Source organism: Pleurodeles waltl, chromosome 2_1 (assembly GCF_031143425.1).
Source record: "Pleurodeles waltl isolate 20211129_DDA chromosome 2_1, aPleWal1.hap1.20221129, whole genome shotgun sequence".
In the NCBI taxonomy this organism is placed as follows: Eukaryota; Metazoa; Chordata; class Amphibia; order Caudata; family Salamandridae; genus Pleurodeles; species Pleurodeles waltl.
The window spans coordinates 775,897,262-776,041,440 of record NC_090438.1 but is presented as its reverse complement, the minus strand read 5'-3'; the positions used below and the strand labels follow the sequence as shown (position 1 = coordinate 776,041,440).

Genomic DNA, 144,179 nt, shown 5'->3' with positions numbered 1-144,179 from the left:
GTTGGTCCCCCTCATGTTGATGGCCAGCATCCTCCTCTTCAGGCATTTGTGGCTCAGGTTCAAGTAGGGGAATGTTCCTTTGTACACATATGTTATGCAGGATGACAGGTCAAAATGATCTTGCAGACCATTTCTGGAGAGTATAGGAGGCTGCCTCCAGAGATGTCGAGGCACCTGAATCTTGACTTCAGGATGCCAAAAGGTCCTCTCGACTATGGTGCGTGTCCTCCTATGAGCCACATTATAGGCACGCTCTGCTGCAGGGCTTGGGTTGGCAAATGGGGTCATATTCCATGGCTGGATCCCATACCCTGATCAGCTGAAAGAGAAAATGATTGAGAACATGTTGATGTAGCTTGCCCCATAAAGATCACCTTGCATGGCAGTAGTTCTCTTGTGTTGTCTGTGTCTCATTGGTGTGTGTTATTGTGTCGATTCCTAGGCTTCTAGGATGTACCATCAGCATTGGGTTGTTTCCTTAGCTGAACAAGTGTTTGGCTGCTGACCGGATGTCAGCAGTATTTTTGGAGAGTTGCAGTACAGTGTGCACTCCCTTGCATTGTGACTTGTGATACAGGTGTCCCTGTGTCTTAACTGGGGGTGAGATGATAGTTCCATACACAGAATCAAATCGACAGTGGTGGTAACACGTTTGCATCTATGTACCCTGGGCATCCCATACATTTTGAAATATGCAATATATTAATTTAACCATCAGTGAGACCCTTCGATTTTGCAAGGTGACAATTTGCCAAACTTCTCCGTACGTTGTGATCACTGACGTGTTAACATTTGACTGTACACTAATTTCATGTGTGACAAGTTCACTGCAGACCTATTTCTCTGCCCTTGCCAAGTTGACTCAGGTTGTAACGTGTACATAGACTACTGCACATGTTCTCGTTCAGCTGGCTAACTTGGTTGTGAGGTTGTCATTTTGAGTTTCAGATGGTCCGTATGGCAGTACATCTGTTGTGTATGTTTTAATTTGTCACAATAAGTATGTGAAGGAATGTGCACTTTCCATATTGTCCCATCAAGATGTGTTCTTCGCACAGTCCACTTGCCTCTTGGTAGTGTGCAATGTGAGAGCCGGAGTGATGTGAGATATTGGAACGGCCTCAATGATTGCACGTGACCTTTATTGTAGTCATCATCATGCTGTGTGTGTGTCATGGTGTTTGACCTGCAGCAAAAATCATTCCACACGCCTTACACAGTATGTATTGATTTGACGGGTGTTTGATTGAGTGTTATTGATGTGATATTGAAGTTTAATTTGCACAGACGTAATGCCAGTTGGGGCCATGTGTTTGTCATTGTGTTGTTTTACATTTTCCCCTTGTGTCTGTGGAGTGGCATCAGTTATTTGGAACGGTCATTTGTCCCTAGGTGTGTCTCACATTGGGTGAAGATATCAAACATGCCTAGCGGTGTCACAAACTCAGTGCGTTCCTGTCCACATGTCGATGTAGTAGTGTATGTGTTCTGTGTCCTAGAGGGTTGCTGTGCAGTGTGTACATAAGTAGGTTTATGTACTTTCCAACAAGTAGTCCATTTCCATATCGTCCATCCTGGAAGTGTTATCTGATGGTGCAGTGACGGAAGATGAATGAATCATGGACACTCCCAGATACTTTGCCACAATGTTGGTGATCAATCCCTGGTGATCGACAATGGCCTGCACATTGATGGTGTGTGCTTCCTGTTGCAGTATAGATGTTCGGTTGCAGCAGGTGGCACAATGCAGACATGTGTGCTGTCAATGGCACCAAGGACGTGTGGGAAGCCATTAATTAGGTAAACCACCTGTTTTGTCTCCTGCTGCTTCTGCTGTGTGTTGGGGAAGCAGATGTGGCAGGGTGTGAGTGAGATGATGGCATCCAGTACAATGGGGAGGAAGGCAGAGAATGATGGCTGTGAGATCCCAGCAATCAGGGTGCCAGCGGTTTGAATTGAGCCACTTGCCAACATGTGTAGTACAGCTAGCAGCTTGGTTTCCAGTGGACTGGTGCGGGGTGTCTGCAAGCTGGGTGCCAACTGTGGCTCAATATTGCGCAGCAGCTGCTGAATGGCTTGCCATTTCAGCCTGTACCTCTGGATGATGTCATGTTCCCTGAGGCCATGAAGGGTTGTCCTGGTGCGGAATATCCTCTCCTGCCTTGCCTTTGGGGTCCCTGCTGGTGTTGTGGAAGCTGCTGTTGCTGGTCCTGTGCTCTGCGTCTGCGTGCACGCTGGATGATAAGCACCTCCATGTCTTTCTTTTGGAGCTCTGCTGTTGCTTATGTGTGTGTTCATTAAATACAGGTGTGTTTGCCCCATTTTAACGCCTGCCCTGACCCAGGCGTTAATGCAAATCAGGCTGTGCGTCATTTTCCACCTCCTGGGCATGCGTCATTTTTGCACGGTAGAATAAATAAGGCGCACGGGTGTTTGAGTCATTTTTTGGACAGGAACACCTACTTTGCATGTCATTAACGCAAGGCGGTTTCCCACATCCAGAAAATGACAGCGGGAATTTGGCATTCGCAGGCTTGTGGGTCAAAGTTTAAATATGGTGCACGGTTTGCGCTGAATGTGCGTCAAATATTTTGACACACAATTGGCGCAAAGGGAGTATAAATATGCCCCTAAGCCTGAAATATCAGGACCACAGCCTGAATATGTTACAGGCTGCAACAGAGGAAAAGCCTTGGACCACACAGTGTCCAGGATTTCCCCAGTGAATTGAAGTCTCTTAGAATGAAATGAGATTATAGGAGACCACAATGAGGCTTTGGAAGATTATGGTAAACCTCAACAATTTTATGAGTACTGTTGTGGTCCATGACTGACAAACCTGTGTTCAGCAGCACGTTGACGCACAGGAATACAGGAACTTCAGCAGCAAGTTGCGGTATAGGAATACAGGAACTTCTGACCTCCGAAGATGGGCAGCGGCCAACACTTCTGTGAAAACCTGAGGGGTGCCGTTGAGGCCAAAGGGGAGCTCAGCCATATGAAAATACTCATAACTCATCTTGAACCACAAGCAATACCTGTGCGACTGCAGAATAGGTATATGAAAAGAAGCATCCTGAAGTCCAAGGACAATCCAGTCTCTCTGGATCATTAAAGAAATGATTGGAGCCAACCAGAGCAGTTTGCACTTGTCCTTTCAAAGGAACGCATTCAGGGGTTGGAGGACCAAGTTGGACCCCTAGGCCCCTCATCATTATTCAAGACTTGGAAGTAGAAGGAAAAATAGCCCCTACTTTTCTTAGAGTCAGATACCCTCTGTGGCACTCTTGGAAAGAAACAGGCACATATCTTGTTGCAAGACGGCCAAACGGTCTTCCGAAATTCTATCTCGTGTGGGAGGGATGTTGGGTGAGGATGAAACAACAGTAGGATGTAGCCTGTACCACAGCCTCGCTTTTTACAGCACCCTGACACTTTGGGAGTGTGCTTGCCACTCCAAGGACCAGAATACATTACAAAAGGGAAGAGTGAACACTTTTTCGCGGCAGGCGCTACACGAGAAGGCCCAGTACTCAATTAAATGACAAATGGGCTACTTTTTTTTATTTTTTATTTAAGAGCAGTGTTTTAAGAGCTCCATGGCAGGCAGTGTGAAACACAACACGTGGCTGTTTCACACTACAATGAGAAGGTGAGGATGCAGACATTATGGCCAGTGCTCCTGACTCTTCAGCCGGGGAAACAGGTTCCAGTCTTGATGCTCAAGTAAGGCACTCTTGGTTGAGGTTGCTGTAAAAACTGAAAGCTTTAATTCGGAAATATTTTTTAACCAATCATTCTTTTTACTACATATCACATATGAGAGCACTTTCAAATAAGGGAGTTCAGGATTTGCACTACACAAAACAACGGGTGTTTGATTTATTGGCCTATAAAGTTACTCCAACTATAACCTAGGTCACATATAGGGTACACATGACCCCCTGATCCCCGACTTGCCTTTTAGTTCACCGATAGCACTGACATCAGAGGTGGGGCAAAAAATGTTTCTCAGCTCGTGTTCAAAAACTCGCACGTTTAATAAATATTTCACACATAATCTGATGTACCAAAGTGAGATTTAATTTCTGCAATTTAATGTTTTGTATTTTGAAGACACCTTACCAAATTTGAACATGATCTCTGCTGCATGATTGCATGCCACATATTTTCAAGGCTTGGATTGAAGGTAGACACCCATGAGGGGCCTTTGTTATGCTTTATAAATCTTAGTCAAATGTCATATGCTTGAGTACACGCTCTTAAGCACCAGATCAGACCCTTGATTTAGCTGTCCCTGTTAATTTGTTAGCTTGCCCACCTCTACCTTGCACCATAGTCAGGGTCACTGGAATTATGCAGCCAGAGAGGAACAAATTATGTGGCAGGGTTCATTTATGCTGCAACAAAAGGCAAATTATGCAATGATGCACATTGCGTTAGCAGTTACTTTATTCTTTTGTCACTTTCACACATGCCAACACTACTTGGGCAAATATCTCACCTCATTAGTACCAATGTAACACTAATTTACAACAATTAGCAACAGAAAGGTGGGCAGTCGATCTTTGCAAAGTGCCTTTCACTTTGCAGCAATACAAATAGCCCTGCTTAAATTAACTATCTATTCAAGCTAGAAACATTTTTTTTTGTTAAAATCTACAAATGATACAGAAGACGGATTGTGTTACATGTGGCATATCCATTGTCATGAGTAAAAGGGCACAGCTGCAAAATGTTTTCCCAGTGGCACTGACCTTAGTACATGGGTGTGAGTGTTTTGTCAAGCATACATTATGTACAGGGAGGGGACCTTCCTCTACAACAAAAAAAATATCCCTCAAGACTTTACCACCAGGCGTGCTGTACAGTGCAACACACTTACAGTATGAAAAATATGGAGACTTAAAGTTGCTCCACTGATCACACCTGCCTTGAGGAGATGTAATCTTTTGCCTCAAATCCCCATCTATAGATATTAGAAAGGGATTTGCCTCAAAACCCATGGATGGTTGCATGGGAACGCCCATGTACCACCCTGGTATGCAGGCCCCTCACCCACTTGGTGCAAAGTTGCACAACGTAGGGCATAGTGCTATTTTGCGTTACTGTGAGTAACGTTCCCACACAAATCACAATTTGCGTTTGAAAGCAAGTCCCACCACAACACTACGTGCCGAGTTTGTTGCACTTTTGTGACGCAAATTCAGCACAAAGTGTTACTAAATCTGGTTCAGAACCTCTAAACAAGTACTTGTTAATATTAAAAAGGACAATTTGTTTTCTCACTGCAAGCTAATGTACAGTTACTAAATGATCAATGCAGAGCAAATGTTGCTGTACTGTGTTAACTAAGAAGGCAATGAAGATGCGAAAGAGAAGGGACACCTGGAGCATGAGACAAAAAAAACATGTTTTGCCCATGAAATTGAGCATGCCAGCTTTCTGAAGACATGTTCCAGAATATAAAGAACGTCTAAACTTATACAGCTATCATATTTATGGTTCTTTAAGAGTGCTAAATAAAATGTAGAAACACCTACAATTTCAGGGGCAACGAAAAGTGTAGCTGTGCCAATTCACTTAACTGCACATTGGCTTCACTCTCTGTGGCACCTCTTGTTTATCTGCAGCGGTGGTCACGGAAGCATGCTTGAATCAATCATATCGTTGAACTTCATGCCCCTCACCCAGCATCTCCCATAAAGGTCACACTACATCCAATATCCTAATCAACCTTGCAGACCAAAGGGGTGCCACCAATCACAGCTAAATCAGAATAAATCAGTTCTGTCCAGAGTAGTAAGCATTATGTAAATACAAGAGCAGCGAACAACCACATCACTGTTTCTGTAGCCATCACAAGTGGTAAGGTGGATACAGGCCTCTTAGTGATAGCAAGGATTGTGGTACCTGGCCGGACCAAGGCCACATACCCATTACATTATGAGGATTCTAGAGGAGGATTTACAAAAAAATAAAAAATTATGACCAAGGTCCTAGAGGCAAAACCGCGCCGGTCACAACAACCAAACTTAGGCCCATATTTATACTTTTTGAAGCTAAACTGCGCTAACGCAGTTTAGCGTCAAATAATTTTGCGCCGTCTAACGCCATTCTGAAGCGCCGTATTTATGGAATGGCGTTAGACGGCGCAATCAGACCGGCGCTGCCTGGTGTGCGTGGAAAAAAACCACGTAGACCAGGCAGCGCCGGCGTTGGGAAAAAATGACGTTAGGGCGTCTTAAAATGGCGCAAGTCAGGTTGACGCTAAAAAATCGTCTTAACCCGATTTGCGCCATTTTTTCGACGCCCAGACGCCATTTCATGACTCCTGTCTTAGTAAAGACAGGAGTCATGCCCCCTTGCCCAATGGCCATGCCCAGGGGACTTGTGTCCCCTGGGCATGGTCATTGGGCATAGTGGCATGTAGGGGGGCACAAATAAGGCCCCCCTATGCCACAAAAAAAATAAAAAAATAAAAAAAATTATACTTACCTGAACTTACCTGTACTTCACTGGGATGGGTCCCTCCATCCTTGGGTGTCCTCCTGGGGTGGGCAGGGGTGGCAGGGGGGGTCCCTGGGGGCAGGGGAGGGCACCTGTGGGCTCATTCTGAGCCCACAGGTCCCTTAACGCCTACCCTGACCCAGGCGTTAAATTCAGGCGCAAATGCGGGTTTTTTTGACCCGCCACCTCCCGGGCGTGATTTTTGCCCGGGAGTATAAATACGACGCATTTGCGTCGCCGTCATTTTTTTAGACGGGAACGCCTTCCTTGCATCTCATTAACGCAAGGAAGGCGTTCACGCTAAAAAATGACGCTCTTTCTTCATACTTTGGCGCTAGACGCGTCTAACGCCAAAGTATAAATATGGCGTTAGTTTTGCGCCGAATTTGCGGCGAAAAAAACGACGCAAATTCGGCGCAAACGGAGTATAAATACGGGCCTTAATCACAAAAGTCCCTATGAGGTGCAAATGGATGTGGGAAAGCGGCCATTACACTTTACCCTTCTGAATTTTTGTTTTCAAATCCTTTATGTAAAGTGACTCAGCACTGTATTACACTGCAAATATTATCATAAATGAGGAACACATCATAACAAATTATAATATTGTCTTTAAAGATTGTTCCATCAGTTCGCAGGTTTCACAATACCTTATCCTTTACTGATAAAATAATTTTCAAACCTTGTTTTATGCAAACTTCATCAGGGCTCAGCGTTTAATAACGCACATTCTTGTTGCCTACAAAGGGTGATATCTTTTTAATATTACCTCCTCTTCCCTTTTGTGCGCTAGGGAGTGGCGTAACGAAACTTGAGGGCGCACCCCTGAAAAGTACATGGAGAAGGATCTCACGCTCAGGACCCAGTTAAGAGCTCTCATGGCAGGGGCCTGCCCAGTGGCGGCCGGAAGCTTTAGGAGGGAGGAGGGTGGGAAAAACACACACCCATTAACACTCATAACATTCAAACATGCACGCACCAGACAGTCATTTTAAAAGATCACACACACACATCCATTAACACTCATTGCATTCAAACATGCACGCACCAAACTTCATTTAAAGAAAATAAATCACACACACACACTTACCTTCAGCCTCGGAGGTCCCAGGAGGGTTGGCACAGCTGCCTTCACTCACTGGCTGACCTTAGGTCAGCCAATGATGGAAGGCAGCAGTCCCAGCCTCGTCACAGAGTGGGATGGGGTCAGTGAGACTGCTGACCCCACCCTGTGACGAAGTGTCACTGATTGACACTCGCCCTGGGCGCTTCAGGGCTTAAACCTGAAGTGCCGAGGTCGAAGTCAATGGGTGACGCTTTCCTCATCACCCAGGTGAGGGCCTCAAGGCACCTTTGCTGAGCTGAGGAGGTCACACCCATAGGAGCTGTGACCTCCCCAGCCCAGCAAAGTTCAGCTAAGGCAGCCAGGAGTCTGCGCAAATTGCGCATGTCTGCTCCTGGCTACCTGACCTAAACATGAAGTGTCTGTCAGGATGACCTTTGTTCAGCCTGACGGACTATTCATGGGCAGCAAAAGATGTGGGGCATGGTCTGTCCGCCCTAAAGGACAGGCCGAGGCTGGGCCTGCCGCCCCTGCACATTGCCAAAGGGGGCCCTGGAGCTCAGGACCACCCCCACCCCCACCCTGCACTTCCTGCAGGGGCTGTTATGCCACTGGTGCTAGACAATTTGTTAGGGAGGAGTACCTCTCACCCCTTTTTTCTTGTGTGTGAGTATTAGTACCACCGCTGAGCCACATGGGTTTATACACTGGAAGTGGACAGGGACAAACCCAATTTCCACAGAACAGAGGAAGGAATCCCAGTTAACGGATATACCATGACAGAGGAGCAGGTATTGTCATACCGTGACAAAATAGAAAAGTTAATTTTATCAGGGCCTTTCCTACTAGGGAAGACCATAACCACTCAAGCACTGACAACTGGAGGGTTGGGACAGGTTAGTGAAATAAAAAATAAATAAAAAAAGGCTCCCATGAAAACAATCTTACATGGGGCCATATTAACAGAGTACGTAAGAGCAAACTCAGCACCAAGAGATGTATTAGTCAGCAATGAACCCCTAATATTTTTAGAAGGCACATAATGTAGACATGATTGGGCCCTAATTTCATCGAAGTGTACCAGCAACTGTCTTATGCTTATCAATACCGCCAAAAAAAACAAAAATCTCCGATGCCTTGCTGATTCTATTACATATCAGTGAAAATGCACTCAGAACCTGCTAACCATTTTAAAGAAAAAGCTAGGGAAAGCAAACAGTGGGGTAACAGAGCATAAAGAGTCCTTAGGACCGTCTAAAATAAATAAACTACAAAAAAAAAGTTCTTAAGAGATTTTCTCGAGACAAAGAATACCCATATACTACAGATGAGTCTAAGGCAGAAGGGATCACAAAACAATATTTTCATGGTAAAGGGAAGGACACCTTTCAAATACAGGGAGTGATAGTGTTAGAAATGGAGTCTCTAGTTGGCAGTGGTTTGCACCTTGTCGAAGTATGGACCCTCACTCTAGTCAGAGTAAGGGAGTCACACCGCTAAGATAACCCCTGCTACCTCCTGGGTAGTTTGGCTCCAGGAGTTAGGCTTATTTCAGAGGCAACGTGTAAAGTATAGGCGTCGGTTCCTTCTGCTTGCAGAGGTGATGCGGCATTGGCAATGAAGCATCAGCTCCTTATGACAAGGTGGGGTCAATGAATCCAGCAGGTCAAGACGCAAGGCATCTGCTTCGCAATGACACCACAGGCCACAGATGCAGAGTTGTGTGCCACTGACATCAGTAACAGGGCACTGGACTCACACTGTGGCAGGACTTTGGAGGTGCTGCAGCAGCATCAGGCCTGCATTGTAGGTCACGTCTAGCACTTAGTGGGGAACCATGGCTCCGGAGCTGGCAGCAGTGATGAGAGGAGGGAGAAAGAAGGGGAGAAAGAAGAGAGAAAAAATCATCAGAATGGCACCAGTTTCAAAGTTATGGACATTGATGCACCAGTACTTACTTCCAAGGGTGCAGGAACTGGAGTTGGCACCACTTGGCAAGCCAGGACTCTCAGCAAAAGAGCACAGGCTCTCGCAGGTGAAGCCTTTGATGTCCCTGATACTTCTTAACAGGAAGCACGCTCAGTCCAAGCCATTGGAGAACTTTTGGAAGCAGGATTTAGAAAGCAAAGTCCAGTTCTTTTACTCCCAGGACAGGAGCAGCAGGCCAGCACAACAAAGCAACAGGCTGAGTGGCAGTCCCTCCTATGGCATCCAGCTCTTCTTCCTGGCAGAATTTCCTCAGTCCAGAAGGATTCTAGCTATGTGGTGTTAGAGGTCCAGTACTTATACCCATTTCTGTCTGTGAAGTAGGCAAACTTCAAAGAAAAGTCTCTATGGTGCACAAGACCCTGCCTTTCCTGCCCTGGCTCCAGACAGACTGCTTTGTGTGAGGACAGGCACAGCCCTATTCAGTTGCAAGAATAAGGTTCTTGCACCACTCTAGCTCAGGAAGACCCATCAGCCAGGTGACGGGCCATCCAGATATGCAGGGCACACCTCAGCTCCCTTTGTGCCTGTTAAAGTGACTACACAAACAGCCCGACTGCCATCCTAACTCAGACATATTCAGCAGACCGGCAAAGGCACAGCATGGGTAAGCAAGAAAATGCCCACTTTCTAAAAGCTGAATTTTCAAACTTACAATTCAAACACCAACTTCACCAAAAGGTGTATTTTTTTTAAATTGTGAGTTCAGAGACCCACAAACTCCATATATCTATCTCCTCCCAATGGGAAATTACACAAAAGATTGCGAGGCAATCTCCATGTAACCCTATGGAACAGATAGTCCTTGCAATAGTGAACAACAAATTTAGCAGTATTTCATTATCAGGGCATGCAAAACACAACAGTACATGTCCTACCTTTTAAATACACTGCACCCTGCCCATGGGGCTGACTTGGGCCTACTTTAGGGGTGACTTGCATGTAGTAAAAGAGAAGGTTTGGAGCTGGCAAGTGGGTGCACTTGCCAGGTCGAAATGGCAGTGTAAAACTGCCCACACAGACACTGCAGTGGCAGGTCTGAGACATTTACAGGGCTACTCATGTGTATGGCACAATCCGTGCTGTAGGCCCACTAGTACACCTGGTGCACTATACTAGGGACTTACTATTAAATCAAATATGCCACTCATGGATAAACCAATCACCAATACAATTTAGACTGAGCATATGCACTTTAGCACTGGTTAGCAGTTGTAAAGTGCCCAGAGTCCTAAAGCCAACAAACAGGTCAGAGAAAATAGGAGGAAGGCAGCAAAATCTTTGGGAATAACCCTGCAAAAAGGACCAGGACCAAAAATAGGAATGTTTGGTATCAAAAATCTCATATTGGTGAACCCACACTAATGCCAGTGTTGGATTTATCAATACATCCACTTAGAGGTGCCCCCTGAAACACTACCTGCCCATGGTGTGCTTTCTGACCACTTGGTGCCAGCAGGGACATAGCTTGGCAGTAAGATTGGGGTGGTGTGAACTTCAGATTTCCCATTAAAGCAAAAATAAATTATACAACAAGCAGGGCACACAACAGGTGCTTAAATGGCAGTGGAAAGGAGAGAGGAATGCAGATTGGTAGGGGTACTAAGTGAAAGACACATTTTTGTAAAATAACCAACATTTTGAGGACTTTCGAAACAAAGATGAGATTGTGCATTGTCAGTTTGTGCATGCACAAATCCCAGCTGAAATCAGACAGACACCTCACCGTACCCACTGAAAACACATGTGCCCAACTATTCAGAGAATAAATTTAGTAGAGAGGTGTACCACCCCATACACCCCCTCTGAAGCTATGCCCTTGTCTGCCAGCCTGCCACCGAGACACCATTCTGTACTCCTAGGGTGAGAGCCCTGTACTCTCAGGAGGCCCAGAACAAAAGCCTGTCTTGGAAGAGTGTGTAACACTGTAGCCGGGCGTCGGAACACCCGGCTACCTCCAATGGCAGCCTCCAGGCAGGCAGATACCCCAGGGGCACCACCGGGGAGGAACCAGAAGGCGAATACATCGGGAATCCAGATATCCGGATACTCATAGTTCAAAACGCCCAACGTCCGCAGCAGCCGGGGAGGGACGGCGAAAACACGGAAGCAGGGAAGAGACGTGGAGAACAAGAGCGCAAGGAACCTTGATGGCCAGAACAGCAGACTCCAGGAGGAAACCCTGACGAAGGGAAAGGAGGCCCAGAAACAAGAAGAGACTGCCACGTCCCTGGAGGGGCGTGGCTCAAGCAGGTACGGTCCCGCTTACAAAGCGGGATTAAAGCCTTGGTGGGGAAGGAGGAGGGAGTGAGGTGAAAAGGGGTAAAAGGAGGAGGAGGGAGGAAGAGAAGGGACTCAAAGGAAGTATGGGCAAAAAAGCTACCAGAGAAAACATTTCCTTGATTGTTGTTTTTTTTTTTATTATTGTTTTTATTTTGGCTTGGAAAATTAGGAGAACTATTCTATAAGTGACCCTTCCACTAATACCCACACTTACCTTTCTTACACAGGCGGTGTGAGTTTGAAGTGCCTTTTAGAGAGATCTACTTCTCAAAGGTGATTGCACTATTTGTTACCTCCCTTTCTATACACCTCCTTCCCTATTACCTCACAGCACTCTCTCTAGACCCTCCCACCATACTAAAACGATTGAAGAGCACACACCAGAGTTAAAGACTTACCTCACCACCTTTCCTTTTCCGGTTTCCCCGACGGCGCCACTCCACCACAAGACCTTCGGCTGGACCAAAGAAGACCTGAAGAGAGAAGAGAAAAGAAAGAGTTATATTCTCTGGGAGAGAGACTCATGGACTGATAGGAAGGACTTGTGTATTACCAATAAAAACCCATCTTTCACACCACCTAAACCCGAGTTGTCTTATATGTCCTTGCCGCTACGCCGACCGCTACAAACACCCCCTCCCACAGGATGACCTGCTGATTAGCCTTTTTAAGTTGGCAAGCCATCAAGGGCTGTCACTTCTGAAATGCAAATCTGGCTTCCCTCCCAGGAGAGGAAGCCAACCCCCTGTCCAGAGCCTAATTAGCACTTGGACAGGTGGTAAAATTAGCTAGTTAGGTAGGCGTGCCCCCTTTAGGCTAGTACCACCCATGAGTGGGCTACTGCAAGGTGGACACAATGTTTCAGAGGTACCCATTTTTGAGTTGGCATACTTAGGAATTCTGGGACAGGGTTATGCCCACTTCCCATGGGAAGTGGTCATGTAGGGGCCATAGTGAACCCAAGGATCAGTAGCCCATTGGCTACTACCCTACAAACCCCTAAATTCAGTATTTAGGGGAGCCCCTGGCACCAGAGAAGCAGATCTTGATGACCTAAGACCAAGAACACTGAAGAGCCACAACTGCATAAGAGAAGCAGCAGCTGACCTGGAACCAACCGCGCCGGCCTGGCTGCACCCCCTCATCAAAATCTGCACCAAAGGCAACTTGTTCTGCAGCGACTCCAGAAAGCCAGGGGGACTACTTGCTGTCAAAAAAGACTCAAGACCTCCTGTGAACAGCAGACCTGTTGTCCAACAAACTCCAAAGAATGGGCTCTGAAGTCTCTGGAACCACCAAAACTCAACACCTGATGTCACAACGGCATCCAATGTCTCGGACCTGAACTGAAATGGACCACCGGTGACAGCAAGGCTCCCCAGCCCTCCAGAGTCACAGAACATCGTGGTTTTTACCCCTCCTAAACTCACTGATGACACCTGCAGCCTAGGCACACAGGCCGCCTCCGGGCAGAAAAACCCAACACCTCAGGACACCTCTGCACCCTGTCACTCCTGGGCCATGGAGAAGAGCACCAAAGGTGCCTACCTGAGCATCGTAAGGCCTGAGCTTCGCTTTTTGTTCAGCTCAACTGACCTCCTGCCAAGAGAATCCAGACTTTCTGCAGTGACCAATGTCTATAGGGTGCATTGGGCGCCCAATGCCATTTTGCACTCTGCACCCAGCCACCCCCATGCCGCTGAGGGTGTACTGTGGGTAATGCCTTGGACCTTGCCCACTACACACCTTAACCCCAGGCGATTGGTCTTGTAAGTCATTGTATTCTACCTTTTTGCAGAACTTTTTTTTCCTCCAATATGACATTGCAGAACTCCGAAATCGCAGTGTCCACTTTTTAAAGTGAAATTAAATATTTAAAACATACATAACCAATTTTTCCTCTAATGCTTAACACGTATAAAGATACTTGTTATTTTTATGCATTGGTGTGGATCTCTTTTCGAGTCATGTCTCATTTATTGACTATTTGTGGATGTCTTACATTCCTGTGTTAAGCCCAAGGCTGCTTGACCACACTACTCCTAAACAGAGCATTTGGGATTGCACAGCAGGCCCTGTCCACTCACTGGGGAACCCGGGACCCTTTACACGGGAGTCACATATAAAGGGCCAGCTTCCTACATTGGTGGTGCAGGGGTTGCGGTACAAGACTTGACATCTACTGTACCATTTGATTGATAAGTGATTCCACAGAGGAATCAAAAAATAGTCTTCAGTCACGTATATTTTTTTCAAATTTTCAACTTTCTAAATTGTTTAAAATAGCTCTAGAGCCTTGGTTAAATCCCTTTCGCAAACCTCTTTAGAAGGTGTTCAATACTGTAGGAAGTTGGCTCTGTATGTGCTATTTCAAAGTAAGGAATGGCATGCACAGAGTCCAAGGGTTCCCCTTAGAGGTAAAATAGTGGTAAAAAGAGATAATACTAATGCTCTATTTTGTGGTAGTGTGGTCGAGCAGTAGGCTTATCCAAGGAGTAGTGTTAAGCATTTGTTGTACATACACATAGACAATAAATGAGGTACACACACTCAGAGACAAATCCAGCCAATAGGTTTTGTATAGAAAAATATCTTTTCTTAGTTTATTTTAAGAACCACAGGTTCAAATTTAACATGTAATATCTTGTTTGAAAGGTATTGCAGGTAAGTACATTAGGAACTTTGAATCATTTCAATTGCATGTAAACTTTTCAAGTTATTCACAAGTAGCTATTTTAAAAGTGGACACAGTGCAATTTTCACAGTTCCTGGGGGAGGTAAGTTTTTGTTAGTTTTACCAGGTAAGTACGACACTTACAGGGTTCAGTTCTTGGTCCAAGGTAGCCCACCGTTGGGGGTTCAGAGCAACCCCAAAGTTACCACACCAGCAGCTCAGGGTCGGTCAGGTGCAGAGTTCAAAGTGGTGCCCAAAACGCATAGGCTTCAATGGAGAGAAGGGGGTGCCCCGGTTCCAGTCTGCCAGCAGGTAAGTACCCGCGTCTTCGGAGGGCAGACCAGGGGGGTTTTGTAGGGCACCGGGGGGGACACAAGCCAACACAGAAATTTCACCCTCAGCGGCGCGGGGGCGGCCGGGTGCAGTGTTAGAACAAGCGTCGGGTTCGCAATGGAAGTCAATGAGAGATCAAGGGATCTCTTCAGCGCTGCAGGCAGGCAAGGGGGGGCTTCCTCGGGGAAACCTCCACTTGGGCAAGGGAGAGGGACTCCTGGGGGTCACTTCTGCAGTGAAAGTCCGGTCCTTCAGGTCCTGGGGGCTGCGGGTGCAGGGTCTTTTCCAGGCGTCGGGACTTAGGTTTCAGAGAGTCGCGGTCAGGGGAAGCCTCGGGATTCCCTCTGCAGGCGGCGCTGTGGGGGCTCAGGGGGGACAGGTTTTGGTACTCACAGTCGTAGAGTAGTCCGGGGGTCCTCCCTGAGGTGTTGGTTCTCCACCAGCGGAGTCGGGGTCGCCGGGTGCAGTGTTGCAAGTCTCACGCTTCTTGCGGGGAGATTGCAGGGTTCTTTAAAGCTGCTCTTTTGGATAAAGTTGCAGTCTTTTTGGAGCAGGTCCGCTGTCCTCGGGAGTTTCTTGTCGTCGTCGAAGCAGGGCAGTCCTCAGAGGATTCAGAGGTCGCTGGTCCCTTTGGAAGGCGTCGCTGGAGCAGAGTTCTTTGGAAGGCAGGAGACAGGCCGGTGAGTTTCTGGAGCCAAGGCAGTTGTTGTCTTCTGGTCTTCCTCTGCAGGGGTGTTCAGCTAGGCAGTCCTTCTTGTTGTTGCAGGAATCTAAATCTTTAGGTTCAGGGAAGCCCTTAAATACTAAATTTAAGGGCGTGTTTAGGTCTGGGGGGTTAGTAGCCAATGGCTACTAGCCCTGAGGGTGGGTACACCCTCTTTGTGCCTCCTCCCAAGGGGAGGGGGTCACATCCCTAATCCTATTGGGGGAATCCTCCATCTGCAAGATGGAGGATTTCTAAAAGTTAGAGTCACCTCAGCTCAGGACACCTTAGGGGCTGTCCTGACGGGCCAGTGACTCCTCCTTGTTATTCTCATTATTTTCTCCGGCCTTGCCGCCAAAAGTGGGGGCCGGGGCTGGAGGGGGCGGGCAACTCCACTAGCTGGAGTGTCCTGTGGTGCTGTGACAAAGGGGTGAGCCTTTGAGGCTCACCGCCAGGTGTTACAGCTCCTGCCTTGGGGAGGTGTTAGCATCTCCACCCAGTGCAGGCTTTGTTACTGGCCTCAGAGTGACAAAGGCACTCTCCCCATGGGGCCAGCAACATGTCTCTAGTGTGGCAGGCTGCTGGAACCAGTCAGCCTACACAGATAGTCGGTTAAGTTTCAGGGGGCACCTCTAAGGTGCCCTCTGTGGTGTATTTTACAATAAAATGTACACTGGCATCAGTGTGCATTTATTGTGCTGAGAAGTTTGATACCAAACTTCCCAGTTTTCAGTGTAGCCATTATGGTGCTGTGGAGTTCGTGTAAAACAGACTCCCAGACCATATACTCTTATGGCTACCCTGCACTTACAATGTCTAAGGTTTTGCTTAGACACTGTAGGGGCACAGTGCTCATGCACTGGTACCCTCCCCTATGGTATAGTGCACCCTGCCTTAGGGCTGTAAGGCCTGCTAGAGGGGTGTCTTACCTATACTGCATAGGCAGTGAGAGGCTGGCATGGCACCCTGAGGGGAGTGCCATGTCGACTTACTCATTTTGTCCTCACTAGCACACACAAGCTGGTAAGCAGTGTGTCTGTGCTGGGTGAGGGGTCTCTAGGGTGGCATAATACATGCTGCAGCCCTTAGAGACCTTCCCTGGCATCAGGGCCCTTGGTACCAGAGGTACCAGTTACAAGGGACTTATCTGGGTGCCAGGGTGTGCCAATTGTGGAATCAAAAGTACAGGTTAGGGAAAGAACACTGGTGCTGGGGCCTGGTTAGCAGGCCTCAGCACACTTTCAATTCAAAACATAGCATCAGCAAAGGCAAAAAGTCAGGGGGTAACCATGCCAAGGAGGCATTTCCTTACACAACCCCCCCCCCCCCAAACGAAAGAGGATGAGACTAACCTTTCCCAAGAGAGTCTTCATTTTCTAAGTGGAAGAACCTGGAAAGGCCATCTGCATTGGCATGGGCAGTCCCAGGTCTGTGTTCCACTACAAAGTCCATTCCCTGTAGGGAGATGGACCACCTCAACAGTTTTGGATTTTCACCTTTCATTTGCATCAGCCATCTGAGAGGTCTGTGGTCAGTCTGAACTAGGAAGTGAGTACCAAAGAGGTATGGTCTCAGCTTCTTCAGGGACCAAACCACAGCAAAGGCCTCCCTCTCAATGGCACTCCAACGCTGCTCCCTGGGGAGTAACCTCCTGCTAATGAAAGCAACAGGCTGGTCAAGGCCATCATCATTTGTTTGGGACAAAACTGCCCCTATCCCATGTTCAGAGGCATCTGTTTGCACAATGAACTGCTTGGAGTAATCTGGAGCTTTTAGAACTGGTGCTGTGCACATAGCTTGTTTCAGGGTGTCAAAGGCCTGTTGGCATTCTACAGTCCAGTTTACTTTCTTGGGCATTTTCTTGGAGGTGAGTTCTGTCACAATGGATCCATATCCCTTCACAAACCTCCTGTAGTACCCAGTCAAGCCAAGGAATGCCCTGAGTTGAGTCTGGGTTTTTGGAGCTGCCCAGTCCAGAATAGTCTGGATCTTAGGCTGGAGTGGCTGAACTTGGCCTCCACCTACAAGGTGTCCCAAGTAAACCACAGTTCCCTGCCCTATCTGGCATTTGGATGCCTTGATAGAGAGGCCTGCAGATTGCAGAGCCTTCAAAACCTTCTTCAGGTGGACCAGGTGATCCTGCCAGGTGGAGCTGAAGACAGCAATATCATCAAGATAAGCTGCACTAAAGGATTCCAGCCCAGCAAGGACTTGATTCACCAACCTTTGGAAGGTGGCAGGGGCATTCTTTAAACCAAAGGGCATAACAGTGAACTGATAATGCCCATCAGGTGTGGAGAATGCTGTCTTTTCTTTTGCTCCAGGGGCCATTTTGATTTGCCAGTACCCTGCTGTCAAGTCAAAGGTACTTAAGAATTTGGCAGCCCCTAATTTGTCTATTAGCTCATCAGCTCTAGGAATGGGATGAGCATCTGTCTTTGTGACAGAGTTGAGACCTCTGTAGTCCACACAAAACCTCATCTCTCTCTTTCCTTCTTTGGTGTGAGGTTTGGGGACTAAGACCACTGGGCTAGCCCAGGGGCTGTCAGAGTACTCAATTACTCCCAATTCCAGCATCTTGTGGACTTCCACCTTGATGCTTTCCTTAACTTGGTCAGACTGTCTAAATATTTTGTTTTTGACAGGCATGCTGTCTCCTGTGTCCACATCATGGGTACACGGGTGTGTCTGACCAGGGGTTAGGGAAAAGAGTTCAGCAAACTGCTGCAGGACCTTCCTGCAGTCAGACTGCTGTTGGCTAGAGAGGGTGTCTGAGTAGATCACTCCATCTACTGAGCCATCTTTAGGGTCTGATGAGAGGAGATCAGGGAGAGGTTCACTCTCAGCTTCCTGGTCCTCATCTGTTACCATCAACAGATTTACATCAGCCCTGTCATGGAAGAGTTTAAGGCGGTTCACATGGATCACCCTCTTGGGGCTCCTGCTTGTGCCCAGGTCCACCAGGTAGGTGACCTGACTCTTCCTTTCTAGTACTGGGTAAGGGCCACTCCATTTGTCCTGGAGTGCCCTGGGAGCCACAGGCTCCAGAACCCAGACTTTCTGCCCTGGTTGAAATTCAACCAGTGCAGCCTTTTGGTCATACCACAACTTCTGGAGTTGTTGGCTGGCCTCAAGGTTTTTACTTGCCTTTTCCATGTACTCTGCCATCCTTGAGCGAAGGCCAAGTACATAGTCCACTATGTCTTGTTTAGGCTCATGAAGAGGTCTCTCCCAGCCTTCTTTAACAAGAGCAAGTGGTCCCCTTACAGGGTGGCCAAACAGAAGTTCAAAGGGTGAGAATCCTACTCCCTTCTGAGGCACCTCTCTGTAAGCAAAAAGCAGACATGGCAGGAGGACATCCCATCTCCTTTTGAGTTTTTCTGGGAGCCCCATGATCATGCCCTTTAATGTCTTGTTGAATCTCTCAACAAGGCCATTAGTTTGTGGATGATATGGGGTAGTGAATGTATAAGTCACTCCACACTCATTCCACATGTGTTTTAGGTAAGCTGACATGAAGTTGGTACCTCTGTCAGAAACCACCTCCTTAGGGAAACCCACTCTGGTAAAGATACCAATGAGGGCCTTGGCTACTGCAGGGGCAGTAGTCGACCTAAGGGGAATAGCTTCAGGATACCTAGTAGCATGATCCACTACTACTAGGATGTACATATTTCCTGAGGCTGTGGGAGGTTCTAGTGGACCAACTATGTCCACACCCACTCTTTCAAAGGGGACCCCCACCACTGGAAGTGGAATGAGGGGGGCCTTTGGATGCCCACCTATCTTACCACTGGCTTGACAGGTGGGGCAGGAGAGGCAAAACTCCTTAACCTTCTGGGACATATTGGGCCAGTAGAAGTGGTTGACTAACCTCTCCCACGTCTTGGTTTGTCCAAATGCCCAGCAAGGGGAATATCATGGGCTAAGGTCAGAATAAACTCTCTGAAACCCTGAGGCACTACCACTCTCCTAGTGGCACCAGGTTTGGGATCTCTTGCCTCAGTGTACAGGAGTCCATCTTCCCAATAGACCCTATGTGTTCCATTTTTCTTGCCTTTGGACTCTTCAGCAGCTTGCTGCCTAAGGCCTTCAAGAGAGGGACAGGTTTCTTGTCCCTTACACAACTCTTCCCTTGAGGGTCCCCCTGGGCCCAAGAGCTCAACCTGATAAGGTTCCAGCTCCATAGGCTCAGTTCCCTCAGAGGGCAGAACTTCTTCCTGAGAAGAGAGGTTCGCTTTTTGGTGTTGCAGCTGGTTTCCCAGCTGACTTTCCTTGTCTCTTGGTAGGCTGGGCCATTTTTCCAGACTCCAGCTCTACTTTTTCACCCTGTGCCTTGCACTGTGCCCTAGTCTTGACACACACCAGTTAAGGGATACCCAGCATGGCTGCATGGGTTTTCAGTTCTACCTCAGCCCATGCTGAGGACTCCAGGTCATTTGCAAGCAAACAGTCTACTGGGATATTTGAGACCACCACCTGTTTCAGGCCATTGACCCCTCCCCACTCTAAAGTTACCATAGCCATGGGATGTACTTTAGTCTGATTGTCAGCGTTGGTGACTGGATAAGTTTGTCCAGTCAGGTATTGACCAGGGGAAACCAGTTTCTCTGTCACCATAGTGACACTGGCACCTGTATCCCTCAGGCCCTCTACACTTGTCCCATTAATTAAGAGCTGCTGCCTGTATTTTTGCATGTTAGGGGGCCAGGCAGCCAGTGTGGCTAAATCCACCCCACCCTCAGAGACTAATGTAGCTTCAGTGTGACACCTGATTTGCTCTGGGCACACTGTTGATCCCACTTGGAGACTGGCCATTCCAGTTTTAGCTGGATGGGAGTTAGAAGTGGTATCTTTCTTGGGACAGGCCTTGTCTCCAGTTTGGTGTCCAGACTGACTACAGTTTCGACACCAGGCCTTTTTGGGATCAAAGTTTTTACCCTTGTACCCAGGATTGTTTTGTGAAGAGGCTCTGAGCCCACCCTCCTGTGCAGGTTTTTGGGGGCCTGTAGAAGACTCTTTACTATTTTTATTTTTGGCTGTCTCACCACCTTTCCCCTGGGGAGGTTTTGTGACCCCTTTCTTTTGGTCACCCCCTGTGGACGTTTTGGACACCCTAGTCTTGACCCAATGGTCCGCCTTCTTTCCCAATTCTTGGGGAGAAATTGGTCCTAGGTCCACCAGATGCTGATGCAGTTTATCATTGAAACAATTACTTAATAGGTGTTCTTTCACAAATAAATTGTACAGCCCATCATAATCATTTACACCATTTCCTTGAATCCAACCATCTAGTGTTTTTACTGAGTAGTCTACAAAGTCAACCCAGGTCTGGCTTGAGGATTTTTGAGCCCCCCTGAATCTAATCCTATACTCCTCAGTGGAGAATCCAAAGCCCTCAATCAGGGTACCCTTCATGAGGTCATAAGATTCTACATCTTTTTTAGAGAGTGTGAGGAGTCTATCCCTACACTTTCCTGTGAACATTTCCCAAAGGAGAGCACCCCAGTGAGATTTGTTCACTTTTCTGGTTTCACAAGCCCTCTCAAAAGCTGTGAACCATTTGGTGATGTCATCACCATCTTCATATTTAGTTACAATCCCTTTGGGGATTTTCAACATGTCAGGAGAATCTCTGACCCTAGTTATGTTGCTGCCACCATTGATGGGTCCTAGGCCCATCTCTTGTCTTTCCCTTTCTATGGCTAGGATCTGTCTTTCCAAAGCCAATCTTTTGGCCATCCTGGCTAACTGGATGTCCTCTTCACTGGAGTTATCCTCAGTGATTTCAGAGTTGTTGGTCCCTCCTGTGAGGGAACCAGCATCCCTGACTATTATTTGTGGAGTCAGGGCTTGAGAAGCCCTGTTCTCCCTAGATAGGACTGGTGGGGGGGAATCACCCTCCAAGTCACTATCATCATCCTCTGTGTTGCCATCCTCAGAGGGGTTGGCTCTTTCAAACTCTGCCAACAGCTCCTGGAGCTGTAGTTTGGAAGGTCTGGAGCCCATTGCTATTTTCTTTAGTTTACAGAGTGACCTTAGCTCTCTCATCTGTAGATGGAGGTAAGGTGTGGTGTCGAGTTCCACCACATTCACATCTGTATTAGACATTATGCTTCTAAAAGTTGGAATACTTTTTAAGAAACTAAAACTAGTTCCAGAATCTAATTCAAACTTTTACCAAACTTTTAAACTCTAAAAGAAAATGCTAACAGGGACTAACACAAGGCCCTAGCAGGACTTTTAAGAATTTAGAAAACTTTTCAAATTGCAAAAATCAATTTCTAATGACAATTTTGGAATTTGTCGTGTGATCAGGTATTGGCTGAGTAGTCCAGCAAATGCAAAGTCTTGTACCCCACCGCTGATCCACCGATGTAGGAAGTTGGCTCTGTATGTGCTATTTCAAAGTAAGGAATAGCATGCACAGAGTCCAAGGGTTCCCCTTAGAGGTAAAATAGTGGTAAAAAGAGATAATACTAATGCTCTATTTTGTGGTAGTGTGGTCGAGCAGTAGGCTTATCCAAGGAGTAGTGTTAAGCATTTGTTGTACATACACATAGACAATAAATGAGGTACACACACTCAGAGACAAATCCAGCCAATAGGTTTTGTATAGAAAAATATATTTTCTTAGTTTATTTTAAGAACCACAGGTTCAAATTTAACATGTAATATCTTGTTTGAAAGGTATTGCAGGTAAGTACATTAGGAACTTTGAATCATTTCAATTGCATGTATACTTTTCAAGTTATTCACAAATAGCTATTTTAAAAGTGGACACAGTGCAATTTTCACAGTTCCTGGGGGAGGTAAGTTTTTGTTAGTTTTACCAGGTAAGTACGACACTTACAGGGTTCAGTTCTTGGTCCAAGGTAGCCCACCGTTGGGGGTTCAGAGCAACCCCAAAGTTACCACACCAGCAGCTCAGGGCCGGTCAGGTGCAGAGTTCAAAGTGGTGCCCAAAACGCATAGGCTTCAATGGAGAGAAGGGGGTGCCCCGGTTCCAGTCTGCCAGCAGGTAAGTACCCGCGTCTTCGGAGGGCAGACCAGGGGGGTTTTGTAGGGCACCGGGGGGGACACAAGCCCACGCAGAAATTTCACCCTCAGCGGCGCGGGGGCAGCCGGGTGCAGTGTTAGAACAAGCGTCGGGTTCGCAATGGAAGTCAATGAGAGATCAAGGGATCTCTTCAGCGCTGCAGGCAGGCAAGGGGGGGCTTCCTCGGGGAAACCTCCACTTGGGCAAGGGAGAGGGACTCCTGGGGGTCACTTCTGCAGTGAAAGTCCGGTCCTTCAGGTCCTGGGGGCTGCGGGTGCAGGGTCTTTTCCAGGCGTCGGGACTTAGGTTTCAGAGAGTCGCGGTCAGGGGAAGCCTCGGGATTCCCTCTGCAGGCGGCGCTGTGGGGGCTCAGGGGGGACAGGTTTTGGTACTCACAGTCGTAGAGTAGTCCGGGGGTCCTCCCTGAGGTGTTGGTTCTCCACCAGCCGAGTCGGGGTCGCCGGGTGCAGTGTTGCAAGTCTCACGCTTCTTGCGGGGAGATTGCAGGGTTCTTTAAAGCTGCTCCTTTGGATAAAGTTGCAGTCTTTTTGGAGCAGGTCCGCTGTCCTCGGGAGTTTCTTGTCGTCGTCGAAGCAGGGCAGTCCTCAGAGGATTCAGAGGTCGCTGGTCCCTTTGGAAGGCGTCGCTGGAGCAGAGTTCGTTGGAAGGCAGGAGACAGGCCGGTGAGTTTCTGGAGCCAAGGCAGTTGTTGTCTTCTGGTCTTCCTCTGCAGGGGTTTTCAGCTAGGCAGTCCTTGTTGTTGCAGGAATCTAAATCTTTAGGTTCAGGGAAGCCCTTAAATACTAAATTTAAGGGCGTGTTTAGGTCTGGGGGGTTAGTAGCCAATGGCTACTAGCCCGGAGGGTGGGTACACCCTCTTTGTGCCTCCTCCCAAGGGGAGGGGGTCACATCCCTAATCCTATTGGGGGAATCCTCCATCTGCAAGATGGAGGATTTCTAAAAGTTAGTCACCTCAGCTCAGGACACCTTAGGGGCTGTCCTGACTGGCCAGTGACTCCTCCTTGTTATTCTCATTATTTTCTCCGGCCTTGCCGCCAAAAGTGGGGGCCGGGGCCGGAGGGGGCGGGCAACTCCACTAGCTGGAGTGTCCTGCGGTGCTGTGACAAAGGTGTGAGCCTTTGAGGCTCACCGCCAGGTGTTACAGCTCCTGCCTGGGGGAGGTGTTAGCATCTCCACCCAGTGCAGGCTTTGTTACTGGCCTCAGAGTGACAAAGGCACTCTCCCCATGGGGCCAGCAACATGTCTCTAGTGTGGCAGGCTGCTGGAACCAGTCAGCCTACACAGATAGTCGGTTAAGTTTCAGGGGGCACCTCTAAGGTGCCCTCTGTGGTGTATTTTACAATAAAATGTACACTGGCATCAGTGTGCATTTATTGTGCTGAGAAGTTTGATACCAAACTTCCCAGTTTTCAGTGTAGCCATTATGGTGCTGTGGAGTTCGTGTAAAACAGACTCCCAGACCATATACTCTTATGGCTACCCTGCACTTACAATGTCTAAGGTTTTGCTTAGACACTGTAGGGGCACAGTGCTCATGCACTGGTACCCTCCCCTATGGTATAGTGCACCCTGCCTTAGGGCTGTAAGGCCTGCTAGAGGGGTGTCTTACCTATACTGCATAGGCAGTGAGAGGCTGGCATGGCACCCTGAGGGGAGTGCCATGTCGACTTACTCATTTTGTCCTCACTAGCACACACAAGCTGGTAAGCAGTGTGTCTGTGCTGGGTGAGGGGTCTCTAGGGTGGCATAATACATGCTGCAGCCCTTAGAGACCTTCCCTGGCATCAGGGCCCTTGGTACCAGAGGTACCAGTTACAAGGGACTTATCTGGGTGCCAGGGTGTGCCAATTGTGGAATCAAAAGTACAGGTTAGGGAAAGAACACTGGTGCTGGGGCCTGGTTAGCAGGCCTCAGCACACTTTCAATTCAAAACATAGCATCAGCAAAGGCAAAAAGTCAGGGGGTAACCATGCCAAGGAGGCATTTCCTTACAAATACCAAACACCATATATTTCAGTGAAGCCATTATGTAGCTGCTGAACTCTTAATGTGTCCAGTACATACATTAAGATGGCTGCCTGAACACTTGTAATGTCTAGCAATTGAAGTAGGTATCACGGGGGTACATATGCTCATGCAGATGTGCCCTCACATGTAATAAAATGCACCCTGCCTTAGGGTTCTAATGCCTGCTGAGAGGTGACTTACACATTTCATGCAGTGGTTGTGGGCATTGCAAAGGGTGTGTGCTATGTCATGGTTTCAAAAAGGTTTTCACCATTTTAAGCATTCTGCAGTGTCAGTCTTTGTGCAATCTGTGTGGGTCCCTTAGGGTGGCATAATACATGCAACAGTCCTTATGGACCTCTTTAGTACCCATGCCCTGGATATCAAGGGTACCATTTACCAGGAACTAAAAAGGGTGCTAAAGACCTTGCTAATTGGGTTATAGTGAAACGAGTATCTTGCTTTAAGTAGGGGAAAGAGCACTAGCACTGTGAGACCCAGAGCACTTTCAGTCAAAAAGAACAAGTTACTTATCTTCGGTAACTAATTATCTGGTAGAGACCTATTCTAGTTGCATATTCCTTACCTTAGAATTTCTCCCAGGGGTCAGTCTGGATCAAGAGATTTTTCTCAAGCGGTACTCCTACACGCTCACATAGCAGCAGTCGATTAAGTGTTCGTCATAGGCATCAGGGTCACCGGATGGGATGTCGCTGGTCATATATAGACAGCACCCTGACGTCAGTTTTTCACATCTTTCCATTCCAGAAGCGTGAAGCCATGTACACTGACCCCTGGTGCGCCAGAACTAGGGCCCTGAAAGGGAAGTCCCTGTCCCTAGAAATCATTTTGCAGAGCAGGGAAGATGGGTGGGTCGGTAAGGAATCTGCAACTCAATTCGGTCTCTATTAGAGATGTTACTGAAGTTAAGTAACTTGTTCATCTGCCAATGCGTAGCACGTTGATACAATAACCCTTCTAGAGATTTTTCTCTTCTGCAATGCCCGACCTCTTTCCACCCACATACCAAAGAGCTGGTCATCCACTCCGAACTCTTTGGACGTACAAGCTACAACACCAACACGTTGTGTCCAGGCGGAGTCTCTCCTCTTGCTTACAAGGATGCAGGGGTGCATAAAGAGTAGGCAAAGTGATGGATTGCCTACATGAAAGGGTGTAACCACCTTTGGTTTATAAAAAATAAAAAGCCCTATCTATGAAGTACCACTTTGTCAGTGTGAGTAAGAAAAGGCCTCTTTTTGACAGTTAGCCCAAACTTTTTTCCTAGTAGGTTATGTAGCCTAGAGGTTGTTCATGCTCAGGACCCCTGCTAACCAGGTCACCTGGGTCAGAGCTCTTTTCCTAACCTGTTGTGATGCATTGGCACAATTGGAGACACCTTTAGCATCCCCCCCCCCCCATTAAGCCCCTAGTAAATGGAACTTTGGTACCTAGGGCCGGGGGTACTAAGGGTTGGCCCCTGAGGGCAACATCACCGATAGTGCCACCCTCTAGGGCCATGCATTCAGGTGCACCCAGCACTGCCATTGGAGGCAGAGTGTCTTGATGTGAGACACCCCTCTGGCAGGCCTTCCCGTGCTAAGGCAGGGTGCACTATACTATATGTTAGGGCATAGCTGCATGAGCAATATGCACCCCCACCCCTTATGATCTCACCATGCCTCACCCCTGACACTCCCTCCCCCCACCACATACACACCCCTCGGGGACACCTAGGATACACCTTTTTAACTTACCTCTGCAGTGCTTTTCCAAGAGGTCCCCCCAGTGACCCTGCTGCAGAGACCTTTCCCCACTGCTCCTGCCAGAACGTAAAGCCACCCGCACTTCTCCAGCTGTGACAGTGTGCCCACCAACTGCAAAAAAACTTGGTAAACCTACTGTGCAATTGTATATGTATTTTTAAAGGTTATCCTCCATCGATTCCTCTAGTGCGTAAATTAGGCACGAAAATATTTTTATTAAACTCCTTTGAGTGTGTGAGTTGCAAGATTGAGGCTGAGTACAAGAAATGCTTTGCACTTCAAGACTGGCCTAACTGCGTGACCAAGCAACCATAAAAATGAGAGCATTGAGTAGTCTAGTTTTAATCCCTGTAAACCAACATGTACTTGCCTGGACCTCCTGCACAGTGTGCGTAGTTTTCCACACTACATGGAGGGTCAGCCTCCTACCAATTATACCACAAGTGAGAGCATGGCTGCATGAGCATTATGGCCCCTACACTGTCTAAGTCCATTATTAGACATTGTAGGGCAATGAAGCCATATTGAGTATATGGGCTAGGAGTTTGTCACTACGAACTCCCCAGCTCCATGATGGCTTTACTGAACGCTAACGAGTTTTGTATCAAACTTCAGCTTAATAAACCCAAACTGATGCCAGTGTTTTTTTTTTTTTTTAAACCGCACAGGGGCATCTTAGAGATGCTGCCTTAAAACCAACCAACACTAGTGTGTGGCTGACCGGTCTCTACCAGCCTGCTATCACCAGACCAGTTTCTGACCCTCACAGGTGAGAGCCATTGTGTCCTCAGGGGTCAGAAACAAAGCTTACTTTTTATGGAGGTGCTTCACACCTACCCCTAGCAGGAAAAGCAACACTCTGCTTAGGACACTCCAGTCAGTTGAGCTGCTGCCTGCCCCCCACCCAAGCCCCACTGTTTGGCAGCAGGTCCGGCAGGAAAATTAGCAAGCAGAGGAGTGTCCGCCTCAGTTAGGACCACACCTAGAGTGCCCAAAGCAGAATCCTCCATATTGGGTTCAAGGATGATGGCAAATAGGAACGGCAATTCCAAACCCGAATCAAGTGTGCTGGCCAGTATGACACCTGCAGCCTCAACTTGAAGGAATCCCCCTGACCATGACCAGCTCCGGTAAAGGTTTTCCAATGTCCAAAGGCACCCCAGGCCTTGGGGAGTCCAGACAGCCCCCCGGCATCCAGTGTCATCTCATCTTACCTGCCCAGCAACTGGTCTTTGTCCAGCTTCCTGTACAGAGTCTGCAGATTCTTTGTGAAACTGATGATCTCCATTACTTCGCACTGGGTGCATGACACAGTGTTTGCACCCTGCTGCCGCTGGTAGTGTGCGTTTGGTGCTACCTTATGTGCTGATCTAAACCCCCATGGCCTGTGTCCTGTTACTGGAGAGGATTGCATGCAAACCGAGCAGTTTAATTGCCTCCAGTCTCCATTGGTGTCTATTGGGCACCAGACACCAACTGACTGCTGCACCCAGCCACTCCCATGCCGGTGGTGGTGCAACCTTGGTGCCTCCTTGAACCTTGCCCTGTGGACACCTAAATCCAAAATGACTGGAATAGTAAATAGAGCACTTACTTGTACATTTTGATTGTTTTCCTCCTATAGGATTGCAATGAATTTACTGATTGCAGTGTAAAGAAATGGCTCCCTGTTGCAGTTACCCCCCACTTTTTGCCTGATACTGACTTGACTGAGAAGTGTGCTGGGACCCTGCTAACCAGGCCCCAGCACCAGTGTTCTTTCATCTAAAATGTACCATTGTTTCCACAATTGGCACAACCCTGGCACCTAGGTAAGTCCCTTGTAACTGGTACCTCTGGTACCAAGGGCCCTGATGCCAGGGAAGGTCTCTAAGGGCTGCAGCATGTCTTATGCCACCCTAGGGACCCCTCACTCAGCACAGACACACTGCTTGCCAGCTTGTGTGTGCTGATGGGGAGAAAATGACTAAGTCGACATGGCACTCCCCTTAGGATGCCATGCCAACCTCCCACTGCCTGTGGCATAGGTAAGTCACCCCTCTAGTAGGCCTTACAGCCCTAAGGCAGGGTGCACTATACCACAGGTGAGGGCATATGTGCATGAGCACTATGCCCCTACAGTGTCTAAGCAAAACCTTAGACATTGTAAGTGCAGGGTAGCCATAAGAGTATATGGGCTGGTAGTCTGTCAAAAACGAACTCCACAGCTCCATAATGGCTACACTGAATACTGGGAAGTTTAGTATCAAACTTCTCAGAATAATAAACCCACACTGATGCCAGTGTTGGATTTATTAAAAAATACACACAGAGGGCATCTTAGAGATACCCCCTGTATTTTACCCAATTGTTCAGTGCAGGACTGACTGGTCTGTGCCAGCCTGCTGCTGAGAGACGAGTGTCTGACCTCATGCGGTGAGAGCCTTTGTGCTCTCTGAGGACAGAAACAAAGCATGCTCTGGGTGGAGGTGCTTCACACCTCCCCCCTGCAGGAACTGTAACACCTAGCAGTGAGCTTCAAAGGCTCAAGCTTCGTGTTACAATGCCCCAGGGCACTCCAGCTAGTGGAGATGCCCGCCTCCTGGACCCAGCCCCCACTTTTGGCAGCAAGTCCAGGAGAGATAATGAGAAAAACAAGGAGGAGTCACTGGCCAGTCAGGACAGCCCCTAAGGTGTCCTGAGCTGAGGTGACTAACTTTTAGAAATCCTCCATCTTGCAGATGGAGGATTCCCCCAATAGGATTAGGGATGTGACGCCCTCCCCTTGGGAGGAGGCACAAAGAGGGTGTACCCACCCTCAGGGCTAGTAGCCATTGGCTACTAACCCCCCAGACCTAAACACGCCCTTAAATTTAGTATTTAAGGGCTTCCCTGAACCTAAGAATTTAGATTCCTGCAACAACAAGAAGAAGGACTGCCTAGCTGAAAACCCCTGCAGAGGAAGACCAGAAGACAACAACTGCCTTGGCTCCAGAAACTCACCGGCCTGTCTCCTGCCTTCCAAAGAACTCTGCTCCAGCGACGCCTTCCAAAGGGACCAGCGACCTCTGAATCCTCGGAGGACTGCCCTGCTTTGACGACAAGAAACTCCCGAGGACAGCGGACCTGCTCCAAAAAGACTGCAACTTTATCCAAAGGAGCAGCTTTAAAGAACCCTGCAATCTCCCCGCAAGAAGCGTGAGACTTGCAACACTGCACCCGGCGACCCCGACTCGGCTGGTGGAGAACCAACACCTCAGGGAGGACCCCCGGACTACTCTACGACTGAGTACCAAAACCTGTCCCCCCTGAGCCCCCACAGCGCCGCCTGCAGAGGGAATCCCGAGGCTTCCCCTGACCGCGACTCTCTGAAACCTAAGTCCCGACACCTGGAAAGGACCCTGCACCTGCAGCCCCCAGGACCTAGAGGACTGGACTTTCACTGCAGAAGTGACCCCCAGGAGTCCCTCTCCCAAGTGGAGGTTTCCCCGAGGAAGCCCCCCCTTGCCTGCCTGCAGCGCGGAAGAGATCCCTTGATCTCTCATTGACTTCCATTGCGAACCCGACGCTTGTTCTAACACTGCACCCGGCCGCCCCCGCGCCGCTGAGGGTGAAATTTCTGTGTGGGCTTGTGTCCCCCCCGGTGCCCTACAAAACCCCCCTGGTCTGCCCTCCGAAGACGCGGGTACTTACCTGCTGGCAGACTGGAACCGGGGCACCCCCTTCTCTCCATTGAAGCCTATGCGTTTTGGGCACCACTTTGAACTCTGCACCTGACCGGCCCTGAGCTGCTGGTGTGGTAACTTGGGGGTTGCTCTGAACCCCCAACGGTGGGCTACCTTGGACCAAGAACTGAACCCTGTAAGTGTCGTACTTACCTGGTAAAACTAACAAAAACTTACCTCCCCCAGGAACTGTGAAAATTGCACTAAGTGTCCACTTTTAAAATAGCTACTTGTGAATAACTTGAAAAGTTTACATGCAATTGAAATGATTCAAAGTTCCTAATGTACTTACCTGCAATACCTTTCAAACAAGATATTACATGTTAAATTTGAACCTGTGGTTCTTAAAATAAACTAAGAAAAGATATTTTTCTATACAAAACCTATTGGCTGGATTTGTCTGAGTGTGTGTACCTCATTTATTGTCTATGTGTATGTACAACAAATGCTTAACTACTCCTTGGATAAGCCTACTGCTCGACCACACTACCACAAAATAGAGCATTAGTATTATCTTTTTACCACTATTTTACCTCTAAGGGGAACCCTTGGACTCTGTGCATGCTATTCCTTACTTTGAAATAGCACATACAGAGCCAACTTCCTACACACAGTCTACTTTTGCCAGTGAAAAGTCTTGCTATCTGAAAAGTACTTCTACAGCTAATTTTTACCAGAAGTCCTATTGTTATTTGAAAGTATTCCAAACCTAAAACTGTACTTGCCTGCAACAGTGATTCCCTTGGTTCTGAAATAAGGCATTTTTATACAAGCATTGGACTGTAGTTAGTCATTGAGTGTGTGCCTCATTTCTTGAATGTGTGTACAACAAACGCTTAACACTCCCCTCTGGTAAGCCTAACTGCTCACCCACACTGCTGCAAGAGAGCATTAGTACTATTTATTTTAGCCTCTAGGGAGCCACTGACGGCGTCCACTATATCTTACTTTGGTATATAGTATATACAAAGCCAGCTTCCTACAGTTGTGAACTACAATGGTCAGGGCTGTCTCCGAAGCCAATCTGAGCAGGTGATATACATGTTGGAATCCCATTTGGATACTTGCGGTATCATTAACTTGTAGGGATGATGCCATTGCCTAGCAAAGGTGCAGAAAAATTCTGCTGCACGGATAACTCTGCGTTCTTTAAAACATTTCAAAGCATACCCCAATTGGTCTTCGAAGTTCTGAGACCCATCAAAAGGCATATTCATTAGTGATGCCTCTGAGCTAAGGTAGCACATGTATACCTCTTGTGGTTCTGTGACCAATATCTTCCTTTAGTGGCAGCATGACTTGAATTCTGAGTTTAAAAAGACATTGTTCCCTGGCACCCTGAAAAACATTTTTTGAAGTTGAAAAAAAGTACCCCTACAAAACTCTCTAGATACAATCTAGCATTTGGAGGATATTCTAAAGTAAGTAATCTTCAGAAACATGTGTCCCTCAGAAATAGTAGGAAAGGGCACAGCCTTCTCCGTAGAGGACTTGAGGTAGCTTTCCAAGTGTTGAGGATGTTGGTGATTACAAGTGATTTGAGGGATGACCATTGTGGTATGCAGCACTGAGGGTTCGATGTCAAGAGTAGAAGCAGACCGTTGGGTCATCTATCTTCAGACAAGTGCAATTCCATTAGTCATTTCAGTGAAAAATTACAGGAATGTGGGATTGAAATTTCAGAAGTTTGGAGGTGGTCGATACAGGTGGATTATTTTAAAGCGCTATTAGTTTGTTAACTTCGTTGGTGATGTTGCTATAATACTTGCTTTTGGTTGAGTGAAGTGTTGCAGTAGCTCGAGGCCTTCTGGTTCTTAATTTTCTTTTTTTACTGCTGATGGGAACATTTCTTAGCGAGTCTTTGGAGTAAGGGGCTTTGCCCACACATGCTTGTTTAGGTTGAAGCATGAGTTATTCAAATGGTCTTCCAGAAAGGCATCAGGAAGGTGGTGTGTTAGATGTGGAAATAGACCGGGTGGGAGGAGTTGGAGCATTAGGTTGCTGAAAGGCAGTGTCCTAAATATCTGAAGGTTTTTCTTTGCTGGCCCCAGCATGGTGATAGCAAGTTGATCAGTACAGCAGTAAGGGCATTCATTGGATGTATGGTGTGGTGGAGAAGATGAAGTTAAGGATTTCACTGAGTATATTAGCACAATGACATACTACTTCACATGCGGGTGAAAAGGTTGTCTAGCCTTTGTTTCTTGCTTGAGTAGCCTAGGGAGTTTGAAGTCACCACAGGTGGTGGTGTGAGCATTTATTTGGTTTGTCTGGACTTCCTAAAGATGAAGTGGAAGGTGGCGGCTGAGTTGCTAGAGCAAGAGAAGTAACATTTGAGGAACGACATGGGGTCAGAATTTACTTGCTTAGGGTGCAGGACCAGGACCTATGGATGGCAGTGAAGTCATCCCTTATGTCTGTAGTCTGCACACTGGAACCTATAGTCTGAGTGAACAAGGACAACTGGTATTTGCCAGGGTATGCAGGGGCAGAAAGAGGACAGGTTTCTGTGAAGAGTATACCAAGCTCAAGATGGATAATGAAGTGTCTGGAGGACCTGCAAATGTGTTATTGAGCATGAACTGAAGTGTTTGAGGGTGTGTGGTGGTTAGTAGTGTGGGTAGGAGAGATTGGTATGAAGCAGTGTGCTGGTATAATTGCGGGCATGGGTAATAGTCTGGGCACAAAATCTTCCCCTGTACATGCTTCCTGATGTTCAGTGGAGCAGAACTATCATTAAGCCATTCCTGGCCCTAAGAGGACCAAAAAGGTGAAAAATGTCCTTAGCTGAGGACACGGATATGACTGGATTCCTTGAATTTTTCACTAAAGTCAGGGTGGTGGGAAAGAGGTTTCAGGTGGGAAGTTGTGAGGTCACTTCTGGTAGAGGCGGACGTATGGACCTCCAGTGATGTTACCTTATGTACAGATGAATGTGGAATGAGCTGCTTGTTTGGCTTATTTTAAAGTTGGATTTGGCAGACAACCAGTGAGCACAAAAACGAAAAATTTGATTTGAAGGTGAATCCCTAATTTGGCATTCAGGGCGTCAATAATATACAAGCACACTAGAAAGTTGGGAGATTTACTGAGGACAAAGGAATGGCAGAAGGCCAAGCATGCTTGAAGATTTTCTGATACAACATTCCAATTGCACCCCTCCCCCCATTAAGAAAATTCTACTGTGTAGACAGAATGTGTCAACATAGCCCTTATGCTTTTGGCTATGCCAATCCTTAAAGGCCATCTTCCCTCGGAATAGGACTTGGCTTGCCTCTCTGGCCTATAACTCCAGTAGAGTGCATTAAAGACCAGCATAACAAAGCAGAAGTTGCACTCTTCATAACAAATTTACATATAGTGGGGACCACAAGCCAGAGATCTGCTGGGTAATCCGAAAATTTGGTACAGTCTGGGTTGTGTAGTTTGACTACTCACAGCATCCAAGTTGTTCATCACTTAACACTTACTTTAAAAAATGACTCCGGACTGAAACAGAGCATTTTTATTTTTTTTTATTAATCAACACACTGAACAAACCATTTGCAGTATCTTGTACAGTCAAAATGAAAACATTTATGTATAAAACTGTAAAATATGCAGGTGTTTCACAAAAATCCAGGTGCAACTGATAAAACAATAGTAAAGGATACCTTTAATATTTAACTCCGTTTCTACTGCCATTTTTCAGCTGAATACTGCAACATACTCACTCTTTCAGACATTCAATTAAAAAAGGGGGAGAACCACCCCATTCCACAAACACTTTATTTACACATTCACACGTTAAAAAAAAAAAGTACAAAAATATCAACACCTAAAGCTTAGTTCAACTATGTTTGAACAAGTTCTCATTGAGAAAATGCATCTAGGTTATAGTTTAACATTCCTGAAATTTAAATAATTCGGAAAAGTGTGGCATATACAGTGAGTATTGAACTTATTGGATATAAATGAATATAACATTTCACTGCCTTCCCTTCAAAAACTGTTGTGGTATATTCAAAATTTACCAAATGAGAAATACTGCATTAATCAATACATCTGCCATGTGCACAAAGGCAACATGATAAATCTCTGAATTGAAATTACTTAACTAGACTAAATATGAACATTAAAATGTATCAACCCATAAACAATGAGAATATTAAGACATACCGAAAACAAACATGTACAAAAACTGAAATCGAGTCAACAAGTGTTCTTGCCGAGACATGCATATTACTAAAATATCCAGCTACTTTAAAAAAGATGAAAGGTTTAATAAAGCAATATACAAACGCGCACACAACCCTCCCCAAATAATATGCAAAATCAACTGCTTAAAATTCAATGCTATACCACAAGTGGTAAAATGAAAGAATATACAATCTGTTGCTGGTGTTGGGTATTTACAGCTTTTGATCCGTAGGAGGATGTTTCAGCTCGTCTCCGTTAATTGCCACAACAAAAGTTCCATCATCACGAAATTAACTGAAGAGAAGGTTTCAAGGAAACAAAAATAAACAAGTCTTTAAAAAAAATGTATAAACTATACAGTAATCAAGTACTGACAAGACAAGCTGTTAAAAGCAAACAGTATGATGCAGGTCTAATTTTTGTATCTCATCTTAAGTGCATTCCATTCACAATGTGAATGAGAGAAGAAAAAAAAAAAAAAAAAGACTTATCTTTAGTAATGATCTTTCTGGCCAATACTCTGCATGCAGATTTCTCAACTTTTGAATATCCCAGGCCTTTTCAAAAGCTTCCCATGTTGGTAAGGGGCACAGACTCCACTGCCTGGGGTCAAAAGTACCCCCACCAGCACAAAGATAAGTTTCCAATCAATTTTTTTAATGTCTGATATGAGCAGGATGAACCGGTTACTTACCTTCGGTAACCTGTTATCTGGTGGAGACTATATCTAGCAGCAGTTTCCTCACCTTAGAATTATCTCAGGCGGCAGACTGGGTCCGGGAGAGTTTGTGAGCAGTACCCTTGTGTGCAGATAGGTGGCATCGATCGGCGTTGTCCATGCCAGAAGTGACATTTGCAGCACCTATTTAGGTGCTACGCAGGTGTGCTGACGTCAATTTCTTTTCAGAGCTTTCCATGCCAGAAGCACTGAGCCATGAAGAACACAGACCACTGTGTGGAAAACTAGGGCCCTGCAAGAGACAGCCCTGTCCCTAGAAATCGGTTTGCAGAATGGGGAAGATGGGTGCATAGGTAAGGAATCTGGAGCTAGATAGTCTCCATCAGATAAGACATTACCAACGTTAATTAACTTGATCATCTCATACAGACTTCTAGCTGCAGATTTGTTAAAATAGATACCAAACCCCGGAGTAGGTGTGCGGACCAATTCCAGACCAGAAAGTCCTGGTGGAACCTTTGAGCAAGATGCCCACCACTACAGACCCAATTGTCTAGGCAGTAATGTTTAGTAAACGTGTGCAGGGAAACCCACATTGCTGCCTGGCAGATATCCAGGACTGGAACACTGCATGCTAATGCAGTGGTCGCTATACAAGCCCTCTGGTGGTTGCTTCTTGGACAATGCGTAGCAGATTTTAATGCAGAGAAAGACCGATCTGGAGATTGTCCTTTTCTACACAGCACAACCCTTTTTTTAGCCCAGGCATTACCTACAGAGAATTGATCGGCCACCTGGAGTTACTGTTGGTGTGTAGAAAGTAGGTAAGATTATGGACAGACCTACATGAAAGGGCGTGACCACCTTAAGAAGAAAGGAGGCCCTCATGCGAAACACCACTGGGTCAGGATGAATAGATAAACAGGGTGGCTTGGATAAGGCCTGTTGCTCAAAAACTCATCAGGTAGAGGTTATAGCCACGAGAAAGCAATTTTGATGGTGAGCAACCTCCGGGGACAACTGAGAAGCGGCTCAAAGGGAGCACACATGAATGTCAGAACCAGATTCAAATCCCAGCGAAGCATGAAAAAAGGGAAAATGAGGAAAAATATTAAACCTTTTAAAAATCTATGTACAGTAGGAAATGTGAAGAGGGTTGATTAGGCAATCTCAAACGCAGAGACAGCAGAAAGATAACCCTTAAGAGTGCCAGACTCTCCATGCCCAATCCGGTCCCCTAAGAGTAACTTGGGGCCGGTCGTTCTTGAGAACTTTGGGAGAGGAGTGATATGGACAGAAAGACATACAGGAGGCTTATGCTCCACTTTAGACAAAAAGCGTCTAGAAGCAAGAACAGCCTTTAAAACATCAACATGGAAAACTGCTGACATCCGTTCTTGATGAAGGCGAACAGATCTAACCACGGCTCTCCCCACCGCTGAGAGCCCTTGTGCCACCTCCGAATGGAGGTGACATTTGTGATCCGCTAAGCAACCGCAGCTCAGTTCGTCAACCCTGCCATTCAGAGAACCCACCAGGTGTTGAACTACCAGGGAAATACCAAGATGTTCCAGCCACGTCTAAAGGCACAGGGCCTCTTGACAAAGGGCCTACAACCCCACTCCAACCCTTTGTTGCAGTACCACATGGCAGTGGTACTATGAGCAAACACCTGCACCAGCCTCCCCTTGATGGAAGGTAGGAAGGCTTTCAATGCCAATTTGATCGCATGCAACTTCAGCATATTGATCTATAGTCAGGAATCTGCTGACGACCAGTCCTCTGATCTCCACCTCATTAAAGGAGTGACATCGGTCACTGTCAGATCTGATTTGGGGGAAGGGAAAAGGACGTCCCAGTGACCCAATCATAGTTAGCCACCACTGCAGATCTTCCGCAGCTCCCTCCGATACATGGACCATGTTGGAGATTTCCCTGATGCTCATTGGCACTTTAGGTCCCAAGGCACAGCCTGGATATGCCAATGTGCATTTGTTATTAACAGGATACAGGAGGCCATAGGTTCCAGCAGCCTTAGATTACCTAGCTGAAATCCAGGCTAGAGGCTGAAACATAGGTATCATATCCTGGACTCTCCACTCAGGAGGATAAGCCTGAAACTGCACTATGTCCAGAACAGCTCCCATGGAAAGGAGCGTCAGAGAAAGTCAGGTGTGACTTTAGCATGTTGACAGTGAACCCCAGGGAATGCAGGAGGTCTGCCATACTTTGGAGGTAGGAGATGCAGGTTTGGACCAGTCCACCATCAAAAGCTAGTTGGGATTGGTAAGGACTGGCACCCCAAATCTATACAGATGAGCTGTAACCATAGCCATCACTTTGGTGAACACCTGAGGGGCACTGGTAAGGCCAGAAGGGAGCACAGCAAACAGTACTTGTGGCCTACTGTGAACCGCAGGTAATGCCTGTGAGCAGGCCGGATGGGAATATGGAAATGTGTCCTCCAAGCCCAACTCTACCATTCAGCCTCCTGGGTCCAGGGCATACAGAACCTGAGCTAACATGAGCCTTTTGAACTTCTTTTGAGGATGTAGTTGAGAGGCCATAGGTCCCGGATAGGACAAAGGACACCTTCCTTTTTTGACACCAGAAAGTAGTGGGAATAGCAAACACCTCACTTCTGGGGGCAGCACCCTCCCTATGGCTCCCATGGCCAAGAAAGCAGTGACTTCCTGGGGGAGATGTTACAGATGACAGTAGCATGGGGAGGGAGTAGCCCCTTAAGACGATCTGCAAAACCCATCTGTTCAGTGTTATGGACTGCCAATGGGGCAGGTGATGGCAACTCCTGCCAACTGGATGCCCATGATGGAATGAGGGCAGTTTAGGGGGATTTGGAGACTGCGGCTGGACTCAAATGCTCACTGCCCTAACCACAAGCTCTCTGGGTACTGTGCAGTCACCCATGCAAAGGCTGGGGAGCATGCGCACAGGCTGAGAGGGTAGTGGTGCAGCTGAAAACCTCTTCCATGGCCATGAAACGTGGATTGTGGGTGACATGAGGCCATAGAAAAGCACATGACCCAGCTATAGCCGAACATCTTCCCCAAAGTATTCAGCCTCTTAGAGTTCCTTGTCCAGAGTTGCCTTAGGAAATGTGCCAGGATTTACATGGAATGTAGAGGCATGGACTACCAAGCTCGCTGGGGTAGGGTGTCTGGTGAGGAAGTTTGGGTCCCCTGGGAAAGGAGGAGGCCATGGGCAATCATCCTATTTACAGGAGCCCCTATGCTGGGTTTGGACCATGTCCCCCAAAAGAACATCTGTGAGGGCTTCATTTAACAGGAGTAGTCTCGCCTGCCACTGAGGAAAACTGAAGGTCAAGGACCTGAGCTGTTCTGTGCCCCACCATAGTGAATGATGCTCCCTCCTCCGTTAGCCACAGAAGGGGTAGAAAGCATACCAGAATCTGGAGAAATATCCAGTACACTGGCTTTACCCAGTTCCTCATTATTAAGGTCTTCAAAGGGCAGGTATTCTTCAGGGTCCAGGGACCGCTCCCAGAGTGGAGGAATAGTATTCAGGCTTCGACCTGAGAGGCATGGCTACAGAAGGTGTCTGAAACTATGAATCAACATCCCTCTGGCTCTGTATCAGAGTCGGGGATTGTAGGCAAGTGCCCCCTTTTGACATAACCCCCACTTTTTGCCTGGTATTCAATGCAACTTTGACAGAAAGTGCACTGGTTCCTGCTATCCGGGTCCCCAGTCCCAAATCTTTCCCTAAAGCTGTAAAATTGTTCCCTGAATTGTTAAGTCCTTTAGCATCGTCCAAGTCCCTAGTAAATGGTTCCAATGGTACCTAGGGTCATAGGTGCTAAAGAGGGTCCCTACGGGCTGCAGTACAAATCATGCCACACTAAGGGACTCCTCACCAAGCACATCACAGACTGCTATTGTAGGCTGTGTGTCTTGGCGCAGACCAAATTGGTTACATGACATGTCGCATCACCAACACTGCAAGCAATATTTGTAAGTCACCCCTACAACAGACCTAACAGCCCTAAAGCTGGGTGCATTATATTACATGTGAGGGCATATCTGCTAGAGCAGATGTGACAATGTTATGTGTCTGTTTATTCTCAAACGCAGTAAGTGGCCAGGAAAGCCCTTTTAATGGATGTGCTGGACACGGGTCAATACAAGCTCCCTAGCTACATGATGGCTTCACTGAAGATAGAGATGAAATATCAAACATCTCATACTGGTGAACCCACACTGGTGCCGCCGCCCGCACCCCTGGGAGTCTGAGGGCTGCTTACAGGACAACGGGGGCACTCTAGGTCCAGGGTGTTCCTAGAGTCCCGACTGGGGCTTCCTCCTGATCCTTTTTCAGCTCAGAGGGAGCTGGTTTTCTGGTTGTCCAATGTCAGCTGACCAGTACCCAGGGTACTGGCGCCACTCGGCCACTGGAGTGTCCAGTGCCACTAAACCTGGCACACTTGTATGTCGTGTCCGGCTGTCGGGGCCAGCTGTGGCTTCCTGTTGCAGAGTTTTCGGCCAGTCAGTGAAGTGACCCTCACTAGCTTGTTGGTTCTTGTTTGGTTGTCGAGTGGTGCCTCCATTCAGAAGGGAGATCTGGGGTGATTCATGAAGCCTGGAGGTCCGCTGGGTTGAGGTCAATCCAGTGTCCAGCTCCTCCACAGTGGTGATTTTCAGGTCTTGGGTGCAGCAGGCAGGGTTTGGCACATTTTCTAGGGCGGCAGGTACACAGGTCTCTTGCTTTGGATGTTCTTTGGTGCGGTCGGTCTTTTCAAATCTGATTTCTTGGTCTTGAGATGCCCACTAAATACTACATTTAGTGGGTGTTTTAGGAGAAACCTAGTAGTGTCCAATGGGACACTTACCTATGGGTGGCTCCATCCAATTTAGTGACCACTTCCCATGGGAAGGGTCACCTCCCTAAACCTGATTGGCTATTTTCCTCCATTCCAAGATGGGGGAAACTGAATTTGAGGGTCCACTTCGCAGTCAATACCTTAGGCTTGGTGCATGCTAGGTGAGGCCACTCCCACCCTTTGTGTGGTTTACCGCCTTTGCTCCCTCCAAAAGTGGGAGTTTGCAAAGGGGAAGGACATCTGCTGCTAGTAGAGGCCTGGGGATAGTGTTTCAAGGGCATTACCCTTTTTGAAGCTCACTGCCAGGGCAGAGCACATTCCTGTATTTTTTTTGAGGGGGCGGCATTGTTTTACAAACGAGAGCCAGAGCCCTCCCTCAAGGTTTGTATATTGCCTGTCTGGATGTGGCAGGCTGGCTGGGGGGGGCGGAAATCTATAAGTCGACCCCCTGGGGACATTGAATAATAAGTCCACTATTGGGACCAGTTTGGATTTATCACTGAGTTGTTTGATACCAAACAACCCACTGTTCAAAGTAGCCATTATGTAGCTGGGAAACTAGGGCGGTGTTAAGGGGGGGGGGGGAGAGGGGGGTTAACTGGAGTAAGACTGAAAAAGACATTTCATAACTTGTTTTATAAGTCTATGAGACCAGAGGGATGGTTCCTTAGATATTCTTCTGTACCTAGAAATGGCTACCAAGTGAACCTTGATGGATGCATGGGAAAGACAGGAGCATGCTAGATGAAGTAGGTAAAGTAATATTTGTTCTTGAGTGGAAGAAAGGGGGTGTATGTGTAGGAAGGTAGCCTCTTTCTAGCCTTGTTACCCCCACTTTTGGCCGGTTTGCGAGTATGTGTCAGGGTGATTTTACTGTCTCACTGGGATCCTGCTAGCCAGGGCCCAGTGCTCATAGTGAAAACCCTATGTTGTCAGTGTGTTTAATATGTGTCACTGGGATGAAAATAAGTTACTCACCTGTAACTGTAGTTCTCCAGTATTGGAATCTTTTGTAGATTCACATGCTTGAATCATTCTCAGTCGTCGAGATGGCCGCCCCCCCCCCCCCGGTATAAATTACACAAGTAGTGTTATAATATATTAACAAAAAGGCCCTAGGCCTCTTCACTTTAATCAGACATTTTAGGAAAAGGTCCAAACAAGTGTCCACCAATCAGGTGACACCACCCTCTAGAATCTTCCTGAAGGAAGCTCCAGCACCTCAGATTTTCCAAGCACAAGTGCGTTAAAGAAAGGAAAAAAAGTAAAAAGGAAGGTGAAAATGAGCCTCTCTGGGGAGGAGGGTGGGTCGCATGTGAATCTATGAAAGATTCCAATACTGGAGAACTACAGTTACAGGTAAGTAACTTATTTTCTTACTCCAGTATTGGAACTTTCATAGATTCACATGCTTGAATCAGAGTAGAGAGCAGTACTTCTGCACATTGTACCATTGTAACCATGTATGATACAAAACACATGCATATATAAAACACACACATATATTATATATATATATATATATATATATATATATATATATATATATATATATATATATATATATATGGAAAATGTCACTTACCCAGTGTACATCTGTTCGCGGCATGAGACGCTGCAGATTCACATGCTTTGCACATCCCGCCATCTAGTGTTGGGCACGGAGTGTTACAAGTTGTTTTTCTTCGAAGAAGTCTTTGAGTCACGAGATCGAGGGACTCCTCCCATTTTCGGCTCCATTGCGCATGGGCGTTGACTCCATCTTAGATTGTTTTCCCCGCAGAGGGTGAGGTAGGAGTTGTGTATTATAGTAATAGTGCCCATGCAATGGAGTGAATATGTATGTACATAATGTAGTTTAAAGTGCTATATTTACAAATGTTCAAGATCAACTTCGAAACAGCTACAGGCTCCCGGGGAGGCGGGTGGGCACATGTGAATCTGCAGCGTCTCATGCCACGAACAGATGTACACTGGGTAAGTGACATTTTCCGTTCGATGGCATGTGTAGCTGCAGATACACATGCTTTGCATAGACTAGTAAGCAGTTATCTCCCCAAAAGCGGTGGTTCAGCCTGTAGGAGTTGAAGTTGTTTGAAACAAAGTTCGTAGTACTGCTTGGTAAACGTATGAGGTGTAGACCATGTGGCTGCCTTACATATTTCAGTCATTGGAATGTTTCCTAGAAAGGCCATGGTAGCACCTTTCTTTCTAGTTGTGTGCCCTCGGTGTAATAGGCAGTTATCTTTTTGCTTTGAGATAACAGTTTTGAATGCATTTAACTATCCATCTAGCAATGCCTTGTTTGGAAATTGGATATCCTGTATGAGGTTTTTGGAAAGCAACAAATAATTGTTTTCCGAATTTGTTTTGTTCTATCAATGTAGTACATTAACGCTCTTTTCATGTCTAATGTATGTAGTGCTCTCTCAGCTACAGCATCTGGCTGTGGGAAGAACACTGGCAGTTCTGTTTGATTCAAGTGGAACGGTGATATGACTTTTGGTAAAAAAAAATTGATTTGTCCGTAGAACTACTTTATGCTTGTGTATTTGAATAAATGGTTCTTGTATGGTAAATGCTTGGATTTCACTTCTTAGAGATGTGATGGCAATTAGAAATGCAACTTTCCATGTTAAATATTGCATTTCACATGAGTGCATGGGCTCAAAAGGTGGCCCCATGAGTCGTGTTAAGACAATGTTGAGGTTCCATGAAGGAACTGGTGGTGTTCTTGGTGGTATAATTCTTTTTAGGCCTTCCATAAAGTCTTTTATGACTGGTATCCTAAACAGTGAAGATGAGTGGGTAATTTGCAGGTATGCTGAAATTGCGGTAAGATGTATCTTAATGGATGAAAAAGCTAGTTTTGACTTTTGCAAATGTAGCAAGTAGCTTACGATGTCTTTAGCAGATGCGTGTAAAGGTTGAATTTGATTATTATGGCAATAATAAACAAACCTTTTCCACTTATTTGCATAGCAATGTCTAGTGGTTGGTTTTCTAGCCTGTTTTATGACTTCCATACATTCCTGTGTAAGGTCTAAGTGTCCGAACTCTAAGACTTCAGGAGCCAAATTGTTAGATTGAGTGATGCTGGATTGGGGTGTCTGATCTGTTGATTGTGTTGAGATAACAGATCTGGTCTGTTTGGTAGTTTGATATGAGGCACTACTGACAGGTCTAGTAGTGTTGTATACCAAGGTTGTTTTGCCCAAGTTGGTGCTATGAGTATGAGTTTGAGTTTGTTTTGACTCAACTGGTTTACTAGATATGGAAGGAGTGGGAGAGGGGGAAAAGCGTATGCAAATATCCCTGACCAACACATCCATAACGCATTGCCCAGAGACTGATCTTGTGGGTACCTGGATGCGAAGTTTTGGCATTTTGCGTTTTCTTTTGTTGTGGCTTTTTACTGGTTGAAATGCTTTTAACGCTAGAAATACTGCCAATAGTTCTAAGTGATTTATGTGAAATTGTTTTTGCTGAGAGTCCCATTGTCCCTGAATGCTGTGTTGATTGAGGTGTGCTCCCCACCCTATCATGGAGGCATCTGTAGTTATTACGTATTGAGGCACTGGGTCTTGAAAAGACCGCCCTTGGTTTAAATTTATATTGTTCCACCATTGAAGCGAGGTGTATGTTTAGCGGTCTATCAACACTAGATCTAGAAGTTGACCCTGTGCTTGTGACCATTGTGATGCTAGGCACTGTTGTAAGGGCCGCATGTGCAATCTTGCGTTTGGGACAATGGCTATGCATGAGGACATCATGCCTAGGAGTTTCATTACTATTTTGACTTGTATTCTTTGGTTTGGATACATGACCTGTATCACATTGTGAAATGCTTGTACTCTTTGTGGACTTGGAGTGGCAATCGCTTTTGCTGTGTCGATTGTTGCCACTAAGTATTGCTGTGTTTGACACGGCTGAAGGTGTGACTGTGTAGTTGATTGAGAAACCTAGTTTGTGTAGGGTTTCTATGACGTACTTTGTGTGTTGGTTTTGATTAACCAATCGTCTAGGTACGGGAACACATGATTTGCTGCCTTCTGATATGCGCGGCTACTACTGCCAGACATTTTGTAAAAACTCTTGGTGCAGTTGTTATTCCGAATGGCAACACCTTGAATTGGTAATGTACCCTTTGGAATACAAATCTTAGGTACTTTCTGTGTGAAGGATGTATTGGTATATGGAAATATGCATCCTTGAGGTCTAGTGTTGTCATGTAGTCTTGTTTGAGAAGTGGGATTACGTCTTGTAATGTTACCATGTGAAAGTGGTCTGATTTGATGTAGGTATTTAATGTTCGTTGATCTAAAATAGGTCTTAGTGTTTTGTCCTTTTTGGGTATGAGAAAGTACAGAGTAAACTCCTGTTCCTTTCTGTTGGATTGGTACTAATTCTATTGCTCCTTTCTGTATCAATGCCTGGATTTCTAGTCCTAGAAGATCCATGTGTTGTTTTGACATTGTGTGTTTTCAGTGGGAGGTTTGGAGGGAATTTGAGAAATTCTATGCAATAACCATGCTGGATAATAGCCAGTACCCAAGTGTCTGTTATCTCCTCCCAATGTTTGTAAAAATTGCTTAGTCTCCCCCCCACAGGTATTATGTGTTGGGGATGTGTGACTTGGAAGTCACTGTTTGTTTTGAGGAGTTTTGGGGCTTTGGAACTTTCCTCTATTCTTTTGGAATTGTCCCCCTCTATATTGCCCCTGAAAACTTCCCCGCTGATATTGGCTTTGATAAGTGGGCCTTGCTTGCGAGGTTGTGGCTTCTGTAGGTTGACCTCGAAACCTCCCCCCCCCCCCCTAAATTGTGTCTTTCGAAATATCCCTCTGCTCTGTGGGAGTAGAGTGCGCCCATGGCTTTTGCCGTATCAGTGTCTTTTTTTAAGTTTCTCAATAGCAGTGTCCACCTCCGGCCCAAACAACTGCTGTTCATTAAAAGGCATATTCAACACGGCTTGTTGTATTTCCGGCTTGAATCCTGACGTACGTAACCATGCGTGTCTCCTTATTGTTACTGCAGTATTCACTGTCCTTGCAGCTGTATCTGCTGCATCCATTGCGGACCGTATCTGATTATTTGAGATACTTTGTCCTTCCTCCACCACTTGTGCCCTTTTCTGGAACTCTTTGGGTAAGTGTTCTATGAAATGCTGCATTTCGTCCCAATGAGCTCTATCGTATCTTGCCAGAAGTGCTTGTGAGTTGGCAATGCGCCATTGGTTTGCTGCTTGTGCTGCAACCCTTTTCCCCGCAGCGTCGAATTTGCGACTCTCCTTGTCTGGAGGTGGAGCGTCTCCCGAGGTATGAGAGTTTGCTCTCTTGCGAGCTGCCCCAACAACCAGAGTCTGGTGTTAATTGCTGCGTAATATAAACAGGGTCTATTGGCGGTGGCTTGTACTTTTTCTCCACCCTTGGAGTTATGGCCCTGCTTTTCACCGGATCCTGAAATACTTGTTTGGAGTGTTTTAGCATTCCAGGGAGCATAGGTAAGCTTTGGTATTGGCTATCAGTGGAGGATATTGTATTAAACAAAAAGTCATCCTCAATTGGTTCTGCATGCAAGGTGACGTTATGAAAAGCAGCTGCCCTCGAGACCACCTGCGTGTAGGATGTACTGTCTTCAGGTGGCGACGGCCTCGCAGGGTAACAGTCTGGGCTGTTATCTGATACCGGAGCATCATAAAGGCCCCATGCGTCGGGATCATCTTGACTCATTGCAGTATGAGTCGGGGATTGCATCAGTGGTGGTGTGGCTACCGGTGATGTGTGCATTGATGGTGGTGGAGATGGTGGCGGAGTGGTTTGTCTTGACACCTTTGCCTGTGGCTGCTTGTCCTTTTCTTGAAAGGCAAGTCTTTTCATTTTAATTGAAGGAAGAGTGCTTATCTTCCCTGTGTCCTTTTGAATGTGGAGCCTCCTTTGTGTGTAATCTGGCTCCATTGACTCAAGTTCTTGTCCGAACTTATGTCCTTGCATTTGGGAGGACAATCCCTGTTCCTCTGTGTAGGAACCTGTTTTCGGTTCCGAGGCTGGATGTTTCGGAATCAAAACCTTTTCGGTCGCCTTTTTGGGCTCCGACGAAACCTTCTTTATTTTCGGCGTTGGTGTCTCGGTGCAGACTCATTTCGGTGCCACTGTCTCGATGCCGAACTTGCTTGGAGCCGCTGGTTTGGGCCAGAGATTGCTGTGTGCCGGTATCTCGACCGGAGTCGGATGACTTCGACACAAGCGTGCCCTTTTTCGGTGCCGATGATCGTCACCTATTTTTCGGGTTAAGCCATGGCCTGTTGGCGGTGGCGTCCCCTGGGCTTTTGTGGTCTTCTCGTGAGTTTTATGTTTCGACGTCTTACTCACTGTTTGGCGTTTCTTCGGGATCAAGCTCGTCTGAGTCAGACTCCTGAATGGAGAAGGTTTCTTCTTCCTCCTCGAAACGCCCTTGTCCTGTCGGCGCCGACGCCATCTGCAGTCTTCTCGCTCTTCGGTCTCTTAATGTCTTCCTCGACCGAAACGCACGACAGGCTTCACAAGTATCTTCCTTGTGCTCTGGAGACCAACACAAGTTACAGACCAGATGCTGATCTGTATACGGATACTTGTTATGACATTTTGGGCAGAAGCGGAATGGGGTCCGTTCCATCAGCCTTTAAGAGACGTGGCCGGGCCGACCAGGCCCGGACGGGGGATCGAAAAAAAATCCGAAGGGCCACCGGAGTTCTTCAAAAGTCGGTGTCGATCTGTTGTAACTAACCAGATACCGAACGCAAACAATACCGGCGAATTTTCCGAGATTTTAACTTTCCGACCCGAAACACGGAGCGAAAAGGAACACGTCCGAACCCGATGGCGGAAAAAAAACAATCTAAGATGGAGTCGACGCCCATGCGCAATGGAGCCGAAAATGGGAGGAGTCCCTCGATCTCGTGACTCGAAAAGACTTCTTCGAAGAAAAACAACTTGTAACACTCCAAGCCCAACACTAGATGGCGGGATGTGCAAAGCATGTGTATCTGCAGCTACATATATACATACATATACACATACATACATATGTAAACATACACACACACATACATGAATACTTCAAAGAAAATAGGATATGTCAATACTATCGTTAATTATCTCCACTTTTCTGTTACTCTTTTTTTTTTCCTTCAAATTATAACTATCTGTACATAAAAGATAAACAATGTGCATACCTGTTCTAGGATGGAGGGATGAAAAAAGATGGTTCACCTTCACCTGAAGAGATTCTTGAGGACTGCTTGACCCACTGCTATCTCTCCTTGAGATAGATTCCAAGCAGTAGTGCCTTGTGAATGTATGACAGCTCTTCCATGTTGCTGCTATACAAATGTCTTGCAGGGAAACCCCTGCGAACAGCGCTGCTGACGAAGAGCCTGCCCTCGTAGAATGAGCATGTACAGATTAATGCAGAGGTTTACCCGCTGATGGTGGCAGAATCGAATGGCTGAGGCGATCCATCTGGATATACTCTGCTTGGAGTGGTTGGTCTCGTCTAGGTGCACTGTATATGCTACGAACAGTTGATTAGAGCGTCAAAAGGACTTAGTTCTGTCCAAGTATAATTGAACACATCTCTTAACATCTAAGGAGTGTAAAGCTCTCTCCGTCGGAGTAGGATGAGGAAAAAAAAGATTGGAACACTAAGGGCTCGTTGATGTGGAAGTCTGAAGAAACCTTCGGGATGAAATGCGAATTAGTACGCAGCAGTAGCCGGTCTCGTTTAAACTGTAACAACGGCTCTTGAATAGAGAGGGCCTGCACTTCGCTGACACGTCTGGCTGATGTGAGCCACCAATAATGCAACCTTCCACGAAAGGAATTTGAGAGAAGAAGCATAATGAATCTGCTCAAACGGATGCTTCATCAGCTGTGCTAAAACAATATTCAGGTTCCACGAAGGGGGTGGTCTGAATGGAGGAAAAACCCTGAAAAGTCCTTTTAAAAACAGTTTGATTAGACAAGAGGAATAGAGCGAGGGTGAAGAGTCCGAGCGTCTGTGCGCTAAATGCAACAAGTACAGCAATATTTGTTCCAGTGGTGAAGATAGTGGGTCATTCTGCCGCTGATGACCCCAGACAAAATAGTTTCCATTTGCAAGAGTAAGCCTCATTAGTGCTATCCGCTCTAGCTCTGGATAAGATGTGGGATATTCAGATGTGCAAACTCCTTTTGCCCAGGAGCCATGCTGACAGTCGCATCGACTGAGGATCCGGTGCCATAATTGTCCTTCGTTCATTGTTGGTAAATTGTGGAAACGGTTTCAGCGGAATGTGAGGCTTGATAGAAGAAGCTCCGCAAACCAGTGTTGGCGCGGCCAATATGGAGCTATCAATATCAGAGTGCACGGCTCGGTCTTCATCTTTGTGAGGACTCTTGGGATCAATGGAATTGGAGGAAAGGCGTAAGCAAAGATGTCTGACCAAACTATTGAAAACGCATTCCCCCAAGATCCCTTTTGGTGATGCCAGCTTGCGAAATACTGGCATATGGCGTTCCCCTTGTTGGCAAACAGGTCTACTGTTGGCGTTCCCCACTGGGAAAAGATGTAGTCTACTATCGACTGGTCCAGCTCCCACTCGTGGCAGCTCGATCTTTGTCTGAGTGCATCTGCTGTCTTGTTCTCGAACCCCAGCAAATGCACCACTGAGTGTGTGATGCCTTGCTGAGAGGCCCAATTCCAAATTCTCTGGAGAGGGTGAGAGATCTTGTGCCTCCTTGTTTGTTGAGGTAATGCATTGTAGTGGTGTTGCTTGTTCTTATTACTAGGTGCGATCCTGATATTTTCGGAAGAAAAGCCTGCAAAGTGAGGTACACTGCTCTGAACGCTAGCCAATTGATATGCATCGCTGTCAATTGTGGTGGGCACTTCCACTTACTTGAAGATCCTGTAGCACGGCTCGCCAACCCTCCAGAGATGCATCTGTAGTGATGGTCCACGGAGCCAGATGATGTAGGAACGAAAGGCCTATGGACAGAGGATGCCCTTGAGACCACCACGTCCGTGCTTTAGCTATTGCTGGGGTTGTGTATTCGATCTTCGAAGCTTCACGAAACCTGGAGCCATTGACGATTTAGTTGCTCCTGTAACTGGCGCATCTTTAGTCGCATGCATGACGACATCATGCCCAACAGTGACTTGAACAGGCGGACAGAAACACAGCTTCATTTCCGTATTGATTTTGTTAGTGTCAGTAACCTTTGTTGCCGGTCTACTGTGGGACACGCCATGGTGGATTGCGTGTCCAGGTTTGCCTCTAAAAAGGTGATACTGCGTGCTGGCAGAGGTTTGGACTTCTCCCAGTTGATGATTAGTCTAGATTGGCAAGTAAGGAAACTCACCTTCTTGTTGATCTGCGCGCTCCTGCGTAGGTACTTGCTTTTATCAGAGAATCGTCTGGATATGGAAAAATTTGGTGTTTGCTCCTCCGGAGGAAGGCTGCGATTGGCGCTAGACATTTGGTTTATATCCTGGGAGCTGATTTTAGGCCGAAGGGAAGGACACGAAATTGAAAATGTCTGCCGGCTACTGTGAATCTCCGGTATTGTCTGGGCAGGGTGGATGGGAATGTGCAAATATGCGTCTTTTAGGTCTAGTGTAGATATGAAATCTCCCTGGTTGAGGTGCAGGAGAACATCTTGTAGGCTGATCATGCGGAACGATTGCTTTAAGTAGATGTTCAGTTCCCGTAAATAGAGGATCGGCCTCAAATCTTTCCACTTTTTGCGCATGAGGAAGAACCTGGAATAAAACCCTCTTCCTTGCTGTGATCGAGGTACCTTTTCTATAGCTCCTTTGAGGAGCATCTTGTTGTTCTCCTTCTTGAGTTGTTGTGGGTATCTTGAAGGGGTCCTGCAGGAAGGATTGGAGGGAGGCAGTTGGGTAAATTCTAGAGTGTGGCCCGGTTTCACTAATTGGAGGACCCACTTGTCTGATGTGATGACTTGCCATTGTTTGAGGAAGAGAGATATCCTTCCGCCTAGAACCAAAAGGAGGAGAGTTGGGTGTAGCCGGCGCCTCGGATGCATCAGGCTCTACAAGCAGTTTTTAGCAGGGCGGGTTGAGCATCCCCTACCGCCAGATCTGCCATAAGCTGCTTGCAACAGCTGCCTTTGGGGTAGTATTGACGGTACTGCTGAGAAGAGGATGGATTGGTGGAATATCTATCCTGCTGATATCCTCCTCTATATGAAGATTGGCCACGTCCTCTAGCTCGAAAGGAAGGCTTTCAAAATTGGAGAGTCCCTAATGACCTGGCCGTATCTGTGTCAGACTTAATAGAGATTGTAAAGCCTCGTCAATATGTTTGCCGAATAACGCCTGACCATCAAAAGGTAAGTCCAAAATCTTATTCTGCACCTCAGGCTGGAATGAAGTAGCCTTTAGCCAACCTGGTCTTCTAAGAACAGCTGCCCCTGCGAGCTGTCGAAATGCAGTCGTGCTATGTCCATTGCACAGTCAATGAGTTCCGCTGACATGCGCTGACCCTCTTGCAATGTCTTGCTTGCCTCTGATTTTGCATCCTCTGGCAACTGGCTAATATGTGGGGCGATGTCTGCCCATAGCTGCCTGTCAAGCCTAGCTAACACCGCTAGTGAGTTAGCAGCTCTTACCACTAGGCTAGCCATAGAGGAAAACCTCTTTCCGATGTTATCTAATCATCTACCCTCTGTCTGGGGGTGAGGAAATCGGGGCAGATGGATTTTTGGACTTCCTCTGTGCTGCCTGAGCCACCACTGAGTCCGGATGGGGATGTCCAGTTAGACATGCCGGTGCATCGTCCGGTGCCTTGTACTTCTTGTCTATAACAAGGCAGTACTGCTGTGACAGTAGCAGGATTGTGCATGACAAGCCTTCTTCCCATAAATAGTTCACCAGCGGAATAGAGCGCACAGATTTTTGAAATGGCTCTTTCAAATCGGAGAGAAAAAAGTCTGTTTAGATGGCATTGGCAAAGCGAGACGCTTAGCTGCTCTTTCTAGGAGAATGCGAAATCCTCCAATGTCGTCCGGTGGGGACTCCACCTTCGATTGAGAAGGAGGAGCAGGAATGATGTATTGATTCCACTCGGAATGAGTGTCCAGGAGCTCCCCTTCTTCGTGATCCCCTTCTGAAATGTCCGTATCCTGAAGCAGCGTCATATCCGGAGTAGCCACGTTTGTGAGAGGTAAAGAAACTGGTCTCTGACGTGGAGTGGTAACCCCAGAGACAGGCGATGGAGGAGGTTGCTCCCCTTGAGGAGGAAAAACACCTGCTGTAATCAGCAAACATTGCTCTGAGGTCAGACAATAAGGAGGTTCGAATGTATGCCCCCTGTTGGTCTTCTCCATAAACTTGAGGGTCATAGGATTCATCAAACTCATCCTCTTCTTGATACTTGACATTCAATTGTGATGGACTATGGGCTGCTCCGAATGGCCCCTCGTCGTCTGAGTCTTCATCTCCCTCCAACAGATGCACAGGAATAAGGGAGGTCACCTTACTAGGTGAGGTATGCTTTGGAGTCAGTTTCTCACAAGTTTTCTGATGTTTCTCTCGTCGACGGCACATACATTGACTTAGTCGGTGGCGGTGTTGTAGATGCTGAACGCATGTAGATGGATAAGTTACTTACCTGTAAATCCTAGTTCTCTTCCAGGGGTATCCTCATCAAAGTCATAAACATTGAATATTCCCGCCCTTGTGCGGGGACCCCGGAGCATATATAAAATATATACACATTATACATGTGTAACAAACAGTCATGCAGGCTATCATGTTAAAAACAGGCTAAAATGCTTTATTTCTATGAAGTTTTTTTTTTTTTTTTTTTAAATACTACAATAGAGCATAAATAAGTACCCAAGCTCCTAAAACTAGGCTTGGGGAAGTAAGCAGTAGCAAACTCTAGTGAAAAAATAGAGAAAACTGCATTGAAAAACAATGAAGCATTCTTAGCCAATAGGCTGCATGCAGGTTAACACAGGAGAACCATAAAAACTTTGGCACTGTGCCTTTAAGACCCTGAGCACCTCCAGTATCCCACCATGCCTCAGGGGTGAAGGAAAGGTGACAGTTGGTTCACAGTTAGGTCAGTTCTTTTTACGGTGACAATTTGTATAATTGAATCAAAATACTGTCTGTCCTGCACTTCCAGTAGACGTGTGTCCGGGGAGGAGGGTGGGTTGTTTATGACTTTGATGAGGATACCCCTGGAAGAGAACTAGGATTTACAGGTAAGTAACTTATCCTTCTCTTCCAGGGGATCCTCATCAATAGTCATAAACATTGAATAGATTAGCAAGCCCATCCCTAAACCCAGCGGACTGTCCGATAGAAGTGCAGGAATAGACATGACTTACGCAAATAAATTCCTTAGAGAGGCCTGCCCCACTTGGGCATCCGCTCTTGCATCTGAGTCTAAACAATAATGTCTTGTAAAAGTATGTACAGACTTCCATGTAGCAGCCTTACAAATCTCAGATATAGGAACATTGTTCAGGAGAGCAGCTGTAGCCGCTTTTCCCCTTGTGGAATGCGCTCTAGGCCGTGCTAGCAATTGTTTATTAGCTAGCTGGTAAGTATTAACAATACAAGAGACTATCCATCTTGATATTGTTCGCTTAGATGCTGCTTCTCCTGTCCTTAAATGACCATAGTTCACAAACAAGCGGTTAGAATTTCTAATCGATTTTGTCTTGTCCAGATAAAATTTCAGCACTCTTTTCAAGTCTAATGAGTGCAATGCTTTCTCAGCCGGAGTGTCCGGATTGGGAAAGAACGTCGGTAAAGTTATGGTCTGATTAATATGGAACTCTGACACCACCTTCGGAAGGAAAGATGGGTGAGTTCGCAGAACTACTCTATTGACATGAAAAACCGTGTACGGTTCTTTTGCAGACAAGGCCTGGATCTCACTGACCCTCCTCGCTGAAGTAATGGCCACCAGAAAAGCCGTTTTCCACGTAAGGTGTTGTAAGGAAGCCTTATGGATAGGCTCGAAAGGAGGGCCCATAAGTTTTGTTCAATTCCCACGGAGGAGAAGGCCTCCGAATTGGCGGAAAAACTTTCTTCAAACCTTCTAAGAAATCCTTGACTACAGGTTTCGTAAAGAAGGATTCCTGAGAAGGTGACTTGCGATAGGCAGTAATAGCAGACAAATGTACCTTAATAGATGATACCTGCAGACCGGATTTCGCTAGGTGAAGCAAATAGGACAGTATGACGTCCTCCTGCGCCCGTATGGGATTATGGCCTTGCTGACAGCACCATATGTAGAATCTCTTCCACTTAAAAGCGTAGGAACGCCGCGTGGAAGGCCGTTTGGACTCTTTCAAAATGTTCATGCACTCCTGCGAGAGTCCTAGGTGCCCATACTGCAGGAATTCAGGAGCCATGCTGTTAAGCTCAGAGATGGTAGGTTGGGATGCAGAATCCTGCCCTCCATTCTGCTCAGAAGATCCGGTCTGCACGGCAACCTCCTGTGAGGTTTTTCCGACAGGTTGAGGAGATCCGTGTACCAGAATTGCCGAGGCCATTGTGGCGCTATAAGAATCATTCTGGTCCTGGATCCGTAAAGTTTGCTGATCACTGCCGGAATGAGGGGAATCGGAGGAAAAGCGTAAAGAAATGTCCCTGACCAGTCGATCAACAGGGCATTCCCTCGAGATCCTGGACGGTAGAACCTGGATGCGAAGTCTGGGCATTTCCTGTTTACATCGTCTGCGAAGAGGTCCAGTTGAGGCCGACCCCATTGCGCGAAGATGTATTCTGCGACTTCGTCGTGCAGGACCCAATCGTGAACGTCCTCCAGGTGTCTGCTTAGAAAGTCTGCTTCTACGTTCTGCTGACCTGGCAGGTGAACTGCTGTGATTGACATTCCTCTGGCCAGGAGCCAATGCCATATCGCTTGGGACTCTCGTGAAAGGGGTAGGGATCTCGTTCCCCCTGGTTTGTTCAAGTAATACATCGTGGTTGTATTGTCCGTCTGTATCAATAGAGTTTTCCCCTGAATTAGCGGTGTGAAAGACTTGAGAGCCAGATGGACCGCTCTGAGTTCTAGCAGATTGATGTGGTACTGCTTCTCCTTGTCTGACCACAGACCCTGCGCTTGAAAAGGACCCAGATGAGCCCCCCATCCCTGAAGAGACGCATCCGTTACCAGAGTGTCGGATGGAAGTACCTGGTGAAACGGAGCGCCCACTGACAGGTGAGGTCTGTGCATCCACCATCTCAATGACTGCAGTGCTACCTCCGGTAGCTGCATTGTGTCTTCCCAGCGACCTGTTCTTTGGCTCCAATTGGCCTCCAATGCCTCTTGGAGGGGTCTCATGTGGAGTCTGGCATTTGGGACAATAAAGATGCACGATGCCATGGAGCCCAGTAGTGATGTCACTTGACGTGCCGTAGGTGCGCTGGCTCTCAACAGGTCCTGGCACTTCATGTTTATTGAGGACAGTCGTTCCTCCGAAGGATACACTTTTTGTAGTTTTGTGTTTATGATAGCTCCTAGGTAGTGAAGACTCTGCGTTGGAGTCAAGGTTGACTTCTGGTAATTGACCTGAAGACCTAGAGCTTCGCAAACTCCTAGTACAATGTCCCGATGGCTTCTCGCCTGCTCCGGAGAAGAAGCCTTTAGTAGCCAGTCGTCTAGGTATGGATATATGTATATCCTTTGTCTTCGTAGATGCGCTGCCACCACTGCCATACATTTCGAGAAAACTCTTGGAGCAGATTTCAGGCCAAAGGGTAGAACCCTGAACTGGTAATGCTGTAACGCTACTCGAAAGCGCAGGAATTTTCGATGCTTTGGAGCTATTGGGATGTGGAAATACGCATCCTGCAGGTCGATGGAGCACATCCAGTCTCCCTGATGCAGTTGAGGGAAAATTTGATGAAGCGCTAGCATTCTGAACTTCTGTTTTCTTATGTATTTGTTCAGCAGTCTTAGATCCAGGATTGGCCTGAAAACGCCCTGTTGACCCTTCTTTGTTACTAGAAAGTAACGGGAGTAGACCCCCTTTCCTCTGTGGGCATGTGGAACCCTTTCTATGGCATTCTTTCTTAGGAGGGTGAGAGCCTCCTTGCGTAGCAAAGTGAGATGAGCCGGATTGTGTTTGGTTGGCGGCAAGTGTGGTGGAGGCTGCTTGAAAAGAAGAGAATAGCCATGTTCGACAATATTGAGCACCCATTTGTCTCTTGTGATAGAGTGCCACTCGTGAAGATGAGCAATAATACTTCCCCCCACCGGAGTGGTGTACAGTGTCGAGGGAAGCGAGACTTCATTGTTTAGTGGGTGCTTTTGGAGTGGACTGTTGAGGTCTGCTTGACCCTCGCTCCCTTGTGTTTCTTCGCTGAAACAGAGGGCGCCCCTGTCGTTGCTGAGACCTTTGCGACCAATGAGGGGTTTGAACCCTCTGTTGGAAAGGGCGTCTATCGTACGGTCTGTACCTCCGCCTGAAATCTTTCCTTCTTTCGAGGCCTACCGCCTTCATGGTATCCACCTCGGTCTTCATGCGGGCCATCTCTTCGTCTGCATGGGCACCGAATAGAGAATTCCCGGCAAATGGGAGATTCAGGATACGTTGTTGTGCCTCCTGTTTCAAGCCAGTGAGCCTCAGCCAGGAAGATCTCCTCGCACAGATACCATGTGCGTACCCATGAGCCGCCAAATCCGCCCCATCCGCTGCCGCGCTGATAACTTGGTTAGATACCAGGCATCCTTCCTGTAGAATCTCTTGGAAATCTTGCCTGTCTTCTCTGGGCAGTTTTTCCGTAAATCTACGGAGGGAATCCCACAGAGAACGATCGTACCTGCCCAGGAGCGCAGACGCACTAGAGACCTTCATTGCTGAAGCCGCTGTCCCACACATCTTTCTTCCCAGAGAGTCTAAATGCCTGCTCTCTTTATCCGGGGGTACTGTGGATGAAGATGCCACCGAGTGGGTCTTTCGGGCGGCAGCTATGATCACTGAGTCTGGTGGCGGATCCTTCCTAAGGAATAAAGGGTCTTGCTCTGGAGCCTTGTACTTTTTAAGAATCCGAGCCGGGGCAGACTTAAGCGAGGCTGGGGCCAGAAAAGTGTCCATGGTCGGCTGCAACAAACCAGGCACTAGAGGCAGCAACTTTTTCGACGCTGACCTCTGTTGTAGTGTCTCAAATATGATTGATGAGGAGGTAGATGGTTCTGGAACCTCTATATTGAGTTTCTGTGCTCCTCTTAGTAACACCTCGTTGAAAGTGTTTATGTCATCCACTGGTGAGACTCTAGCAGGTGGTGAATCTGTAAGAGTAGGTGAGTAACGCCTGACAGAAGAACCTGATGAAGACCAAGAGGGTGATCTTCTTGAGCGCGACCTGGATCTCCGTTGAGAGCGAGATCTGCTGCGGGACGCTGTAGCCGAGCGCCTAGTCCTCGCGGTCGGCTGTCGAGGAGCTGAACGAGCCCGTTCTGCCCCGGCTGTCGGCGATGGCGTTCTTGGCGGGGAGGCAGTGGGTGAATACATTCGCGAATATTGCGAATCTGGGGAGGCCGCTGGTCTGTTGAGGCTCTCCAGCCATCTCGGAGATAGGTTGATGGGCGAGACATGCCCAGGAGATGCTCTTGACCGAGAAGAGTCGCTCTGTATGGAGACCACTGGAGACTGAGCCTTGTCTGGCGAGGGGCGATGTTCTGCTCCCTGTTGGACAGGTAAGACCTGCGTCGACGTCGATGGCTGTTTCGACGTCGAAGGACGCCCAGTCGGTTGGTCCTGCCTCGACGTTGATTGCCTCGACGTTGAGTGCCTTGACGTCGAACGGCGTTCCTTGGACCTCGACCTGCTCGCCGTCGTGTGCCTCGACGTGGAGCGATGGGAGGTTGACGGCGGATGTTTGCCGTGCCGTCGTGGAGATCTCGACGTCGTGTGTCCTGACGTCGGGGGGCGCACAGCCTTTGGCGGCGACCGGGCATGCCGGCGGTGGCTCGACGTCGATCGGCGGGCTGCCGTCGACGGAGACCTGCCCCTACTCTGATGTCCCCTCGACGCCGTTCCCTTCGACGTCGGGTGCGTCGCCGTCGACGGCGATCTATGCCGGTGGGACGGTGGTAGCGACGACGTCGACGGTGAACAAGCAGGTATTTTCCTACCTGTCGACGTCGACCGGGCCATTCTCTCCTGAGAATGGCCTTCTGGATGCCTGGGGCGCGAGGAGGACGATGTTCTTTTCCTCTCCTGAAGCCCATGAAGTCGGATCTTCTCTCTGTCTTTTAGAGTCCTCCTAGACATGTTCTTACAGTACTGACAAGTGTCAGGGCAGTGACTCTGAGGCAGGCACACTATGCACAGAGAGTGGGGATCTGACTGGGCCTTCTTCTTCCCACAAGCAGGGCATTTGACAAAAAGAGAAGGCATTTTTCTGTCAGAAAAAACCTTCCCAGCTCAGACAAAGATGTTATTTGTCAAGTGAAAAATGAAAAAACGCTTTTTTAAAGAATTTTTCTGAGGAAAACTCAGAAAAACTGAGAGCTCAATGCTCCAGGATCCTCTCAGAAGGAGCCGGAAAAAAGAACTGACCTAACTGTGAACCAACTGTCACCTTTCCTTCACCCCTGAGGCATGGTGGGATACTGGAGGTGCTCAGGGTCTTAAAGGCACAGTGCCAAAGTTTTTATGGTTCTCCTGTGTTAACCTGCATGCAGCCTATTGGCTAAGAATGCTTCATTGTTTTTCAATGCAGTTTTCTCTATTTTTTCACTAGAGTTTGCTACTGCTTACTTCCCCAAGCCTAGTTTTAGGAGCTTGGGTACTTATTTATGCTCTATTGTAGTATTTAAAAAAAAAAAAAAAAAAAAAAACTTCATAGAAATAAAGCATTTTAGCCTGTTTTTAACATGATAGCCTGCATGACTGTTTGTTACACATGTATAATGTGTATATATTTTATATATGCTCCGGGGTCCCCGCACAAGGGCGGGAATATTCAATGTTTATGACTATTGATGAGGATCCCCTGGAAGAGAACTTGATGGATGACAGCCTCACCAACGAGTCTACAGTCGACGACGGTAAAGCAGATAGTCATAAGCGCCGTCGACGAGGAAAGTGTAGACGTTCGTCGACGAGGACGTCAATGCCGCTCTCATCTACGGCGGGGCACTCGTCGTCAAAGCTGCTGTCAACGGTGGAAATGTTGAAGTGGTCGTTGGAAAAGCCCTCACCGACAGTCTCGTCGATGAATCTGTCATCGGTGTCTTTTTTGTTGAAGTAGAGGATGGTCTCTTGAAAGGCACAGATGGAGGGACAGAGGAGGATTTTTTGTGCCTCTCTGAACTGCTGGCATGACCTCACCTCCCTTTACTGGAAGATTTTTGAGGTGAAGTAGATGGGCTGCGGCCCTTTTTAAGACCCTCTTTTTGTGGGCTTTTGAGTGTTGGGAGGGAGATCTTGTGTCTGATCTCGCCCTCTTTGATGACTTTTTAGATATTGAAGAGTCTTCACTATCAGAGTCAGAAACTGGATTCTCTCTGTATTTAAGTTTTTGCAGCCATATCAATAATCTGCCTTCCCTATCCTTAAGAGTCTTAGAGGAAAAGGTACGACCAACCTTACAGTCCTTGGCTGAATGGACTGGACAGAGGTAGTATATACAATCATGGTGAGGGTCTTCAGAATGTAGTCTTTTCTTGCCACAAGTTATGCAATTTCTGAATAAACCCTTCTCCTTATACATGTTGAAGATGTTTTCCCAATCAGGTCAAAGAAGTTTTTCTTAGAGAAAAATATGTTTAATCTAGTTCAAAAGGTGTGAAGAAAGAGCAGAGCTCTGAGTAGACTCACTAGCACGACATGCGGTAGAAAATCTGAGGTGCTGGAGCTTCTCTCAGGAGGATTCTAGAGGGTGGTGTCACCTGATTGGTGGATAATCAAGTTTGGTCCTTTTCCTAAAATGGCTGATTAAAGTGAAGAGGCCTAGGGCCTTTGTTAATATATTTTAAAACTACTTGTGTAATTTATACCGGGGGCTCCCATCTCGACGACGGGGGAATGATTCAAGCATGTGAATCTATGAAAGTTCCAATACTGGAGTAACATGCTAGTCAGGACCCCAGTGCTCATAAGTTTGTGGCCTGTATGTGTTCCCTGTGTGGTGCCTAAGTGTATCACTGAGGCTCTGCTAACCTCAGTGTTTATGCTCCCTCTGCTTTTAAAATTGTCACTGCAGGCTAGTGACTAATTTTACCAATTCTCATTGGCACACTGGAACACCCTTATAATTCCCTTGTATATGGTACCGAGGTACCCTGGGTATTGGGGTTCCAGGAGATCCCTATGGGCTGCAGCATTTCTTTTGCCACCCATAGGGAGCTCAGACAATTCTTACACAGAACTGCCACTGCAGCCTGAGTGAAATAACATCCATGTTATTTCACAGCCATTTTACACTGCACATAAGGAACTTATAAGTCACCTATATGTCTAACCCTCACTTGGTGAAGGTTAGGTGCAGTTAGTGTGTGGGCACCCTGGCACTAGCCAAGGTGCCACCACATTGTTCAGGGCAAACTCCCCAGAATTTGTGAGTGCGGGGACCCCATTACATGCGTGCACTACATATAGGTCAATACCTATATGTAGCGTCACCATGGTAACTCCAAACATGGCCATGTAACATGTCTAGGATCACGGAATTGTCACCCCAATACCATTCTGGTGCGGGGGGGGGGGGGGGGGGGGGGGGGGGGGGGGAGAGACGGGGGACGGACGGACGACACATGCATCCCTGGGTACTGCCAAACTTGCTTTCCGGGGTCTCCAGTGCAGCTACTGCTGCTGCCAAAACCCCTCAGACAGGTTTCTGCCCCCCCTGTGGCCTGGGCAGCCTGGTCCCATGAAGGCAGAACAAAGGATTTCCTCAGAGGGTGTTACACCCTCTCCCTTTGGAAATAGGTGTGAAGGGCTGGGGAGGAGTAGCCTCCCCCAGCCTCTGGAAATACTTTGATGGGCACAGATGGTGCCCTCTCAGCATAAGCCAGTCTACACCGGTTCAGGGATCACCCAGCCCTGGCACGAAACTGGACAAAGGAAAGGTGAGTGACCACTCCCCTGACCAGCACCTCCCAGGAGAGGTGCCCGGAGCTCCTCCAGTGTGTCTCAGAACTCTGCCATCTTGGATGCAGAGGTGTGAGGGCACAATGGACAGCTCTGAGTGGCAAGTGCCAGCAGGTGACGTCAGAGACCCCTCCTGATTTGTGCTTACCTAGCAGTAGCCAATCCTCTGTGGGCTATTTAGGGTCTCTCCTCTGGGCTATCCCTCAGATAACTAATGCAAGAGCTCAGAGTTCCTCTGCACTTCCCTCTTCAACTTCTGCCAAGGATCGACTGCTGACTGCTCCAGGATGCCTGCAAAACCACAACAAAGTAGCAAGACGTCTACCAGCAACATTATAGCGCCTCATCCTGCCGGCTTTCTCGACTGTTTCATGGTGGTGCATGCTCTGAGGACTGTCTGCCTTCACCCTGCACTGGAAGCCAAGAAGAAATCTCCATGGGTCAATGGAATCTTCCCCCTGTTAACGTAGGCACCAAACATCTGCATCACCGGTCCTCTGGGTCCCCTCTCATCCTGACGAGCGCGGTCCCTGGAACACAGGAGCTGGGTCCAAGTGTCTCCCACAGTCCAGTGGCCCTTCTGTCCGAATTTGGTGGAGGTAAGTCCTTGCCTCCCCACGCCAGACAGTAATCCTGTGTACTGCGTGAACTGCAGCGGCTCAGGCTTCTGTGCACTTTTGCAAGACTTCCTTCGTGCACAGCCTAGCCCAGGTCCCCAGCACTCCATCCTGCAGTGCTCAACTCGCTGAGTTGGACTCGGATGTCGTGGGACCCTCCTTTGTGACTGAGTCGACCACTGTCCTCAGATCTTCTAAGTGCCTGTTCCGGTACTTCTGCGGGTGCTGCCTGCTTCTGTGGGGGCTCGGAGTTGCTGAGCGCCCCCTCTGTATCCTCCAAGGGGCGACCTCCCGGTCCTTCCTGGGCACCAGCAGCACCCAAAATCCTCAACCACGACTCTTGCAGCTAGCAAGGCTTGTTTGCGGTCTTTCTGCGTGAAAACAACTCTGCATCCTCCAGCACGCTGTGGGACATCCTCTGACCTAAGGAGAAGTTCCTGGCACCTTCAGTTGTTGCAGAATCTTAATCTTCTTCCACCCGGAGGCAGCCCTTTTGCACCTTCATCCGGGGTTCAGTGAGCTCCTGTCCCCCATGGACACTTGCGTGACTCTTGGACTTGGTCCCCTTCCTTTACAGGTCCAGGAATCCGTTTTCAGTGTTTTGCTGGCAGTTGTTGTCCTTGCAGAATCCCCTATCTCGACTTTACTGTCTTTCTGGGGTAGTAGGGTAACTTTACTCCTACTTTTCATGGTCTTGGGTATCTTGGACACCCTTAGTGTTTTCTAACAGTCCCAGTGACCCTCTACAACCTACACTAGGCCTGGGGTCCATTCGTGGTTCGCATTCCACTTGGAGTATATGGATTGTGTTGCCCCTAGGCCTATTTCTACCTATTGCATCCTATTGTGATTCTACATTGTTTGCACTACTTTTCTTACTGTTACTTACCTGATTTTTGGTTTGTGTACATATAATTTGGGTATATTACTTACCTCCTAAGTGAGGGTATCCTCTGAGATACTTTTGGCATATTGTCACTAAAATAAAGTACCTTTATTTTTAGTAACTGAGTATTGTGTTTTCTTAGGATATAGTGCTATATGATATAACTGGCATAGTAGGAGGTTTGCATGTCTCCTAGTTCAGCCTAAGCTGCTCTGCTATAGCTACCTCTATCAGCCTAAGCTGCTAGAACACCTCTATTCTACTAATAAGGGATAACTGGACCTGGCACAAGGTGTAAGTACCACAAGGTACCCACTATAAGCCAGGCCAGCCTCCTACAGTATGTTCTTGGAGACACCACAAGCAGAAGCGTTTCCACTTTAATTGGCATGTCTTACTTGTGCTATCTGCACGTGCTTTAGCCAGGCTGTCAAACGTTAGGAATATCTAAGTGGCCGAACTCGTTGAATTCAGGAGCCATGCAAATAAGTTGAGACCTGGGATCTGGGAGTCTCACCTGGCCGTGATTGATTAGCAACTCCGGCATCGGTGTTACCCTGATGGGTGGACACGACAGCACAGCAACAGTAGCTCCGTGTACCAAGGTTGATGTGGCCAGACTGGAGCAGTTAAGAGTATTTGACAGGGCTCAGATTTTATTTTGCTGATCACTTGTGGGATTAGAGGAATCTGAGGAAAAGCGTAAGCATAAATCCCTGACCATGCTCTCGAAAAGGCATTTCCCCACAATCCTAGTTGGGAATGCCAGCTTGCATAGGAGGGAAAAAAAAAAAAAAAGTATTTTGAGTTCTGGGACGTTGAACCGGTCCATATTTGGCTTTCCTCATCGGAGGAATATTCCATCCAGCGTCTCCTGGTTCAATTCCCATTCTTGGGGCGATGTGCTTAGCCTGCTCCGTGAATCTGCAGTTGTGTGGTGCACTCCTGGGAGATGCTCTGCTTTTATGTGCACTGAGTGTTGAATGCACCAGGTCCAAATGGTCTGTGCTTTTTTTGGATAGCAGATGCGACAAAGTCCCTCCTTGCTTCTTGATGTAGTGCATGGTGGTTGTATTGTCCGTTCGGACAAGCACTGAGGAGCCTTGATTTCTTAGAAGGAAGGCCTGCAAAGCCAGCTACACTGCTCTGAGTTGAGGAGATTGATGTGAAGTGTTGAGAAGGGGGCCATTTGCCACTCACTTGAAGGTCCTGCAGACTTGCACCCCATCCTTCCATTGATGCGTCCGTTGTTCTAGTTAGCAGAGGGACCTAGTTTAAGAGGCTTAGGCCTCTGGAAATGTTCTGTGTTATCCTCCAATCGAGGGAAGCGGACATACGTGGGGTTACATGTATTGTGTCCTCGAAGGAGCCTTGTGTCTGCTTCCATTGCTTGTCGAGCTCCTCCTGGAGCAGACGCAAACAAAGACAGTGGGGAATAAGATTTATGCAAGATGACATCATTCCTAGTAATTACTTGTAGCTTCAAACTAAGACTCTTTGTGGATTGCTCCAGCTAGCTTGATGAGCTGGAGTGGTCGGTCCACTGCTGGATAAGCCTTTGTTTGGACTGTATCCAGTATGGCACCCAGGGAAACTATTCTTGAGGTTGGCTAAGTTGGGACTTTTCCCAGTTGAGAGAGAGGCCCAATTGTCTGAAAAGGTGTAAGGTCACCTTGAGAGAAAGGCGTACTGACTGGATGTTGGAAGCTTTCACTAACCAGTCGTCCAGGTATGGAAAAAATTTGATAGCGCCTGTGCCGTAGATATGCTGCCACGGGGCTAGACACTTCATAAAAATTCAGGGAGTGGACTTAAGCCCGAAAGGTAACACCTTGAATTGAAAGTGCCAGATGGCTATCATAAATCTCAAACTTCCTGTGTTTTGGGTGAATGGGAATGTGGAAGCAGGAGTCTTGCAACTCTAAGGAAGCCATGTAGTCTGCTCTGTTGAGAAGCTGCAAGACATCTTTCAATGTTACCATACACAAGGTATGTAACCCACCTCTCTCTCTCCCCCCCCCCCCCAATACTTGTTCTGCTCCCTTAGATCATCGATGGGTCTCCATAGATGAGATTTTTTCCTGATAAGGAAGAAGCGAGAATAGAAACCCTTTCCCATTTATGAATGGGGCACCAATTATATTGCTTCATTTGATAACTACCTCAGTTTCTAGGCTGAGAAGGAGATGTGTTTGACGTACTTGGGAGGGAGGTGTCCACGGGGGCATACATGTAGATTCTAGAAGGTGACCGAAATTTATTATGTCTAGGACTCGTTTGTTATCAGACACCAATGATGAAGGTGTTGCTTTAGTGAGGAAGGAGAAGCAGCCGGCCATAGGAGCTTGTCATTGCCTGCGGGAGGGATCTTTGGCTTGCCTCCCTGACTTTCCTCTGTGAGGAGGCCGGCTATATGCCGCTGCCGGCGGTGGTCTTTGGTGATATTGGGGTCTGGAGGGTTGGAAGGTATAGGAATAAGCCGGGTACATGTATTGCTGGTAACCTCCACGAAAGGAAGACTGTCCTCTACCTCTGGCACCTCGAAAGGGTGTTTTCTTATACTGCAGGGAGCCTAACGATCTGGCAGTATCCGTTTGTCGATTGTCTGGAAGGCATCGTCAACCTGCATGCCAAAAAGGGCTTCCTCATCGTAAGGAAGGTCTAGAACCTTCGTTTGGACCACTGGTCTAAAGTTGGTGGCCTTAAGCCATCCTTGGCACCTACTGCTGATCCAGGCAGAAGCCTAAAATCCATAGTGGCAATATCTAACGCACAACCTATTACTTCGGAGTGTTGTCCCTCCAGAATAATTTTCCTAGCTTCAGCCTTGCTGGATTCTGCAAGGTCATCTAACGAGTGAGTGATGGCTGACCATAGCAGACTATCGTACCTTCAAAGGAGTTAGCTGCCTGCACCACAGTGGCAGACATCAAGAAGAATCTTTTCCCAATGTTTTCAAGGCACCTACCTTCCTTATCTGGAGGTGCTGTCCGGACAGGGTTCCTTGATCATCATTGTGCTGCTTGGGAAATCACTGAATCTGGCTTTGGATGCCTTGACAGGCAGGCAGGAGCATCATCCGTTGCCTTGTACTTTTTACCCAGCTTAGGCAAGACCGCCGGCACCGTAGCAGGGTTACGCAGTATTATTAAAACCCTGATTTCACACATGGTTTATTATTGGGATAGCCCTGATAACCTTCCTATGGAGGCTCTTTAAAGTCACACAAGAGACAATCTTGTTGCGTCGTTGGCATTTGCAATTCAAATCTTACAGCAGCTTTCTCCAATAAATTATGGAAAGTACCAATGTCCTCTGGAAGGGACTCAACAGAAGCTGGCTCTGGGGATGCAGGTGTTGGCAATACATATTTGTCCCATTCATCCTGCGCTGAAAGTATTCCCCCCGCCCCCTTTCAGCTTCATCCTCTGACGAAGCATGGGCTTGCGGATCTTGTGGAGACACCTGCGGGATGGTGAGATGAACCTGCAGGTGTAGTGGAGTAGTTGGTGCTGTAACCACTGGCTGTGGACAGAAGCGTTCTTTATAATCTGCTAGCATGGCTTGCAGGTCAAAAACCAGACCGGAGGGCAAACATACCATTCCCTGCTGTTGCAGGATTGGATCGTAGTAGTGCTGGTCATAATGAGTCATCAGAATATTCCTGGCATTTCACATGCAATTGTGATGGTTCCTAGCCACTCCATATCGCCATCACCTGAATCATCATCACCATCCAAGAAGGGTGATGGTAAAAGTGTTGACACCTTACTTGGTGATGTTGTGGATGGTGTTACATGAGATTTGGCTATCCTTTTGAGTGGGGTATGCCACAACGACTGGTGAAGAGGCAATGAAGATGGTCTTTCACCTTTTTTTATAAGCATCATCTTGACTGTTGACGATAGATGACCCACCGTCGTCAAGAAAGTATCCGCCAGAAGCGCCGACGAGAGCATTGACGATGAAAATACTGTTGACAGGGGCATCATCAGAAGCATCTACAATGATAATGCCGTCAACGAGAACATCGACCAAGGCATAATCGACGAGTTGAGTCCTGGTGACGAGATGGGTCGCCCCATAGAGGATGAAAGCATCAACAAGGATCCTGAGGCGGCCGCCGTAGATATTGAAAGTGACCACAGATCCTAGCTTCTTTAATTCGTTTAATTTTCAGAGGCGGTGTAGATGACTCAAAAATAGTCTTAAGGATTTTTTTGTGGGCATCTGACCCTTTTTGGATGCCAGTTTGCTTTTTCTCTGCAGGGCTGTGGATTTTTGAAGAGCCCTCAGATGACTTTTTTGGAACCCTTTTAGGTGGTTCCTGAATATCTGAGCCCTCATTTTTCCTTTTGACTGGCGTTTTTAAAAGAGATCTAGAAGCAGCACTGTCCTAGTCAGAGGCTGAATGGCCAGCTTTACCTTTTTGAAGCCACGAAAGACAACCCTCTGTCTTTTAAAGTCTTTGGAGGAAATTTTCTACATATCTTGCAGTCTTTGGTCTTATGACTTGGGTATAAGCAGTAAATTCAATCATCATGTGGATCCTCCACATACATTATCTTCAGACAGGACGCACAGGATCTAGAAAGAAAAGAAAAGGAAAAAAAAGGCCCTTTTTTGGTGTGACATGGCAGCCAGTTTCAAGCACCAAAAGAAAAGACTCCTCCAAATTCCAGGGAATAAGCTTCTGAGAGAAAAATTCAGAGGCTCCCCAATATGACATGCGGCGGAAAATCTGAGGGAAGGCAGTCCTTCACAGGATTTTCTAAGGGGTGGTGCAGTGCGATTGGTTGAATTTTCAGTTTGGGTCTATTTTACAAAATGACTGATAGGTTGCTAAGCTAAAGGCCTAATGCATGTAATGTGGGTATACATTTAGGCATATCATACATTCCACCGGGGACTCCCCCATTTCGACAACAGGGGGAAGTATTCAAGCATGTGAATCTATGAAAGTTCCAATACTGGAGTAAGAGGATTAACTTCCCCCAAGAGCTGCAGCATTGTGCCACTGAAGGGACTAAGCACCAAACTCATTCAGACTTCCACTACAGGCTGCATGACAAGGTGCTCCAAAAAAAAAAAAAAAAATGAAAACATGGCACACACTTGTGTGCTATGCCCCTCAACACTGTCTCTAATACCTTATATGTCACCCCCGCAGGCCGGTGCATTATATTACAGGCAAGGGCATTTCTGCACAAGCAAATATGCCTCTACTACAGCTTTGTCAAACCTATTACTTACCTGTAACTCCCATTCCCCAGTATTTCTATCTTTCAAAGATTCAGATGCGAACCACCCTCCCTCCCCAGAGAGGCTCTCCTTGGCCTGTGAAGTCTATCCCACTAGTATTTGTGAAATGTGAGGGAAGATGCTTCTGTTGGGAGTGTTGTAAGTGTGCGGTCGTCTGACTGGCCATTGTTCAACTAGTCTTTTATTTTTTGCTTTTAAAGGACATGGATAGGCTATTAAGCTGAATTTTGCATTCCCTGTACAGCCTATTCTATTATACATATATAATACTTACTATGATACAGTGGGAAACCCACTTTAACGGTAAGAAATGATTCAAGCATGTGAATCTATGGAAGATACCCTAATAGTGCAGAAATTAATAGCTACAACCGTGGTGGGACACAGATTAGAAGAGGGTGTTTTTTTCTTCTTAAACTTACAAATGATAAAAGTAACCATGTACAACTACATAAATATGTATTACCTCTTTTACTACTGCTTTGATAAAGTCTTTTCTGGAAGACAAGTCATCATTTGGATAGTTCTCATTTACCTGCAAAAGACAAAAGGAGTTAGCAATCTCTGAACAGTTTTAAAATCTGCTCAGGATCATAATTTGACTAAACACTTTAATTTCATGTTTTCAAGTGTCCACTACAGAAGCTACAGGGAGCCGCTTACTATGTGTTGTGCTGGCTTATAAAAGCTTTATTAAGAAATCAATGTAAACTCCACAAAGCTGGATATATGTATTATAATATTTTGGCAGTTGTAGTAGCAAGCTATCCTTTCCATTTCAAAACACAAACAAACATTCATGTAGGGTGCTGTCAATTAGTATTGAAAACTCAAACTACCTCCTATGGAGTGAATGAAACAATTCAAACCCAACTGAAAAACATTTGCACCCAGCCATGTTAAGTCTGCAGGAACCGCGCCCTATCTGTGAATGTTCTTCCAGGGTAATTTATGTTAAAAAGCATATAAATGGTATGGGAGACCAATTAAACATAAGGGACTTAAACAATGTAGATGTGTAGTAAAGTTCCACTTCTTGACAGTCACCCCCTACTTTTGCTAACTGGTTCTGATGTTGATTGGTAGTGCACTGGGTCACTGCTAGCCAGGCTGCCTTGCCAGTACTCTTTCCCAGAAATCAAGGCAAATGTTCAAATATAACCCAATTGGCAAGGACTTTAGCACCCCTGTAAGTACCTAGTAAATTGTAACCCTGGCACCCAGGGCATAGGTATTGAAGACAGTCCCCCGGTCCTGCAGTATGTATTATGCCACCCTAAGGAACCCACACAAACTGCATGTGAATGAATGCAGTCTGCCATAGCAGGATGTCTGGCACGGTGCAAACCATTCTGAAACGGACATGGCACGCTCATTGTGTGCCACGTCCATGTACACTACATGTGTTGTATGAAAGTAATTCCCTTCAGCAGGCCTTCAAGCACCAAGGCAGGGTGCACTATATTTACATGTAAGGGCACATCTGCTTGAGCAGACTTGTCCCTGTAATGCCTAGTTCCATTGGTAGAAATAGTAAATGATCAGGCAGCCATCTTAAGGACATGTACTCTGGCACTGTCATTACGAGTTAGTCAACTATACGACAGCTGCACTGAAAATAATGGCGTTTGGTTTTAAGCACCCTCTCAAATTCTACAGTCATCAGTAGATATTTATTATCAAAACACGCCCACAAAGGGCACCTTAGAGGTGCCCAGTGTACCTCTACTAGTCACTTAGTGTGCTAGCTGACTGGTATAGTCTAGCCTGCCACCAGAGATGCCACCATTACCGAGTTAAAGGATCACACCTCAAAAAATGTTACTGGTTAACTTTACTGTAATCTTGTAAAATACATAAAAGTTCTTGCCTAATTGATGATCTTGGTGTCTAAAGTTAATCAAAAATCTGTTATTTTGGTCTTTGGGTGTGGGTGTGTTGGGTGTGTCCCATTTATTGACTGTGTGCAGCAAATGCTTAACACTCCCCTCAGGTAAGCCTAAGTTGATCTACCACAAATAATGAACCTGGGATTCCTAAACTAAACATTGTACACCAATAAAGGTGGTCTGGAGTTTTTGCATTGTGTGCCCTTTCATTTTCCCACCAAATAAAAAGCAATCTTCCTACAAGTTATTTTGTTAACAAACGTTTGGTCTATTTTCCAAGTTCAGGATGAGCATCTAGATAAATTGGACAGTAAAAAGCGTTTAACATTTGAAATTATAGCATGTGAGATTACATACTGAAAGTGATTGTGATTCATTAAAAATACAAACTTTATAGAAACTATCAGCTCTGGGGCAAAAACACCTCAAAATAAGGCTGCAGGGAGCCACAAGTCACTATGAATCAAAAAGATCAATATCAATATTAGTCCTTTATCGTTGAAAAGGAAACAACAAGTAAATAGAGAACAGAATTACTTCAAATTCTAGACAGATGTAAAGGCAATCCCACTGTAAACAACCAGACTATAGAGGCTGGGAGTAAAGGAGTGAACCAGCTTTGTCTGTTCAGAGGGTTGTTCACTGGGTTGCCCAAGAAACTTCTCAAAGCTAGGGATAATGTCTAGGGTAAGTTTATTCAACTACTTAGTGAAGGACATAGCTCAGTTTTTTACAGAAAATTATTTAAAAGGAAAACCCTTTTTGTGCACCCAAATGTGTTTTTCGGTTCCAGAAGCAGACCAATATAGAGGGTGTTTGCAATAGAGGACTAGAAGGCTATTGCAATTTAAAAAAAAAAAAAAATTTGAGAGGTTTATGTCTGTAGGAATCAGCTACAATTCAGTGCCTAGAAATAGGGAGAATATGTGAAAGGACACAATATGGGTAACCATCAGAATGAGGAACAAAAGCAAGCAAAGTTCACTTTATAACGGTTGCATCATTTGAGAAATTGGTTTAAGCTGTGGCTTACTTTCTTACAAATCTGCTTCATTGTGACTTCTTCCAAATTTGCATTAGCCAATAACCTTTTTACGGTTTCTTTTAATTCATCGTCTGTTGGCGGCTTCTTAACCTTTTTGATAAGTGGTTCGTCATCTGAACTGTCAGATTCACTTTCTGATTCTGGAACTTCTTCTATAATCAAAATGAAAACCAAAAGGTCAGCAGTTATGTTAATCTTCAAGCATCCCCAATTCTACTACCTAGCGCTACTGCAGGGTAAGAAAATGCAATTGTTCACTACTAAATTAGTTTGGTGATCAGGCAGACATTGGGTGACTTCTACTGCTTGAGGTGCTGGTAACAAGCTGAATTGGAGCTCAAAATACTTAACAGGTTTATAGCGCTTAAAAAACGTTTATGTTAACATACGCTGCCTTGTAATTAGCTTTCAAAATTGAGTATACTACTTCGCCCTTAAGAAATAAAGAACAAATTACTTACCTTCACTAACACCTTATCTGTTATATTATCTAGCCGAATATTTTTTACCTTAGGATAATCCCAAGGTGTCAGACTGGATCTGGAAAATCTTGACCATTACTTGTGAGCACTGGTATCTGGCGCCCATTAGCTCTTCCTGCTCTGCTGGGAGTAGGCTGCCTTGCTTGTCCATGATATGGGTGTTGTATGTTGCACAATGTAGGAAAGTGCCCTCACTTTGGCATGGTTACCCGCATTTTCTGACCGTTGTCAGTATGTTGGACTGACGGTCTACTGGGTTCCTGCTAACCAGGACCCCAGTAGTTTTGCTCTCCTCTAAATTGTACCCTTTTCTTCCCACAAATGGCATACTGGGGTCTAGCAGCCTAGCCTAGCAGTGCACTTAATTTAGAGGGTGTATTCTATCCACATAAAAGATGTCTTTGCAAGAAAGACAAGATTTTCTTTGAATGTGTTAAACCAGAATGCAAACTACATATCTGACACAAAACTATGTATTCTGAGTAACTGATATGCTGATGTTCACAATCAAAAAGACTGAAAATCCAAACAGCTAATTGAATGAATGATAGTTTATACAGAGTTGCGCAGATTTATAGCTTTTAGCATTTCCTTTAAGCTAATGTGCATTTACTTCTGTGACCGTTATGTGGAGTGGAACTATTTTATCATGATAAAGCTTTTCATGACACTGCTTTTAGCAAACCCATTGTATGCGGCGGGTGGATGGTGCTTACCTATAGGATTGAATTCTAAACATTTAGCCCAAAAAAATTGCACGCAGTATGTAGTCTATCACAATATAAAGTATATGAAGGTAAGGATATGTTACTTACCTGTAAATCCTAGTTCTCTTCCAGAGGTATCCTCATAAGTCATAAACATTGAATATTCCCGCCCTTGTGCGGGGACCCCGGAGCATATATATATAAAATACATACATATTATCATGTGTAAAACAGCAATGCAGGCTATAATCATAAATAGGCTAAAATGCTTTATTTCTATGCAAGTTTTTTTTTTTTTCTTTTTTTTTTTTTCATATTATAAAATCACAATAGATCATAAATATCTACCTAAGCCCCCAAAAACTGGACTTAGGGAAGTAAACAGCAGTAAATAGCAGAGAAAAATAGAAAAAACTACATTGAAAAACAATGAAGCATTCTTAGCCAATAGGCTGCATGCAGGTTAACACAGGAGAACCATAAAAACTTTGGCACCGTGCCTTTAAGACACTGAGCACCTCCAGTATCCCACCATGCCTCAGGGGTGAAGGGAAGGTGACAGTTGGTTCACAGTTAGAAGTTTAGGTTGCAGGAATCGGAGTTCCTAGGTTCTGGGGAGCCCCTAAATACTGAATTTAGGGGTGTGTTTAGGTCTGGGGGTTAGTAGCCAATGGCTACCAGCCCTGAGGGTGGCTACACCCTCTTTGTGCCTCCTCCCTGAGGGGAGGGGGGCACATCCCTAATCCTATTGGGGGAATCCTCCATCTGCAAGATGGAGGATTTCTAAAAGTCAGAGTCACCTCAGCTCAGGACACCTTAGGGGCTGTCCTGACTGGTCAGTGATTCCTCCTTGTTTTTCTCATTATCTCCTCCGACCTTGCCGCCAAAAGTGGGGCCGTGGCCGGAGGGGGCGGGCAACTCCACTAGCTAGAGTGCCCTGGGGTGCTGTAACAAAGGGGATGAGCCTTTGAGGCTAACTGCCAGGTGTTACAGTTCCTGCAGGGGGAGGTGTGAAGCACCTCCACCCAGTACAGGCTGTGTTACTAGCCACAGAGTGACAAAGGAACTCTCCCCATGTGGCCAGCAACATGTCTGGAGAGTGGCAGGCTGCTAAAACCAGTCAGCCTACACGGGTAGTCGGTTAAGGTTTCAGGGGGCACCTCTAAGGTGCCCTCTGGGGTGTATTTTACAATAAAATGTACACTGGCATCAGTGTGCATTTATTGTGCTGAGAAGTTTGATACCAAACTTCCCAGTTTTCAGTGTAGCCATTATGGTGCTGTGGAGTTCGTGCATGACAGACTCCCAGACCATATACTCTTATGGCTATCCTGCACTTACGATGTCTAAGGTTTTGCTTAGACACTTTAGGGGCATAGTGCTCATGCACGTATGCCCTCACCTATGGTATAGTGCACCCTGCCTTAGGGCTGTAAGGCCTGCTAGAGGGGTGACTTATCTATACCTGTAGGCAGTGTGAGGTTGGCATGGCACCCTGAGGGGAGTGCCATGTCGACTTAGTCTTTTTATCCCCCACTAGCACACAAAAGATGACAAGCAGTTTGTGTTGAGTGAGGGGTCCCCAGGGTGGCATAGGATATGCTGCAGCCCTTAAGAGACCTTCCCTGGCATCAGGGCCCTTTGTACCAGGGGTACCAGTTACAAGGGACTTACCTGGATGCCACAGTGTGCCAATTGTGAAAACAAAAGTACAGATTAGGGAAAGAACACTGGTGCTGGGGCCTGGTTAGCAGGCCTCAGCACACTTTCAAAACTTAGCATCAGCAAAGGCAAAAAGTCAGGGGGTAACCATGCCAAGGAGGCATTGCCTTACAATAAATTAGATTGATAAAGGAGGACATCATCCCCAGTAATGGATTTGGACTTTCAAAATGAAAGACTTTCCTTAACAGCGCCCGCTAGGGTGATGAGTTTGAGTTGTCTTTCCTCCGCTGGGCACGCCTTTGTTTGAGTAGTGTCCAATATAGCACCCAAGAAAACTATTCTTCTGGTAGGCTGAAGATGGGACTTAGATTGAGAAACCTAATTGTTTGAACAGGCATTAAGTGGTCTCGAGTGAATAATGTAGAGACCGATGTCGGAAGTCTTCAGTAACCAGTCGTCCAGATATGGGACTATTTGGTGTCTGTAGCACCTCAGATGTGCCGCAACTGGGGCTAGGCACTTTGTAAAAATCCGGGGAGCGGATTGGAGTCCGAAAGGTAGCACTTTGAATTGAAAGTGCCAGCCTGCTACCATAAATCTGAAGAATTTCCTGTGCTTCGTGTGAATGGGTATGTGGAAGTAGGCATCCTGCAGGTCTAGGGAAGCCACAAAATCTGTTTGAGAATTTGCAAAACATCCTTCAATATTACCATGCGGAAGGACTGCTTCTTTAATATTTGTTGAGCTCCCTCAGATCCAGGCTGGGTTCTCCACAGACCAGATTTATTTCTGACTAGGAAGACGCAAGAATAGAAGCCTCTTCTTTTTTGAGAATAAAGGTACAGCTTTTATCGCGCCTTTGGACAACATGACATCTAATTTCCAGAAGGAGAAGATGTAGATGCTGTTGACGTACCCAGAAAGGCAGTCTTGAGGGGGCATGCAAGTGAACTCTAGCAGATGACCATAAGTTATTATGTCCAGAACCCACTTGTTATTGATCTGACGCCAACGTTGGAGGTGACGTCTCAAAGAAGGAGAGGTAGCCGGCTCATGGAGGCTGTCATTGTCTGTGGGAGGTGTCTTTAGATGGTCTCCCCGACTTTCCTCTGAAAGGAGGTCTGCTGTATGCCACCGCTGGAGGCGGCCTCTGATGATATTGGGGTCTTGAAGATTGGAATGGTGAGGAATAAGCTGTGTACCTGAATGATTGGTAACCACCTCAAAAAAAAAAAAAAAAAAAAAAAAGTGCCCTCTACCCCTGGCTCCACAAAAGGGTGTGCGCTAATACTGCAGTGATCCTAAAGACCTGGCAATATCAGTGTCTGCTTTGATTGATTGGAGAGAGTCATCCACATGCTTGCCAAAAAGGCATTTTCCATCATAAGGGAGGTCAAGACTTTTGGTTTGTACATCTGGTCGCAAATTTGTGGCTTTAAGTCACCCTTGGTGCCTTAAGACAGCTGATCCAGCCAGGAGCCGAAACCCCATAGCGGCAATGTCTAATGCACAATCAATAACCTCTGCAGATGTGCGCTGACCTTCAATGAGAACTTTCCTTGCTTCAGTCTTGCTAGAATCAGGAAGATCTACAGAGTGAGAAATGTCTGACCATAGCTGCCTGTCGTATCTTCCCAAGAGCACCAGGGAGTTCGCAGCACAGACCACAATGGCAGACATGGCAGAAAAATTTTCCAATGTTGTCAATGCGCCTACCATCCTTGTCTGGGGGTGCAGAAAGAGGTGCCGAAGGGTTTCTAGAACGTCGCTGAGCAGCCTGAGAAACCAGTGTCTGGTTTCCGATGTCCCACCAGGCAAGCAGGGGCATCATCTGTTGCTTTATATTTTTTATCTAGCTTTGGCAATACCGCTGGCACCGTAGCAGGGTTACACATAATTTTTAGTCCCCAATTCCATACGAAGTCTATAATACGGAGTGCTCGGACCACCTTCCTATGTGGTTCTTTACAGTCGTGTAAGAAGTAGTCCTGCTGTGTGGATGGCATTTGGAGCTCAAATCGTGCAGCCGCTTTGTCTAAAAGATGAAAAGATCCAATATCCTCCGGAGGGGACTCAACGGAAGTTGGTTCCGGTGAAGGGTGCTGGGAGTACCTAGTCATCCCATTCATCCTGCTCTGAAAGAACTTCAGCTGCTTCAGCTGACGAAGCCTGGGCTTGTGGAGCTTGAGGAGGAATCTGCAGAGTAGCAGGTAGACCTGGTAAAGGTACCAGGCTACATGGTACCGTAACAACTGGAATAGGATCCTTTGCAGGCTGTGGCTGGAAGCACTCCCTATAATCCGCCAGCATGGCTTGTAGGTCAGAAACCAGACCAGAAGGTAAGCACACCATTCCTTGTTGTTACGGGACTCCATCATATTAATGCTGAACATAATAGGAGTCGTCAGAGTACTCCTCACATTTTACATTAAACTGGGGCAGACTCCTGGCTACTCCAAATACTCTGTCTTGTTCTGATTCGTCATCATCGTCGCCATCTAAAAAGTGAAGATGGCAAGTCTTGACACCTTACTTGGTGATGTGACAGACTGTCCAATGAGTCTTTGAAAGCCTATTGAGGAGGATGCTCTGCAGAGTGGTACAGAGGTAATGACTGTCTGCCTTTTAGCCAGAAACATTTTGACTGATGAGAAAAAACAATCTTGTGTTGTCCACGATATCATTGTTACTGGAAACAGTTGACGGTGTGATCGATGACGATAGTCCCGTTGAGCTCACGTCAATCGTCGACAGGAGGGTCGACCTGCCGTCGGCGAGGATCCTCCAGCTGCTGCCGTCGACAGAGTGACTATGACCGGCATCACAGATGAGTGGTCGATGAGTACCGTCGACAATGGCGCCATCGACTGTGCTAAACTTGGTTTCTTGAACTTGGAGAACTTTAAACGATGGGATAGCTGGTTCACAAACAGTCTAAGAGGATTTTCTGAGGCATTCTGTGTCTGTTTTCTTTTCCTGCGCAGAGCTATGACTTTTAGAGGAGGTCCCTGCTGATTTGGGCCATTTCTTGGGTGGCTCTTGAACATCTGAGCCCTCCTGTTTTCTTTTAACAGGTGGGCTAGGAGCAGAGATAGAGGAAGAGGCACTATCCTCAGAGGCTGAGTGGCCAGTCTTGCCTTTCTGAAACCACAAAAGCAGACAACCCTCTGTCTTTGTAGAGATTTTTCTACATATCTTGCAGTCCTTTGTTCTATGGCTGGAATATAAGCAGTAAATGCATTCCTCATGTGGATCATCCACATAATCATTTCTTCAAACAAGAGGCACAGGATCTGAAAAGGCTTTTCCTTGGTGTCTGACATGGTAGCCAGTTTGAAGCACCAGAGAAGAAAAGAAATGTTCCAAAATTCGGGTAGATCTTCCGAGAGAAGGTTTTGAGCAGAGCTCAAAGGAGACGACTCAGCACAACATGCAGTGGAAAATCTGAGGGAAGGCAGCTCACAGGAGGTTCTAAGGGGTAAGGCAATCTGACTGGTTCAAGACTGAGTTTTGGTCTATTTGACCAAGTGACTGATATGTTATTCTATTGAGGCTTAGGCCATGTATCGCATATTCCACCAGGGACTCCCATCTCGACAGGGAAGTATTCAAGCATGTGAATCTATGAAAGTTCCAATACTGGAGTAATATATATATATATATATATATATAAATAAATAAATAAATAAATGTCACTTACCCAGTGTACATCTGTTCGTGGCATGAGAAGCTGCAGATTCACATGCTGTGCATATCCCGCCATCTAGTGTTGGGCTCGGAGTGTTACAAGTTGTTTTTCTTCAAAGAAGTCGGAGTCACGAGATCGAGGGACTCCTCCCATTTCGGCTCCATTGCGCATGGGCGTAGACTCCATCTTAGATTGTTTTCCCCGCAGAGGGTGAGGTAGGAGTTGTATATATAGTAATAGTGACCATGCAATGAAGTATGTATGTACATAATGTGTCTAAAAGGGATATATATTTTACAAATTTACAAGTTTATTTTTATCAACTTATAGCGGCTACAGGCTCCCGGGGAGGTGGGAGGGCGCATGCGAATCTGCAGCGTCTCATGCCACGAACAGATGTACACTGGGTAAGTGACATTTTCTGTTCGATGGCATGTGTAGCTGCAGATACACATGCTGTGCATAGACTAGTAAGCAGTTATCTCCCCAAAAGCGGTGGTCTAGCCTGTAGGAGTTAAAGTTGTTTGAAATAATGTTCGTAATACTGCCTGTCCTACTGTGGCTTGTTGTGTTAACACATCCACACAGTAATGTTTAGTGAATGTATGAGGCGTAGACCATGTGGCTGCCTTACAGATTTCTGTCATTGGTATATTTCCTAGAAAGGCCATGCTGGCGCCTTTCTTTCTAGTGGAGTGTGCCTTTGGTGTAATAGGCAGTTCTCTTTGCTATAACATAACAGGTTTGAATACACTTAACTATCCATCTGGCAATGCCTTGTTTGTAGCTTTTCAAAAACCTCATGCAGGAAATCAAATATCCAAACAATTGTTTTGTTCTACAAAATTGGTTCTATCAATGTAATACATTAGTGCTCTTTTTATGTCTAATGTATGTAATGCTCTTTTCAGCTACAGAGTCTGGTTGTGGAAAAAATACTGGGAGTTCCACTGTTTGATTTAAGTGGAACGGTGATATAACTTTGGTAAAAATTTGGGGTTTGTGCGTAGAACCACTTTATGTTTGTGTATTTGTATAAAGGGTTCCTGTATGATAAAGGCTTGTATTTCACTTACTCTCCTAAGAGATGTGATAGCCATTAGAAAGGCTACTTTCCATGTTAAGTATTGCATCTCACAAGATTGCATGGGTTCAAATGGTGGGCCCATGAGTCGTGTTAATACAATATTGAGGTTCCACGAAGGAACTGGTGGTGTTCTTGGGGGAATGATCCTTTTTAGACCCTCCATAAATGCTTTTATGACTGGGATTCTAAATAATGAGGTTGAATGTGTAGTTTGCAGATAGGCAGAAATTGCTGTGAGATGTATTTTAATGGATGAAAAAGCTAACTTAGATTTTTGTAAGTGTAGTAAGTAGCTTACAATGTGTGTAGCGGACGCGTGTAATGGTTGAATTTGATTATTATAACAGTAATAAACAAATCGTTTCCATTTATTTGCGTAGCAATGTCTTGTAGTAGGTTTCCTAGCCTGTTTGATGACCTCCATACATTCTTGTGTAAGGTCTAGATGTCCAAATTCTAAGACTTCAGGAGCCAGATTGCTAGATTGAGCGATGCTGGATTCGGGTGTCTGATCTGTTGTCTGTGTTGAGTTAACAGATCTGGTCTGTTTGGTAGCTTGATCGGAGGCACTACTGACAGGTCTAGTAGTGTTGTATCCCATGGTTGGCGTGCCCAAGTTGGTGCTACTAGTATTAGTTTGTTTTGACTCAATTTGTTTATTAGATACGGAAGGAGTGGGAGAGGGGGAAAAGCGTAAGCAAATATCCCTGACCAACTCATCCATAACGCATTGCCCTTGGAGTGAGGGTGTGGGTACCTGGATGCGAAGTTTTGGCATTTTGCGTCTTTTGTTGTGAATAGGTCCATTTGCGGTGTTCCCCAGTTTTGGAAGTAGGTTTGTAGTATCTGGGGAAGAATTTCCCATTCGTGGATCTGTTGGTGATCTCGACTGAGATTGTCGGCTAACTGGTTCTGAATTCCTGGTATGTATTGCGCCATTAGGCGAATGTGAATCGCCCAATGCCAATTTTTTTGTGCTAAGAGACACAACTGTGATGTGTGTCCCTCCCTGTTTAAGTAATACATTGTTGTCATGTTGTCTGTTTTGACAAGAATGTGGTTGTGGGCTATTAGTGGTTGAAATGCTTTTAATGCTAGAAACACTGCTAGTAGTTCTAGTTGATTTATATGAAGTTGTTTTTGCTGAGTGTCCCATTGTCCCTGGATGCTGTGTTGGTTGAGGTGTTGTCCCCACCCTACCATGGAAGCATCTGTTGTGATCACGTATTGAGGCACTGGGTCTTGGAAGGGCCGCCCTTGGTTTAAATTTATAGGATTCCACCATTGAAGCGAGGTGTGTGTTTGGCGGTCTATCAACACTAGATCCTAAAGTTGACCCTGTGCTTGTGTCCATTGTGTCGCCAGGCACTGTTGTAAGGGCCGCATGTATAATCTTGCGTTTGGGACAATGGCTATGCATGAAGACATCATGCCTAGAAGTTTCATCACTAATTTTACTTGATATTGTTGGTTTGGGTGCATGCTTTGTATTACGTTTTGGAATGCTTGTACCCTTTGTGGACTTGGAGTGGCAATCCCTTTTTTTGTGTTGATTGTCGCTCCTAAGTATTGTTGTATTTGACACGGTTGTAAGTGTGATGTTAGGTAGTTTATTGAGAACCCTAGTTTGTGAAGGGTTTCTATGACTTGTGTGTTGAAGACACTGTTTGAGTGTTGGTTTTTATTAACCAATCGTCTAGATACGGGAATACGTGAATGTGCGGTCTTCTGATATGTGCGGCTACTACTGCAAGGCATTTTGTAAATACCCTTGGTGCTGTTATCCCGAATGGTAACACTTTGAATTGGTAATGTACTCCTTGGATTACAAACCTTAAGTATTTCCTGTGCGAAGGATGTATGGATATATGGAAGTACGCATCCTTGAGATCTAATGTTGACATGTAGTCTTGTTTGAGCAAGGGGATCACATCGAAGTGTTACCATGTGAAAGTGATCTGATTTGATGTAGAGATTTAGTGTTCTGAGATCTAAGATGGGTCTCAGAGTTTTGTCCTTTTTGGGTATTAGAAAATACAGGGAATAAACACCTGTTCTTTTCTGATGGTTGGGTACCAGTTCCATTGCCTCTTTTTGTAACAACGCTTGGACTTCTAGTTGTAATAGATCCAAGTGCTGTTTGGACATGTGTGTTCTTGGAGGCACATTTGGTGGTAATTGTAGGAATTCTATGCAATAACCATGTTGGATAATGGCTAGGACCCACGAGTCTGTAGTTATTTCTTCCCAATTTTTGTAATAATCTGAGCCCCCCTCCCCCCCCCCCCCCCCCCCCACTGGTGTTGTGTTGGGGATTTGGGACACTGAAGTCACTGTTTGGTTTGTGGGGTTTTTGGGCTTTCCCTCTGGTTTTAGGGAACCGAATGCCTCCTCCTTGATACTGGCCCTGGTATTTGGATCTGGCTTGTGAGGTTGAGGGTTCTGTTCTTTGGGCTCGAAACCCCCCTCTAAAGTGTGGCTTCCTAAAGGTGCCTCTGCTCTGTGGGGAGTAGAGCGCGCCCATGGCTTTGGCCTTGTCCGTGTCTTTCTTTAGCTTCTCTATAGCTGTTTCCACCTCCGGCCCAAACAACTGTTGTCCATTAAAAGGCATATTAAGCACAGCCTGTTGGATCTCTGGCTTAAATCCGGAGGTGCAGAGCCATGCGTGTCTCCGAATAGTGACCGCTGTGTTCACAATTCTGGCGGCTTTGTCTGCTGCGTCCATTGCCGATCGTATCTGGTTGTTGGAGATACTTTGGCCCTCCTCCACCACTTGCTGTGCACGCTTTTGAAACTCCTTGGGAAGATCAATAAAATGCTGCATTTCATCCCAATGAGCCCGGTCATATCTTGCCAATAAAGCCAGTGAATTTGCAATGCCCCATTGATTCACTGCCTGTAGTGCAACTCTTTTCCCCGCTGCATCAAACTTTCGACTCTGTCGGGTGGTGGTGCATCCCCAGAAGTCTGAGTTTGCCCTTTTGTAGTATAGATCCCATGCATCTGGGTCATCCCTGTGTGCGTTGGAGATTGCATCATAGGGGGTGTTGCAATTGGTGACAGTTGCAGTGAGTGCTGTGGCGATGGTTGTGGCGAAAAACGTGGTGGAGTTTTTTTCTTTAGCCACTTTTGCTTTTAGTTTCTTGGAAAGCAAGTTTCCTTTTCATTTTAATAGGGGGGAAGAGTTCTTATTTTCCCTGTGTCTTTTTGACTATGGAGCCTTTTTTGTGTATAGTCTGGCTCTCCCAGCTCGAATTCTTATCCAAATTTATGGCCTTGAAGTTGTGATGAAAGGCCTTGTTCTTCAGAATAGGAGCTCTGTTTCGGCACCAAAACTTTTTCCCCGCAGTCTTTTTCGGTTCCGGGGAGCCAGTATCTTGGTGCAGAGTTTGGTCAGAGCCAGTATCTCGGTGCAGAGTTTGGTCAGAGCCAGTATCTCGGTGCAGAGTTTGGTCAGAGCCAGTATCTCGGTGCAGAGTTTGGTCAGAGCCAGTATCTCGGTGCAGAGTTTGGTCAGAGCCAGTATCTCGGTGCAGAGTTTGGTCAGAGCCAGTATCTCGGTGCAGAGTTTGGTCAGAGCCAGTATCTCGGTGCAGAGTCTGATGTCTGACACATGTGTGCCCTTTTTCGGTGCCGATGGTTTGTCACCGTGCTTACGGGTTAAGCCATGGCCTGCCGGCGGTGGCGTCCCCTGGGCTTTCATTATTTTGGTGTGAGTTTTGGCCGGGGCAGTTTTACTCCCGGTTCTCGCCGGCTGCTCACTTTCGGCCTCGTCTGAGTCCGAATCCTGAATGGAGAAAGTCTCCTCTTCTTCGACGTCGTGATGTCCTGACGGCGTTGACGCCATTTGAAGCCTTTGAGCTCTCCGGTCCCGTAGCGTCTTTTTCGACCGAAATGCCCGACAGGCCTCGCAGGTTCGGGGGACAAACACAAATTACAGACCAAATGCTGGTCTGTGTAAGGATACTTATTGTGGCATTCGGGGCAGAAGCGGAATGAGGTCCGATCCATGAGCCTTGACGCACGCGGTCGGGCCGACCAGGCCCTGCCGGGGAATGGAAGCCCCAAAGGGCTACTGTAGCTCTTCTTTTATTCGGTGTCAATCTGCTATAACTAACCAGATACCGAACGCAAACAATACCGTTGAGTTTTCCGAGATTTAACTAACTTTCCGAACCGAAACACGGAGCGAAGAGGAACACGTCCGAACCCGATGGCGGAAAGCAAACAATCTAACATGGAGTCGACGCCCATGCGCAATGGAGCCGAAAGGGGAGGAGTCACTCGATCTCGTGACTCGAAAAGACTTATTCGAAGAAAAACAACTTGTAACACTCTGAGCCCAACACTAGATGGCGGGATATGCACAGCATGTGTAAAATATTTCTTTACTTCATTAGGGCCTGGATTTAACTAACCCGATAGTTTACAATTATGGCCACTAGAAATATAATCTTTCACAACATATGTCCTAAGGCCACTTTATGGATAGGCTCAAACGGAGCACATCATTTCAACACTACACTCTGCTCCCAGGAAACAAAATGCCCCCTTAAGGGGAGGGTAAAGCCTAATCCCCTCCATTAACTCCACAACGGGGGGGGGGGGGGTTATAGAGGAGTTGGGAAACAGTTGATCAAGTTCTTTCCCTAACGGCAGCTAAGTAAGAACTATGTTACTCTAAGCATCTATTCTTGGCATGTAGTCCTGTAGATTTACATGCCGAGCATACTCCTGCTATCTAGTTTTGGGGCAGTATGGGCTCAAGTTGTTTCTTTGAAAAATTGAGTCCCAAAGAAATGTGACTGCAGCTCATGGTTGTAACGCGCATGGTCATGGGCACCGATTGTAGATTCTTTTCCACACAGCGGGCAAGGATAGAGCTGGAGAAAGAGATACAGAAGAGAGAAAGATTACCTTGGATTAAAAGTAACAAGGAATGATAACTGCAACAGTCAGAGGCAGTCTAGGAGGGAAGGCGCATATGACTCTACAACACTACATGCCGCAAATAGATGCTTCAAGGTAACATTTTCCACACAAGTCAAGTAGTTGTAGATACAGATGCTGTGCATAGACTGTAAAGCAGTCCTTCCAAAACGTGGTGGCTAGCCTACAGATGTTGCACAAGATTGGAAAAAAGGTACAGAGTACAGCTTGGCCAACGCAGGCTTGTTGGCAGGCTAATAAAATCTACACAGAAGTGTTTAGAGAGTATGTGGTGCAGACCAAGTTGCTGCCTTGCATGTCAGTTATAGGGATGTTTCTTTTGAGTCAACAGTCCTGGTGGTCTCAGTCTTTGGACCAAAAATTTCACACATCGCAAGAGGCCTTCTCATGCTTGGGTGAGAGGCAAAGATTAAATACCTGAAAAGGATCAGCCCAGGCGTATTTTGCGCACCACAGGGCAATATCAAGAAGGCTTCCGTTTCATAACAGGCGAGACATGGTGTGAGCGAAGGGAAGGGAAAGAGCCCCAAAAGGCAAAGTCCCATTGGTGGCCAAAGTCGACCAGAGATATGCTCCAGATGAAACTGCAGGCATTGACCTGATATGAGAGAAGGGGGAAACACAATCAAATACAATACGGACTGAGTGACAGGAACCACGGAGGCCAAGAACAACACTTCAGCGATGCCATTCTGGAGCACACGTCCAAAACAGAGGGTGGAAAGAAATCAGTCTAATAATTGAGCCAATGACCATGCACATAACCAAGAGGGATTGGTTTCTTACCTGTAGCTCCAGTTCTCTCGTAGGGGTATTTCCATGATAGTCATAAGCACTGAATAGTTTTGCACGCCTGTGGGGACCCCGGAGCACTGTTCTGAAGTGTATTCTTAAGTGTAGATGTTGGCCTTTCTTGAAAAAGGCCTGTAAAGTCACTTAAGAATATCAATGTGCAGCCTAGAGGAAAGGCTACAAAGGCCAAATTGTTCACTCTTTTGGTTGGTAAGAAAAGAAGCTGTAGTACAGATATACCTTTAAAACATTTATTCTAGAAATGTAGTAAAAAAAATGTTTTCCAACTTCAAAAGAGGATGAAACAATGCAGGGCAGTGTAGCCCATAGGCTGCCATTATACAGACTGTAAATAGAGCTGTGCCTTTAAGAAAAGAAAGTCTTCCTGTATCCCATCATGCACAGCAAAAGGCAATTGCCTCAGTTCTTTTTGTAGGCTTGTAATAGGACATGAAGAAATCTGAATCTCTCTTATTAACAATATAGGTATTATTATGGTTATCCTCATGTCAACTCCACCGGGGAGGAGAGAGGGTCGTTTATGACTATCATGGAAATACCCCTATGAGAGAACTGGAATTACAGGTAAGAAACCATTCCTTCTCTCGTAGGGGATTTCCATGTATAGTCATAAGCACTTGTAAGGAAATGCCTCCTTGGCAGGGTTACCCCCTGACTTTTTGCCTCTGCTGATGCTAAGTTTTGATTTGAAAGTGTGCTGAGGCCTGCTAACCAGGCCCCAGCACCAGTGTTCTTTCCCTAACCTGTACTTCTGTTTCCACAATTGGCACACCCTGGCATCCAGGTAAGTCCCTTCTAACTGGTACCCCTGGTACCAAGGGCCCTGATGCCAGGGAAGGTCTCTAAGGGCTGCAGCATGTCTTATGCCACCCTGGGGACCCCTCACTCAGCACAGACACACTGCTTGCCAGCTTGTGTGTGCTAGTGAGGACAAAACGACTAAGTCGACATGGCACTCCCCTCAGGGTGCCAAGGCAACCTCACACTGCCTATGAAGTATAGATAAGTCACCCCTCTAGCAGGCCTTACAGCCCTAAGGCAGGGTGCACTATACCATAGGTGAGGGCACCAGTGCATGAGCACTGTGCCCCTACAGTGTCTAAGCCAAACCTTAAACATCATAAGTGCAGGGTAGCCATAAGAGTATATGATGTGGGAGTCTGTCACGCACGAACTCCACAGCACCATAATGGCTACACTGAAAACTGGGAAGTTTGGTATCAAACTTCTCAGCACAATAAATGCACACGGATGCCAGTGTACATTTTATTGTAACATACACCCCAGAGGGCACCTTAGAGGTGCCCCCTGAAACCTTAACCGACTACCCGTGTAGGCTGACTGGTTTTAGCAGCCTGCCACACTCCAGACATGTTGCTGGCCACATGGGGAGAGTTCCTTTGTCACTCTGTGGCTAGTAACAAAGCCGGTACTGGGTGGAGGTGCTTCACACCTCCCCCTGCAGGAACTGTAACACCTGGCGGTTAGCCTCAAAGGCTCACCCCCTTTGTTAGAGGGCCCCAGGGCACTAGCTATGGAGGATTCCCCCAATAGGATTAGGGATGTGCCCCCCTCCCCTCAGGGAGGAGGCACAAAGAGTGTGTACCCACCCTCAGGGCTAGTAGCCATTGGCTACTAACCCCCCCAGACCTAAACACGCCCTTAAATTTAGTATTTAAGGGCTCCCCAGAACCTAGGAACTCAGATTCCTGCAACCTAAGAAGAAGTCTGCTAAGCTGAAAAACCCTGCAGAGAAGACGGAGACACCAACTGCTTTGGCCCCAGCTCTACCGGCCTGTCTCCCCCCTTCTAAAGACACTGCTCCAGCGACGCTCTCCCCAGGGACCAGCGGCCTCTGACTCCTCAGAGGACTGCCCTGCATCTAGAAGGACCAAGAACTCCCGAGGACAGCGGCCTTGTTCACCAAAGAATGCAACTTTGAAACAAAGAAGCAACTTTGAAACAAAGAAGCAACTTTGAAACCAAGAAGCAACTTTGAAACAAAGAAGCAACTTTGAAACAAAGAAGCAACTTTGAAACAAAGAAGCAACTTTGAAACAAAGAAGCAACTTTGAAACAAAGAAGCAACTTTGAAACAAAGAAGCAACTTTGAAACAAAGAAGCAACTTTGAAACAAAGAAGCAACTTTGAAACAAAGAAGCAACTTTGAAACAAAGAAGCAACTTTGAAACAAAGAAGCAACTTTGAAACAACTTGCGTTTTCCCGCCGGAAGCGTGAGACTTGACACACTGCACCAGACGCCCCCGGCTCGACTTGTGGAGAATAATCACTTCAGGGAGGACTCCCTGGCGACTGCGAGACCGTGAGTAGCCAGAGGTGCCCCCCCTAAGCCCCCACAGCAACGCCTGCAGAGGGAATCCCGAGGCTCCCCCTGACCGCGACTGCCTGCTTCTAAGATCCAACGCCTGGTAAAGAGACTGCACCCGCAGCCCCCAGGGCCTGAAGGATCCGACCTCCAGTGCAGGCCCTTTCCCTTGCCCAGGTGGTGGCTACCCAGAGGAACCCCCCCTCACCTCCCCCCCTGCCTGCATCACTGAAGAGACCCCTTGGTCTCATTGAAACCTATTGAAAACCTGACGCGCATTTGCACACTGCACCCGGCCGCCCCAGTGCTGCTGAGGGTGTACTCAGTGTGGACTTTTGTCCACCCTGGTGCCCTACAAAACCCCCCTGGTCTGCCCTCCAAAGATACGGGTACTTAGCTGCTGGCAGACTGGAACCGGGGCACCCCCTTCTCCATTGAAGCCTATGCGTTTTGGGCACCACTTTGATCTCTGCACCTGACCGGCCCTGAGCTGCTGGTGTGGTAACTTTGGGGTTGCTCTGAACCCCCAACGGTGGGCTACCTTGGACCCAAACTTGAACCCCATAGGTGGTTTACTTACCTGCAAAAACTAACAAATTCTTATTCCCCCCCAGGAACTGTTGAAAATTGCACTGTCTCTAGTTATAAAATAGCTATATGTGATTTATGTGAAAACTGTATATGCTATTTTGCTAATTCAAAGTTCCTTAAGTACCTACCTGCAATACCTTTCATTTGAAGTATTACATGTAAATCTTGAACCTGTGGTTCTTAAAATAAACTAAGAAAATATATTTTTCTATACAAAAACCTATTGGCCTGGAATTGTCTCAGAGTGCGTGTTCGTCATTTATTGCCTGTGTGTGTACAACAAATGCTTAACACTACTCCTTTGATAAGCCTACTGCTCGACCACACTACCACAAAATAGAGCATTAGTATTCTCTCTTTTTGCCACTATCTTACCTCTAAGGGGAACCCTTGGACTCTATGCACTATTTCAAAGTAAGGAATAGTATGCACAGAGCCAACTTCCTACAGCACTGAATAGATTAGCAAGCCCATCCCAATAACCGCGGTGGAGTAGACCGAATAATAAAACAATAAATCACGCAAAGAGTTTAAGAGAGGCCTGTCTAACCTGAGCATCTGTCCTAGCATGTGAATCAAGGCAGTAATGCTTAGTAAAGGTGTGGACAGATCTCCATGTAGCCGCTTTGCATATTTCTGCCAAAGGAATGTTTCTCAAAGCAACAGTTGCTGCCTTCCCCCTAGTAGAATGGGCTTTTGGCCTGCCATCGAGGGATTTATTTGCTAACTGATAACAGAATACGATACATGAGACAATCCACCTGGATAAGGATTGTTTGGAAGTGGCCAGACATGTTCTAACTGGGCCAAAGTTAATGAACAGCTGCTGTGATTTGCGCAAAGATTTTATTCTATCCAATAAAATTTTAAAACCCTTTCCACATCGAGAGAACGTAGGGTTCTCTCTGCAGGAGTAGATGGATTTTGGAAGAAAGTCGGTAAGGAGATGGTCTGGTTTACGTGAAAGTCTGAAATTACTTTAGGAAGAAATTTAGGATGTGTTCTCATTACTACTTTTGAGGAATGAAAACCTGTATAAGGTTCCTGAGCGCAAAGGGCCTGGATCTCACTGATCCTGCGAGCTGAAGTGATTGCAACCAGAAAAGCAGTTTTCCATGTAAGATGCTGGAGTGATGCTTTGTGTATTGGTTCAAAAAGGATGCAGCATCAGACGCTAAAGGACAACATTGAGCTCCCATGGGGGAGATGGCCGTCTAATGGGAGGAAAAACCTTTTTCAAACCTTCTAGGAATTTTTTTATGATTGGAATTTTAAAGAGGATTGGGAAGGGCTCTTCCTATATGCCGTAAGAGCTGCCAGGTGTACTTTGATGACAACTGTAAGCCAGACTTTGCCAGGTTTAACAAATATGGAATAGCAGCTTTTTCTCCGCATGTTATTGGGTCAACGTTCTTGTCCAAACACCACATGCAGAACCTTTTCCATTTGAAGGCATAAGCTGTTCTTGTGGAAGGGCACTTTGCCTCCCTTAGAATCTCCATTCAGTCCTGAGGTAGATTAAGGTACCATATTGCACTAGCTCAGGAGCCATGCTGCCAAATTCAACGACGAGAGGTTGGGATGTCTCATCTGGCCTTGAAACTTCGTGAGCAGGTCGGGAGGCAAGGTAATCTGATGTGTGGTCTGATTGACCAGTGAAGGAGGTCTGGAAACCACCACTGGCGTGGCCATTCTGGGGCGAGGAGAATCATCTTGGTGTGGGAGTAGGACAGCTTGAGGACTGTCGGTATCAGGGGAAGCGGTGGAAAGGCGTAAAGAAATGCTCCTGACCAGTTTATCCACAGGGCATTCCCCAATGTTCCTGGATGGTAGTACCTGGAGGCGAAGTCTTGGCATTTTTTGTTTTCTGGGGTTGCAAATAGGTCTATAGAAGGGGTACCCAACATGGAAAAGATGGAGCGGACGTCGTCGTGCAAAACCCACTCGTGGTTTTCATCCATTGCTCGGCTGAGGGCATCCGCCTGGACATTCTGAATGCCCGGAAGGTGAGTTGCCACTATTGATAGGTTCCTGGCTAGAAGCCAGTGCCAAATTGTTTGGGCCTCTATCGACAGAGTCCTGGATCTGGTACCCCCTTGTTTGTTCAAGTAATACATGGTGGCCATGCTGTCTGGAGAAGCAGTTTTCGCCTTCAGTGCGGGGAGGAAGGCTTTGAGTGCAAGATGGACTGCGCGAAGCTCTAATAGATTGATGTGATACAGTCGTTCTCTCTGCGACCAAGAGCCTTGTATTTGGAGGTGATCCATATGCGCTCCCCATCCGAGCAGCGATGCATCCGTGACTATGGTCTGAGTTGGAGGCTGTTGGTGGAATAGCATCCCTTTCAGAAGATTGTTCGGAGAACATCACCACTTGAAAGATTGAATGGCATGGGGAGAAAGAAGGATGCTGTTCTCCCAATCGTCTACTAGTTGATACCATTGATTCTCCAGACATTCCTGTAAAGGTCTCATATGGAGGCGAGCGTTGGGAGTGAGGTAGATGCAAGACGCCATCGACCCCAGGAGAGAGGATATCGCTCTTGCAGTGGCCCGAGGCATTTTCTTGAGCTGCTGGCACTTGGAGGATTGATAAACGGCGTTCCTCCGAAGGTAACACCTTTCCTTAAGTGGTGTCTATGATGGCGCCTAAGTAGTGCAATCTCTGAACAGGTGTTGTCGTGGACTTGGAGAGGTTGACCTGAAGGCCCAGTCTCTGCAGTAGCTGGTGAGTCCAATTGAAGTGCTGTTGGGCCTCTAGGTATGTGGATGCTTTTATGAGCCAATCGTCTAGATAGAATATCCGATGTTTCCTTAAATGGGCCGCCACCACCGCCATGCATTTGGAAAACGTCCTCGGTGCTGATTTGAGGCCGAAAGGTAGCACTGTAAATTGGTAATGACTTTTTCCGACTAGGAATCTTAAAAACTTCCAATGCTTTTTGATCACAGGAATGTGGAATTAAGCGGAGATCTATTGAACAGAGCCAATCGCCTTGACGAAGTTGGGGATAGATTTGGTGTAAGGATAGCAGCCTGAACTTTTCTCTGCGAACCCATTTGTTGGCTACCCTTAGATCTAGAATGGGTCGGAACTCGTGTTTGTCTTTCTTTGGTACCAGGAAGTACCTCTAATAGATTCCCTTTCCCTGTTGGTTGATAGGGACAGGTTCTATCGCCTTCTTTTGTAATAGGGTTGTTACTTCCACCTTGAGAGCGTCGAGATGGTAATTCACCAGTTTGGGTGGAATAGAAGGCGGGGGGCTTATGAACCTGAGAGTAGCCATTCCGCACAATATTCAACACCCAGGTGTCTGACATGATGCATTGCCACTCTTCCAGATGGTGTGAAATACTTCCCCCTACCGGAGTGGGTAACGGAGGAGGGGGAAGCGAGGATTCAGGGCTTAGACGCTGATGCTTGACAAGCTGTTTGGGCAGTTTGTGGCGTAGAGCAACCCCTTGTTTGTTTTCGCTGGGTCGAAAAGGTTCTCGGATGTTGCTGGGATCTTGGAGGCATCCACTGCGGTGTTTGAAGCATTTGAGCAAAGAGTCTACGGTGGTAGGGACGGAATGTTTTCTGTTGCTCTCTTGGCTTCTCGATGCCCACCGCCCTCAGTGTCCAGTTCGGTTTTCATCCTCGACATTGTCGTCAGCATGAGAACCAAACAAAGTGGAACCTGAAAAAGGCAAATTTTGTATCCTTTGTTGAGGCTCTGGCTGAAGTGAAGTAAGGCGTAGCCAGGCATGTCTTCTCAAAGAAATTCCATGAGAATAATTATGTGCAAATAACAGAGGAGTCTGCAGCCGCGCTTATTACTGGGAGACCATGGCGCCTTCACACAGTCTCCAAAAAAAAAAAAAAAAATCCTACTTTTTCCTCCTTAGAGAGATATTCTGCAAATTGCAGTACAGGGTCCAGAAGGGCACGATCATACCTGCCTAACAGGGCAGTAGCACTAGCCGCTTTCATAGTGATGGCTGAAGTGGAGCAAGCTTTGCGGCATCAATTTTTCTACTCTCCTTGTCCGGTGGAGAAGAAGACGGAGATGTAGAATGTAGTGTCTTAGCAGCCACGATTACCACTGAATCGGGCACTAGATCCGCTCTCAGAAATAAAGGGTCCAGCTCCGGAGGACGATATTTCTTTATGAGCCTGGAAGGAGCAGTTTTAGTTGTGGACGGTGTTAAGAAAATGTCCATTGCCATTTCAAGTAATCCTGGGACCAGCGGTAGTAATGGTCTAGCAGACGAACACAGGTGTAGTGTCTCAAAAATGACAGGTTGTTGGAGTGGGTACTGCCAGAGGGATGTTCAACTTGGTAGCACCGCGAATCAGTACCTCTTGAAAAGTGTTGACATCGTCTATGGGAGAAACTCTCGGAGACGGGGAGTCAGATAACTTCAGAGAGTAATCTCTTATGGATGAGGAGGAGTGTCTATGGTGGGAACGAGGAGACCTGCGATCTGTGTCATGCCGATGTCGAGATGAAGAAGAGCATCTCGAAGAATGTCGAGAATGCCTTGTGGATTCTGCAGGAGTCACTGGGGCGGACTCTGAAAGAGGTACCGGCGGAGGAGCTGTAGGTGCCAAAGGTGTCGGTGGTAGAGGAGATGGCTGAGGAGAAGGCTGAGGCGAAGGTGGTAAGAGAATGAGAGAAGCCGAGGATTCTGAAGTGGTATAGACCCTCCTTGGTCTCTGAGTGCCTTCTTGACGCCGACTACGCTTCGACGTCGAAGTACGACGCCGACGAGTACCTCTCGGCATTGACTCCTCTCGCCATTGAGAGCCCCTCGACGTCGATGGGATGACGGCGATAGTCTCAGACGAGTACTGTCCACCGACGATCTTCCCCTTGGCGTCGACGGTGACCTGGACCGGGAACTTCGACAGCGAGTGTCTACGCTGTCGACAACGATAAAGCTCTTGACGGCGAGCACGGTCTCTTCGAAGGCGAGCATGTCGGCGCAGTACCTTGTCTCGACGTCATCGGGGACCTGTGATGCTTGTGAGCAGATCTGGCAGCTGCTCCAGAGGACACAGTGAGCCCTGATAGAAGACGGACCTTCTCCTCGCTCTGTGGCAGATTGTCCTCTTCGTCTCCTGTCCTCCTTGGCCTGAAGGCAGATTTTCTCCCTGTCACGAAGGGTTCTCCTGGAGAAGGTTTTACAAATGTCACAGGCTTGTGAGTTGACGGCAGGCAAATAATACAGACTTGATGTGGGTCTGTTTTGGCCTTTTTCCTGCCACAGCTGGGGCACTTATCAAAAAGAGAAGGCATTCTGATGGCAAAAAAGCCTCAAGTTTGTCAGAATTTGGCAGGAAAAGCTAGGAAATATTCACTCTAGATGAAAAACGTCGAGTGAAATTGAAATCCAAAGGATTTTTGTTGAGTTTTAGTAAAAAAAAAAAAGCTATGAAAGGTGGAGCTCAATGCTTCAGGGTCCTGTCAGAAGGAGCCGGAAAAAAGAACTGAGGCAACTGCCTTTTGCTGTGCATGATGGGATACAGGAAGACTTTCTTGAAGGCACACCTCTATTTACATTCTGTATAATGGCAGCCTATAGGCTACACTGCCCTGCATTGTTTCATCCTCTTTTGAAGTTGTAAATAAGGTTGGAAAACGTGTTTTTTACTACATTTCTAGAATAAATATGTTTTAAAGGTATATCTGTACTACAGCTTCTTTTCTTACCAACCAAAAGAGTGAACAATTTGGCCTTTGTAGCCTTTCCTCTAGGTTGCACATTGATATTCTTAAGTGACTTTACAGGCCTTTTTCAAGAAAGGCCAACATCTACACTTCAGAACACACTTCAGAACAGTGCTCCGGGGTCCCCACAGGCGTGCGGAATTATTCAGTGCTTATGACTATACATGGAAATCCCCTACGAGAGAAGAGTAGTTACATTATGTTGTGACTATCTAATTCTTTGAAGACCGACAACTTGCACACATCCAGCACTAGATGGCTGGAGTATGCATAGTATGTGTATCTACCGCCACCCATGCTTTGACAAAATGTCATTTACACTGTAAGCATCCATCATTGCATGTAGTGCTATACAGTCCTATGCTCTGTATAATCCAGGCATCAGAAGTCACATGACATGCTGTAATTCCCTTGGTGGACAATGCGCATAGGCACAGAGTAGCTTTATTCTGTACAGGGGGTGAAAATATGAAAGGATTGTTAAGTGCACATAACACGGCACACTGTATTGTGCATTATCATAATGCAAGATGCAATCAGCACAACCTTTTGGGGATGCAGAGGGGCATCTCTGAATCTACAGCACTACACGCTAAAAACAAATGCTTACAAGGTAAACAACATTTTCTGTTGATACCATGAACGGCTGTAGTTATACAAAGTGTAGGAAGTTGGCTCTGTATGTGCTATTTCAAAGTAAGGAATAGCATGCACAGAGTCCAAGGGTTCCCCTTAGAGGTAAAATAGTGGTAAAAATAGATAATACTAATGCTCTATTTTGTGGTAGTGTGGTCGAGCAGTAGGCTTATCCAAGGAGTAGTGTTAAGCATTTGTTGTACATACACATAGACAATGAGGTACACACACTCAGAGACAAATCCAGCCAATAGGTTTTGTTATAGAAAAATATCTTTTCTTAGTTTATTTTAAGAACCACAGGTTCAAATTTAACATGTAATATCTTGTTTGAAAGGTATTGCAGGTAAGTACATTAGGAACTTTGAATCATTTCAATTGCATGTATACTTTTCAAGTTATTCACAAATAGCTATTTCAAAAGTGGACACTTAGTGCAATTTTCACAGTTCCTGGGGGAGGTAAGTTTTTGTTAGTTTTACCAGGTAAGTAAGACACTTACAGGGTTCAGTTCTTGGTCCAAGGTAGCCCACCGTTGGGGGTTCAGAGCAACCCCAAAGTTACCACACCAGCAGCTCAGGGCCGGTCAGGTGCAGAGTTCAAAGTGGTGCCCAAAACGCATAGGCTTCAATGGAGAGAAGGGGGTGCCCCGGTTCCAGTCTGCCAGCAGGTAAGTACCCGCGTCTTCTGAGGGCAGACCAGGGGGGTTTTGTAGGGCACCGGGGGGGACACAAGCCCACACAGAAATTTCACCCTCAGCGGCGCGGGGCGGCCGGGTGCAGTGTTAGAACAAGCGTCGGGTTCGCAATGGAAGTCAATGAGAGATCAAGGGATCTCTTCAGCGCTGCAGGCAGGCAAGGGGGGGCTTCCTCGGGGAAACCTCCACTTGGGCAAGGGAGAGGGACTCCTGGGGGTCACTTCTGCAGTGAAAGTCCGGTCCTTCAGGTCCTGGGGGCTGCGGGTGCAGGGTCTTTTCCAGACGTCGGGACTTAGGTTTCAGAGAGTCGCGATCAGGGGAAGCCCTCTGCAGGCGGCGCTGTGGGGGCTCAGGGGGGACAGGTTTTGGTACTCACAGTCGTAGAGTAGTCCGGGGGTCCTCCCTGAGGTGTTGGTTCTCCACCAGCCGAGTCGGGGTCGCCGGGTGCAGTGTTGCAAATCTCACGCTTCTTGCGGGGAGATTGCAGGGTTCTTTAAAGCTGCTCCTTTGGATAAAGTTGCAGTCTTTTTGGAGCAGGTCCGCTGTCCTCAGGAGTTTCTTGTCGTCGTCGAAGCAGGGCAGTCCTCAGAGGATTCAGAGGTCGCTGGTCCCTTTGGAAGGCGTCGCTGGAGCAGAGTTCGTTGGAAGGCAGGAGACAGGCCGGTGAGTTTCTGGAGCCAAGGCAGTTGTTGTCTTCTGGTCTTCCTCTGCAGGGGTTTTCAGCTAGGCAGTCCTTCTTGTTGTTGCAGGAATCTGAATTCTTAGGTTCAGGGAAGCCCTTAAATACTAAATTTAAGGGCGTGTTTAGGTCTGGGGGGTTAGTAGCCAATGGCTACTAGCCCTGAGGGTGGGTACACCCTCTTTGTGCCTCCTCCCAAGGGGAGGGGGTACCATTCCTATCCCTAGGATTTCTAAAAGTCAGAGGCACCTCAGCTCAGGACACCTTAGGGGCTGTCCTGACTGGCCAGTGACTCCTCCTCGTTTTTCTCATTATCTCTCCTGGACTTGCCGCCAAAAGTGGGGGCTGGGTCCAGGAGGCGGGCATCTCCACTAGCTGGAGTGCCCTGGGGCATTGTAACACGAAGCTTGAGCCTTTGAAGCTCACTGCTAGGTGTTACAGTTCCTGCAGGGGGGAGGTGTGAAGCACCTCCACCCAGAGCAGGCTTTGTTTCTGTCCTCAGAGAGCACAAAGGCTCTCACCGCATGAGGTCAGACACTCGTCTCTCAGCAGCAGGCTGGCACAGACCAGTCAGTCCTGCACTGAACAATTGGGTAAAATACAGGGGGTATCTCTAAGATGCCCTCTGTGTGCATTTTTTTATAAATCCAACACTGGCATCAGTGTGGGTTTATTATTCTGAGAAGTTTGATACTAAACTTCCCAGTATTCAGTGTAGCCATTATGGAGCTGTGGAGTTCGTTTTTGACAGACCCCCAGCTCATATACTCTTATGGCTACCCTGCACTTACAATGTCTAAGGTTTTGCTTAGACACTGTAGGGGCATAGTGCTCATGCACATATGCCCTCACCTGTGGTATAGTGCACCCTGCCTTAGGGCTGTAAGGCCTACTAGAGGGGTGACTTACCTATGCCACAGGCAGTGGGAGGTTGGCATGGCACCCTGAGGGGAGTGCCATGTCGACTTAGTCATTTTCTCCCCATCAGCACACACAAGCTGGCAAGCAGTGTGTCTGTGCTGAGTGAGGGGTCCCTAGGGTGGCATAAGACATGCTGCAGCCCTTAGAGACCTTCCCTGGCATCAGGGCCCTTGGTACCAGGGGTACCAGTTACAAGGGACTTACCTAGGTGCCAGGGTTGTGCCAATTGTGGAAACAATGGTACATTTTAGGTGAAAGAACACTGGTGCTGGGGCCTGGTTAGCAGGGTCCCAGCACACTTCTCAGTCAAGTCAGCATCAGTATCAGGCAAAAAGTGGGGGGTAACTGCAACAGGGAGCCATTTCTTTACACAAAGCATTAATCTCCTTAAGTGGTGGCTGATCCAGATGTCAATACTTATACTGTCTGGCCAACTGAAGTCAGTTGGCAGGCCAAGATGTCCACAGTAGTACATGCCTGAAAAATGTGAGAACCAACATTCTTTCTTACTACATATGAAACAGATCGTGGGGTGATTTGAGAGCCCCTCGGTTATCCGAAAACCACTAGACACCAGGGAAATTATTTTCTTTGTTTTTTTTTTGGGGGGGGGGGGGGGGGTCATAACCCACTCGGCACAAGGGATTGTGCTGTGTGTGTGTTGGGGGCACCCCTTGGGCAAGGGTCGCTCCCCCCCCAATAAGGGGAGAAATTTCGTATTGGCCATCGCTACCCCCAAGGAGGGCAGAAACCACCAATTCAGCAGGGATTTTTTTTTGGTTTTGTTCTGGGGGTGCCCCCTTTGGCAAGGAACGCCCCCCTAACGTGTGTGTGTGTGTGTGTGTGTGTGTGTGTGTGTGTGTGTGTGGAGCTGGTGGCACCTTTGGTTTTTGTGCTGGGGCACCCCCATTCGCCGCCCGACCTTTTTCAGGCAAGTGAGTGGTAGTTGTTGGCGGCAGTCCATTTGTTGTTAGTGAGGATCATGGCTAGCCGCAGTGACCGCTCAGCAGGTTGTTGGCATGCTCCGAGTCGTCTTCAGACCATGATTACGAAACTGACTCTGCATCTGAGGCAGAGGAGGAAGTGAGATGTGAGATTCTGGCAGTGAGTTTTCTGTCCGAGAGTATTCTTATGATGAGGAAGCTACTCTCAGTGCAGATGAAGGGCCTGTTTTAGAGGAGGACATTGATGTGCCAAGAGTGCAGCGGCTTGGGGCTGAAGGGTTTCCCATTAGAAGACCTGACACCTGGATTGCCCCAAACATGGAGCAGCCACAGTTACCTGCATTTACTGGTCTCCCAGGGTGTAGTCTCAATACGGAAAACTTTTTGCCTGTCCATTTCTTTCACTTGGATGATGTATTTTTGGAAGAGACTGTGGAGCAGACTAATTTGTATGCAGAGCAATATTTGAAGGACAAAGGTGCCAGACTTAGGCCTCAATCTAGAGCTACTCAGTGGGTCCCACATATGTGGAAGAGATGAACAAGTTTAGGTTTGACTTTTTTGATAGGGTTGATCAGGAAGCCGTCACTGGCTTCGTATTGGTCTACTAGTCCCTTGATGGCAACGGCTATATTTCCTGCAACTAGGACACGTAATAGCTATTTGCTTCTTTATATGCTGCATTTTGTAGACAATGCTTTAGCCTTGCCACAAGATCACCCTGATGGTGACCGTCTTTTTAAGATTAGGCCTGTCCTTGATCATTTTGTAGATCGTTTTTCAGAGGTCTATGTTCCAGGCAAAGAGTTAAGTGTGGACGAGTTGTTGGTCCTTTTCAAGGGGAGTTTAGTTTTTAAGCAATACATTCCTAGTAAGAGGGCACAGTATGGGATCAAATTGTATATGCCGTCAGAAAGCAGTACAGGATTATGTGTATAATTTCCGGGTCTACACTGGTAGGGATTCCAGTATTGACCCTCCTGGTTGTCCGGCCACTTTTGGAGTTAGCGAAAAAATTGTGTGGGAAATTGGTAGACGACTGTTTAACAAAGGTCACCATTTGTACGTAGATAATTTCTACACTGGAGTGCAGTTCAAGGAGTTTAGAGTGGACACTGTTGCTTGTGGCACAATCCGTTCTAACCGGAAAGGCTATCCAAGGGAGCTGGTCTGTTAAAAAAAAAAAAAAAAAAAAAAAAAAAAAAAAAAAACTTGAGGGGACAGTGCAGAGCCTTGCAGAATAATGAGCTGATAGCATGTACACATCCCTCCTGTCTGAATTTCAGAGTTATCTACCATCCATGATGAGAGTACTTCCCCTTTGACTGTTTGGGGTCAGGTTGCGGAAGTGCGCAAACCTGCGTGCATTTTGGACTACAATAGGCACATGGGTGGTGTCGATATAGATCAGAGCTTGTAACCTTACACTGCTCTTCGTCAGTCTTACGTGCGATATAAAAAGTTGGCCCTACATTTTTCATTTGGCAACTTTTAATGCTTTTATTGTGTTCAAGGATTGTTCACCTGAGTCAAGGATGACATTTGTTAAATTTCAGGCGTCAGTGATAGAGCCTTATTGTGGTGGAATGGGCAAGAGTTCCTAAAGTAGAAGTGGTGGAGGAAGTGGCTAGTTTGAAAGAACGCCACTTTCCAGATCACATTCCTCCCACTCCCAAAAAAGACTTGCCCACAAAGAAATGTAGAGTATGTGCCCGGAGAGCAATCCGGAGGGAGAGCCAGATGTACTGCCCCGAATGCCCTTTAAAGCCTGGGCTGTGTGTGCCCGGCTGTTTTAGAAGTTACCACACTAGGAAAAAGTTTTGGGAAATACCGTGAGCGTAAACTGCCCTTTTTTATAGTTTCATATGTTCAGTATCACGGTTGGCATTACTGTCATGTATTTAGTTAGAGCTTTTGTGTTTGTAGTTTTGTACTTTAGTTAGTGGTTTCTTTGTTGTTTATAAACAAAAAGTGCTGGCGGTGTGCGTGGGGTGGTGCCTGGCTGGCAGTGCCAGCCAAACGCCAGTCCACACTCATCAGCAGGTGTGATTGCTGTATCAGGCATGTGGGCGTATGAAAGTGATGGCCCCTTGACTGGTGCGGTAAGTCGATGCGAGTGTTGTAATGTGCTGGGCCCGTGGCGCGAATGGTCTTGTGCATGTCGTGTATGAAAGGTGTGTGAATGGACTATAAAGCGGTTGGTGCCTTGCCGTGGCTTTACAGCTCACGAGCTGCGAGTCATTGGTTCAGTTTTTTGGCCTTTCAGTTACCAGTGCATTTCACCTTTGTGAAATCTCTTGTTAATAAAATTTTATCTACTGAATCACTCACCCTCGTGCCAAATCCAACCAGTATGTGTGGTAAAAATTTTAAAAAACGGCTCCGCTGTAATCGGGCGCCGCAGCACAAGTGACTCGCTAGGTGTCTCAGGTGGTACCCCGATGATGAAGCATGCCACCAACTTGGTTGGTGGGTGAGGGGTCTTTCACATAACCTAAGTGTGTTTCTTTTCACAATTTTAGAGTTTGGCACATCAGACGTATGTGGACACATCAAAATGATATATTACAAAACTACCTGTGTTTGGGGGGAGGGGGCACCTATGTTTTTGGTCCTGGGTGCGGCCTTCATCTAGGGAAACCTACCAAACCCAGACATTTTTTAGAAACTAGACACCCCAAGGAGTCCAGGGAGGTGTGGCTTGCATGGATCCCCCAACATTTCCTTACCCTTGACTTCTGCAAACCTCAAAATTTACTTAAAACAAAAAGCATATTTTCCTGACTTTCGTTTGTACGATCACCACTCCAGCACAAAATTCCTACTCCCCAGCGTTCCCCCTCAGTCTCCCAAGTAAAATGACACCTCACTTGTGTGGGTCCCCAAAGCAGAGTCAGCCTGAAGATGTATAAAAGAAGAATATGTGTTTATCAACTCGCTGTGCTATCCCCCCATAATCTCTATAAGTTTGTGGCCTTTTTCTGTTGCAGGCACCTGGCCCACCCACACAAGTGAGGTATCATTTTTATCGGGAGACTTGGGGGAACGCTGGGTGGAAGAAGATTTGTGGATCCTCTTAGATTCCCGAACTTTGTCACCGAAAAGTGAGGAAAACGTGTTTAAGCCAAATTTTGAGGTTTGCAAAGGATTCTGGGTAACAGAACCTGATCAGAGCCCCACAAGTCACCCCATCTTTGATTCCCCTAGGTCTCTAGTTTTCAATGATGCACAGGTTTGGTAAGTTTCCCTAGGTGCCGGCTGAGCTAGAGGCCAAAATCTACAGGTAGGCACTTCGCAAAAAAAACTCTTTTCTGTCAAAAAATGGGATGTGTCCACGTAGTGTTTTGGGGCATTTCCGGTCGCGGGCGCTAGGCCTACCCACACAAGGGAGGTATCATTTTTATTGGGAGACTTGGGGGAACACAGAATAGCAAAATAAGTGTTATTGCCCCTTGTCTTTTTCTACATTTTTTCCTTCCAAATATAAGTGTGTGTAAAAAAAGACGTCTATTTGAGAAATGCCCTGTAATTCACATGCTAGAATGGGCACCCCGGAATTAAGAGATGTGCAAATAACCACTGCTCCTCAACACCTTATCTTGTGCCCATTTTGGAAACACAAAGGTTTTCTTGATAGCTATTTTTCACTCTTTATATTTCAGCAAATAAATTGCTGTATACCCGGTATAGAATGAAAACGCACTGCAGGGTGCAGCTCATTTATTGGCTCTGGGTACCTAGGGTTCTTGATGAACCTACAAGCGCTAAATATCCCCCGCAACCAGAAGAGTCCAGCGGACTTAACAGTATATTGCTTTAAAAAAATCTGACATTGCAGGAAAAAGTTAGAATAAAACGCAGAGAAAAATTGCTGTTTTTTTTCACCTCAATTTCAATATTATTTTTTCCAGTTATTTTCTGTAGGAAACCCTTGTAGGATCTACACAAATTACCCCTTGCTGAATTCAGAATTTTGTCTACTTTTCAGAAATGTAGAGGTTTCTGAGATCCAGCATTGGTTTCACGCCCATTTCTGTCACTGACTGGAAGGAGGCTTAAAGCACACACACAAAAAAAAATAATTCGTAAAAATGGGGTATGTCCCAGTAAAATGCCAAAATTGTTTTATCGGATTCAAGTCTGCCTGTTCCGGAAAGACGGGAAGCTGGTGATTTTAGCACCACATACCCTTTGTTGATGCCATTTTCAGGGAAAAAAAACCCACAAGCCTTCTGCAGCCCCCCCCCCCTTTTTTTTTAAACGAAATTTTCACTGTATTTTGGCTAATTTCTTGGCCTCCTTCAGTGGAGCCCACAAAGTCTAGGTACCTCTAGAATCCCTAGGATGTTGTTGGGGGGGGGGGGGGGGGGGGGGGGGGGGGGGGGGGAGAGCAAATTTGGCGTGGATAGCTTACGTGGACAAAAAGTTATGAGGGCCTAAGCGAGAACTATTCCAAATAGGCAAAAAAAAGGCCCGACACAGGAGGGGGGAAAAGGCCTGGCAGCGAAGGGGCTAAAGCCAGTTGTGAGATTGTTTTCTGTACTCATTACGTTTTTTTTTAAGGCCCACAGCTTCTGCCGTCTCCAACTCTTTCATGCACTGTATTTCATCGTGTGCATGTCAACAAAGAGTGGTCCCAGAAAAAGAGAGGTGGGGGATTGTCAGTTAGGCTTAAGGCCATTAAACCGACTCCATGAGAAATGATTAAGGGCCAGATCGATACCACAGAACGTTCGACCAACAGCATCCATTTCCTGCAACAGAGTCCTTACAACTGAAAAGGTGCAGTCTCAAAGAACGAGGTCTTTGGCTGGCTTGTGATAGCAATGATATGTTTGGCAGCACCTCTCACCAGGTCTTCCTTAAAAGGTGGCGAGATCTTCTAAAGGTGGAGAATCAGGAAGTGTGAGAAAATGGATGGACTGAAGGCAACATTGGTTTTGCATGAAAACTAGGCTGAGAGGCTACCGGAAATACAGAGACGGCCCTATGGTTAGAAGGGTGATCTCAGGCAGAGGATTAGGGTTACTGCTGGTAAGAATTCTCTGGACATTGAATACTGCAAGTCCTACTCAGTCTAGTGTGTATGGTGTTCTTTGTATGCATCTTACACAACCATTTCACAAACAACTGAAAAGACCTGCTGGAAGAATCCCTCAACGTAGAGTGCTTCAAAAAGAAGCATTTTTTAAAGTTTACACATTAAAAAGGTCAAACTCAGTGCTCCACATATAGGTGGTATGCTATTCCTCAAGCATTTCAGGCTACACTAACATATTACTCATAAATAAATATATAAAAATAAATACACATTTTAGAAAAACAGGTGATGACTAGCCAATAGTCTGACAGGTGGATTTACAATACAATAAAATCTGTAAAAATGAATAGATTGATTATTTTTTTAAGAAAAAGTATATGTATAAAAACGTAAGAAAAAAAAAACACACTATAGCAGGGTCTTTTTCTAAGAGTCAATCTGTATACCATAATCCAAAAACGCTCTAAATGTCAGATTACTTAATTTTATAACATCCCAGAAGCCTTGCGTATAAAATAAAGAAAAATTGACAATAGTTACCTTTCTTTGAGTTAGACTGATTCTTTTTAGTTGTACTGCTATCTGCTTTTTTAACGTGAGCAGACTTGACATTTTTTTTGCCTTTTGGAGTAGTTTTGGGAGTACTTTTACGTTTTGGTTTCTCCTTTTCTTTCTCCTTCTTTGCTTTCTTTTTAGGGGGCTAATAAAAATAAATAAAAAAAATTAACAAACTTATTGCTCAAAACAAGGCAAAGGAAACCTACAGTACAAATAGTCCTAATTAAAGTACATTTCTGACAGTTATACAAATACATTTCAGTAGTATTTCAAGGTGGCTTCAAGTACATGAGAACCTGGTTCATAAACAGGGCACATTTACTTTAACATTTATCATTTGACAACAGGCCCCAACTATACCTCTAAACTGGCCTGCAATAAAGATTGCAAAGTTGCTGGAAGGGAAGAAGCCAACGTAAACAGACAAAACATGCAAAATTGCATACCACATATCCAGTTGTCTCCAGGACTTCCATTTTTTGTATTTTAGGCATTCATAACACTGTACTACCATTTAGCCTCTTGTAAAATTTTGATTCATGTAAACTGTGGAAGTAACTGGCAAGGCTGAAAATCTGACCGCATCCCTTCTTGCGAGGAACTCCTATTTAAAGTCTCAATTGCTAAGACAACACAGGAGACTAAACCATTGCAATACAACTTTAGATTACTTTTAATACTGCAGACAGGTTACTTACAATATACACCCACATTTATAACTTAATGCCATTCCAACAAATTTGAGGAGAGCATCACACCTACCTTTCTTCAAATAGCCAACCTCCCGTTCAGCACAGCAGAAGTACCATTATCTTGGAAACATGCCAAGGCTATCCCTCTTCTGAGAAAGCACTCATTAGATGCCACTCACCCAGAAAACGATAACCCCCATTTCCCTTATGCCAGGTCTATGCTTGGTTGTGGATAAGCATGTTAATCTACTAACCAACTTTTTAAAACAAAACCAAATTCTAGACAATTCCCAAAATGGTTTTAGGCCATCACACAGCACTAAACAACTCTTAACAGCCACTGAAACTCTTTGCAGCACCGCAGATGTTAGCAAATCCCAGGCTCTGATACCCCTAGATTTAAAAGTGCGGTTTTAGACACGGTCATACAATTTTACTTCTACACCCTGTAGAAGCTGGCTCTTCAGAGTGGACTTAAAAAAAATAAGATTAGGTGTACTTTGTAATTCCTCTAGGGTTTGCTTGGACTCTTTACAGAGGAAGGAGACACCCCAAATGCACTCCTTTGTTGTAGATTGGGCAAGCAGTTAGACAGAGGGTAGTGCTTAGCATGTATTGCTAAAACAAAGGCCGTAAGTAAGACAATAAATGGGGAAATCAGACACCAATTTATAAAAATCACACTTACATAAATGTTGATATCAAGATCGGAATCAGGTGTAGTACTTCTGAGTTTACAGTTTTCAAAAGTGGACATCAATTTTTGGGAGCGGTAATGTGATCCCATGAAAAAACAAAAAAAAAAAAAAACACATACTGCATACGGGACAAGCAACTTACAGGACCCATCATTTGGAGTTAAGGTAGGCAAGGTCCAAGGAGGTACTGGGACATCCGGGTGCAGAGGTGCTTTTCAGTGTTGGGTGCTCTTTTCAGAACTGTGCTTACTTTGAGAGTATGGGGCAAGGTCACAGGCCACACCAGTAGTTTATCAATAGGGGCGCTGGAGCATCCAGGTGCAGAGGTGTTACTGTGTCAGGTGTCCCATTCACTTCAATGGAGATAGATTAGATCAGAAAGGCTGCAAAAGCAGGGACTAGGCAGCCGGTCCAGTGGAACCCACTGGGTGGCTCGACCCTTGAGATTCTCAGGCAAGTAGGGACCATGCTGGCCCACTTTCTCGGGCTGTGGAGCTCGTGTGCAGTGGTGTCTTTTGGAGTCAGTTTCTGGTGATACTCGTGGTTGAAAGGGCGGGCAGAAAGAGGCTGCAGACTGCATTGGGAAGCCCAATGTTGGAAAACCAAAGGTGAGCTTTGGCTCTTGAGGGCCTGGGGACTACACTGGCACAGTTGGCCCACTTCAACTTGGGCTAGGCCAAATTGGCCAAATCCGCATACCAAGGGCAGTGGGCCTCTTAGAAGCTCCCATGCATTGGAATGCAGATCATCCTGTTGGGAGGGGTGTGTTAACACCCCTGCCAGAGCAGCCTTTGTTCCCGACGACCCAAGCACAAAGGCTCTCACCATGCAACTGCTCCAGTACCCTAGGTACTGGTGCACGCCGACACCTGGCAGACCTCGAGTTTCCAAATTTTGTGGAAGACGGGTCGGTCCTCCTTGAGCTCTGCTTTCCCTGGGTGTCTGCTGTGTCGGGGGTCCCAGTGGTCAGCGGACTGGACCTCAGGGTTGGTGCCTGTAGGGAAGTGGCTCCTCCACTTCAAGGAAGATGCTTGGCTAGTTTACGAAGTGCTGGCAGCCCTCTGGTGCTTTTGAGAGATGCACAGCTGCAGAACGAGTGTGGTCCGGGCAGTCATTGGGACAGCAGCAGGTAGACCAGGTTTGGTGCCAAAAGTCCAGGCTCGTCATCTGTTCCCACGTTGGTTGGCTCTTTAGTCAATCGAATCCATTCTTCTGGTGTCAGCTGGCCACCCAAATACTCAGTTTAGGGTAGGGTGGAGTAGTAGCCAATCTGCTATTTACCCTTGTGTGACTACACCCCCTAAGTGACCACTTATTGGGGGAGGGGGTGGGGCTATACCCGGTCCCAGAATTCCTAGTTAGACCATAAACCAGATGGTGGAACCCTTCCTTCGTGGATCACATCAGGCTGCCCACTCGAAGGGTGTGTCCAGCCTGGTAGGGCAACACCTACCTGCATAACTAATGTCCCACCTGCCTTGGTGCCAAATGGGCCTCAGGGGAGTGGCAGCTGCTAGGCCTGGGAAAGCCTGGGTCCCATATCAAAGGTAGTAGGGATTTTTTAAGTTCCTGGCCTTGGTGTGCAGATTCACTAGCCATCCTGCAGGAGGTGGTAACATCTCCCTTCAGGGTAGGCAGTTTTTCTGGCCTCTCAAGCACAGGCTCTCACCTCACGGTGGTCAGGAACATGTCTACGGTGGGAGGCTGGGCGATACCAGTCAGCACACTAAAGGACTAGTAGGTTTCAGGGGGCACCTCTGGGTGCATGTCATAGTAAATCTTAAACTCGCATCAGTCTGGTATCATGAAGACAAATTGCATGATGCCTAGCACCATAGATTTCAGTGAAACCATCACGTAGCTGAGTAACTCGTAATGGCGAGTGCCCAGTGCATACCTTACGATGGCTTCCCTGTTCATTTGCAATATGTAGCAATTAAACTGAACATTACAGGGGCATATCGGCTCATGTAGACGTGCCCTCAGGTATAAAGCACCCTGCCTAAAGGCTCTTAAGACCTGCCGTACGGGTGAGTTACATATAATACGTGCAGTGACCACGTGTTTTCATTCATAGCTTGCACCATGACAGGCAGACTGAAATGGCAGGAAGTGTGCAATTTGTATGTGCAGTCCCTAAGGGTGGCACAATTCATGCTGTTGACCATGCGTCCCTCTGTAGTACCCATGTCCCAGGTACCATTTATTAGAGACTTACAGGGGTGCTAAAGTCCTGTCAATTGTTTCACAACTGACCTGGTTGTTTTTAGAGGAAAGCACACTGGAACCTAATTAGCAGGTTCCAGTGTACATCTATTTAAAAAAAAAAATTAAAAAAAAAATAGACCAGCATCTAGAGGTTCAAATGGGGTAAAAAGTAGGGGTGTGATAGCTGCACAAAAAAAAAAAAAAAAACACACACACGTCCAGTTTCCTACAATGGGTCTTTACAGGACTGTAAAGAGTGAGGGGCTATACTGTAATACCAAAAACAAATATATTGGTACACTGCACCCTAACAGAATGCATACATTATTTTGATTAATCAAAATCTAGCACTATTAGAACTTCTGACAGCAAGACCTCTTGAGGTGCTAAATCATTCTTTTATGCTAGTCATCTGAACAGTACTATGGGGCGGGGTGTGTGTTTTTTTTTTTTTTTTTTACATATACACACAAAATCCTCCTCCACCGTCTTCTAGCTGGTTATCTTTGGTGCAAGATGGGTCATCTGAGAGTGGTAGGAAAGAAATCCTTGAGGTGGTAATCAATTATTAATTTGCCGATTAAGGGGCTGTCATTCACAAAGACCTTTCAGTCAGATGAGGTTTGCCTTCACAATGAGGATTTTCCAGGTTGTGTAGGATGACTGATGTTATGGGTGCGGGAGGCAGTTCAGTCAGGCCATCAAGAGCTAGATTCTTTTTTTTAAACTAAGGATTTTTTTTTTCTGTGAAGTGGCTGCAGGTGCTTTAGGTTGCAAGTCCAGCTCTGGACAGCTCATATTGCCTTTGAGTACTAAATAAGTGGTGTGCTTGGTGGAGCAATTCACAGACTCATCCACCAGACTAGGGGGAAATCCCTCAGGAATGGATTTCTTTTTCTCCAGCAACCATAGCAACCTCCTCTCGCCATACTTCAGAGCATTGGAAGGAAAGGCATTAAAAATGTTGGTGTGAAGCCTTATCCACAGGATAAAGGCAATAAACACATTGCTCATTTGATTCATAAGTACAGATCTTTCTTTCCAAAGAAATCTGAAAAGGCTTTTCAGTCAATCATGGCAGAAAATTGAGGTAACAAAAAAATATCTATATATATATCTATATCTATCAAGAATATAATGCAGTACTATGGAGGCTTATGATAGGCTAGGTCAATTCCACAGTAGATGGGGAAAGGAACATAACAGTGTCACTAGGAGGTTAGCGTAGGAAGCTGGCCTGATGTATGGTGAGCCCCTATGATGTTATCACCTTATACCAGGTCCCGGGATCCGATATTAGTAAAGTGTAGGCAGTGTCTAGGAAGCCAGGACTCTCTAGAGGTAGCTGTGGATGATCATCCAAGACTCATCTAGGAGACATGCAAAGCTTATGCAATACCACTACAGTCACACGGCAACTCATCACACATGAAAGAAACACAATGTTAGAAAAATAAAAGGTACTTTATAATAGTAACACAACATTAGAATACTTATAGGCAGTTTCACCTAACTGGAGGTAAGTACACACTATTTACATACACATTAGCAAACAGTAGATAGCATACAACAAGCATTAGCAATACTTAGCAAAAATAGCAAGGGCCCTATGGGAGGGTGAAACCCTATACTAACAGTGGAATGAAAGATGTAGAGGCACAGGCAGAAGGCATAGTAAGTCGCAGTGAGGCCCATTCAGCACACGTTGCTGGAGCAGCAGAGTAAACTGCTTTGCAGGAAGAAGGGCTGGGGCTACACTGAGCTAGACTATCCCTATCAGGAGGGGTCTGTGACGTCACCTGCCTGACCTGGCCACTCAGATGCTGCCAGGGACCTCTGCCCACCTTGGATTTAAGCTGGCAGAATCAAGTGGCCACCTGGAAGAGCTCTGGGTACCACTCCTGGGGTGGCGATGGACAGGGGGAGTGGTCACTCTCCTTTGTCCAGTTTTGCGTCAGAGCAGGGACCGGGGGTAACCATCCCAAGCCATGTAACACCTATTGCCTAGAGGTGGTGTTACTTCCCTCTCCCACAGGAAAGATTTTGTTCTGCCTTCCCCAGAAGACTGGTAGGAGCAATACTGGGGTCCTCTAAGGAGACCAAGAGTGCATGGAATCATACAACCAATACAAGCAACAGTATTGAGGTAGGATTCCGACATGTTTGATATCAAACAAGCCTAGGTTTGGAGTTACCATTGTGAAGCTGGACACAGTGAGTGACCAGTGTCCAGTACACAGCTAAAATAGCTTCACCGCACTTATGAAGTCCAGTGTAATGGGACTTGTTTGTAGTGGGCACCTGTGCTCATGCAGGGGTGCCCTCACATACAGGGACCTGCACTCTGCCCTCTGGGCTAGGAAGGCCTACCTTAAGGGTGACTTACAGTGACCTGTAGTGAAAGGGTGCCTTTTCACGCAAGCTGCAATGGCAGGCCTGCAGACATTTTGGATGGGCTCCCATGGATGGTACAATACATGCTGCAGCCCATGGGGGAACTCCTGGTGCCCCAGTGCCCTTGGTCCCATAAACTAGGGACATGTAAGAGGGCACCAGTATGCCAATTGTGGGTGATCACAATTTTACTGCTTTCTCCTGCTACCAGATATTCCAAGCCAGACAATGAACAATTGAAGCTATCAAAAGATAGCAACGCAAGAGAACTGCAGTTACAGGTAAATACTTTCTTCAGCACCAGACCCTTTAAGGATGTGTGAATCTAGAGTAGTTGGCAGTATAACAAACATCCAATAGAGTTAAGCAGGATAACATTTATTGAAATGAAATATAGGGCATGCCAATACTCATATACAATGCATTTGCAACAAAGGACTACTTCTATCCAACAAGATTATATATAAGTATCAGTATCTACACCTATCAACACTCACATCTACCAACACATCTAGATATACATCTATCTATACATCTCTAGATCTAGAAAGTCACTTACCCAGTAGACATCTGTTTGTGACATGTAGTCCTGCAGATTCACATGCTTTGCATAAGTCTGCATGTCATGTGAATCTGCAGCACTACATGCCACAAACATGTCTATTGGGCAAGTGACATTTTCCGTTCAATGGCACATGTAGCTGCAGATACACATGCTTTGCATAGACTGAAAAGCAGTTCCCTCCTAAACAAAGCAGTGGCTAGCCTGTAGGAGTTGGAGTAGCTTGAAATAGTGTTTTAAGCACTGATTGACCAACGTTTGCCTGTTGGCAACAACACATCCACACAGTAGTGTTTAGTAAAAGTGTGTGGTGTGGACCATGAGACTGCTTTGCATATGTCTGCCATTTGTATATTTCCTAAGAATGCAATTGAAGCTCCTTTCTTTCTAGTAGGATGTGCTTTAGGAGTTACTAATAACGGTCTTTTAGCTTTAAGATAACAAGATAGAAAAATGTTTATTATCCATCTAGCTAATCCTGGTTTTAAAATAGGATTGCCCTTATGAGGTTACTGGAAAGGTACAAAAAGTTGCTTAGATTTTCTGAAAACTTTTGTTCTATGCAATACATGAGCTCTTCTGACATCAAGAGTGTCAAGAGCTTTTTGGGCAACTAAATCTGGCTGTGGAAAGAAGACTGGCAATTCACTGAATTTTGGATTTGTCCTAACTGTTTTAGTCTTGTAAATTTAGAAGAAAGGTTCTTCTAAAGTTAATGCTTGGATTTCACTAACTCTCCTTAAGGAAATAATTGCTACTAGAAAACCAACCTTCCATTAGAGAAGCTGGAGAGCGCAAGAATGCATGGGTTCAAAAGGTGGACCCATTAGTCTTGTGAGCACGATGTTAAGATTCCAGGCAGGAGATGGTGGAATAACTCTTGAGACTTTCCATACAAGCTTAAACGACAGGTATTCTAAACAGAGAAGTATGTTTGTTTTGGAGGTAAGCTGATATTGCTGTTAGATTAATTTTAAATAGATGACTGAGCTAGATTTGCTTTTTATAAGTGAAGCAAATAAACAACATCCTGTACTGATGCTTTCAATGTTTTTCGGTTGACAGTAGTATACAAAATGTTCCCATTTAGCTGCATAGCGCTGTCTAGTTGTAGGTGTGCGTGCTTCTTTTAGAATGTCCATACAATCTTATGGAAGCTGTAGATATCCAAATTCTATGACCTCAGGATCCAAATCGGCAGGTTGAGCACACTGGGATTGGGATGTCTAATTTGACCTTTGTTCTGAGTCAATAGGTCTGATGTGTTTGGAAGCTTGTGATGTGGCACTACAGACAGATCCAACAGTGTTGTGCACCAGGGTTGCCATGCCAACGTAGGAGCTATGAGTATCTTATTGAGGGTGGCCTGACAGATCTTGTTTACCAGAAATGGTATGGGGGTGGGGATGGTGGTGGGGTTTTTTGAAGAAGTGAAGCATAAGCAAATATCCCTGACCAATTGATCCATAGAGCATTGCCCTTGGATCGAGGGTGTGGGGACATTGATGCGAAGTTTGGGCATGTTGCGTTTCCGCTTGTTGCGAAAAGGTCTGTCTAGTGTTCCCCACATGTGAAAGTACTGTTGAATTACTGGAGGGTGAATCTCCCATTCGTATATTTGTTGCTGCATCCTGCTCAACAGGCCCCCTAGTAGGTTGTGTATCCCTAGGACATACTCTATTAGTAGTTGAATGAAACTGAATTGCCCATTTCCAAACTGTCTGTGCTAGAAGGGACAATTGGGATAAGTGAGTCCCATTCTCCCTGTACAGTAGGATTGTGGAGATCGGCTCCCCAACCGGTCATTGATGCAGGTGTGTTAATTATGGTCTGTGGCACAGGGTCCTGACATGACCGCTGTAAGGAAATGCCTCCTTGGCATGTTTACCCCCTGACTTTTTGCCTTTGCTGATGCCAAGTTATGATTTGAAAGTGTGCTGAGGCCTGCCACCAGTGTTCTTTCCCCTAAACTGTACCTTTGTTTCCACAATTGGCACACCCTGGCATCCAGGTAAGTCCCTTGTAACTGGTACCCCTGGTACCAAGGGCCCCGATGTCAGGGAAGGTCTCTAAGGGCTGCAGCATATCTTATGCCACCCTGGGCACCACTCACTCAGCACATGCACACTGCTTGCCAGCTTGTGTGTGTTGGTGGGGAGAAAATGACTAAGTCGACATGCCCCTCCCCTCAGGGTGCCATGCCAACCTCACACTGCCTGTGGCATAGGTAAGTCAACCCTCTAGCAGGCCTTGCAGCCCTAAGGTAGGCACAGGTGAGGGCATAAGTGCATGAGCACTATGCCCCTACAGTGTCTAAGCAAAATCTTAGACATTGTAAGTGCAGGGTAGGCATAAGAGTATATGGTCTGGGAGTCTGTCAAAAACGAACTCCACAGCTCCATAATGGCTACACTGAATACTGGGAAGTTTGGTATCAAACATCTCAGAATAATAAGCCCACACGGATTCCAGTGTTGGATTTATTAAAAAAAATGCACACAGGGGGCATCTTAGAGATGCCCCCTGTATTTTACCCAATTGTTCAGTGCAGGACTGACTGGTCTGTGCCAGCCTGCTGCTGAGAGACGGGTTTCTGACCCCATGTGGTGAGGGCCTTTGTGCTCCGAGGACAGAAACAAAAGCCTGCTCTGGGTGGAGGTGCTTCACACCTCCCCCCCCCCCCGCAGGAATTGTAACACCTAGCAGTGAGCCTCAAAGGCTCAGGCTTCGTGTTACAATGCCAGAGGGCACTCCAGCTAGTGGAGAAATGCCCGCCCCCTGGACACAGCCCCCACTTTTGGCGGCAAGTCCAGGGGAGATAATGAGAAAAACAAGGAGTCACCACCCACCAGTCAGGACAGCCCCTAAGGTACCCTGAGCTGAGGTGACACCTGCCTTTAGAAATCCTCCATCTTGATTTTGGAGGATTCCCCCAATAGGAATAGGGATGTGTATCTCTCCCCTCAGGGAGGAGGCACAAAGAGGGTGTAGTTACCCTCAAGGACAGTAGCCACTGGCTACTGCCCTCCCAGACCTAAACACACCCCTAAATTCAGTATTTAGGGGCTCCCCAGAAACTAGATTCCTGCAACCTGAAGACTAAGGACTGCGGACCTGAAAGCCCTGCAGAGAAGACTGAGACACCAACTGCTTTGGTCCCAGCCCTACCGGCCTGTCTCCCCACTTCAAAAAAAACTGCAACAGCGACGCGTTCCACAGGGTCCAGCGACCTCTGAAGCCTCCGAGGACTACCCTGCATCTAAAAGGACCAAGAACTCATGAGGACAGCGGATCTGCGCCAAAGAAGAAACAACTTTGCAAGAAAAACAACTTTTAAAGGACTGCACATTTCCCACCGGAAGCATGAGACTTTCCACTCTGCACCAGACGCCCCCAGCTCGACCTGCGGAGAAACAACACTACAGGGAGGACTCCCCGGCAACTGCGACCCTGTGAGTAGCCAGAGTTGACCTCCCTGATTTCCTCCCCCCCCCCACCCCCAGCGACGCCTGCAGAGGGAATCCAGAGCCTCCCCCTTACGGTGACTGCCTGCTTCTAAGAACCCCGACGCCTGGTAAAGACACTGCACCCGCAGCCCCCAGGACCTGAAGGATCCGACCTCCGGTGCAAAAGCGACCCCCAGGTGGCCCTCTCCCTTGCCCAGGTGGTGGCTACCCAGGGGAGCCCTCCCCCCCTTGCCTGCCTGCTTCACTAAAGAGACCCCCGGGTCTCCCATTGAACTCCATTGCAAACCCGACACCTGTTTGGACTCTGCACCCGGCCTCCCCCGTGCCACTGAGGGTGTACTTTTTGTGCTGACTTGTGTCCCTCCCCCCTCCCCGTGGTTCTTAAAATAAACTAAGAAAAGATTTTTCTATATAAAAACCTATTGGCCTGGAATTGTCTGAGTGTGTGTTCCTCATGTACTGCCTGTGTGTGTACAACAAATGCTTAACACTACCTTCTGATAAGCTTACTGCTCGACCACACTACCACAAAATAGAGCATTAGAATTCTCTTTTTGCCACTATCTTACCTCTAAGAGGAGCCCTTGGACTCTGTATGTACTATTTCAAAGTAAGAAATAGGGTGCACAGAGTCAACTTCTTACAACCGCACTTTTGATAATTTGGTGCGATTCCACCATTGCAGAGCTGTGGAGATCGTGAAGTGGACCCTGTGCCCAAGACCATTGTTGATTGCGGACCATTGTTGACCAAAGAGACTGTTGTAGGGGTCTCATGTTTAGACGTGCATTGGGTACTATTGCTATGCGCGATATCATTACCAGGAGTTTCATAATAAACCTTACTGTTTTAGTTTGATTGTGTTGTAGCCAAGATATGAGATTGTGAAACGCTTACATTCTCTGCGGGTTTGGGTAAGCTAATGCTGACTGGGTGTTCAGAATGGCTCCCAGATATGGTTGTATTTGCGTTGCTTGAAGGTGAGGTTTCTGGTAATGGATTGTGAACCCTATACTGTGTAGGGTATAGATTGGGTAGTGTGTGTTGATAGGTTTGAATGGTGCTGGCTTTTATGTGCCAGTCGTCCAGATAAGGAGACATGTTGTCTTGAGGTATGCTGTAACCACTGCTAAGCATTTGGTAAATAACCTTGGTGCTGTTGTCACTCCAAAAGGGAAGCACTTTGAATTGGTAGTGCTTGCCTGCTATCACAAACCTTAAGTATTTACGATGTGCTGATGTATGGGAATATGGAAGTAAGCATCTTTTAGATCTAATGCAGTCATGTAGTCTTGCTTTTGTAGTAAGGGAATGACATTCTGAAGCGAGACCATGTGGAAATGCTCTGAGTGTATGTATTGATTGAGGGGTCTGAGATTGAGGATTGGTCTGAGAGTGCCATCCTTTTTTGGTATGAGGAAGTATAGAGAATATACTCCTGTCCCTTGTTGAGTTATAGGTACTCTATCAATTTCACCTTTGAGTACAGGTGATTGTACCTCTTGTTTTAGCAAAAAAAGGTGTTCTGGAGAAAGCCTGTGCGAGTGAGGGCGGAATATTTGGCGAAATGAAGGAGTTCTGGGCAATAACCATTGTGGATAATTGACATTACCCATTGATCTGATGTAATGTTGTGCCACTGATGACAAATATTGCAGCCTTCTTCCCACAGATGTGTACTGTGTGAGGATGCTGAGAAAGTCACTGTTTTGACGAAATGGAGGTACCTCTTGTGGCAGTGGATTCCCCCACCTCTAAAGTTATTTCCTGTATAGGAACCTTTGAAAGACCCTCTAGAGCAATATTATTGTCCCTGCTTTTGTTGTGATGTAGAGGGTTGAAAACCACCTCTGAAGTGGTGCCTGTGAAAAGTACCCCTAACAGGTGCTGCGTAAAGGGAACCCAGCACCTTAGCTGTGTCAGTCCTTTTTTTAAAGTTTTCTATGGTGGCATCCACCTCTGGTCCAAATAACTGCTGTTTGTTAAAGGGCATATTAAGGACTGCTTGCTGTATTTCAGGTTTGAAGCCTGAAGATCGACAGCATGCCTCCTGATTATTAAGTTAGCGTTTATCGTCCTAGCTGCAGTGTCTGCTGCATCTAGGGCGGGTCTAATATGGTTGTTGGATAGCCTGTCCTTCTGCAACTACATGCTGTGCCCTTTTTTGGTGTTCCGGTGGGAGATATTGCAGGAACCCCTGCATCTCGCCCCAATGGGCCCTATCGTACCTAGCTAAAAGAGCCTGGGAGGTGGCTACTCTCCAACAATTTGCAGCTTTAGTTGCCACTCTCTTGCCTGCAGTTTTCCTTATTGGGGGTGTGGGAAGATCCCTGGTGGCCTGACCATTTGCCCTCTTTCTTGCCGCACTCAATAGAATCAGGTGATGAAGTGGATCAGATGGTGCAGCTTTGTATTTTTTGTCCACCCTTGGTGTCAGTACCCAAGCCTTTACTCGCTCTTTAAAAACATCAGCATTCTCAAGGATGCCTTGAAGCATTGGTAGGCATTGGTACTGTGTGTAGAGGATAGCGTGTTAAATAAAATTTAAAAAATCCTCTATGGGACCAGAGTGCAGCTGCACATTGTGGTATGCAGCTGCTCTAGCAATTACCTGATTATAGGCCGTGGTGTCTTCAGGTGGAGATGGCCTACTGGGATATACATCAGGATCGTTAGATGGGATAGGGTCTGGGTCATAAAAATCCCATGGATTTACACCAAGTATTGTCACCCAGGTCATCCCCATGTGAGAAACACAGGATTATGGCGAAAAATGTGTATGTGATGGTGAAGTGGGAAGTAAAGGAGAATGTACTGCCTTTGTTTCTCCTGGTGTTTGAAGATTTTGGCAGGTGAAAGCCCAGCTTCCAAAGTCTCTTGGGAAGAGACTCATTTTAGTTAAAGGAGGAGAGGCAATAATCTTTCCAGTATCCTTATGGATTTGAATTTTTTTGCTGTGTATGGTCCATCACCTTAAGTATGGGCCTAATGTCTGTGGATTCTTCTACAGATGGAACATTTCTCTCCCAGTTTTGTACCCTGAAAGCTTGGAGATACTGTTTTAATCAAGCTGAGAAAGTAGACTTTGAACCAGATGGAACATTTTCAGCTCCAAAGAGAATGTTGGGCGTTTCGGCTCCGAGGTGGAAGACGAATGCTTCGGTCCAGCAGTGGCAGCCTCTACTTTGAGTCGATCCTGAAATAGGTATAGCAGTCTGCTCAGTCGACATCAAATGCATTTTGGTATTTTTCAACACCAAACCCGAGGGTCGATCATCGAGATGTAACTTTTGAGTCGGACCATGGCCGACAAGCAGTGGTGGACCCTTTGTGATGACATTTTTGGGTGGTCTTTGGTGATAGGAAGGGGCTGTCGTACTCACGTACTGCGCCCCAGGAATCACTTGGCTAATCCCAGCGGTGTTCCAGTCGGAATCAGCCTGCAATGGAAACTGCAGTCTGCGCTTGTTCCTCACCAAAAATGTCAGGCGTTTCCTCGGTCGACTTGGAGGTCATCTCTAGCCGACACACTCTCCAATCCCGCAGTGTCTTCTTGGAGCGGCAGGATCAGTACATCTCACAAGTTTCTTTGTGATCGGGAGAGAGGCAGAGGTTGCACACCGAATGTTGGTTGGGGTAGGTGAACTTGCCGTGGCTCCAAGGGCAGAACTGAAACAGAGTCCGATCCGTAGGCCTGTGACGCAGTAGGTTTGAGAAGGGCACGGTCACCCAAAAGGTCATTTAGTCGATCCCAATGATACAATCAGATGGAGTGTCGTGAGAAAGCTTGTTCAAAAACGATAGCCGTTTAAAGGAGATAGAGAAGTTCAGATAGTACCGAACTGAGATATACCAGAGTGAGAAGGAACATGCCTGAACCAGACAGTGAAAAGAAAAAAAAAAAAGAAGGACTCTATGCCCATGTACACTATCACCGAAAGTCACTCGATCTTGTGACTCGAAAAACCTTCTTTGGAACAAAAAAAAAAAAAAAAAAAAAAAAACACGTAACACTCCAAGTGCAACACTAGATGGCGGACCTATGCAAAGCATGTGTATCTGCAGCTACACATGCCATTGAACATATCTTCAGAACCACAGCTGAGATGCAGTTCACTCAAGCAAATCAGTCAGTGAACTTTCCGCTAAGCAGTCAACTTAATATTGTCAATCATGTTAAAGTAATGAGCACCAATGTATTACTGTCTTCTTCCACCTGAAGGAATCCATGCTCAGTCTCAGTTGTGTAGGACTGCTCGGCCCACTGACGAGTCAGCTGCTGTATTGAAGTCCACTCTTTGGGAGTGTCACCCTTGAACATCTGCCACACAGCTGCACGTCCTCTCTTTTTGCTGTCAAGAGGAGTGCCGTATAGCATAAAAGATATTTCACTTAAGACCTGTAGTGTGGTTCAAAGAGCAGTAACATAAGCGGACTGAGAACTGTATTCTATTCCCATGGTACCAGAGGGTCAAATTTGTTGTGGATACTGAGCTGCAGGTGCGGAACGAGGGAGAGAACTGTGGCTCTGGTCCAGTTACTGCACTCAAGGGCCAGTCAAGCCTTCTCACCAAAAGAAGCGAGAACCATTAAATGGGACATACACAAGTGATGTAGTCTTGTGCCCCCAAAAAATAAAGCCAGTTGCGCAGTGAACCATGCTAGGGCTGACTGTTCTGCCAAGCAGTCCGTCATGTCCAGTCACCACCAGACTGCATACTTGGCCTCATCCTGAATGGTGTGTGCTAAACTGGCTCAAACTTCCTTTGGGACTGCAGGTAAAATGTCTGCAACAGACTTCCATAATGTGTTGTAGTATAATCCCAGCAAGCAGCTGGTGTTGGGCATGGAGTCTGTATGGGGCCAGTAACCGGTCCAACAGGTGCAGACTGTTCTTGGGGGAGGACGCACCTGTCAGTCACTTGATTGGAGGCCCATGTGGTTCAATAGGGGCAAAAGGCTTGCCAGAGGGAGATGGAAAATAACTCAAGATTTGCAGTATGGCAGCCCCCACCCCCCTCCCAAAATCTACTGGCACGCAGGAACGTTCCTGGGAAAAAAAGAAGAAAAAAAAACTTCAGATCCAGTCTAGCACGTGTGGTGGGGAGAAGGTTAGTAGTCTAAAGAGGACAAATCTGCCTTTAGAAGTATCCATTACAAAACGACCTCTTGGAGGTTACCCATAAAGAAGAATACCTAGCTTATAGCAATATAAGTTTTCATACCACATGCCAGCTTTCCTGTTTGGGATAAAACAAGATGTTCCAGCTATGGTTGACGGGCCGTTTTCTTGGGGTTAACAGGGGGAAAGAGCACTCAAAATCAAAAATATTAGTAAAAAAAAAACTAAAAAAAAAAAACTAATAACCCCTCAACAAGTAGTCTTGGCTGTTCTCAGTGAGACCTACGGAACAGTCTGGAGCCCAACTGGTTGCTTTAGCTAATTAGTGGTTATTCTGAAGCGAAAGCAGTGGCACCATTCCCTCCCTCTTCACCACTCACAACAGCCGAGGTTCAGGGTGAGGGAGGAGGTGATGGGTGCAAGATAGTATACTCCCAGCCTAAAATGTCCAACATGGCCAGCACAAGCTGGCCGTCTCCCACAGGGAACAGGTACAAAGGCATGTGGGTCTCTTCCCCCCCCCCCCCCTTCCCCAATCAGTCCTTGGTTGAGCAGACCTTAGTCCTTGGACATCAGAATTCTGGTCAGATTGCAAACTGTGGGTACAAAGGCATGTGGGTCTCTTCCCCCCCCCCCCCCCCAATCAGTCCTTGGTTGAGCGGACATTAGTCCTTTGACATCAGAATTCTGGTCAGATTGCAAACTGTAAACAAAAGCACCTCTAATGGGCTTGCGTTATTGTTAAGCTTAAAAAGGGAAAAATACTCAAGGCTACAGTGGCACAGTGTTACAAAGTAAGGCGGAGAAAGTCAATGCCAACTGCACTGCATGCCTAGGGATTTAACATGGTGGCCAGCAGAACACTTGTTCAATGTAATGACTAAATTCCACAACTATCAACCACCTGCTTTCAACCACTTATCACCCATGTCAAAATGAGTACCAGTTTGGGCGGACTATTTTCAACAAAGCATAGCAAATCAGTTTGACTGATTACTCAGGATGTAGTATACATCCTCAGTAACATGAGGGATTAGGAGAGGGCCATAGAATAAACACGATTATATCCAGGATCATCACTGAAATTCTCCATTAAGCCAACCATATTGAATACATAGGTTTACCTCTTCCTCCTCCTCACTTTCTTTTTCTTCATCTGATGTGTCCTCTTTTTTATCTTCCTCACTGCTAGACTCATCTGAAAGAATCACGTTTGATTTCTTGTCTTTGGGTTGCTTCTTCTTTGAAGATCCAGAGCTGCTTCGCTCCTTTTTACTACCTTTAGAAGGCGGTGTCTTTTTAGCAGACTTTGGTAGAGGCTATCAAGATAAAACAGTTGTTGAAAAGCAAAATCTGATGTACCCCCACTATATAGATTAAGATGAATTTCACAAGAGAAAAACGCATAGCTAACTAGTACTTGTTTTCTCACCAAAAGCATCCTCGGCCAGATTCATACCAGTACAGTAATTTTCCAGTTGAGGGGGTAGACTTTAAACTCATTATAATCACCTTTTTTTTTTAACACCTTTTACTGCTTCCACATACATACTACCACCCCAGAAAATTGCTCCATGTTTTATTAAATGTATTTCTGAAGATGAAGTGGCTTATCTGGGGACCATTTTAAATCAGCTCTCACACATCTAACTTCCAGTGAGGGGAGAAAAGGGGTCAGTAATTAATCTAGTGAAGATACCCTTGGAGAGAATAGTTAAAGATACCCTTAGTTACTCAATCATTTGTTTCAACCCATCACAAATGTTTTGAAAAACACTTCTAGATTTTATTCATAGGCAAGACGTTCCAATGTTTAAGTTATCCGAAGGACAACAGGGACAGAAATGTTTCTGTTTGGGCTAGCAGCCAATCACAAAGAAACAGGTCCCATCACGATTTGACATGTGTGCTGGTTTGAGATTGGTTAAAACGATCATGCCTGTACTGAGTACTGTGATTAGCTGGGCGAACCCAGAGCCCAACCATCATGTAAAAAGATGAATCATATTGACGATTCAAACCCAGGGTGGACTCAGTTGCACACACTGGGCTGTTTGTTGCAAGATGGTGACAGCAGAAAAGGTAGCTAGTCTTGACTTATCCAGACAACACACCTCTTCTCATCCATCCATCCATCCATCTTCTAGCACTGCCTGATAAAAGGCTGGAGAGTAAAAAGGACGCATGGGCTGCCTAGCTGCGCTATTTCCTGTGGCGTGGTTTTAAAGCTCTTTGCTTTCCCTGGGCTTCGTAGTCTTATCTTGAATCTGCTCTTCAATCCCTTCTGTAAAGACTTTTCAATTCCATGTTGATAGTCCCCTCATGCCAGACTGCTTAGATTAAGCTCTTTTAACCCCCCCCCCCCCCAAAAAAAATTCCCTCCGTGCCCTTCCTTCCTTGCTGCCTGTAGAGGCTACAGTGATGTTCCTGTATAATCTAACATCAATGTTTGGATGTGCATTGCTTTTAGACTCAAAACCCCCGCCCTGGGTCTCGGAGACTATCCTTTACATTGGATTTGTCTTCTTTCTACGCATTACTTCAAATACACTATACCAGATACACAGTGCAATTTAACACCCCTTCAAATGAGACCACAGAGCACAGGCTTGCACCTGAAGAAGGTAAGAAACGTTGCTTCCATGTTAAAGATCTTTGTATGGTCAGTTTAGATGATACTAAAATGAGTAAGAACTAACACTGCATACCAATTTGGAGAATCACGGATTAGAGTACCAGCCAAAGAATAAAGCAAGGGTACATTTATAGAAAGTAAAAATTGTAGTGATTGTCCTGTTCAGAAGTCACAACAATCATCAACTCTGCCTATCGCACCCTGCCTAGTCGTGTCCAAGACATTTCTTGTACACCATATCCAACTCCTCAACCATCTCTAGCCACATCCAACAGCGCACCGTATGAAGTCAACCTAACCCTCATGGCTTGTGTGTCTCCAGCTCAGAGTGTAACTTCTCCAGCAACCATATGAAAAATTCCCTCTTCTCCTCCTCCCTATGTAAACCCTCTGCCATCCTTCTAGTTCTAACTCTTATTTAGCTCACTAACACCACATCTATATTAGTCTTCTGTAGCCACCTACCTAATCCTAGCTCCTCTGCACCCCACCCCAAAGGCTCCTAGTGTGACATCTCTAGGTGTGAACCCATGGACAATCAAACTCCAGAGCCATCACTGGCTTAGTGTTAACATCCCTTGGCCCCAAGCTCCTAGGCTCTGCGGGACCACTCAGCCATTATGATCTCCCTGTCTAAGTACACTCCTCAAGAAACCGTGTAGCATCCTCAACCCCACAAGATAAACAGGCGGTTGCAGCAGCGCTCAGAGTAAAACCAGTTGACAAGCCTTGGAGTAAGGTTAGCCTCCTCTGTGCCAGTTAACATACCAACATTCCCCCAGCATTGTTTAGGTCACTAGCCATTCTCTGGCTGAGGGTTGTTTTGAACACACACAGACATCATACTGGTGGACTCGTAATTATTAGATTTTTACTGCAAACAAAATCATGAGTCATGGGATTCCTGCTTATACCACCATGTACCCGATTTAGGAAATGGTAGTAATGGAGATTCCAGTTCTTGAAAGCAGACCATTTCTGGTTAAATGGACAATATCTAAGCCCAGACTACCCTATTCTGAGATTATGCATGTGCAGTTAGTTTACAAGTAAGACAAGCAAGAGTCAGCTGTTCTGATGCAGTCATCTTGGGCTTTCATCTGAAATGAAGAGTAGGATTTTGTCAAAATATATATATATATATATATATATATATATATTAAAAAAATAAAAAAAAGTAAACCTATATTCACTGGCCTTAAACACAATTATCAATACTTTTTTCAAGACCAACTGCCCTGCCCAGAGAAAGACTATCGTAGTAAATGCTGACCACTACTGTACATAGCCGCCAAGTTTTCAGATAGCTTGCGTGACATTTCTTTTGTCTCATCTAGGAGTGAGCTTCTACTGTGAAATGTAGAACACTTAGAGTGGCACTTGCTCTCAAGTGAATAAAAGCAATGACACTTATTTGATTGTCTCAGTTGTCATTCACTGTATTCATTTATCACAGCAATCAATATCCACCTAAAACAATCTATAATATAATACCTATTGGTGTCAACAGGTATTAGAAGAATCAGATCAATTAGTAAAAACGTTGATTTTGTTACGAATCATAATTGAAAATTTCAATACTCCTAACATTAGACTGAGATTTGAACAATTCTTGGCCAGTTAAAACGGTAGTGGTATTTGGAGTCACTCCTGTTCTCTCATTCACACTTTTTTTTTTTAACTGCAGTTTCTCACTATCAGACACTTACTGGCTTGAAGACTGTGGCGCACTATACTACCCCAACTGCAGGCAGACTGAGCCTGGTACTTGCCAGGGAAGAAGCCTGCTCCTGGACTTACTGGTCTGGCCGCAATGCTGTCTCACATGACTGCTCCGCTATAGGGCCAGCTCTGCCTGGTTATTAGCTGGTGGTTGTGTTGTCCCATTGGTAGGCAGTCATGGACAGCTCGGTGTATCTCCGCCTCAGTTCCATTAACAGGGCAAAGGATGGCTGGGCAGCCACTACTGCTCAGATGGCACAGCACATTCTAACATGAGTGACTAAGGGCAGGTGGAGAGTTGTTCATTAGCTTTATTAGGAATCATTTATTAGGAGTGGGTAAACCAACAAATTATTCGGGCAAGCTGAGTGGATAATCAGCTTTGGCATTAAGAGGCCATGCTCAATTCTAGTCTTGAAAATATCTGAAAGTTAAGTTAGGCAATAAACATGTTAGGACACGATACAATCTCATCATAATCAAAACAAGTGTATATTTATTTTTCTCCAACACAGGTGTTTCACCGTAGTACATCAGATTACATCTTACCAGAAGTATCTATTAAAAAGTAAGATTTTTTAAACATGTACTGAGAAACATTTTATCCTGCCCCGAGGACAGTGCCATTAGTGGACTAAAAGAAGAGTCTGTAGTCGTGTGTAGCTCATATATGGCTTAGGCTTTCAGAACAGAAGCCTGGAACACCATTATAGCCTTTCACATCAAAAACAAGAACGGTCATATTGGGCACATCTATGGCTCACATATTTGAATTGAAGGTGTGTCTTACATGAGAATGAATAAAAGGAGGCTTGGTATTTGTCTACGATCACACATTATGGTCACTTTGCAATTCACCCACTTCTTTCAAACATCAGAGGCTGCTACTTTCCATCAAGGGTTAATGCTTTATCCTTATTTTATGATGAGATTAGAGGGTGGGTGACTGGCAGAGTTGCATTTTGTTGTTCTGCAGTTTTACATAGTGCGAACTTTGCCCAAAGGCATACAAGCACTTTGACTAGTTACAACATTTTTCCTGCCCATGGAGATTTACATGTGATTCACAAGATGCAGCATTACTTTCGCTAGTGCCAGGAAGGCCTCGCCTTTTGCAACGTTGTTAACTGGAAAACGCAACGGGCTAGCATTATGAATGCACTGGATGTGTCCGAAGTCTGGTACAAGGCCAGCAATGGATAGAGGGATTTCACTCAAAGATATTTCCCTTCCAGGAATGGTAGGTCACCAGCTAGGGGATCAGTCTGGAACAGGGGCTCCTAATGAGAAGACTGAGGGGGAGGGTATGATCATCAGCCAGCAGGAATAGATGCAGGGCCCCACAGTATTACACCAGGGGTGGCAGACCTCCACAGGCTGAACGACAGTCCTAGGCTTTCAGCTCAATAACTGATTGGTACAACATAAATATCCATTGGTAATTAATTCCGCAGATGGAGTTGCGTGTGATGGGTTACTGAGGGGGCTGGCAGGACAGGACTAATGGGACTCTAAAATCTGGGTATGCATCTGCAAATACATCCGACGTTAAGGAGGAACTCCTGATGCTATATCTAGTGAGGAACATTAGGGAGAGAACTAACTATATTGGCAAGAAGACTACCTCAATGGAAAGCTGCATGGAGAAAATGAGGACCAAATTAAAGCAAGTTGATACTCTAACTCAGAGGATGGGATAAGTGGAAGTACATCTGGAAAAAATGAGGATCCTTTAAGGATTGTGCCACTGCCTCCCATTGTCAGTTTGTAAAACCCCCAAAAGCGGAAGATTGTTTTCCGTTAGCTGCTCTTACTGTGAGCAGTGGGTGGATGGCCCTGTGAGTGCTATGCTGCGTAGTGTGATCTGGTAGGCTGCTGGTTTGTGGGGACGACAAAATGTGTCCTTCCTTTCTAATCTGTGCAATTCAATTTCTCTCAAAGAGCAGCATTTACAAATGTATCGCTTTACTGTTGATTGCTCCTTATGATCCTCCCGATGGTGCCTTGATCTTGCCCAGAGTATTACTGCCTGAATCATGTATGAAACTATCGATTTTATTTGAAAAGGTTGCCACTTCAAGGCTATTTTTGCCATCTGCATTTGCTTACAGTTGAGGAAATGATAGGATTGTATTGAGCAATTAGTCCATCAACATTTTTGACTGTCTTCAGTAAGACATTGTTTTGTGATATGGTTTACTTTTCTACCTCCTCACAGCGTATTTTATATTGGTTTTCTCCACTCACAAAGGCAGTGTTCAAATCCTAATCTTTCAAAAGTATAGAGTTTAACATTGTTCTACAGGGAGTGCAGAATTATTAGGCAAGTTGTATTTTTGAGGATTAATTTTATTATTGAACAACCATGTTCTCAATGAACCCAAAAAACTCAAATATCAAAGCTGAATATTTTTGGAAGTAGTTTTTAGTTTGTTTTTAGTTTTAGCTATGTTAGGGGGATATCTGTGTGTGCAGGTGACTATTACTGTGCATAATTATTAGGCAACTTAACAAAAAACAAATATATACCCATTTCAATTATTTATTATTACCAGTGAAACCAATATAACATCTCAACATTCACAAATATACATTTCTGACATTCAAAAACAAAAACAAATCAGTGACCAATATAGCCACCTTTCTTTGCAAGGACACTCAAAAGCCTGCCATCCATGGATTCTGTCAGTGTTTTGATCTGTTCACCATCAACATTGCGTGCAGCAGCAACCACAGCCTCCCAGACACTGTTCAGAGAGGTGTACTGTTTTCCCTCCTTGTAAATCTCACATTTGATGATGGACCACAGGTTCTCAATGGGGTTCAGATCAGGTGAACAAGGAGGCCATGTCATTAGATTTCCTTCTTTTATACCCTTTCTTGCCAGCCACGCTGTGGAGTACTTGGACGCGTGTGATGGAGCATTGTCCTGCATGAAAATCATGTTTTTCTTGAAGGATGCAGACTTCTTCCTGTACCACTGCTTGAAGAAGGTGTCTTCCAGGAACTGGCAGTAGGACTGGGAGTTGAGCTTGACTCCATCCTCAACCCGAAAAGGCCCCACAAGCTCATCTTTGAGGATACCAGCCCAAACCAGTACTCCACCTCCACCTTGCTGGCGTCTGAGTCGGACTGGAGCTCTCTGCCCTTTACCAATCCAGCCACGGGCCCAACCATCTGGCCCATCAAGACTCACTCTCATTTCATCAGTCCATAAAACCTTAGAAAAATCAGTCGTTCTTGGACCAGTCTTGACGTTTCAGCTTGTGTGTCTTGTTCAGTGGTGGTCGTCTTTCAGCCTTTCTTACCTTGGCCATGTCTCGGAGTATTGCACACCTTGTGCTTTTGGGCACTCCAGTGATGTTGCAGCTCTGAAATATGGCCAAACTGGTGGCAAGTGGCAGCTGCACGCTTGACTTTTCTCAGTTCATGGGCAGTTATTTTGCGCCTTGGTTTTTCCACACGCTTCTTGCGACCCTGTTGACTATTTTGAATGAAACGCTTGATTGTTCGATGATCACGCTTCAGAAGCTTTGCAATTTTAAGAGTGCTGCATCCCTCTGCAAGATCTCTCTATTTTTGACTTTTCTGAGCCTGTCAAGTCCTTCTTTTGACCCATTTTGCCAAAGGAAAGGAAGTTGCCTAATAATTATGCACACCTGATATAGGGTGTTGATGTCATTAGACCACACCCCTTCTCATTACAGAGATGCACATCACCTAATACGCTTAATTGGTAGTAGGCTTTCGAGCCTATACAGCTTGGAGTAAGACAACATGCATGAAGAGGATGATCTGGTCAAAATACTCATTTGCCTAATAATTCTGCACTCCCTGTATTGTTTTCCCGTTATGGGGATTCATTTGGGAAATATGTTTGACGAGTTTGATAATTTTAAGGGAATGCTATACCATGTCTTTGCTGGACAATTCTTGTGTCTTCAGTTGCTGGTCCAGAGGCTCATTGTACCTCTAGCCTCGCTACTCCCACCCCTCTGTGGTCCCACATTACAGTTCAAGTGACCTGAGATAAATCTTTACAACTCCGTTTCTATTTTTGAATCACTTTGGAGACATGCAGAACACATTCTTGTGAGAGCATCTGCTGGTTACTAGTTACTTCAGGCTTAGTGGACAACACTTTGAATTGGCAGTCTGCTTGGTAAGGGCCTACTATTAGAACAACATGTAGCAAATACAATTAATATTTGGTGACTTCTGTAAGCAATAAATGTAGCAGTTACCTGTCATGTACTAAATTAAACTACAATTTACAAAAATTATGTACGAAGCAGGGGACAAGGAGTAATCTTAAACATGCAGTAGAATGCACCAAGTAACTTCAGCATGCAGGAAATACTTTAATTCTACAGAAAGTGACACATGTACTATCCATATTTGCAGACATTTTTGATTGTACTCGTTTATTTTACACGTGAGCCAGAGCCTACCCTTTTTGAAACCGTAATCTAAGGCACCCTGCTACACCTAGGACAGAAAGCTCATGTTACTGTAAACGGCCATGCATAATCTAAATTCATATGCAATTAAAAAAAAAAATTGTTTAAAAGGGAAGGGAAAAAAAATCTATTTACTGCAAAACCAAAATGCACTTTTTCTCCGACCTGCCAATTGAGGCAATCCAAGGGTTCTTTTGGAACAGGCCGGCATGCAACAATACATGCAATAACAGACCTCTTTACCTCCTACTGCAACTAATAGACCAGCTGAGATTGGTATTCTAGGAGTCATAAATTGCCATATACAAATTAAATTTAAAAAAAAGTAACAATTTCAAACCACAGCCTTCAAAAGTTACCAAAGTGAAACATTTTCTACATCTCACCTTTCCAGAAGGCTTCGGCTCCATTAAGAAGTTCATAATTCTCGTAATTAGTTCACCATTCGACCCAGATCTCTCTAAATCTAGAACTTCACAAATGACCTTCAACATTACTTTCTTGCATCTGTACAGAAAGATAACACCTCCGATTATAAACCTTCAACTCAAAGGATAGTGTGAGTGCGCACATTTTTCTTCAACACAATTACGACTTAGATAGTAAGTTACTCCTAGTACCAAGGCCACCATCCTACTCCCTAGGTAATTAGAAATGCCTTTCAATACAGGAGAGAAGTGTAGCACTTAGAGACCACTGCTTTGCTCTAAAGAAAATGTATTTAGAAGTCAGAGTCCTGTTACTTTCTGTACACCCCTCACTGCTAATCATGCCAACCTGTTCTGCATGCTTCCTGACATTTTCCCTTTCCTCTACATTCATATTGAAGACAAGAAAAATACGTGCCAAGGATAGAAAGTATTTTTCATATGCAGAGAAAATATGAACGAGGTTGGTGAGAAAGGGGAAGGACTAGGCAACAAGCGGAGGTGATCTACTACACACCTCTAGTGGGGGTGGTTGCAATTCCCCTCCACACCTCCTAAAGGAAATCTTACATAAGTGCTCTGGGATCCTGTACATGGATCAAACTTCAAGTTTGACGACTACTGAAGATTCCTAGAAGTAGACGCTAGCATTTGTATGTGTGTTTTTGGAGGGGGTGGGGGGGCGCTGTGCATATAGTCTCCTTGAGCAGGGTGAAAGAGTATGGAAAATTGAAATGACTGCAGTCTCAAGGTCAGTTGCGGGACCAGAGTATACTCGGGCTAAAATATTTTAAGAGACAGACCTACATAGCGTAGAAATCCCAGTATCATTCTCCACTATCAGAAGTAAAATACCTCAGTATGGAAAATGGCGAATTAACATACAGATATAGTGGCATCTACATATTAAACCAAAATAGAACTGCAACAGACAGTGGGATTCAGCAGGTGATAAAGGGAGATCTAGGTCTTACACTTTTAGAGAAACCTGGTGTCTTAAGACACACCAAAGGAAGTTCATTTCTCTTTAGGATTGAAAACACGAGAGTGGGAGTGTGTGTAGAGCCTATTTCCCAAAAGACTCGATCCACTGCCTGAACTCACTTTCGGCTCTTACACTAGCAAGAAATGCACTGTGTCTCAGCTGCTAAACATGTGATAATTAACTGGTCTAATTTTGACAACACCAAAGTAGTATTTAATGGTTCTGCAGAATTTAAAGTGCTGTCCTAAGAACAAAGTAAACTAAACAAGCTGTAATTTAACAAGTCACAACAATGAAGCATTAATATTATAAAGAAATAATTACTTCTTCAACATTTCTTCTTTCTTTTTATACTGGTCACTGTCTTTTTCAAATGGAAAGCCACTGAACTGGGAAATGTTCTTCTTTAATAGATGACTCTAAGAATAACAAAACAATTACGTTTAACGATGTCTAGTAAAAGTCTTAATATAATGAATTGTGAGCATTGGAATCAAACCATAGTTACAGGCTGGAGGGAAAAAAAGCAGACTTATGGGCATGAAGGAGAAACGGGAAACCCCAATAGTAGGTAGTACCATTAACAATAGAACTCATTCAAAGTTATGCTATACCGTAAGAACATATGCTTTATAAACAATATATAAATGAACTCATCCCAACATGATCGCTCAATTCCATTGTAGCACTACAGCTAACCTTACAAAACACTGCATAACAATATCCCTAACTGCATGGAAATGGTATTAAATGGTAATTAGATAGCATGAATGATCACATACACATGCAGCACTTACTGTTCCAAGCCTGTTGAAAAGTAATCTGTGTAAAACTCTTAGCTCGTCAGACTTCCTCTTCTTCAGAAAGTATTGTACCCGTTCAATATCTACAAGTTTCACTCCCTTTCCTGCAGGAACAAGATAATTAGAGTGAAAGTTGAATACATTTTCATACAGTAGGTTGCAATTAAGATAATCAAGCAAAGTTAATTCAAATCAATGGGAATAGTTAAATTACTTTAAGAGACCCTAACCTGCCAATTGCTTTGTTTTTATCAATCGGCAAAAGGGGTGGGAGGGGGTGGGGCGACACAAAACTTGTGTTCCACTGGGCTACTTACGGGGAGTAAAGTAGCTGTGTATCTTCTCAAGGCATGTCATTTTGTATGGGGATTTACGTGGCACTTATACGCTGCTTCATGTCTATTCCAAGGCATATTCTGTTAAAAACTTCCCAATTTAGTATAATAAACAAGTTTCCAACCTTGTCAAAGCTCTGCAGAGTGATCATATGCTAGTAGTGGTACCTGAACTTAAGACTGGGAATCTATATCAAAGTTCTACACAGTTCAGTATTAGAAGGCACGTAATACAATAGTGTGTGACCCCACCTAATATTGTCTGCACTGGAGCAAAAGAGGTGGATGACTTCTAAAAACACAATACTCCGATTTTCACAGCATGTTTCGAGACACTTCTGCACGATTGCTGAATCATTGTCACTTATTGAATGGTTCATTAGAGTAGATTTATGCTGTGCCCCCACATTCCTATCCCATTGGTCTTCACATACACAGTAATTAAACAGGTTTACATTGTACATGCCTCCTACCCAGTTATATATTTTTCCAAAATGCAAACACTGAAGGCTGCTGGGTGGTGCCCTTGGATGGTAACCTCGGTCCTCCATCTGATAAATCAACTATTGTAATGATTGAATAAAGTCTCATAATGGCCTAAGATACAAAAGTTATCAAAACTTGCCTTCAACCACCTCTTCTCCTTTTTTCTGAACAGACATTTCCAAACTCAGGCGTTCTACCTTCTTCTTCTCCCTCTTCCCTTCAACAATTAGGCTCTTTTCTGTACAAGTAATAAAAACAGATGTCATTGTGTAGAATGCAGTGCAAAACAAAATAAATATTCACCTGCGCCTATAAAAACCCAAATTGTAGCACCTACAGCTCTTTGACCAGCAAGGGCAAAAAACCTAAGGTTCCGAACATAAACTGAAAAGGTATGGTCGTGAAACGGCATGTTGCATCTTTTTTTTTTCCCCCCCCCAACCAGTCCTATTAAGGATGCCACACTACCTACAATACAAAGTACTTAATGGCGTTTGGGTTCACAGATAACCCACAATGAAGGTGAACTGGTAGGAGGTCAGACAGTTGTATGCAAGCTCTCGGGACATTTAACAAAAAACAGCAACTCTGGCGCAAGTTGTGTCATAATGTGAAAGTTAGGTTTTGCCATGACACCTCCAAATGTCCGAGTGCTCTTTAAGTGCTTTAAGTTTTAATTGCATTACAAGAAAATTACACTTTAATTGCGAAAAGTGAGTATGTTAAACACACAAGTAGTAAAGTAACAGCACACTAGCGCACAACTTGCATACTATGCAACAATAGATAATACATGAAAAGGGATAAGGAGGCATCATTAAGCTTGAAATTGTCAAAAAGGGCTGCCAACATGTTAAACACTTGCACATCTTTAGTCCTGAAATTCTACATCATGGTCCTCTTGAGGTTGCTATTGAGATACTTAAAATTAAACCACTGTGTTTCCATCTGTATATCCTCTAACGCACCATTTACTATGTTTTGAACTACCACTAGTTTTCCCTCCACAGATTATTTTTTGATCTTCGATATAGGATGTGCTATTCTTACAAATAAAGTAATGAAAACAAGTTGATAAAGCAGAACGTGTGTGTGGAGGCTAAAACCATGTACCTTTTTCTTCTTCCTCATCATAACCCTCTTCATTGCTTTCCTCCTCCTCTTCAGAATCTGCTTTGTGCTTGGTCTCCTCTTCATCAGAAGAATCACGCTTTAGTTCCAAATCATGCTCCTCACCACCTTCCTCCTCTGGTGTCTCCTTCATTTCAGATTCTTCTGCATCTACAACACCTTCTGCTGCAAGTGTGGTGGCCATAACTAAAGATAGAATTTTAAAAACAAAAGTTACTATTCAACGTGTGAAACCATACATCCCCCTGGAATTCAGTCCATGAAAAATTAGGTATTTTCAGAGGGCATGGCATTTCAGAGCTACCACTCCAGGGGATTAATCCAAAGAGGAGAATGACAGGATTGGCAATGCAAAACTGCTCACTTAGGACATTCTGGTAAATTAATTTCACACATGATAAACCCTCCCTCACTTCCAGCAACCCCTTACTAAACCAAACTCAAAGTAGAGACACCCACAAATTACAAGAATAATATTGCATGAAACAGCACTGAGTAAGTCCTACGCTATTGCCTTAGGAGTGCCCCTAGTCAGCATAAAATATCCATGGAGAACTATGGAATCTGATGAATGGAAAAATGTTCTCTTATGCCTTTTCCTACAAGTGAAAGTTACTTACCTCCTTCAATGAATGGGACACATGTCACTCAACCAAAGTATGTGAAAAAGGAGCTGGTATGTAATACACTGAAACAGGAGTTATATGACTTTAGACAGTCCAAGAGTGTGCAGAAGCATAAGGGATACTGGTGCAAATAAGTTTTGGCAGAAAGTAAGGTTTGTGGCACAGCCTTTGGGGCCACAACAGGAGGAGGCGGCGGCGGCGGCAGATCTAACGAGCATTTACAATGCAACGGGTCTCGCGTTTGCTCATGTTAGAGCTGATCGCGTTGTAAACTCCTAACCCGACTTTTCACCTATCGGGCAAAAGTGCATTTATGTACGTAACCCGATAAAGTGAAATTAACTATGTAAAGCGCTCGACTTCTGCCAAGCGAGATCACGCTAGTAAATTAGAGAAAAAGAAGTCCACGAGCCCGATGGAAAACAGCGAGCCTCGCATGTTTTCTGTACTTGGTCGCTGCGCTCGAGGAGGGCTAGCCTCCGGAACAGGAATGACTTATGCGTGCCTTCGACTAATGAAAGCAAGCAGATTTTATTAGGCAAGCCCATGAACCAATAAAAAACACTGACGTGAAGTTGACATGGCTCCGAGCCCTTTTCTAAACACAAGTCTTGCTGCGATACGCATGCAACGCAGGCTCGACCCTAATAATAGAGGGACTTTTGGATAGACGGCCTCCTCTCTACAGTGTGATTCAGGCAGGCAATGAAGAGAGTGAGAGAAAGAAAGGTAAAGGTAGGATCAGGAAAAAGGTGAGGGGAACAGGTCGAAGAGTGACACCAAGAGATTGAGAGAGGGAGGGAGTTAGTCCAATGTTTGCTACAAAGTGGAGAGGATTCAGGAATTGGTCGCATTGAAGGAAAGAGCAATGAATGGGATGGTGCACGAGATTTGGGATATAGAGCACAAACTTATGCTCTTCTCTTTTGCTCAGTGGCACCCTGGTGCGTAGGAAAGTACCATCTTGCCTGGCATGTTACCCCCATATTTCACTGTATATATGTTGTTTTAGTCTATGTGTCACTGGGACCCTGCCAGACAGGGCCCCATTGCTCATAAGTATGTGCCCTGTATGCGTTCCATGTGTGATGCCTAACTGTCTCACTGAGGCTCTGCTAACCAGAACCTCAGTGGTTATGCTCTCTCTGCTTTCCAAATTTGTCACTAACAGGCTAGTGACTAAGTTTACCAATTCACATTGGCATACTGGTACACCCTTATAATTCCCTAGTATATGGTACTGAGGTACCCGGGGTATTGGGGTTCCAGGAGATCCCTAAGGGCTGCAGCATTTCTTTTGCCACCCATAGGGAGCTCTGACAATTCTTACACAGGCCTGCCACTGCAGCCTGCGTGAAATAACGCCCACGTTATTTCACAGCCATTTACCACTGCACTTAACTTATAAGTCACCTATACGTCTAACCTTCACCTGGTGAACTAGCCAAGGTGCCCCCACATCGTTCAGGGCAAATTCCCCGGACTTTGTGAGTGCGGGGACACCATTACACGCGTGCACTGTACATAGGTCACTACCTATGTACAGCGTCACAATGGTAACTCCGAACATGGCCATGTAACATGTCTAAGATCATGGAATTGTCACCCCAATGCCATTCTGGCATTGGGGGGACAATTCCATGATCCCCAGGGTCTCTAGCACAGAACCCAGGTACTGCCAAACTGCCTTTCCGGGGTCTCCACTGCAGCTGCTGCCAACCCCTCAGACAGGTTTCTGCCCTCCTGGGGTCCAGGCAGCCCTGGCCCAGGAAGGCAGAACAAAGGACTTCCTCAGAGACAGGGTGTAACACCCTCTCCCTTTGGAAATAGGTGTGAAGGCTGGGGAGGAGTAGCCTCCCCCAGCCTCTGGAAATGCTTTGATGGGCACAGATGGTGCCCATCTCTGTATAAGCCAGTCTACACCGGTTCAGGGATCCCCCAGCCCTGCTCTGGCGCGAAACTGGACAAAGGAAAGGGGAGTGACCACTCCCCTGACCTGCACCTCCCAGGGGAGGTGCCCAGAGCTCCTCCAGTGTGTCCCAGACCTCTGCCATCTTGGAAACAGAGGTGTTTGTGGCACACTGGACTGCTCTGGGTGGCCAGTGCCAGCAGGTGAGGTCAGAGGCTCCTTCTGATAGGCTCTTATCTCTCTTGGTAGCCAATCCTCCTTCCTTGGTAGCCAAACCTCCTTTTCTGGCTATTTAGGGTCTCTGCTTTGGGGATCTCACCAGAGTTTCTCTGCATCGCCCTCTTCACCTTCTGCCAAAGGATCAACCGCTGACTGCTCAGGACGCCTGCAAAATGGTAACAAAGTAGCAAGACGACTACTAACAACCTTGTATCGCTTTATCCTGCCGGCTTTCTCGACTGTTTCCAGGTGGTGCATGCTCTGGGGGTAGCCTGCCTCCTCTCTGCACAAGGAGCTCTGAAGAAATCTCCCGTGGGTCGACGGAATCTTCCACCTGCAACCACAGGCAACAAAAGACTGCATCACCGGTCCTCTGGGTCCCCTCTCAGCACGACGAGCGTGGTCCCTGGAACTCAGCAACTCTGTCCAAGTGACTCCCACAGTCCAGTGACTCTTCAGTCCAAGTTTGGTGGAGGTAAGTCCTTGCCTCCTCACGCTAGACTGCATTGCTGGGTACCGCGTGATTTGCAGCTGCTCCGGCTCCTGTGCACTCTTCCAGGATTTCCTTCGTGCACAGCCAAGCCTGGGTCCCCGAAACTCTAACCTGCAGTGCACAACCTTCTGAGTTGTCCTCCGGCGTCGTGGGACTCCCTTTTCTGACTTCGGGTGGACTCCGGTTCACTTTTCTTCCAAGTGCCTGTTCAGGTACTTCTGCGGGTGCTGCCTGCTTCTGTGAGAGCTCCCTACGTTGCTGGGCGCCCCCTGTCTCCTCATCCAACTGGTGACATCCTGGTCCCTCCTGGGACCCAGCAGCATCCAAAAACCCTAACCGCGACCCTTGCAGCTAGCAAGGCTTGTTTGAGGTCTTTCTGCATGGGAACACCTCTGCAAGCTTCTTCACGACGTGGGACATCCATCCTCCAAAGGGGAAGTTCCTAGTCCTCTTCGTTCTTGCAGAACACCAAGTTTCTTCCAACAGGTGGCAGCTTCCTTGCTCCCTCAGCTGGCATTTCTTGGGCTCCTGCCCACTCTCGACACCGTCGCGACTCTTGGACTTGGTCCCCTTATCTTACAGGTACTCAGGTCTGGAAATCCACTGTTGCATTGCTGGTGTTTGTTCTTCCTGCAGAATCCCCCTATCACGGTTTCTGTGCTCTCTGGGGGTAGTAGGTTCACTTTACACCTACCTTCCAGGGTCTTGGGGTGGGCTATTTTTCTAACCCTCACTGTTGTTTTCTTACAGTCCCAGCGACCCTCTACAAGCTCACATAGGTTTGGTTTCCATTCGTGGTTCGCATTCCACTTTTGGGAGTATATGGTTTGTCCCTATACCTATGTGCTCCTATTGCAATCTACTGTAACTTTACATTGCTTGCATTACTTCCTTTTGCTATTACTGCAAATTTTTGGTATTGTGTACATGTATCTTGTGTATATATTTTATCCTCATACTGAGGGTACTCACCAAGATACTTTTGGCATATTGTCATAAATATAAAGTACCTTTATTTTTAGTACTTCTGTGTATTGTGTTTTATGATATTGTGCATATGACACCAGTGGTAGAGTAGGAGCTTTACATGTCTCCTAGTTCAGCCTAAGCTGCTTTGCCATAGCTACCTTCTATCAGCCTAAACTGCTAGAAACACCTCTTCTACACTAATAAGGGATAACTGGACCTGGCACAAGATGCAAGTACCTCTGGTACCCACTACAAGTCGGGCCAGCCTCCTACAGGTGCTAAACAGCAATTACTAGCACCCTGGGATGCTGAATTAAATGACTGACACTGGGTAAAGGAGTATGGTATATAGGAAGGAAGCTAGGTCTTTGATAAGTTAACTGTATCCAAAAATACAATAATGGAGAGATGAGGTGGACAAATGTGATCAAGAGATAAAGGAAGGTACAAGAGATAAAGGACAACAAAAAGGAAAATAAACTGAAGAGGCAAAAATCAGAGATGTTACACGTCAGACGGTTATAGCCCATAGGCCAAGATAGATGTTCTAATTGACGAGACGCATGGTTTTCGAAAGTAGAAAAGGTATTGATTGAAATTAGGTGACTTGGCCAGGAAAGACCCAGATACTATGGTTTTCCATGACTATACCTTCAGAACTGCGGGCGAAGGTTAAAACTGATCAAAACGTGTAGTGCCCAAAGGAAGAGCCATATAGACAAGCCAATGGTTCCCTTTCCTAGGACACTTTGGACCTGCCACAAATTGAATGTCTCAATCAATTTGTTCCTAGTAATTGTACGGATTAAAATCAAATATTTCAGGTAGGAGAAAAAAAATATATATATAGATTAATCTGTTCATTGTCATCATGAGAAGTTAAATGCTTTTAAAACCCATATTGGGTTGGAAATCGATGAACCTGGTTCTACTTCTGCCCTAGTCCTTGCATTTGTACAAGGTTTACTGCCTACAGTTAAGAAATGCCTCCAGATACTTATTTCTTGCTTGTCAGTGGAACCACTTGATAAGATATTGGCCAATGCTTAATATTGCTTTGGATGTTGTGGATGGGGGGGGGCGCTTAATAAAAAGAAGCAACGAAAGGATACTAAAACCATGTTGATGGTTGAACAGTTACAGCAGTTTAATACCACTTAAAGGTTACAGGGCATTCTGTGGCAGCACGCAAACCCAGAGAGGTGGAGGCTTCTAAAGAACAGTAATTATTTTGACCAGCAACTAGACCACACACCACATCAAATGATGGCCCAAGGTCCTCATGGTGAGGATTAGTATGAAGCATACGGGTGCACAGGAGGGACAAGAGGAGTAATGGTGCCTGCAAGGTCAGTTGCCCAGAAGGGTCTTTATGTTGATACAGAGGTTCATGGTAATGTTAGGTTCCTCAGAGACTGATGCCACTTACTCCACAGTATCACCTAATACTGTTCCCTACGTACCCCTCTCAGGGATGGCCAACTCCTCCATGGGGACTTATGTTAGAATTACAAGGCCTATTAAGTCAGTCTTCAATTTCTACCATTGGTCCAATTACTGACAAACATTTTGTGGTTTCTGACAAAAGTACCTTTAAGTTGTTCGGTCTAGATTCACTGAAAATGACTTTTTTTTTTTTTTTTTTTTTTAAACACAATAAGTTTTCTTTGAAAGCGGTTATCAATATCCATTTATCTCTCAATTGTGTGTACATCATACTGAAGATGAATCTGATGTTTTGGATGGTTTACCTGATATTGTGTTAACAAATCTAACAGTCGATGTCTGAGCTTTAAACAAATCTGATGCTGGAAGAATACTGAGCTGCCCCAAGTTCCATATTTCATTGGGAGTGTGTGATTGCGGGAAATTTTAATCAGCACTGATTAAAGAGGAAGTCCTGGAGAAACAAAGGCGCATGTTTGGAAATCCCAGTTTCTCCGGTTGTGCATACGAAGCCCAAATTCCCTGTGGGGCCAAATCTGTCCACCATTCTTATCATACCCCTTTCACCCACATATTTTTCAGCCACAGATTTGACAAATACTTTATTCTCCATTAACCTAAACCAAAATACATTTATTTTCCTGTTAACAGTTGGGTTTGTAGTTACCCAGCTTGTCATCCCCTGTACATGGTGAAAAAGAACCATGGATACTCATCAAATGGCCAGAGGCATGGAAAAATGTTTGATTGCCGAAGAGACCACCTACCGTACTAGGGGTTGCAGCAGGAAATACTATCAGGTATGGGGGTCCAGCATTCAACATGGGGAAGCTTCAGAAATAACAGGGGTCTGAACCAGATTCCCACACAGATTTGAAATTGAACCGTTCCAAAGATGTCAGTATGGGAACATGTCACTAGTGTGGATTGTTCTGGCATTGTGATTCTTATCTTTCAGTTGCAATGATACAAACTGGAGTTTGTATCTGTCTCGGCAGTCTTCATCTTTGGAACCACCACCTCACCATGGACCATCGTAGCCCATAGAGCTCGGCACCCTCCCCCAACTCAAAAGACTACGCCCACAACCTCAGCATCGTCCTGGATAGCAAGCTATGTATTAAGAAAAAAGATGAGTCTTATCTGCCTGCTTCCACACCCTTCGCATGCTCCACGAGATCTTCAGGTGGCTTCAAGTAAACTTCAGAACGACCATCATTACCAGCTGACTGGACTATGGAAACACGCTCCATATGGGAATCAGAACACACCCCTGACAACACAGAACTCAGCTGCAAGACTCATACTCTCTACCACAACACACCCCATCTCAAGAAACTACACTGCCTCCCAATTCAGAAGGGATACCAGTTCAAGATGCCGACCCACCAGCACAAACACCTGATGTTCCACCAACCCATGAGACATCTGATCAGTTTCACTCTCCCTTGCAGAGGAACACCAAACAGATCTGTTGAGCCAACAGCTGAGGATGCTCATTCTCACACCTGGCAGCCAAGGATTGGCACAACCTCCCCCTGCACCTCAGGACCACACTGTCACTCCAGTGATTCAGATGAGAATTAAAGACCTGGATATTCAAAAGATTATACCTCCAAGGAGCAGCATATAGCTCCAGCACCTCAAGACTTGCAGGCGATTTGCTGTGCTCCATAAATGTTAGATTGAAAATGTAAAAATAAATGTAAAAAAGGGTATTGTATGCTTCAGACGGAAAAGCACCAATGAGCCGAAACTGCAATTCAAGCTAGAATATTTTTTCCACGTGCTATATTTGTTTTGCATTAAACAGAATTGGCTTCGGCTGGCTTCTCAGAATGTTTTTCTTCCAAAATGCACAGATCACTGCAGACTGCCACGTACAATGTAAGTTCCCTACAGGACCTGGTCTCCAGCCACAACAGGCAATCCTCTTTCCTCTGGTAGCCCAATCTGTATTGTGCACAGCCTCTGGCCATACACAGTGGGGATACACAGTGGGGATGGGCACACTGCAAACCACAGAATACATCTCAGGCCAAGCCCTGCATCCACCATCCACTGAGCAACTAACCCCTGCTACAAAAGGTCTTTGGCCATGTACAGCGAATGTGAACAGATTCTGACCACTAGGTGGCTGCAGGAACCTTTTCAGGATATGCGATTCCGGAACTATAGCCACAACTACAATTAGCCAATGTAAGTCTGTGATGCTTGCTGTGGGAATGTGGCCACCATGCCTGTGAAACTTAAGCCATGTTCACAGCCCCTCGATGGGAACAGAATGAGTGCAAAATTGTGAAGGAAGAGCTGTTTTTGTTCTAAATAAAAACCAACCACTAGTAAGGGTCCCTTTGGGGAACCCAAATGGGGCTGGGGGGGAAATCAAGGTGTGTTTACCCTGCCCACTAAGAAGCCCTTTCATTATTACTCTCAGGGTGTAGAGTCTCCACATTCTGTAATAGCAGCAGCAACATTTTTTCCTGGTGTTTCATCAAGCTAATCCAATAGTTTAAATTCCAAAATTGCGGATGGAAGAACAAGCACTCAACCAATCGGACTGGAGGTATTTTTTTGGTTTTTAACTTTAAGTCACGGAGTTAAGCAGTTTAGGTTTTGTATAGATCAGCAAGTTAACAGTCCAGATCTTAAAAAAAAAATAAAAAAAAAAAAAAAAAGGTAACCTCTTCACAGCCAACCTGGGCACAGGTTTTAAACGCCAACTCATGAGGAATTTACACCAAGCAGACACTTGAGTTAAGTTATACTTTCATAACAAATTTATTTTACTCTGTAGAGGGGAAAAAAAAAAAAAAAACATTTTAAAAAAATAAAATAAAAAATCTGATGGGAATTAAAATGGGAAACAGCACTTTTGTGGCCCCTGCATGAGCGATCTGCACAAAGCATGCCACGAAGAAATTGTAAGTGGAAATGATTCTGGAAGGTTTTGCGCATATTCAAACTGCACAAAAGGTTGATAAAAACCAAAAAGGCTTTATAACGAAAACTCTCATCTAACCATAACTATTGAGGCCAGTGTAATACAGTTTATCGAAGAAATAATGCAAGGTAAATTGAAGGTATGCCATGCTCTCAAAACAAAAAACCCTGAAATTTCAGAGTTGTTTAAACTTTGCAATTTATTAATTACCCAAAAATCTCCCTAAGTCATAACTCATACAAATGCAAAGCTCCCGCCCTCAATCATAACGTAAAAATTGTATTCACTAATAATCTGGCACATTGGTTCTTAACCTGCGGTCTGAGGATACAATAGGGTCTGTAAAGTGTATTGAGGACAATAGTCTGTGGGGTCCCCAGGTTCGAATAATGGCTAGGTGGTTGTCCGCAGATACCACTAATGATTCAGTGGGGGTCCACAGAAGTCAGAAGGTTAAACGATAATCTAGCTAAAAGACATAACATATGGTGTTACTATTAAACAACGGAACAAGCTCAACAGCTCACCTTCCTCTTAACCCTTTAAATGTGGGTGCACTAGAGAGAGTCCTTCATTTTGAACTCAAGCTACTCTGGAAGAGATTCCCCCCGCCCTTTCCACCCAGCATTTTCTCCTTTTTGTAATGACTATCAGCACGCAGGGCATGCGAATGTCATTACACCAAAGTGAAAGTAAAGCATATTGATGAGCTTGTTTTAGTGCTTGGGGGCATATGTCAGCCCATTCAATTATTTTAAGTCTATGATTCTTTTAGGTATCATGACCCTGTTCAGCAGCAAGCCTTAGGCTGGCGAAAATTTTTAGAACATGATAACTCTCACGGGTGGTGAGTAATTGAAGGACTGACAAACAACTTATACGAAGTCTTAATTATTAAAAAACAAAATAAAAATAAAAAAAACAAAATAATACCTAGAGAATACCATAAGTCTTGTGTGTACCTGCAAGCAGACTGATCAATAAGAATTAGCTAACTAAAAAGCACATTAAAGGTTGCATTGATGTAGTGCTATCGCGAAAGTCAATGACTCACGGAGTGACCTTTGATCCTTTTGTGCTGTGCAATCATGAAAAACAGTGACTCATTGAGTGACCGCTGATACTTCCTTCCACATGCTAGTTCCATACAAACTGGACCTTGCCCTCAACAATGTGTCCCTCTGGTGCAGGTTTGGCATTCTTCCACTTTAATGCTGATTTTCAATTGGTGGTAAACACAACAGGCTAGGAAGCCCTCTAGCCGAGCATGTGTTTAAGGCAATCATAGTAAGCAGCAAAGCAAATAAATAAAAACATTTGCCATTTCAACTGACCAGCGTTCTCACTAGAAAAGAGTCAGTTGGAGCATAATGTCAAAATACGTGAATCTTATTCAGTATATATGCATTTTCGCTCAATACAATTCTATGAAACCTAATCAGGTGATAGACACCTATTACATTCAACAAAAACACAGCAAATGGGTAGATGGCAGAATCTTCTCCTAGAGGAAGTGTGAGGCAACCTGGAGGGGAAGATATAATTAATGAATGCAATACGGAGTTAATTATTCTCCTAAAACCTTGCATCCAGCTTCCAACTATCAAAACAAGATTACAATTTGCAGGACTGTGCAATCATACTACTCTAAATAAAATGGCTTATGGGCCTTATATAGACATGTAACTTAGCATCATAATTGAGGCGTAAAAGGGATTTCTGTTCAATAGAAAACATCCATATTTGAATATGAAATATATTGGTACACACAGTGATATATGAAAAACAATAAAGATGAAGTGCCTAAATTGTGATTTGTTTTCATACTGTATTCTGGAGTCGAGCGCACAAGCAAAAAATCCCTTTGTAATCTCTTTGGGCTTTTAACCGCGCCCGTGTCACACCTGTCACTTCCATTGGTTCGGGGGCTTGACTTAAAATCCGCTCGAGTTCATCAGTGAAAGGCATGCATAAGACATGCCTTTTCCTGTGTTTAGCCCTCCTCGAGTGCACTGTCTGCAACTTCTGAAAACATTCGAGGCTCCATGTTTTCAGCATGGTTTCCGGACTACTTCATATTTTTATATTTCCACGCAGCGCCACGGCACTGGGTTTTTTTGTTTTTCAATTTGAGCATGATCGCGCTGCGTTTTACATAGTGCGCTCGCGCCCATTTTTTCCCTTTTAATTTGTGTGGCAAGAAAAGTCCGGTTAGGAGTCTAACACTAATAGCTTTAGCTCAAGCAAATGCGAGACCTGTTGCATTGCAAATGCTCGTTTCCGAAGTTGTTCAAACATGAAAGGAGCAATACATTTGAGACCGATTTATATAAATCAATGGGCAAATTTGTTAGCTGCTGATTCAATAGAAAAAAAACGTGTCTACTGCTAGGCCTTCGTAAGTGTGCACATCATACATAGTTGGGTAGTCTCCTACCTAAGCACGCAGGGCAGACACTTAAGATCCTTGCTAGTGGTTTATTTCAGTTGAGGGGAAAATAAAAGCTGGTGTCCTTCCTGTCAACAAGTAGGCGTTTTACTCCGGCAAACAAAACTAAAGCACAGTTGAATGTGAAATTGTTTGATTTGTTCCATGACAACCCTTTTAGCGTTCCTTCAACTGGCGAAGATGCATCTGGCAATCCGAGTCCTCCATCCTCCAAACCAGATATAAACAAAACGATCAGTACTGGCAACACGATATTTGAGAAGAGGCAAAAAAGCTGCCATGGGAAAGTGAGCAAAGACCCGTTTGGCGCTTGCTGAGGAGCGCGAAAAAGGAATACTCTCGCACGGACCAGTGTCAAGTAATAGACACGTGCGGTGCCGACTTAAAAGTCAACGAAGCCTCTGACAATAGTTTATGCAAAATTATGGCTAGGTCTTCAGAATGAGTTATTCCTGGCCACTTTCGTCTCGATGATGTAGAACTATAGATGAGCCTTTGATTGAGGAGTTAGTGGGAAACGCATGGTTTAGGGTGAAAGAAAGGCCATGCCAAAACACTTCTTGGAGCTGAAGGATTACAATTACACGATGGTGATTTACGGGCTATCAACTTCCCTTTGTTGTTTAAGTTTCGGTGAACGTGTTGCTTGGGCAGATTGGAAGGCTAAACTGAGCACGTGGACGTGTTTTGTAAACCTTAATACCCATTTATTGCGTTTCCACAGTCTTTAATCATTTGAATGCAGCAGAGTTCCTTTTGGGACATTTCCGAGCCTTGCCCCGCAATGTGTAAATGCAGTCTCCTTCACTATCCCGTAAGTGTTTTCGTGTTGTAGAAACATACAGTAATGGGCACCACAACTCGAAACCTGACGTTGATCACGCGGTGGCTCCCACAGCGTTGTAATCTGCCACTGCGGACATAGCAACAGCAGGCATTAGGCGCACCCGAGTCTACAACAGTCCAGGGGAATGGATGGTACCGTAAGTACCTGCCCGTAGGGCTGCCGGTGGTACCACTGCCATGGGGAGAATGAGCTATTAGCAACCGGTGAGCATTTGAGGCGTGTATTTAAAAAGAAAAGAAAAATAAGGGCGGCTGATACCGAAAACTCTCACTCAAACCGCAAAGGAAATGCCTGCGAAAAGAACGAACATGTGCCTCTTGTGACCGCCAATTACTATGCCGGTGCCAGGTATGAACACTTCCCTCTGGGACATTCAGAAAAGTGAAACAATATCGGCAGGGGAGCAGTTGTATTTTGACCAGCGTTCAGAAAATTGCGCCACTAACCCAATCATTTTCTAGCGTCCGGCCGCCTCTACCCCTCCCCCCCCCCAAAATACAAATATCCTCAAGCCTTTCACGCCAGGCTTGTTTTCAAGTCTCATGTGTGCGACACACTACGCAGCCCCTTCAGTTTCAGACTATACATATTGCCACTGTATAAATTATGCATGGCAGTCATAGTCACTTAATGAATGATTCGGTCCTAACTCGGGACAATTTCAAAGATTTAAGAAAAATATAAGCCTAAATTCTAAATGGACTAAACCTTCTCTTATCCTCCTCAAAAATGCTTCCCCGGGTTGAAAGCTATCTTGAGAATACCTTACCAACCCGCCCCAGGTGGCTTCTGCACCCTCTGTTGGTATGTGATTAACAAAGGCCTATGGCTTCCGCCCTACACGAGCGGAAACATTTGTCAACCTTGATTCAGGTGTATTACGGCGACATTTGACAGTATCTACACTACACCCCCCCACCGCCCCCTTCCCACTTCTAGTATACGCTTCACGGGTCCATGCAGTTTCTACTTCAACCCTCAACTGCCCGTTTATTTATCAAGGCTGGACTTCGCAATTGGTTCTTCACGTATACATTTATTATCACACTGGCCCAAACCTACTTGAACCAAAACAGATTTGAGAAGACAAAGCTGGATGAGCCGCAGTAAATCTAGTACGTCCGAGGGACAAACAGCGCGGACAATTAAGTAGAAAGATGGACCTGAACCCGAGGGCACCAGCGCGCTGGAAGATTCCAACACTCAGGCTAGCGCGCGCGATCTGTTTTGTCGTTTAACAAGGGGCCTCGCGCTGACAAGACCTCTGAAAGAGACGGGCAGTTGAGGCTGACAGAAAGCCGCCATGGCGCTGTCCTGGGGTAGAAGCCAGGAGACCCAACCAGCTACTCTTCAGGCCAGGAGGCGGTTACTGCCACCAAAATCATTAGTCGCTCACCTTATTCTCGCTGATGTAACGCTGGTGATAGGCGCCCAGATGTCTAATCCTCTGAGTCTTTTCTGGCACGACAAGCAGCAGCTAAGCGTATGTATTTTTTTTTAATTTTAAAATGGCGGTCCCAGGGCCGAGCGGGAAATGAGGTAGCCAATAGCGGGCGAGGAGGAGGAGCCACAGCCCATAGTTGAATCTAGGCTGCTTATTTCGGGCTGCGTCACGGCAAGCAATACTTGACACCCGCCTTGTAGATTTTTTTTTTAAATTGCGACATTATCGTGGAATCTTACATAGCTTGTCACGTTTTAAAAAGTGTGTTGTCAGAGGCAAGTGTGTGGCAGAAATGCATGTTTTGTCATCTTCCATTAATTTTCTTTCTGAACGGGTTATACTTGGAATGACGCAGCAAAAGTTCCTAAATTTTTGCCATGGCATGCATGAGTAATATGGATGCTGGTGTAACCATTAGTATCACTATTAGTGGCTTGGTATTTTTGTGTAACCAATACTTAGTCTACTAGACAGCCTTAACCCCACACTTGCCCTACTCCAAACAGTACATATAATAAATAACGTGTAAACATACACTAGTCATGTTTTGATTTTTCTTGGGAATTCTTGTCTGCGCTTTTATTAACATGTATGTTTCGTACTTTATGTCATTACATTACTAAATCACAATGGCAGGGCTGTAGGAAGACAGTTCTTTAAATAATATATCAATATGAGATATGCAAAGAGTCCTTTTCTAATATACTGGGGCTTGCTCCAGCAATCCCATGGTGTTCTTTTAGGGGGTAGTGTGGTGGAGCAGCCTTAGGCTTGTTAAAGAGGAGTGTTAGACATCTGCAAACATACACACATAGTCAATAATTAAGACACAACTCAAGGAGATCCACACCAATTTACAAAAAACAACAAGAATCTTTGTATATATTTAGGCATCAGAATCAATATGATCAGGTAAGTATGTCTTGCAAGAAAAATACTTTCAGGTTTCAAAAGTGGACACTGCATTTTGCAGAAGCGGCAACATTATCTGTTAGAATGGGGTCTCTAGCTGGCAGTCGGTTTGCACCCTGCCCAAGTAGGGACCCTCACTCTAGTCAGGATAAAGGAGATACCTGCTCACCCCCTTGGTAGCTTGGCATGAGCAGTCAGGCTTATCTAAGAAGCAATGTGTAAAGCATTTGCACATAATACACAGTAACACAGTGAAAACACTACAAAAGGACACTATACCAGTTTCAGAAGAATAGCCAATATTTATCTATTTAAAACAAGACCAAATACGATAAAATCCAACATACAGTAATAAAAATATGAATTCTGCAAGATTTACTGAAAAATACAGTTCCTTGAAGTCAATAGCTCCACCTGGGGCTGTCATGGTGTTGAGATCAACAAAACCAACAGTTTAGGCCGACCGCGGCGTTGCCAGCCAGCTACGGTGTCAGGCCGACCTGCAAACAGTACCATGGATTTGTAGGGCGTCGTGATCCTTGCGGTGAGCTCTGGACAGCGGCGTCGCTGACGTGGCAGTGTCGGTTCCAGAGTCGGTGCAGGAGTCTTTGGGCCCTTGAAGTCACACGTGTTGCAGATCGAACTCTGGGCTGATGAAGTCAGGGGTGCTGGCGTGGATGTCG

The 144,179-nt window shown here is 45.8% G+C and overlaps 1 protein-coding gene across 1 annotated transcript; it reads right to left on the bottom strand.

Annotated features, from left to right (window-relative positions):
- Positions 1–33,591: 33,591 nt before the first annotated feature.
- Positions 33,592–142,681, bottom strand: DEK (DEK proto-oncogene). Its single transcript, XM_069218237.1, has 11 exons — positions 142,537–142,681; positions 129,221–129,424; positions 128,247–128,345; positions 127,281–127,390; positions 126,808–126,902; positions 125,457–125,577; positions 117,378–117,572; positions 101,093–101,252; positions 69,600–69,763; positions 67,144–67,212; positions 33,592–34,562 (listed from the first exon to the last, which is right to left on the bottom strand). The coding sequence occupies exons 2-11, from the start codon at positions 129,420–129,422 to the stop codon at positions 34,551–34,553; spliced, it is 1,227 nt and encodes a 408-aa protein (XP_069074338.1). The 5' UTR covers positions 129,423–129,424; positions 142,537–142,681; the 3' UTR covers positions 33,592–34,550.
- Positions 142,682–144,179: the final 1,498 nt, after the last annotated feature.

Bases quoted from the DNA above. Each gene is read 5' to 3' on its own strand.
- DEK (XM_069218237.1), bottom strand. From the start codon at position 129,422: ATGGCCACCACACTTGCAGCAGAAGGTGTTGTAGATGCAGAAGAATCT. The intron at 126,903-127,280 runs GTAAGTGCTGCA...TGTTATTCTTAG, and splicing joins TTTTCAACAGGCTTGGAACA to AGTCATCTATTAAAGAAGAA. The intron at 67,213-69,599 runs GTAAGCCACAGC...TGTCTTTTGCAG, and splicing joins TGAAGCAGATTTGTAAGAAA to GTAAATGAGAACTATCCAAA.